Source organism: Topomyia yanbarensis, chromosome 1, assembly GCF_030247195.1.
Source record: "Topomyia yanbarensis strain Yona2022 chromosome 1, ASM3024719v1, whole genome shotgun sequence".
Taxonomy (NCBI): domain Eukaryota; kingdom Metazoa; phylum Arthropoda; class Insecta; order Diptera; family Culicidae; genus Topomyia; species Topomyia yanbarensis.
In genome coordinates, this window is record NC_080670.1 from 214002405 (window position 1) to 214124300 (window position 121896).

General features: G+C 42.3%; 6 protein-coding genes across 12 annotated transcripts; 3 read left to right on the forward strand and 3 right to left on the reverse strand.

Annotated features, from left to right (window-relative positions):
* Window positions 1-7884: 7884 nt before the first annotated feature.
* On the reverse strand, window positions 7885-11471 carry LOC131692094 (lipid storage droplets surface-binding protein 2). Of its 2 annotated transcripts, none has more exons than XM_058978953.1 (3): window positions 10872-11471; window positions 8844-9281; window positions 7885-8781 (listed from the first exon to the last, which is right to left on the reverse strand). In XM_058978953.1, exons 1-3 carry the CDS (start codon window positions 11026-11028, stop codon window positions 8300-8302), a joined length of 1077 nt encoding a protein of 358 aa, XP_058834936.1. In that variant the 5' UTR covers window positions 11029-11471; the 3' UTR covers window positions 7885-8299. The 2 variants fall into 2 exon arrangements, with proteins under 2 accessions (XP_058834936.1, XP_058834944.1); XM_058978961.1 differs by having other exon boundaries at window positions 7885-8778; window positions 10872-11469.
* A 28471-nt stretch (window positions 11472-39942) lies between these two features.
* On the forward strand, window positions 39943-73486 carry LOC131692104 (frizzled-3). The gene is made up of 3 exons (XM_058978974.1): window positions 39943-40791; window positions 64680-64919; window positions 71665-73486. Exons 1-3 carry the CDS (start codon window positions 40549-40551, stop codon window positions 73108-73110), a joined length of 1929 nt encoding a protein of 642 aa, XP_058834957.1. The 5' UTR covers window positions 39943-40548; the 3' UTR covers window positions 73111-73486.
* Window positions 73487-81886: 8400 nt separating this feature from the next.
* LOC131692124 (coiled-coil-helix-coiled-coil-helix domain-containing protein 2) lies at window positions 81887-83105 on the forward strand. The gene is made up of 2 exons (XM_058978994.1): window positions 81887-82110; window positions 82543-83105. Exons 1-2 carry the CDS (start codon window positions 82064-82066, stop codon window positions 82958-82960), a joined length of 465 nt encoding a protein of 154 aa, XP_058834977.1. The 5' UTR covers window positions 81887-82063; the 3' UTR covers window positions 82961-83105.
* Window positions 83106-83264: 159 nt separating this feature from the next.
* On the reverse strand, window positions 83265-85736 carry LOC131692113 (zinc finger protein 182-like). Its single transcript, XM_058978984.1, has 2 exons — window positions 85369-85736; window positions 83265-85309 (listed from the first exon to the last, which is right to left on the reverse strand). Exons 1-2 carry the CDS (start codon window positions 85575-85577, stop codon window positions 83431-83433), a joined length of 2088 nt encoding a protein of 695 aa, XP_058834967.1. The 5' UTR covers window positions 85578-85736; the 3' UTR covers window positions 83265-83430.
* A 4954-nt stretch (window positions 85737-90690) lies between these two features.
* LOC131692131 (protein phosphatase Slingshot) lies at window positions 90691-113027 on the reverse strand. 5 transcript variants are annotated; one of them, XM_058979012.1, is made up of 8 exons: window positions 112540-113027; window positions 112060-112485; window positions 103796-103842; window positions 95331-96458; window positions 95209-95274; window positions 94950-95144; window positions 94613-94882; window positions 90691-94551 (listed from the first exon to the last, which is right to left on the reverse strand). In XM_058979012.1, exons 4-8 carry the CDS (start codon window positions 96416-96418, stop codon window positions 92124-92126), a joined length of 4047 nt encoding a protein of 1348 aa, XP_058834995.1. In that variant the 5' UTR covers window positions 96419-96458; window positions 103796-103842; window positions 112060-112485; window positions 112540-113027; the 3' UTR covers window positions 90691-92123. The 5 variants fall into 5 exon arrangements, with proteins under 5 accessions (XP_058834995.1, XP_058835017.1, XP_058834990.1 ...); XM_058979034.1 differs by lacking the exon at window positions 112060-112485 and having other exon boundaries at window positions 112728-113027; XM_058979007.1 differs by lacking the exon at window positions 112060-112485.
* Window positions 113028-116162: 3135 nt separating this feature from the next.
* On the forward strand, window positions 116163-120958 carry LOC131692164 (protein xmas). Of its 2 annotated transcripts, XM_058979053.1 has the most exons (4): window positions 116163-116202; window positions 116259-116355; window positions 116423-116751; window positions 116813-120958. In XM_058979053.1, the coding sequence occupies exons 2-4, from the start codon at window positions 116300-116302 to the stop codon at window positions 120916-120918; spliced, it is 4491 nt and encodes a 1496-aa protein (XP_058835036.1). In that variant the 5' UTR covers window positions 116163-116202; window positions 116259-116299; the 3' UTR covers window positions 120919-120958. The 2 variants fall into 2 exon arrangements, with proteins under 2 accessions (XP_058835036.1, XP_058835028.1); XM_058979045.1 differs by having other exon boundaries at window positions 116178-116355.
* Window positions 120959-121896: the final 938 nt, after the last annotated feature.

Consider the following 121896-nt stretch of genomic DNA (forward strand, 5'->3'; position numbering starts at 1 on the left):
ATGTTTCGCTCTTCCCAATTAGTCTTAGACTGGTCAGAATCAATAATGTTGTTTTTGCACTACACTCCGCCCTATCACAACAATTTTAATCCATCATGAAGACAAACGTTTATGAAATCCCAAAAAGAACTTTGAAATGACCTTGTGAAAGTGTCTACACGTATCAAGCCTAGCTTTACCCTAGATTTGACTAAATGTGTCACTGCAAATGTACATGCATTTGAGAATATTTGTAGAATCTTGGACATTTAGTAGCGTAAATATTTTTATAAATATTCTAGTATTGTGGTGTGGCTTATCTTCACACAAGCAGAACATTCTTGTATTGGAGTAGAACAATTTTATATTCAAAATTCAGTTTATCCTTGCTGAATTCAAAACCTCAGTTTACGGACAAATGACGAAAGCCAAGGCATATTATACGTCGCGGAAACGTGCGCTTTAAATTCGACTATTTTACATTACTGTCATTGAAACGAATTATACCGATAATAATAATAGATTCGAGTAATGTTTATGTTTCGTTTTGAACGCATTTTTAAACGAACTTTAAGTGACAATTAAGATAATGAACACTTCTAATACCGAATAGTGAAAATGTTAATTGTTGGGTAACAGAAAAAAGTTTTTTTGGTAGATCCGAATTGTTCTGTGCAGATTATGTTGGTGTCAGTTAGATGATTTTAGCGTCTAACCAGTGCCAATTTTGGTGCTAGCCTAGATTTATCATCTAACTGACACCAAGATAGTGCTAGTTACTGATGAGGAGAATCCCATGTAGGAAGATGCAGCCGGAGGTTTTTTAAATCAAAAAATCTCAACGAAATCTACTGGGAATGAACCCAGACGCACTGAGCATTGTAATATTCTGGCTTGCCGCTCAACCACCAGAGCCAGAGCAGCCTTCATAACACCAATTTGCTGAGTAGGGATACTTGCATGATTAATTAATATGCTTCACTTTCATTTTCTACGCCCACCCGAACCGGTCACAATAAATCAATGCACAAAACGTCTGTCGCAATACATAACAAAAATTAACCTCACCAACAATTCGTACAATGAAGAAATAATATTTCAAAGAACCCTAATTCGTATTCCGGCAGAAAGGAATGCGAACAAAATGAAAGCATTTCGAGGCGATTCGCGCACTTAAACTCAAAATTCGATTGAAAGAAAAAATGTGGCTTTCCAAAATCGCAAGTCGACTCTGTTTAGTTTCATCATATCAGAAACATCAAGAAGGTATCAAGTTCAACACTCAACGAAACAATGAACATGTGCAAACTACATCAAGTATTGCAGAAATCATAAACAGCAGTGCGTTTTGTTTTTGGTTTAATGGACGTTTAACCCACCGTACTCCAACATTCTTCCTTCTTGATGAAAGCACTTTTAATCCTCAAACAACGTCTTACAACTATGAAGGTCAGATTACATCGTCTAGGAGGACTATAGCGTAGTTGGTGAGTCCATTACACTGTACGTAGCCTGAGAACTCCCACCACCGCATTTAGTGTGTTTGGACCCCTTAGCTCAATAGTGAATTAACCTAGGGCTTAGATAGGCACTTCACTCCTTTTGCTGCCGAAAGCGAGTGTTGATTTGACTATTCAGCAGGTGATGGCGAGGGAAAAAATGGAATATCCAATCAAAACTCTTCAATGGTCGCCCTGAAAAAGGCAGGTGCGGTTTTTATTTCTCGGCATCGCTGCACCTGGAAACAAAGAAAAACTCAATTCTTTTTGGTCTTCTTTGGCAGCAAAATGGTATAGATGTTGGGCAAAGGTCTAGCCGGAGGGCAATTTGTTCAGCTCTTCGTCGTTTCGGATGGCCAGCTCTAATATTTCGGCGGCGAGATATTCCACTACGGCCGCAAATTAAACGGATGCTCCGGCGTACTAGCCCTTTCTCAGTAGATGGTGGATTCGGCCAACAGAAAACTGGAGACCGACACGAAACGAGCGAGATTTTGGATTTACCTTCACTTTTCCGCAATTTATGGCCTCCAGGCATAGCGAGTGTATGTGTGGTGCAGCCAGTACGAATGTAACACACGAATGGTGCCGCACTCGCTTACGACCCCTTCGTTTTGTACTTGGTTTAATTTGCGTTTGAAACCAAATGAGCTGACCATCGAATGACATTAGTTTACTTCCATCGTCAAAGAGGAGAAGCTTCGAACAAAAGAACTGTTCAAGATTTGCGGCTCGGTGCATGTAATTAGCGGGAACCAATCAGGAATGAGCTTAAGTCAGAGCTTGAGCTTGTGCGACCATCCCTCTTGGCTACTCCGCTATCGATCTGGACTTGTTGAAGTTGCACAGGGAATCAGTAATTAATTATGGTTGGAAGTAGCGAAACATCTTCCATTGTGCAACTCCTAGTAATTCCAAATATCGGCCAGGCCCGAATGTAGATCGCGGAGGGACAGGGAAGGAATGTTAGCTCGATACTTGCTTTTGCTAGAGGGCGTATATACTACTGCGCACTCCATAAGTATCACGGGAAGATGATTTGGGGTTCGAAAAAAGATTCTGTCAAATGCGCGCGGCTTAAAATGTTTGAATATTCTGACCACCTGGTCACTAGGAGACTTAGTGACTGCCCGAATTTAGCATAGAGAAATATTGAAACGGCGATAAATTCTAGAAAAAAATCTTACTGGCGTTTGGAAAACCATAGAGCGAATTAATTTCGAGAGGATAAGAAGCATACAACTCGCTCCTTATTTTCGTTACTCTTGGTGACTACCGATAGAAAGATGGGTTACCTAATCAGGAATGAGCTTCAGTCAGATGATTTAAATCGATTTTTCCGTGTACGTATGCATGCTAATTTCGACACGTTGGACACAAAAATAATAGATGGTAAAGCTCAAGATGTCCAAATTTAATCTTTGGTTGGTGGTTTGATAGCGCTAATAAGTTTTCCAAAGAATATATTCTCTTGGCAGGAGATTTTTGTTCCATTTGGCTCTCGTTGCTAGCACGGAGCTGTACAAATTAATTATTACAATTAGTCCACGGAGGCGGCTAAATCCTAATAATCACTTTCTCTCCCGATGTTAAAATGTAGTCTCCGACCATCCAACAAGGTTAACTAATAGAAACCGACTTAAAATCTTAAAATCTAAATTCAAATCTTTCAGTTCAAGATTTGCAGCTCCGTGCCAGGGATGCCACATTCGAATCAGTGTTTCGCTCAAAAAAATCTTTTTACCATCTGTGATGCCTGAAATAGAAAGAAATATGTGAAAATCTGTGAAAAATTTCCAGAAAATCTGTGAAAAATCGCAATATTTCCAAAAATCGGTGGAAATCTGTGAAAGTTTCTTAAAAATGCCGAAAATCTGAAAAAGAATCTGTGATCAAAAATAGTGAAAAAATCTGTGACATTACAAAAAAATCTGTGAATATGGTAACCCTGCTCCGTGCATGAAATTTGCGGGAATCAATCACAAACGAGCTTTGGTCGGGCGTTTTAAAATTAATTGTTTTTTATATGTATGCATATTTCGCCCCATTGGAAATAAAAATAATAGTTGGCGAAGGAAAAGATTCACCATTATAATTCTTTTGAGTGGTTCGTTGATAAGAGCTAATTTGTTTGCCAAAGAAAATATTCTCTGAGTGGGATATTTTTTATTACAATTGGCCCCGGTTATTAGCACTGAGCTGCACAAATTAATCCACCGAGTTGTATCCCAATACAGTCGTGATTCGCTGGTTGGATACTTTTTAACTGGACTGTTTTTTTAGTTGGACGTCCGCTAGTTGGACCATTGTCCAACTAAAAAGCATCTGAACGTCAAAATCTCATGTCAAATTTACTTTGACTATCTAATAATCTTTTACACTACTAATGTTTTCTTTGGAGAGTTTTTGACATTTGTCAGTCGGTCCAACTAGCGAATCAAATTCGTTGGTTGGGCAGAGGCTGTGGCCCAACCAGCGAATCACGACTGCAATCACCTTCTCTCCCGGCGTTGACATACACTTTTCGGACATCTGACAAGATTGATGAACTTGCAGCAACCGACTGAAATCACAATTCTTTCTGTTCAAGATTTGCGGTTCCGTGTATGAAATGATTTAAAATCGTTTTTTTTTCGTTTCTACCTTCCACCTATCGGAAATGAAAATGATGTCCCCTGTTAGTAGCATGTAGCGACACAAACTGCCGTGTACAGCTCACAAATATTTTCTTCTCGGTATAGTGAAGCCCCCCGTTCGCCCCAAGCAGCCAAATACGAATGATACACACTTAAATTTGCCGAAGATAGCAAAACAAAATACCGAGAATCAAACAGCCGACTGTTCAGCAATAGTCTCGGTAAATGAAAACTCACATCTAAATAAATGAAATCTCGGTAATTTGATTTTACTCAGTACTGTCTAACTTTACCGAAGGCTCAGTTTTATTTCAACTGATATTTACGGTAAATTTAAAAAGAAAATGTTTACTATGTTTGGCTATTAAATATTTTTCTTTAAAATCTAATACCGACTTTCGGAATTTAAACAATAACATCGACCACTTTCTATTTCCAAAACTAACTTTTTTGTTAAGAACTCAAGGCATTACTCAAATCATCACCAACCTCGTTGAACTGAGACCATGATATGAAGCACCTTTCTGCCGCTCTCGAGTCTCTCTCCTCCCTTGACGACAGGGACATGCCATCTTTGCAGCCTTAAGTTCACTGGATATATAAAAATTAATAAAGTATTGATATGTTAACTTACCCAATAATTGGAGAACTCAAGTAACCAATAAACATTATAACGTAGCCTAATATCTGCTTTAGATCCACATATAAAGCTGTCTTAAAGAGCCGTGAAGCCCTAAATACTGATATAATGCTGGTACTATGCCAGAAAAGGCGAAATATAGTGCTATTACTGTGCAGAAATTGACAGCCCGTTTATGCAGTACTAATGCTATTATATAGCACCAGCGTACAAATGTCAAATTTGAAAGCCTTATAATGGCACTACTAATGCTGCTATAAAGCTTCAGTGGGCTGTCATTGTCAGCCATTTTTTTAAAACCATTTCTCATGTTTCCTTTCGGTACGATGAGCAAAAAAGAAAAAAATTTAAAATAAAATGTTCTGTTTAAAACCGTAATTGACTCTCTTCTAATGCATTGTAATGAATATCCTTAATGGGTTTTCGTTCTCACATGATATGCATATTTTACGAAAATTACCTTTAGTAAGTCTCGAACTGAGGTACCTTACCTCGTCCTTCACGGAAAGTGCGCTACGTTTGCTGCCTGGACTATATCGCATATGTTCGATTGAATTGAAATATGCCGAATATAATCTTCAAGAAGAGTTGCATAACGAATAAACCCACAGCATTACAATAGCATTATATCGGCTTTCTATTTTCTCTTTAATGGCTTTAAATGCACATATAAAGCTTACATGCTTTAAATATTCTTGAAGCATGAACGCGTTATATCAGCTTTATATACGCATATAGAGCATACGATAATGCTATATGTCGGCTGTGCAGTTGTGCATTATTGATGCTAATATAGAGCGTTATTGCATTGTTAATGCAGTAATGGAGTTCCAATGCAACATTAGTGCAAATATATAGCCAATATAGTGCAATGGATTAATTCTTATGCTTACTTGGGAATACGACTCTTTATTGACTATTCCTCGATTTCCAAGTGCTGTATAACACAGTCCATCTTTGAACTGTTAATTTTTAAACACACTTTCAAGAACACTTATGTCGCGTGTGAAACGAAAAAAATATGGCGGATCCTAATGAATGACAACCTGTATACCGTTTTACGGCAATGAGATATGTTGACGTCGGTTCTTGACAAAATTGCTGGTGTTCTCGGTATTTTAGTTTCCGAATTCTCGTTAAAACGCTTTAGATGACGATCGTTCAGTAAAATCAATTAACGATTTTCGGAAATGTTCCGAAAATACTGAAATGTCAGCAATTTTTGGTATTACTGACATATCTCAGTTAAATTATTTGCCGAGCTAGGAAGATGCATTTGAGTGTGTAATAGAAACAAATCTGTAGCTGCCACAGCCGATATTTTGAATCGAGACCCCTATATTGAAAGCTTAAATGTATTCCAAAACAAGTTGAATGTAATAAAACAAGTTGCAACTATTTTTTCTTAATTTCGAAGTTATAACAGCACTATATCTTAAGAATTAGCCGATTTTAGGGCTTGAATACAAAACTCAATCGATTCATGAGCCTTTTACAATTAAAACCACTTTTTCTCAATGCGCAATGTTCGTGCAATCAGTGCACATTTAGCAGTGATAGCGGCTAGCACCTCCAAAGCAAGAGCCAGCACTACCAGCAACGACGATACAACTATGCGACTATGAAAGCGTATACACAATCATTCCGTAAGCGCTAGAAGCAAACAAGAACTTACAACTGTACTAAAACGATGATGGCATACAGAAAATGATACACGTCGATAAAATTGATCACCACGCCCAGTGGAAAACTGCGTACACTGGATCCAATGAACACGATCAAATATATCAAATAAATGTATACCTACAGCTCGGTGCAGCTATCGCATACACTCGTGTCCCTTATGCGAAATTCATAAAAAAATAACTAAAAGGGCACTTAACAGTTTAGCTATTATTCTTGGAAATTACAAAGATACTTCTGACTTCAAATTACAAGCTCGCGAGAGATTTTTGTCGCTAACAGAACAGATCTTTATAGATACATTCTGTTGTCTGAGCGAGTGGCTGCTGAGCACATTGACCGATGGGAATGGGTAGTGAAAACGCATTCGCACAACTCCAATTTCGTTCTATACTACCAGAGAAGGAATTTCTTTAAGTTATCAAATTAATAAATCAAATAAACCTGGGTCTGGCGGTTCAGAGGCCATAAATCTCATAAGCTACTCGTCGTATGTTCGAGCACCAGTCAGGAAGGATTCTTATTTATTTTATTTTGGAGCAGAGAAAAGCCGCTGGAGCTAAGTTTCATTCAAACCTTCGTTCCAGCAGGCATAAAACCTCACTATTGTGTTACAAAAATCCAAATAAAGCATTTTATAGCTTATTTTTATAACTAACATTAGCACTACAATTTTGCAATCGTACAACTAACATTGTGACAAGAGCTGGCTTGACAAGGAATTAACAGATTATCGCGGGACAGTCAAAAACGTTGGAACATCGATTGAATATACTGGCGAATGGCTCAGTTATCAATAGGATCATCATGGGAAGTTTGTCGAAACAGAAGGCCAAGCTCATATAAGAAATGTAGACTTTGCTTTGCACTTCGTACGACAAATTGACGATCAAACAAACTGTTCTCAAGTGTTTTATTACATTTTATCGTATTTTAATACACATTTGAAATCACACGAGCAGATACTTCCCGGAAAATATTTTCCTGCGCATTCGAATCCATTTGATTTACAACATTCAATATACTTCATCCGTAGCTTAACACAAATAAGTTAATTTATCACCGGCACAATGCGTGATAGCACGAAAAGAAATGTCACCCTCAGCGCAAATCCACCGCGCACCGCTTGCTTCGATTTATCATTCACCCATTTTTTTTCGTTTGGTTTCGTTTAATCAGCAAACAGCCGATCCGATTTGTTTCCAAAGTGCAAATTCTGCAATCAAGTAAAGTCAGTTAAGGCTGCTTGCAGGCTATTTTCAGTGTTTGAATTAAAATTTATGATCGATCAAATTCACTGACCCGTTACCCGGTCACAGACAGCTGATAAGAGTGCGATTTCCAACAAATTCAAATTTACCCCGAAGTTTTTTTTTCATTTATCGCGCAATTCCGAGTGTGGGTGGTAGACAAAAGACTTGTTACAGGGATAAATAAAAAAACTCAGTTTACGATTGTATACAATAACCTGCAATGTATTTAATTTTGCCATTAAACGATTATGATGAATTGAGTAAACATTAATAGAGCTCTCTTGAACATATATATTGCTTATCTAATAGATGAAAAATATAAACTTCTCTTAAATTTAACTCCCCGGGGAAAAAAGCCTAAACAAGGCAGTTTGCCATTCAACAGAAAACATCCATCACAACATTCATTCATTCAGTTTTCATGCATCCATCTCGGAATCGGAACAGTTTGGACAGAACATTCAACGCCGCTGAATTGTTCTCCCTGCCAACACGACTTAAAATAGCAAAAAAAAAGCATCAAGAATAAACTAGTAAATCTACCGTTAGTTAATCAGTTCAGTAACTTCTTCGATTATTCGGCTGAAGGTTCCGGCAGTCCGGTTCCCATTACTGCTTCTGATCCTCCTTTGGTCCATTGCTGCTATTGTTCGTGGTTACATCATTGGATGCTGCCGAACCGACGGCGGAGGAGGAGGACGAGGAGGTGGTGTTGTTAGTCGCGTTAGTTGCAGGGGTTGAGGTGGCCGAGGATGTCGTGTTGTTGCTATTCTGCTGTCGCTTCTGCTGTTGCTTTTCCTTCAGCGTCTGGCTGCTGTTGGTGGTGGCTACTACATCGGATGCGGTTGTGGCGGATGAGCTCGGTGCAGCTTCGACGGCTTGCTGCTGACGTTTGTCGTTGATGAAGTTGAGGTACTGGGTGAGGCGTAGAACGGCGATCAGGGTTGCGACGTAGTCTTTGACATCTTCCTTGCGGAGAGATTTGACCTGTTTGGAAACGGTTCGGTAGACACGACGGGCGACCTTGTTCGATAGGCGTCCAACGGTTTGTACGGTGTGCAGCACGGGGTCATCCTTGGCGGAGATGGCTGCTGGTAACAAGTGGTACAGGGTTAGATCTCAGTCTGGTTTGATTGATAAGTTATACACTTACCATTATCGTACTCGATGTCGCCCTCACTCTTCGGGAAGTAGTAATCTAGCAAACGTTCGGCTAGCTGAGCTGTAGTGTCAACTCCGGAAACCGCCATGCTTCCGTACTGAGTGGCCAGCACTTCGTTGGCTTTCTTCCAGGACAGATCCTTGAGCGAGGAAGCACGCTGCTGGGTAGCGGAGCGCATTTCGCAGACTTTTTCGGTGTAGGGCTTAACCGTTTCCAGAACCTTCGATTTAGCCTGGTTGTAAATTTCCTGAGGCTGCTCTTTGATGATCGGTGCATTGACCTCGAGCTTATCGATACCCTTGACTAGGGTCTGATCGACCAGCTGCAGTGGACGGTCAAGTTTGTGCACCAATGGGGCGGAAATGTTGACGGCACGGTGCACTACATCTTCCGCCGTACCGAGGGCCCACGTCAGCAGAGGGTTGCAGTCTGGAAAAAAAGAAAGAACGGAAATGAAATTTAAAAAAAAATATAGTTCAAATGCGTCATTAGTAATCTTATCAGTATACAGTTGATAAGGGATGTCATTGGTGATTGTGTGTCATTGGAGAGACCGTTCCGTAAAAAGTGTTTCGAAATTTTTATGATCGAAAATGTTTTGAAAACAAAGTAGTCGGATCTTTCAGCAGTTCAAGCGAGGATTATCTAATCTTACGATATAATTTCGAAACTGTCAGACAAATCAAATGACCCAGATAAGTGAAGCATACATTCCGGAAATATCCGCCATACTGACTTCTCTACAACTCTACAACAACATGCACTGCTAAAACCATATACCATAACAAAATTCTCCCTCGGTCACCAACCACATTATTGCACGACTGACAAAACAACATTCAGTCGACTCCATCGCTTAATTGAGTCCAAAGTACACACTCGACGCGAGACACTCCGCTGCTGTTGCCCGCATAGCCCGTACACATGTATCGCAGAGATTCAAGCAAAGAAACAACAAGTTGATGGTAAAGATCCCAGTAGGCAGGGGCCCCGGCGACGCGCATGACTGGGCCATGACTCGCTCGAGACGCGCGAGGGATGTTATTCCGGTTTTTTTTTTCTGCTCTCGCTCTTTCCCTTCAACGCGCCTCTGTTCGGTTCGGGGTTCCCTTCTAGTTCACTCTGCATGGTGTAGATATTCTACCTTTCGCTGATATATTTTTTGTTGATGTGTTATTACATTCGCTTAAATGAGGCGCAATTATTCAAGTGACACCTTTGAATGATCTGAAGTCACCTGACAAAATTGAGTGTGACGAGCCCCACTTGAACCAACATTCCATTTATTACCATGAGTGAGTCATGCTGATGTTAGCACATTTTGTGTTTGTTTTCGAACAGATTCTTACTGCATGGTAAGCGGATTAAATGGAACGACTCAGTTTCAAAAGTAACAAAAAACGACTTCTTTTCACCGGCGTCGCTGCCCTGCCATTGGTCACGTAACCAACCAGGGCAGACGATTCTAGTTGAAACGAGGAAGTCAGTCCCTTCAAAAAAAATCTAACCATTACAAGCTGGAAAAATGATTCCAAAGTCCACCACATTGAGTGACGTCAATTGGATACTGCGTCGTAGGAAGCAAAAATCCCACGGGAAACGCACTTGATCGCAGCAGTCGGTCACAAAAAAAAACTGCATTCACCATCAGGGGTCACGTGGTTCAAGCTCACATTATGCTCAGAACTCTCAGAACAAATATACGGTCCACTTTCGGACCGATCGGCTTGCACAAGTGGTGTGATCAATCGAAGTTCCATTTCGGACAATTATTGTGCGCTTCGCTCGCATACAGATGACCCCAATGTCAAATGAATTGATTATATAAGCGAGCGGACACTATCTCGAATCGAAAGAAACATGGCCTCCTTCGCTCGCTCGCTCGTGTATGCACTTTGTCTGGAGCCGCGCCGCGAGGGCACCCCAAGCAACCCGCCATCTTTAAAGACTCTGGCAACGTGGCTAAGCCGACTGAGACTAGTTTTCAGGATATCGAACCAATGGGAAATTATTACTCACCTTTTACGCGACCGTAGACATTCTGGGTTTGTTGCCAGGTTGCGTCCACCACCGGCAGCTTCAGCATACGGTCCAGCGATTCGAGATGTGGCAGCAGACCTGTCTGATCATCGGCAGCAGGCTTTGCGGCATTGCCGTTTTCAACCTTTCCGGACATTTTTTTCTACTTGGTAACTAATGGAAGTTATCACACAAATACACACGGAATTGTTTTGTCACAATGGAACAAACTGATAAGACTGATAGTTTTCGGTGTTTTTTTAACACAAGACGATTTAAAAGCGACTTCACTTCACAACGTTCCAAAACCGAATGAGCACTAAACGAACGGCGAATTAATTTGTACTGTTCTCTCTATGCACAGGAAAGTTGCTCAACGTCGCTCACGCTCACCAGGGTCCACGGTCGATCACACGATGATCAACTGCCTACTTTGATTGGTTGGTATCAACTGTTAGCTCTCTTTCTCTCTCTCGCTCACTTGAGAATATTCTCGCTTATCATGAACCGTTCGATGGAATCACTATCAATTTGCTGAGGCGTCAGGTTGCAGCTCAATCAATCTTGCACTCTAATTTGTACTCTAGCCGAATGTTTCTGGATTAGAAGCGACGCCCGGTTTTTATACCAAAGTTCGTTGTTATCTTCAGCCGGTCTCAGTCGGGCATCGGGCCCCAAAACGAATGATAAGGTTTCGCCGTCGCCGAGCGGTAATCAGTCCCTGGCCAGGGTTGTAGTGTCGTGAATTTCATGACGGGTTTCGATGGGTTGATTTCATCATATGTTTAAGTTTCATAAATCATTTTTCTGGTGATATTTCTACGAAAGAAGATATTAATCCGGTGGAACCGTGAAATGTAATATACACAATGCCGTTATTCCTTTTCGGTTTATAGTTTATCATACAAAGCCAATCCAGCTGAGGAGCAAAATATTCCAGACCAGTTTTAATGCGAATTATGTCATTCCAGACCAGCTTTAATTCGAATTATGTATTACAGGTTTCTTTTTTGTGGTAGATTTATAGATTCAGAATGAGTTATAGAGGATCAAATAAAATTTTCGTAAAATACACGTGTGGAAATGACAAGCAGATGTTTTATAGGAAAAAAAGACCGATTTACAGTTCGATCTAGTTGGTTTAATGCGAATACTTATTACACCAAAGCGGTTAGGGTCCATGGTATCTTAGGTAAACGTAAGATTTTTCTCCAAATCATAGTGTTTTTCTCACGAATTAAAAATAGATACTTTTTAAAATATTCTAATGATAGGGTTAGCGTAGTTGGTAAATCGATTCCCTTGTACGCAGTTCACTTGGGTTCGATACCCAGGCCCGCGCAAATAATTAAAGGTTTTTCTAAAAAAAATTCTCTAGCGCAAAAAATTGGAAATTTACCCTAATTTTTAAAAAAAAATGGTTAAAACCTCTATAATCAAATATTTCAAGAGAAATTTTGTTGGAGTCTAACATGTTTTCCATTTTCATATTGAGTACTTGAGTTTTTCAGTGTTCTGTGTGTTTGCAAGAAAGGGAAGCATCTCTAGTCAAATTTATTTAATATTTACCCATCGTTCTCCGTTTTCTTATTTTATTAAAAAAAATTAAAATAGTTAAAAAAAAGCTAAGAATCAATGGAAAGAGAGATTTTCAATAACATCGATTTTCGCGATGCGTGAGCAAAATTTTGCATCGATTACATTTTTGAAACTAGAGTAGTTCAATTGCGTCAAATTGAAATTGATCAATTTTTGATCGTAACACCCTTTATTTTTTCTGTCGAATATTGGATTTTTAGTTGAAACTTTTGCCGAGATCTGAACATCATATATCTGAATATCAAAAAAACAGTTTCCAAACTTGCTAACTACGCGGCTGAGCCGAAATTTTCAAGCTTAATTGAGGCCGTAGGAAACATTGTATTGTTTTAAAAGTAGCCTATTTGAAACTGTTTAAAACGTGAGCTTATCGGAGCCACGCAGAGACCGATCAGATAAATTGGGTACAGATTTCGGGAACAATTCACATAAGCAAAAGCACTTATTTCAATGATCCATATATTTATTCATGGTAAGCCCAGAAATGGGTAAAACTTTCTACTCAGCCCAAGTTGGGTTAAAGACTGACCGGCTAGAGTGGCTACAACTACATGTACATGTGGTTGAAACTTAAATTCTATTTCTATAAAAACAAATAAACGAGATTTAATCTTTGCACTAATGGCCAGCCGAATGACCTAAGTATGTTGTACAAAGTGACGTCCATTATATTTTTCTCACAATCGTGAGTGAGATTGTGCTCACTACGATGTTGACAAGTTGAGAGAGCGGTCGAAAATGATACTGTACCGCAACTCACGGTGTACCCTACTGTACAAACATGACAGTTTGATTGTCGTAGGTGCAAAGCGTGGTCTGTGCCTAGGATGCAATTTCGTGGAAGAAATACCCTCAATTGTCGAGAGGAGACCAAAGGCAAATAATAAAGACGTGAACAATCGAAAAACATCTCAAAAATTCGTTGGCCTTTTTTAAAACTTGCAGAAAGAGTGACTCTGGTGCCTTCAGTATTGACCGCAGTTGCCACTTGATGGTGCCTGAAGGCAAACAGTCATCAACGCAGGCGAGAACGTTACTACGTTCACACTTCGAGTTAAAATGTGTTTTGACGCTATCTTGATAGTTGCCAATTATTCAAAATATGTGTTAATTCTGTAGTTTTACACTTTTGTTATAAAAACTACAAGGGGCAGCCCTATGGGGTTGCACGAGCTGTAGACGTAGGACTGTACTACTTAGTGTAAAATATTTATTTTCTTAGTACATTTATAGTAATAATAAATCAAATATATTTCTTACGCATATTTTAATCACAACCAATCAATATCGAATGTTATATATTGAACCAAACCTTCTTGGTTATCAGGTCATTTCATTTGTAGTAGGTGATCGAATCCGATTAAACTTTTTTGAGAAGATCTGAAGAAAGAACGACAGAAAACTGTGACCGAACTAATATCTGGAACTAAATCTTTATAGCATAAGATTAGCTTGTGAAAACTTTTCGATTGTGTGTGGTAAAAACCCGGACCAGCGAAGAAAAATCAAATTTTAGGCAATATAAACACATTTCATGTATAGACCAAGCTTTCTAGTTATATTCTGCCATTATCGTAACTTTCCTAAAGTACGCATACGAATGTAGCGAATGCAGTGGTCTTAATCATATATCGAAACAAAAATCTAAAACAATTTTATATATGGACTAAGGTGCGTTTTTGCAACGGTTTTTCAAGTGGCAGTGTATTCATTCATAAATAGGCTTTGTAGTATGTACCTATTAGTAGGATCAAAATACTATAGGCTGAGTGGAAATGAATCACGCGAAAGGGAAATGGATCAATGAATTGATCGAACGTAAATAATAAACTTTCGTTGTGCAATTTAGTAACAAATTAGATCTACCTACCTACACATTCGCTTCAAACATTAAACCCAAGCGCACAAAGCAAAATGAATCAACGCTGATGATGATGGGTAGAGCGAAAGAGGCAACTAATACCACGACACTGTGTTAACCGTGTTTGCAAATGGAGCTCGCATGTACAAACGATTTTGTGTACGAATAATTATACATAAAAGTGTGCTGGAAACGAACACAACACAAATAAAGCATAGTATTCGAACAGACTAGCTCAGTCGCGTGTTGGACAGCACTGGGTAGCTTACCTCCACAGCCAGTGTAACGAACTTCTAACTCAGCTACACTGGCTGTGAAAACACACAGCGCGGTGATCTGCTCCGCTTGCTGTTCAAGAGGCAACTGAGCTTGTCTCGCCAAATCCGTTCTTTAAATAGTCAATGATGACATCATTCATAGAAGCGTAGCGCGCTAGGTACACAAATCTGTCGTGCTGGACTAGGGAAGCGCTATCTTCTGTGTGGAAATGCGCGATATTTTGACTAGGTGGTACATTATTTAAATTTTCAATGCCATGATATCAAAAATCTTTAGGTTTATCTATTGGAATCTATTCTTAGAAGTATTTCGGGGAGATATGTGCAAAAAAATTGAAAATTTATCGTGAGATGGCTGAATTATATGCGTTTAAAATTGGACCACTTTTCGTTGCATACCTTTTTTGTAGAATTTGCAACGTGCACCCCTATATCGAAAACAAAGACGTAGTCCTACGTCAAAAATTTTCACGATACAGATCCTGTGGAAGTCCATCATTTCTAGTTTGCTCGGATAATTTAACTACGTGATACGCATAACAGTCACATTCGCTATGGAATTTGTTATGCGCATCGCGGTATGGTAGGTACCCCGACAACCAAAGGTTAAATACTTAAAATAAGGCCATCTGTTTCTTTTTACAGGTCGAATCTAATATACCTACAGTAGCTTGTCTTGCATGCTGGTTAGAATGACAGGAAAAAAAATTAAATTTGAAGCAAATCGGACAAGTCTAGCTACCGGACCAACGTGCCTGAAGTTTGTATGGGATTTTTCAACAATTTACATGGACAAAACTCACTAGCTCACATATTCACCGCTAGGTGGCACTGTATGCATCGTATTATCACTGTAATTGTCTACAACTTTGTCGAAGACTGCTAGTCAATCCGGCTTTGTTAACAGAAGTTATTAAACTTTGAACGAAGTGATGTCTGAGTCAGTTTTGAATGGGGCCTAGCAGTACATGGTTGTGTATCAGTACTCGATTCACACGAACTATACATTTTTGTTAAATAATCGTTAGATTTAGCTCAATAGTATGTTCAGAAGAATTATATTAAATAATACGAGTCATGGTTTGGTTAGAAGATTTTAGTTCCACATTTTACCGCATAGAGGGCACCAGCACTATCTTGTCAAGGGAAAGAGATAGAAATTAGATGTCTTCCAGAAATTGTAGAACGGGCTTTATGCAATAATTCTTCCGAACATCTCGATATTCCATCTCTCTTCCATGATAAGTTAGTGTTGATGGCCTCTATGTGGTCACTGGTGGAACTAAAATTTTCTAACCAAAATATAACTCGTATTATGTACTATAATTCTTCTGAACATACTATTGAGCTAAATTTAACGATTATTTCACAAAAATGTATAGTTCGTGGGAATCGAGTGCTGATACACAACCATGCACTGCTAGGCCCCATTCAAAACTGAGTCAGATATCACTTCGTTAAAAGTTTAATAACTTCTTTTATCAAAGCCGGATTGACTAGAAGTCTTCGACAAAGTTGTAGACAAATTATCTTTCTTTTTTTTTCAGTGATAATACGATGCATACAGTGCCACCTAGCGGCGAAAATGCGAGCTAGTGAGTTTTCTCCATATAAATTGTCGAAAGATCCCATACAAACTTCGGGTACGTTGATGCGGTAGGCAGACTTGTCCGATTTGCTTTAAATTTGGTGTAAGTACTCCGGGTGGGACTAGGATCGACTCAGGGTGGGCCGATTGAGTTTTCAAAAATTTATTATCTTTCCGGGCTGTCTAATGCTGGTATTTCCACAATGGATGATAAATACTACACGGAAAAAAAATTGTTCCCAAAATCGGGAATAAAGTGCCCTCAATTCTGGAACAACCATGTTTTTACGTTACGAAAACAGCACCATGAACAAAAATCATGTGTTTTATAATTTTGTGCATTTTCCCTTCAGTAACGCTCGCATAATGCTTTTATTAGTGGAAACACTTGTTTTTGTTTTGTGAACTTCAGTCACGGTTTCCGCCATGTCAGTACTAAATCGATTTTCTGTACGTGAGCTAGTTCACAACTTTATGAATATAATTCATAAAACCAAAGGTTAACTCATGATGTTGTCATAGATTTAGGAATATTAGTTCACAAATTCTAAACATTCTGGATATTTTCTCGTAAACTACTTTACGAAACTCGGAATTTTATTCATGAATTCCTTCAATCCTCGTGAACTAATTCATGGTTCCTAATATATTAGTCCAGAACCATTATCCAGTCATGCTCGTGAAATAGTTCACAAAATCATAAGATATTGTTCATGTATTCGTGAACTGGTTCATGATACCTAGTATACGTCTGACAATTCGAGCTCGTCAAATAGTTCACAAAATTATGAAATATTATTCATGGATTCGTGAACTATTTCGAGCTGAACGCAACGCTCACGAAAAAAAATCGATAACACACAACGAGCTTTTGTTAGTATTTGGTTTCGAATCAAATTGCTGCTTACGAAGCTCACAAAAGATTCCCTTTCTTCTCCACCTTACACCTTTCATTACCCCCACCCACCCATCCACCACACGCAATCTGCTGCACTGCATTTTGTGTCATTCAATTCTTTTCTTCGCTGCTATAAATAGCTCATGACCTGAAACTTCAAGTAAAAAATCCGACCGTCAGTTTCCTAGACTAGAGCCGACAAACATCTATTCGCTAAAAACACCTCTTTATAACCCATACCGTGACGACATGTACTCGCTGAACAGTAAAATGGCATATATACGCTTCACACTAATGATGAGTGAAATAATATCGTTTGGCTCCCCGTCGCCGCGCCGGTATTTCAGTATCGATATTAACGCCATTTGCGTTGTACCACTTTCCCGCTGTTTTATTCTGTTTGTATGTATGTGTTGGGAACTAAGCCTTACTAGAAAAAAATGAAAAAGGGGAACATCTGAACCCGAACCGACAAACATCTACGCGTTAAAACGCCTACTTACACCATAGGCCATAGCGACACATGATGGGTAGTTGTTCGAATGAGCTATATAAATTTCTCAACATTGTAGCAGCGATCACATGCGGGCAGCATGGAGACGTTGGTAACAACGTGTAGCAATGGGGTACGATATTGTATTGCACAAGTATGATGTTGGTTTAAAAAAATATTTGTTTTTGTTTGGAAAACTTCAGTCACGATTACCGCCATGTCACTACAAAATTGATTTTCTGTACGTGAACTAGTTCACAACTTTATGAATACTATTCATAAAACCAAAGGTTAACTCATGGTGTTGTTCATATATTTAGGAACATTAGTTCACAAAATAAAATACTCTGAATATTTTCTCGTGAACTAGTTCACGAAACTTGGAGTTTTATTCGTGAATCCCTTCAATCCTCGTGAACTGATTCATGATTCCTAATATGTTAGTCACAATCCAATATCCGTGATCGTGAAATAGTCCGTGAAATTCATCACAAAATTATAAAATATTTTTCATGTATACGTGAACTGGTTCATGAATCCTAGTATAATAGTCACGACTTACAATTCATGCTTCGAATTGAAAAGTAAGCTCTACAATAAAATATCAGCATAACGTGAACCGAAATTATGAAAATCGTGACTAAGATCTTGAAATCATGAACATAAACCACACTGTTCCTGACAAAAATGTCAAAAATTGTAACTAACATCCTGAAACCAAGAACATACATAAACATAAATCTCTACTCGTGACTAAAATATCACGACAACGTAAATCACAAAAAATCGTGATCAAGTTCCTGAAATAATGAGCATAATTCACATTACTCGTGTTTAAAATATCTAAATTCGTGACTAAGATCCTGAGATCATGAACATGAATCACTCTACTCATGACTAAAATATAACGATAACGTGAACAGAAATTACGAAATGCGCGACTATGATCCTGAAATCATGAACGTAAATCCCGCCAGTCTGACAGAAAAATCCGGTAGTAAACTGATGAATAAAATAGCACGGTAACGTTATGAGAAATCACAAAAATCGCGAATGAACTTCTGAAATCATCATCGTTTGACTATCGGCTGTGTATTCCCAAATTATGAACAAGAATCATAACAAAAACTAAACATGTCTAGGGAACAACAACAGTAACCCAACCAAACATTCGAATGTAACGCCATGTATATATTCGGGGTGAACGAGTTTTTTAGAAACACAAATAGTTTCATGAATACGAGGTTTATTGTTCACAATTTCAGGAATTTGGTCACGATTTTCGTAAATCGTTCAGTTCACGAAATCATGATCTTTTGTTCATGAATTTATGAACGATTTTTTTCCATGTATTTATTTTAGAGTAGGAAAAAACCGTTAAAGTTGAACTTTAATCATTCGAGCTTTCCTCCAGCAGCCATAAGACCTCCTCATTATTTTCATCAACAGATTACAAACATCCAAATGACGCTTATTACTACGATTAAAATTAACATATTGCTAAATTATAACTAGCACTAAGACTAAAGCTGATTAAACAAATAATTAACGAATAATCGCTTGGAAATGCTACAGGATAGGTTAAAGTCAATATTATCAAAACGATTGAATAGACGACACATACAGGTGAATGGCTCATTATAGCAGTAATTGGCTCTGGCAATAGCAATACGAAAGAAAGAATTATATTGAAGGCTGCGATAAAACTTGCTTTTGAAACATCCTGACAAATCGAACGAGCACTTGAAGTGCTTACAGCGATCTTGATAGCTCGGAAGGTTGAACGGATCTCACCACGGGAGAAGTAGATAACTGAACATTCAGAGGCATTCAACTCCATCCTGTTAGTCTTGCAACAACCCAGTAATGTGGAATAGTTCGATGCCATCGGCATTCAGGTAAAGTAAAAATATGGATGGGCCAAGATGACTACCCTGTGGATGTATGTAATATGTAATAATAATAATTTGTATTTGCTATAACTCTTCATTCAACAAGGAGGAATACAGGGGAGAAGAGCAATTTAGGAATATTCTTTCATTTTCAGAGTATTTTTGAATGGTTGCTTAATTGTTTCCAAAATATCACACAAATCAAAATAATAGAAATTTCAAATATGAACCATTATTAGATTCGAAACATGTGTACATAAAACCAAAAACGTTCTGCAATTTTTTTTTAGATTTAATTTATCATTATAAAACTTTTCCTAATCACCCTCCCATAACTTCAACCCTGATTCCAAACTTTGCCTTCGAGGCTTTCATCTTCCGGGCAAAAAAGATATCGAATGTCGCATCATCGCAGTAGGCGATGGAGTTACTGAGTTCCACTTTGGACTTTGCGACCGACGAAATTTGTCATTTGCATGTCGTTCGTTTAGCAAATGACTCTGTTGTTTGCTGTGCACGCCTTTAACTAGTCCAAAGGTCGCTGCAGTGCAAGCGAAACAAATTTCCCAGTACATGTGTTACTACACACTTCTTCACATTGCACGAAGCAGTCACTCGGTGTACATAATGTACCCTACCAAAGGTTGTTTACCGAATTAGAATTTTTAATCCGTTGCTAGGAAAACAAAAAAAAAATATTAAATGGACGTCGTCCGTTCCAAGTCAGTTGCTATGAAGTTTATAAAGAATATACAAATAGTAGTAAACAAATGCCGTCGGACGTGATAATCAATCAATGACACGATCGTCAGATTGTCCGCTCTATAGCATTCAACGCTGTGAGCCGTGGAATTTCGCACGGTACGGTGAAACGAATTCACTGCCGGTGCTGTCAGTCTCTCATATCGTTCGAAAGAATAGATTTTCCCGTCAATTGTTTGAATCTGCATCGGTTCTACACTCACAAATGAAATGATCTCAGAAGGCCACGGTCACACCTTCCCCTAGATCCGAGCAAATCTAATGAGTGTGTCACCGTTGATGACCTGTACCGAATGTATCACGCGAGAGTGCTGATTCAGAAATTAGATGCAACAGATGTGGCGCGAGGCTATAGTACGAAGACACTCCGGTTCAGTCCCGCGGACGTGACGCCAAGCTGACGCAATTTTTCGTCTAGCCCAGCAAAACGCCTTGATCAGTGAGGAACGGTACGTTCAAAGTCCGGTCAAACACGAAGATAAAGGTAAACCCCTTTCTCGACTAGTCAACCTATCAAAGTATGAGCAGTATACCATGGAAATAACCGGCACAAGTGCGCCTACTCTGTTGCCACAGGCAGATTGGTTGGTTGGACTCAAGTGCGATTACATACAGTGTCATAAAAGCACGCAACTCGCCGTCACTATCTCAACCACAGGAATCCATGAAATCACATGGGCAAGGAATGCACCCGTTCATTTACGAGCGTGAGTGACAACAACATCGAATTTCCCGTTAGGGTCAAAGTCCATCGGGTGGGTTTACTTTGTTGGATCTGGAGCAATTGGGATCGAGCGAATAATCGTAATTTTTTATTTCGAAATTCATTTTTTGTGTGTGGGAAACGTCCAATCTTGTTACTGAGTTGCAAGGCGATGAGCGCACATTCTTATCGTTGCTCTGCACTGTTATCATCGGCTGTATTTTTTTTCTAGTGTTATAGTCTAACCTGAATAATTTTAGAAGTCATGTAACTCGTTTGTTTGTTTGATGATAGCTAAGAGCTGGTGATGCAATGTTGGAAAATGGGAATAATAGACTTGAAATATCAATAAAATTCAGGAATGATTAGAACTGGTACAGGAATGTTAATGGCGCAAAAACAAAAAGTTAATAGAGGTATTTTTTAGCCCAAATGCGTTATAAATACCAAATATCGGAACGAAGGTAAATGTCAGCACTCAGCACCCCCGATGGGGTGTTCCTTAGGATTGTTTAACACCATTAAAGAGATATTGTAACATTTTTTATTCGAAAGATCATTGAACGGTCCCCGATAGCTCAAAAACACTGCAGTATGTTCACAGAAGATTCGATGATGATCTTTATATACTCAATTTTGCCCGGTAATTTTGGCATAATTGCGCAGTAAGCAAATTTCGGAACTGTCATTTTAATACAGTGACTTTTTGTTTAAGATTTTTAGCAGGACATTTATCGATTTTCAATTTAAACGTACAAGTGTTGTCAGCCAAGTCATCTGTATACAACTGCGTTTCTTTTCAGGATATTTGTACGTATGTTGTTGCAAGATTACAAGTCATAACCTATCTCAGGATTTAACCTGGAAAATAAGAAGAATGTCCTTAAGGTTATCGAAACTATAAAACCTTAACGGTACAGAATTTCGTGTATGATGGAACCGTATAAAGGTGATTTTGGAAAGCTTGATCTCCTACTTCACCTTCAATAAATATTCTTCCTCGCAATCGGAAGAATAGACAGAGGCGATATTTGACGTATTTTAGTGCCTCTGTTCTCCAGTCTTCGGCGTGAAGCTGCCCCTTGATTTAGGGGCACTTATTTCTGCCGCGTTTTGCATGCTACGAGTAGGAACCTAATGAATCTATTATTTGCTGAAATACTTCAACCCGCCGGAGATCACACGCTCTCTTGGCTGATTTACCGCCAAGAGAGTTGATAAATGTACTGTTAGGAACCACATAAACCTATTTTTGTTTCAATTATGGAGGTTTTAGTCTTAGGTTCATTCGCCTCTTTTATCGGGTTAGAAGAATCCTTTAGAAAAATCTAACGCTATGTGCAGAACTCAGCTGAACTGCGTACAAGGCAATCGATTTACCAACTACGCTATGCCAGCTCCCTTGTTATCTACATATTATGCCTTCAAATCACATACAAAATAAACGTTTGATCCTTTACTGGTCGAGATTGAGTTTGAACAATTTGAAGACCAGACAAAATTATCGGTTATTATTTCTTCGCCAATTTTCGAATTGTGGTCGAACCGATTTCATCAACATCCGGCCAAAACCAACTTCTCATATAAAGACAGCAACCTCTTCTGCAAACATTCAGATCGATAGATTTTCGCACTTATAGTTCCGGTAGTGTAAAATAATAATACACTCCAAATCACAGGAACACATTGCCCACCATACCAGCACTTTTCAACTAAATTTCTTCACTCTAATCAACCTGCCCGCATCATATGACGGCAGAATAATTTTGTAGATCTGGAAGGATTTTTGAGCCCTCTTTCACAAAGATTTCGTAGTCCATCTAAATGCACGTATCTGGTCGCGACAAAACACTTGAACGCAATTTCCTGGCACTTGTTGCAGTACGTTGTTGTTGTTCTGCACTTTATTTGGTGATGTTCTGTTTATAGGTCCGTTTCTTGATACGTTGAATCACTCCGACGTTCGTTCCCATTTTATTGGACAAATCACGTATTCACATTGTTTTATTCCTCCTAATTAGATACCTGATACATTCTGGTTCCAGTTTGTACAAAAAAGTAAACCCACGAAAGATGACAGTCAAAAGCACAGCATGCTGTGATGATCACATTATACGTGCCTACAGCGCAAATGTATATTTGTAGCTTATTTCCGATACATTCCTTACTGCTTGTTTTTCCCGGGCGCCGTTTATATGGGCTCCTGAAATAATTTATTCACCTGGCAACACTCGACCTGCTAATAAACACTGCTGAAGTTTCTTTTTGTGATCGAAAAAAATTGAAATAAAAAAAACTTTCAGGCATGAGATGTGAATCATCTATACTCTGAAACTTTCCAAGAATAATCCCTGATAATAATTCTAACGATTCTAGAGAAAAAAATGATTCTTTGAAGCTGACTTATGAGAAGAACCCCTTATCGAACAATTTTACCGGGGATATCACATTTCAAAAAAAATAGTGTCTCGTGATATTGCTTAAGCATATCTCGTGACACTCGCATTAACGATAACTCGATTGATTCTCTCACTTTATAGTGGTGTAGTTCTCAACTAACACCAAGCACAACAAATATGGCGCTACACAATCGACCGCAGCCCTAATTAGCCACCATCCCAAAAATTACCGAATTTCCTTTTACCGAAGCTGAATCCGGCAATAGAAGGATAGAGCTGCAAATTTCCGACAAAACCTGTTTGGTCTTGAAGGAGGAAAAAACTCAAATCGTGCCCTACTACGTTCGAACCGCAGTTGTTAGTTGCTTCATTCATTCAAACATCCCAACCGCTCAATCATTTTCATTCATTTTCAATTTCGTTTGCCCTGTGAATATCTGTCTTCTGGGGTACTGAATAGGTTTTTTAAGCAAAACTACCCTGAACATACAGTCCGTGTGCGCTTAAAATGTTGAAGATGTCAACATTTAACGTAAACTTATTGCTACTACAGAGACGATGACGGTTTTTTGTTAATCACTGGTGAATAAAAATGCATGAATATGGAATGAAAGCGTTCGGTTTTGTCATGAAAAGCCGGCCAACTTGAAAGTGAGTGATTTAGGGAGGCTTTGAATTTGAATCTTGGTTGCAGTAGAATTAACTGAAAGCTGGCATTTGGAAATGAAAATTCGCATCCCTCAAAAATACCAACCAGGAATTCGACTGTCTTGTAAACAGCTCACCTGGGTTTGATTCTTTAATCCGAAAAAGGTGACCTCCATTATCAAAATAAAAAGGAGGCCGTACAGGCAGGGGACAATATTTTTATAAAAATTTAGTTGGTCCCAGTCCATGAGTCGAAGGGTCAATGTAATATAATTTTAGTAATTGTGCCTTGCCTGGATTTCATCATTTTAATGAAGATCAAAGGATCTTCCCGGATAACTCAATTATCTTATCGAGCCGCGTTTAGTTTTGATTCATACTGACATTCTAATTTGAAGAAAAACAGATCGTTTATTGAGATATATGATATATAGGGTTACCAACCGTCCTTATTTTAAAGGACATGTCCTTAATTTTGAAAAATTTGGAAAGCGTCCTTTATTTTACCTCAAATGTCCTTAATTTCAGTCACAAATCTAGACATATTTCAAAATTTTTCAGATCAAGTAAATTCTGAGAGAATGAAACTTTTCAATCATCATTTTTATTGATCATTACCTTCCAGCACTTTCTGTTAATAAAGTTACTTGCATACCATTCGAGACTCATAGTAACCAAAAATCTTTTAATCAATTCTTGAAGTAGAATTCTTCTAACCTTTCAATACAGGGGTCCCGTTTCAAAATTTTAACTAATTTCGTAGAATGAACAATTAGTATTAATAACGAATATAATGGATTTTAAGAAATAATTATCTGCACCATGATTGGTCCGTACTATTCGACCGACCGAGCCAGCGTTGGTAGCACGGCCCTTTTGTCGTCAAATCAACTGCGACACACGTATAAGGCATGATCCGGAAGAAAAAAATCATCAGTTTGCTTTTTGACACCGTAGTATCTGCAGCATGATTGCAGTTGTTCATCAAACACATATCGCTCGTTGGTTAGCCAGAGCTGTCAATTTGAGGGGGGGGGGGGGGGTGTCACCTGAAAGACTCATTCAAATACGTGAAGTTACAAATAGCAGTACCGCGTGTGCATTAGTATCATTCGTCGCTCGCCTGTCAAACGAGCAACATCATGGCTACAACATCCGGACGGGACAATAAGCGGTTAAACACCGTTACCCGTGTTCGAATTTGCACTCGTTTATCTACTTTGTGCAAAGCTGATGTTGGGCGCGATTTGAAACGAACGAGTTTAGTAACGATTTGGTATGGTTCGAGTCGTGTACACTCGATGATTTGCAAAATGAATTTTGTAGGGCGAGTTTGGATTGAGCTCAGCACACTGTAGTGTGCCGTGTGTGTGCGTTGCTAGTTAGTTAGCGTTGGGAATTAATAATTTATTTTTATGCATGGCAAAATACGTTTGGCGGTTTTTAGGTACATAGGGTAATGAACCTACTGGTACACACGTTTCATATTTCCGATATATGTGATGCGTTTTTATCACTAAGGCATTTAATAACATGCTCCTATAGGTATTTCTAAAGCACGGGTGGACTCAACTGAGTTTGTGCTTACTTAAAGGCGGGGGTTAGTTGCAGAATTTGGTAGGCGTTGAGATTGAGTTATGTTAGAGCAGGGACCAAGAATGGTTTTTATTTTTATCACAGGTTTGCAAACACTAATTCTGCAGTAGAATACTTCCAGCGTTTCAATGTAGGGGTTCCGATTCAAAGTTTCTGCTAAGATATTTTCCCAGTCTTCAAATGCGAATAACTTCCGTTGTACTGATCGAAATCGCTATATTTTTGCACTATCTGATCGGAAATATGTGCACGTTTGTTGTGTTTGATTCTGTAAAATGTACGATTACTATGAATAACAAGAATAATGTATTTTATGAAAGTGGTAATTATCTGCGCTGATTGGTCCGTAAAATTCAACCAAGCAGGGAGCGTTGCTAGTACTGCCCCTTTACCATCCAATGAACCGAGGCGTACTATAAAAGCGGCACATAAGAAAAAAAAGTCGTCGGTTTGCTACGTTTTGTCAGCTCGAAGCAATATATTCCATGACTGCCGCCAGGCATCATTTCAATGATATACAGGCGCGCCAGTTGCATACATACAATGATCACAGGCCACAGAAAAAACTCCAGTATAGGTATACAAAACACACACCGCAGTGCACTCTGGAGCGCGCCGTGGTGAATTTATTTGAGAACGCCCCACATAATTGAAGGACCAGTAACTGGAGTGTGCTTTTTGGTTAGTTTTCTTCTGGCAAGCGGTAGTGCGGGTGCGATTGACGATTTGATTAGTACTGGTTGTAGCGTTGTGTGAAGGAGATTTTGTTGGTTTATTGAAGTTAAAGTTTCTGCTGATGGTTTCATACTCGGGGCAAACTGGGTAAACGTTTCACATATAATCGTATATGCTGCTACAAACACAGTTTTATAACGATCCGTAGAACCGGATTAATTGTATAATTGTATTTTGTTTGCGAATTTCACTGATCAACAAGTGAAATGCCCCGTTAAATGTAATGTCCTACTGCATTCGTTGTCGGTTATTATCATACGTGACAATTGCAGGGTCATTGCGTAGAAACCTGGTTGGTAATGGTTTGAACATATTATAATTTATTTTAGAACTTTAGAACTGAAGTTATTTGTTTACCTTCAAATTCGCCACGTGAACGATTTGTTTTTTTTCCAGATGAAGACTGTGAAACGGTTCAGTACTAACCCAGCTGGATAAATCTATGTAGGTGCAGTTGTCCCCACAAGGGGATGTCAGAGTCGCACTCTTCCTCAGCCAAGACTGCATATTGTGTAATTTTCCATAATTTTTTTGCAAAAGAGTGCTTAGAGCATGTTTTAAGTGAACGTTTCAAACTCTTCAGGCACCGTTTGTTCATGTGGACTCTTCGCAAAGTAGGCAGGCTTTTCAACATTCCTTGCATTTGGAGTCATCTTACAGATTCTCTGCGCGCTTGTGCCACATCGAGTCTTTACCATTCAAAATCTTCGCTCACTGAATAAAGGGGTCCTTGAAACAGCCAACTCCGTGCTACAGTAGATCTACACCTGACAAACTCGAATCGGTGATCTCTCCGTCGATCTCAACTTTCTTGGCGGGCATATATATACACGATAGTCTTTTATCAAATACTTCTCGACAGTTATGTCATTTGTTTGGTTTAGAAAAGATATTACAATGCTGAGCTTATCTGGGCAAACTTTCGAGATACCCGTCTTGGCTGAATATTTTCCGTCAGTTCTTTCGGAATTTTCAATAGGAAGTCGGAGTATTTGAAGACGAATCTTGTTAGACATCCATTTTAGACAAAGCGAGTGCGAAGGAAGAGACACAAATTACGGGAGATATAAGAAAGGGAAAGACAAGTCAGGCAACAGTAAAATAAAAATATGATCTCGATGTATGGCACCAGTTCATAAAAGCATTTTTGTTTTACTCTCTTGTGCACAAATAATATCGTGACGACATTTGGACTGCTAAATAAAATCTAATGACAGGGACCGGACATAGCGTAGTCTGTAAATTGATTACTTTGTATGTGGCCCACGGGAGTTCGATTCCCATCCCCGCAAATGAGGTTAGAAATTTTACCACAGAGATTTTTCTAACCCGGGAAATGTGACGAATGATTCTAGGGTTAACATCTTTATAATATAAATATCTAATGTAAACAAGGCGACAAACTGAGACCCCGCCAAGGGCGCCAGAAGACGACCACGCTACGGCTCTGTGTAGGCGTACTGCGAATTTGGAGGTAAACATAGCAAGCGACTTCTGGGCTTATAAGAGGAGGGTGGAATATAAAAAAAATGCGAGATCTCAGTATGCTTAATTTAAAACGTCAGAAATCTCAGTGCAATCACAACAGAGAGCAAAGATTAACAGCAGTAACGCGGACAAAGCCGGTTGAAAAATAAATGATAGTAAAACCAATATTTAACAGCCACCACCACCTGTTTTAATCCACCTAGTGGTGCAACCAGATTAGCCACTTTACCGACACTGATTGATAATATGTACTGCATAACTTAATTTTTTCTCTTCATACTAATCTATTTAATTTTATAGGGGAGCATCGGAAATTTGTAAAAATAAGGATTTAGGCTGTCGATTTTCAGAGAGACTGCATGACCTTTCTACACGAGAAAGGTAAAAATCCCACCTCACATAGCCGAAAGATGTCCATGGAAGCTTTTTTTTTTTGATGAGCTCTCGAAACGTGCACAGTCGTAACAACTAAAAATTGATGGTGAAAACCCACACGTAGAGAATACCGATCATTCGTACTGTACTTCTGTTGAACTGTTTCATTGTCTAATATTTGAGTGAACAAGGGCGATCATTTAAAACACGTTTTATTCAAACGAAATATTAGATTTTTTCTGAGTACAACAATAGCAAAAGTTTGCTAAAACATTCGAGGGTTCAAAACTGGCATCCCTGACCAAAGTGTAATATGGAATCTTCAATTTAACCGCCTAGAGGTAGATAATGTGTTTGAGCTTTATTGTAGATGCGTTTGCTATAGGAGAAGAATAGCTGTAGGCGTAAGCTTGCTGTGCTATAGGGTATTAGCACCAGACAGGAGATGTCGATTTTTTATAATTTTAATTACAGAGCGTTTTGAATGTTCTGATAAAAATTGTGATTTTTTAGCTGTGTAGTTTTTTTCATTCCATTTTTCTTAAATATTATAGAATTATTTCATAAAATTTACTTTTGTTACAGGTTAATTTTAGCAAAGATAATCACCAAATTATTGTTGGTGGTTTTATGTAAATGTATTTAAACACATCTGAAAGAGATTGCGATTCAAGAGCCTATCCTGAATTAGGTTTAAAATTAAAAAGAAAATTTAATCTTGAATCCATAAAATCTAAGTTCGGTCCAAACCATTTCTTGGGGATTGAATAGCGGAGGACAATGAGGCCGGACTCGGTCGAATACAATCACCACCGCCGACCGGGTAAATACAAGGAAGGATGAGGTAAATTTGCGCTAATGAATACCACAAATAATGATGCCGATGCCGCTGCCGCTGTTGCTGCTGATGATGATGGCAATGTGAAAAAAATCAACATTAATTGATCTGCACCGCTGCGAGCCTCCTGATGGGTGACGGTTTGTTAACCAAATAACCCGTTTCAATATACTTAACAGTGTTATATTGTCTTTTTATATCTTTTATAGAACATAAGATGATGGCAACTAATCAATCTGGATATTTAATATGAATCCTGATGTTTATAAAGATAATTAAATTTTCATGTGAACACGTAACATTCCGTGCTGCAAGAAAAAAAGGAACGGTAAAAAGGTACATCACGCCGATCGTCACCAAAGTCACTACAGGCCTTCGCTTCATTCCGCCCAGTCTAATCCGATTATGCACCTAATGAACGCTGTGATGTAAAATCGTAGTGACTGGTGAGCGAGCACGCGGGGAGCATCCCGCACATCCAGCCGGACCTAGGGATCTAATGCAATGTAGCAGCAGGAGGGTGGCTGCTCTCCCCTACCCTGTCTCGGTATAAGCCGGTTCCCGATGGCAAATGGAATGAAACACTTTGCCGCCACGATCGGGCCCCGCAAGCGGTAAATGGTTAATTGCAAAAATTAACTTTGTACCAGGGGCCCCAGAGTTGGTATGTTTGGAACTTGGCACGGCCATTCTTCGTGGTACGAAAATTTGAGAGGTGATGACTCTCGGAGTGGGCTCGTCAAGTCCAGCCACCTTAATGGATCGTAGATTTGCTTCTAGTGGAGTCAGTCAAAAGCTAAAACTTAATTGAACAATTTCGGAAATCCAAACAAGGGACATTTTTACAACCGACTCTTACGCAGATGGGACTCTCGAACCCCCTCATTTGTGTCTATACCAATGATGTCGACATTTTTATTGTTATCGCAAACACCGCAATCCTGTGATTTGCCGCCGCCGCCGTAAGAACACCAAAGCAGAAATTGTACATCAAACACAAAAAAAAAACTACAGTCAACAGTTCTATTAACATCTAAATCATCTTCGCTCAAATCGCATTAATATTTATATTTGTGAATGTGCAGCGAAGGCGAAAGGGTTTATTGAAGAAGAAGAAAAAGGAGGCGGTTGGGGACTGGTTCGACGAAGGCGTGCACCGCCCTCCATCTACATACACGAACATGCGACTGCCTACGGAGCGGAGGGAAAAAGTTATTTGAACTGTTCGTCAAGTTTGCTGGAGGTAAACACCATTCCTCGGGTGAAAATTTTCCCGCGTGATCACGCCCTCGCATGACTTGCTCGCAAAAGAAACCATACTTATGCGTTTGGTACCCGTTTTATGTTGTTCTGCCGTTCGGAGAAGTGATTCTAAATGCATCTAAACCATCTCGCGACGGTACTATTTTTAGATCGAATGGACTTGATACTGTGCATTGATACGCGACACTAACTGTTTAAGAATCAAACGATAAATATGTTCTTCACCGTTCCACATAATCTAATGGTATTCCGCCACATGAGTAACTAAATTAAATATTTGCCTAAAAATACCGACAAAGGAAATCCGCGAAATGGAAAAAAACGTGAACGAAGCACTGTTCCTTTCAAACTGGATTAAAATACAAAGCTTCAATGGAGAGGTAGACCGTGCGTCTTAGCGAGATGTGGGATCATCATCAAAGGGTTTGTTAGATCGAATCAAGATGGCTGGTGAACAGCAACCGGTGGTGGTGATTGATTCCAGGATTGTCTGTGGCCTCTAAACGGTGTTGCTCATAGAATATGTAGTGATCATTTTATTTGCAATAACGAGGGCAAATACTTTTAGGTTATTAGTTTGATAGCTAGAGTCAATGGAGTGTGTGTTTATACCATACTTTAGTCTGAAGCATATCCACTGCAAGCATACGGGTCCTAACAAATAGTATTATAAATATTCCATCTCTGTTTGTCGTCCCTTGTATATGGAAGATAATCCCTAGTTCATCTGATCGTAATTATAGTGGTGGGAATCCGAAACCACGAAACCAGAGAGCGAGCTACTCGTCATAAGATCATTAGAATCGTTCGCGTTTAAAAGGGGTAGCCACATTTTTTTCTGATATTCACATTTTCACGTGTACTCCCTAGTAACAATTGAGGTTTTATTATAGTTTTATAATCACTCATAAAACTTAGATTGCACTTGTACCATGCTATAAAACTTCAATTCTCGACAAACATATGATTACGGCTTAAAAGCCAACTGTCACAATTCCCTTTGAAAGCAAAATCCGGACAAACCGTTACACACCAATCACAGATGTTGGTAGTAAACAAAAGAGAAAAGTTTTCTCTTTCATTAACTGCTATGAACTGTGTTTGGCCAGTAACGGTTTGTCCGGAATTTTGACAGTTGGCTTTTAAGCCGTAATCATATGTTTATCGAGAATTGTTACTTGGGCTGTCATTGGAGAAATTCGAAAATTATTTTTAGTTTTAACCCTGATACTAACGTAACCCCAATACTAGCTGGCGTCCAAAAGGGGTGTTGAAAAGTCAAGATTGTTCGTTCTTTTTCCGAGGTTTTAGGAAAAAGTGGTCTATCGATTCGCCATCTAGACGTATTTGGTTGCAGCTTATATCACAGACTAACAGACATAACACTTAAAAACAAAGCTTCGCCCGCTTTAGCAGTCATTTTAAATGTATTTGTCGTTGGGACTGTGGCCACATTTGAAATTATGGCGCCACTGACATATGAACAAGCATAGGGGGATAGACCACTAGTGAAAAATTGCTCCCAAGCCTGAGGGGTAACCCACCAGTAAATGAGTGTTTGGGACTGAGTGTGTTCTGGGAAAATGGTCGGATCGATGTTTTTTGAGGAAATTCCCTCATAGTGTTATGTCTGTTAGTCTGTGCTTATATGTCGGTGAACTCGATATAAAACCAATTTTTTGGATTGCCCTGTACGTTGACGTTTCGACCCAATCGCTCGCTCCTGAAGATGAGTGTCGCTAAAGTATTTGCGATGCATGGCTATTTTTTACCTAAAAGATATTTTTTGACCGAATTTATATGGTTGAGAGCACTTTTTCCAAAATTCCAGTGAAAGTGTCATGTCTCTACTTTGCAAAGTGGCCGAGAAATATGTATCATTATTCAGCACATTTCTCCACTAGATCCTGAAAACTAATTACAATGATATGTGGTACAGGTTAGATATAGAATAGTAAAAGAAAAAAAAACTATTTAGATCATAAAATTATAAAAGAATAACGAATCGAATTTTTTTACTCCGCCTTCCTCCGGCCCAGATTTCTTTGGCCAAACATTTTTAGGTTTCTGAGCAACTATTTCATGCCTATTTGGTTGCAGAAACTTGCCAAAATTCATTTATGGTATTCAGACGATTTAGTGCAGTCAAATAATGTTTTACTTCAAGAAAAGGAATATGCTGAACAATGATGTACGATTAGATTAATAATAAGCAAGTTTTGGGTAAAACCCAAACTGAAAGAATTTGTTTGCAAAAAATGCGTTCTGGTAGTTGTGAAGTGAAGATATAGCTATGTGTATATAATTTTAACGGAAACACACCTTAAGGACACAGCAATATCCGCGACAATTTTAATTATAGTTTGTAAACAATTTTAATTATAATTTGAAACTTGAACTGTCAATTTATTAGAGACCAGCCAATATTTTGGTACTTATCTTGACTTTCTCCTCACAGTAGATTAAAATTACATAGTTACATAATTACAAACTGAACAAATTAAACAGATTGGAAATAAGCATGTACAGCATAACACCACCACCCTAGGGACTGAATTTTGAACTAATATAATATTATCAAATAAAGCGCTGGAGACTCTGCAACAACTTTACCAGTCACCGTAACTTCAAAATGAAAGACATTGCTTGTGGCGCTAAAATTGAGTTCGAAGCACACTTAACATTCTTTTAATAAATTCTTCTCATTGACTGTTTAGTTCGACTGGCCTGTCTATGAGAGTACCATCTCCATCATTTGAAATATATGAGTTTTGACAGCTCGCAGTGTTCACTAGTAGTTTAATCACTCGCACTTTAAAAGTGCGGAGTCCAGACTAGTGGGAAGTGCGCAATAAGGAAAGGACATACGTATTGTGGGTTACCCCCTCTTGGACGCCAGGTACGTTCGTGGTTTTACAGCGAGTAGACGATGACGTTATGCATATCGAGGGGGATGCTGGAACCCTTGTAGCCCGTCAGAGTAACAATTTAGCACTGGGTGGAAATATACCCTATTCGTGCGTACTCTCTCCGTAGAGTGTATTGCTTACGTAAAATTATGCACACCGCTGTTTTGAACCGTTCACATTAAATTTGTAAGTTTTTATATAGTTTCGTGTTTGTGAACGGTTTTGGTTGTACAGATGAGTGTAGTAATTTTTGTTGAAGATTTGTGTATAAATGACATAGGGCTTAGATATGCCACCGCTCTCCTCTTGCTGCAATAAATGTGTGGACTATGCTGCAGATCGGGATGACAGTTATGAGGCGAGGCGGTTGAACGTTTTGTTTTGATCGTGAAAGAGACAGAAAGTGACGGACCACGGCAACGAAGACGTCCAGAAAATTGTTGTTTTTTTTCGGAAGTTTCCCGCCACCGTAACGAACGTTTAGTGCGCGTGTGCGACGGTAGATTTCCGTCGAAAGTGCCGGCCCGTGGTCCGGGTGCTCGTTTGTTTAGTGGCACTGGATCGCCGTCGGGTGAGCTAATTACCGCCACCGACGAACCGACGTGCCACATGGAACAAAAAAATTGTCAGATATTGTCCTAATTGTTTAAATTAAAATACGTTGCCACACTAGCGGCATCTGTATAATGATATGCGTGGTAATCTTTGTCGATAACACAACAGTACGCTAAAGCCAAGGTGTATCGACGTTGTACCAGGTATGCTAGAACGAAAAACTTTCTTTTAGCATGCTAAAGATCGTTTTCCAGCTTTTTATTATCCTATGTATGTACTATTTATCAAAACTGTCCGCTACAAGCAAAAAAGTAACAAAATACATGCATGTTTAATGAGTTCTGAATACTATTTTGATACATATTATCACTACATACGCACTTGAGGGAATTGCACACCTTCTGTAATATCAATATACTTATCGAGAAACCTGCCCAGATTCAAACATAGCGGAGCGATCTGTCGTACTTTGACAGTAGTGATCGCTTTATTTCAAAACAATCGTTATTTTGTATGGGACACTTTTCGAATGTCTCTGTCATGTCGGTTCGTCGGTGCTTTCGCTTCCCCGGCTAACCGTAAAGGATCCAGACACACCAAACCGCCCTCGCTGGGAAGGATAAGCCGAACGAGCGTTGCTCTCCTTCCCACCTAATAGCCAAGGAGGGTGAATCAGGGCTGACAGCGGCTCTCCCTGGGAAGAACACTGCGGTGTCTTCCGGGATTCTTTGTGGGGAACAAAAAATCCGGTGGTTCGTCACCACCGTCGCTAGGGAGGTTCCAACAAATGAGCCCAGCTCACCTCCCTAGCTAATAGACAAGGACTGCTGCTGGAGCAGTCTAAGATACGACCGAAGGAGAACGTGGCCGTTGTTGACCCGGCTGATCGAAAGATACCACCCGCATTCCCGCCAACAGTAGTAGCAGATCAGCGGGATCCAGTACAGCAGAGGAAATAAAAGTCGGTAAATTTGCTAATTTATTTTGTTTGTTTACCTTTTTTTTGTTTATGTGCGAAAAGAAAGGTCCGCCGGGCAATCAGAACCCGAGTAGTGGGCAAACCGCTACTTACACCGTATAAGAGACCCCGACAGATTTCAAGCAAACCTGTGACATTTCCGATTGTCCGGTCTCGTTAATATAGAGGCAATTCTTTAATTATGCAACAATTTCTCCAAAAGAAGAAAATTAGCGCCAAACTAGATCCAAGGTCAAAATAGATATCCAGGAAAACTCCAAAACTAAGACAGATTTACTTGATGATTTTTTGTAAATCAATATGAAGTGTTTAGGTGTTTATTTAATACATCGTAGCTTATGGAAATACCATCATTGATGAATGGTACTTGGTGGCTTCGTTGAGGAACAAATTAAATATTTTCTTGATATGTTAAATTATTTGCAACTCTCCACGCATGTCAGGAAACGCGTTCCGTTGATTCAAGCAGTTCTCAACTCCTATTTGACAGCTTTCACGACGCCACCCGCGTTACGGCTCGGTAAGGCCAAACTAGTGTCGAAAGGAGACAATTGTGGTTGTTTGACGTGTTCTTGATGGTCAGTTCATTAGCATCTCGGCTAGAAATCGGCAAACGACCTCAATTGATTGATAGATGGAATATTAATGTGCAACGAAATTATTTATTCCATTATCGTTTCAGATTGTCGGATATTGCAAAATATTACAAAAAAAATCATTCTCTGCTTAACACGGAAAACATTGTTCTAGTTCTAAACCAAATATTTGAGGAAACAAATGTATAGCCGTAGAGAGCACTCGTAAAAAAGAAGACAACATAAAAGGAATGAGAAAAGTGACAAACAATCTGGTAAGATCCATCCAATATTACATATTTATATATAAAAATCAAATAAATACACTAAATAAGCATCGATTTCATACCTTCCGCAAGGAATCGAAAGCCTTTTTTATAATGCTCAAATCCATTTGATGCAAACATTATATTAGGGCGGGGCTGGTTGGTGGAATGATGGCTTCGAAAAACGGTTTGTTCTGTATACGAAATGAGTCATTATTATTCAATCGAGCTAACACCTACCCAAATCCTAGAACTAAGTGATTTTCATGTATAAATACATGGAAACATCTTTTTCTGTAAACCGCTGCCAGTCAGTGGGAGTTGGGATGGTTAACACACACACAACAATACTTCAGCCAGCAGTTTCGCTGTATTTATTTTTAAATTCCGATTTTAAGATTTTCTGACGTGCTTATGATGGTCACATCACTGGCGTTTCTACTAAGAATCGGTAGACAGCTTCGGTTGATCGTTAAAAATTTTTATTTTTTTTCTAAAGTGATGTATAATTTCTTTATCATTTCAGATTGTGTCTTAAAGATGATGAGGATGACACAGTGTCAACCGGTTACTTTTTCTTCCAACAATTAACAGGATATATGCATTAGCGGTGAATGACCGATTAGGTTAGAAATTACGCAATGGAAAGGAGGTTAGGAAACTGGATTCCCAGTCCTTGTTGTCAAGAATGATTTGAAACTTCTTTACTCTAAACTACGACGACGGCTGTAATTGCGACGACGTATCATAAGATTCTCGAACACTACAGAGGATGTAATTTAGGTATCATTGTCATCGAAGTCTACATTTCCAAACCATATCATATTGCATTTACCGTTAACAGCAATGTGTGGGAGCCGGGAGGGACTATCAGGGCATCCGACTAAAACGATTTGGATAGGGACAGTGGAAATGACAATTGTCTGTTGCTAACATTTCGTGAACGAAGGGCAGTATCTTCCTCTCACATATTGGGAAGGTGCTACACTAAGATGGTTTTCGTTGTGATTGACACATGGAATCTACTCATTGGCGGGAGATTCTCGATTACTCCAGTGGTCCAGTATGAATGGACTGATTACTATTGAGTAAATAAAATGTCTTGCGGACAACTCCCTCCTTTTTGGTTCTTCATACAATGTCTAGCTGATTATGTTCAACAGGTAAATGTTGAACAATTCGTAATGTAAAGGCAAGCCTTTTCAGTAAAATGGTCGTTTTGCTACAAAAACTACATGGTAGCACCACATAAAAAGTACTTATATCAGCGGTCTTCATGGTTTATGAATAATCCCTAAAATGTCACTAGAGTTTAGCCACTCTAGAAATGAGACGTTGAAGAAACATTGCGAGGGTAGTTTTAAACAGTCAAGGTGGTCAGTATATCTGGATCGGTTCACTTCTCAACAAATCTTGATATTAACTAGCAATGGTTGTGATTAGCAAAGTTCGGTCAGCGTGCTAGCAACAGAAGCTAAGAAGGAAAAACAACGAGTGAACAACACGTAATTGGAAGTAAACGGAGTATCTTTATCTGGACAAATTTCATTGTCGATAATCTCTCTGTCAGAGTGACTTACAGCAAAAAGGCTCACGAAAGTTGGCGTCGGTATCGGGAGAAATTCCGCCACCAGGAAATTCTCAGCACCAACTAGTAAATAGGAACGAATAGTTCCAAGAAGGATAAGAAACCCTTCGAAGGTGGTTTTAAAGAGACGTAAGTCATTGGAATCGGATGACGATATTTGCAACAGACATGAGCAGGTCACTTATACCAAAAAAAAGGAACAATGAACAAAAGTACAACAAAAAATCACGGCAGAATCGTTAATAACAGCATGGTGCAATTTTATACCATTGTCCAATTCAACCGGAATGATGGTAGAATTTCACCAATTATACCCACTCGGAACGTGATGCTGATATTGGCAATCATATAGAAACATTTGCTAATGCGAACAGACGAGCGTGTTGAACGATATGTTGGATGCCGCCCATGAGACATCCTTTCCTTAGGGAGCTGAATTGATCTGACAGTATTCGCTCAAAAGTTCTGGCAGCCCACTGAGAAGCCCAAAAAATTGTTTCAAAAGCGCTCTACACAGGTCCAACGGTGGACGTCCTGTTGCACGGTTTTTGGACGTCGTCCAACGTTGGTCCAACGGACGACCTTCATTGGTCGATTAGGGGGAGGAATCAAAAATAATAGGCTCCAGCCCCTAAGAACGGTTGTTTTCAAAATTGTCCAATGAAGGACGTTTGTTGGGCCAACGTTTGACGACATCCAAGCCCTTCGTTGGACCTGTGTTGAACGATTTCGAAACATTTTTTTTAGATCAGAGCAGGCAGTGAAGGTAAGCGGTTACCCCCTAAGAACGGTTGGTTTCAAAATTGTCCAATGAAAGACGTGCGTTAGACCGACGTTGGACGATGTCCAAATAATCGTTCAATAGATATCCGTCGTTGGGCCCGTGTTGAACGATTTTGAAGCAATTTTGGGGCTCTCAGTGGGTAGTATTCAACAGGTGTGCAAACGATGGATGACTTCCATTTGTACCGCTTGTTGGTGTGTAATTGGGACTCATTTCGAAATACACATTTCATTATGTCGGCGGTATTTCGACTGATTCCAGCTGAACCAGTTTTAGGGCGAAATTCAACCAGAATCAGTAATTGTTTGCGCTTGAGCCGGAGATCAAGATTTGCATCCAGGCGGGGAATCCTGTTTAATCCCAAGATGATTGGATAGACTGCGAAACTGTCTTTATTCCGCGTTGTGAAAAATCTAGAATTCTCTTCTAAATAATTTATGAAAAAGTTTTCTTCTAATCGTAAGTTATTACCAGACTAGTTTGAACTTTTCCTGGCTGTTTTTATTTTGTATGAAAACCACAATCAGTCGGATTGCCGATCCTGTTCGGCGAGGAGATTGTTTTTATGCTTTCGCTATCGGTCTTGCATTCCGGTATTTTTTTCTTTCATATGCGCAATTATTTTTGTTTACATTCTCGTATGGATGCTTATTCTTCATTCTCTGCCCTTCCCGATATTTGGCGCTCTGTATTTATACTGAACGATTAACAGTGCATGGCACACCATCAGAGCCGCCGAAGTTTTACTGTGTTGTTTAGCAACACTTGATCGTGTTGGTGTCCGGATTGAGCTGAAAACCAGTGAGGCCATCTCTGCTGTACATTTAAATTCTGTTAAAATACCTCTATAGGCAAAATAAGAATTTTGTTATATGCGGCTCACCATACGCCAAGAAAATAGTGTAAAAATGCGCTGATGGATGGAATTCAATTACAGTTGTGATTCGCTAGTTGGGCCACAGTCTCTGTGCAACTAACGAACATGATTCGATAGTTGTACCGACTGATAGATACCAAAAACTTTCCACAGGAGATGTTAGTAGTGTAAATGTATCTGTTCACATCTCTAATTATTGTCAGATTGATTGTCAAAGTGAATTTGATACGAGATTTTGGCATTCGTATGCTTTTTAGTTGGACAATAGTCCAGCAGAGGTTCAACTAAAAAGCGGATCAGTTAAAAAGTGTCCGATTAGCGAATTAAGGCTATCTCCTCTATTGTTTTTAGGATTTTTTTCCATTTATTATTATTAGTATTTTTTCTATTCTAGATTATTCTGTGATACTGCCTCCAACGTATTTATTTAAAGGAGCCTATCAAGATCGACTATGACAGTGTTAAAACTCAATGTTTAAATTCCAAAGTAAAAGTAACCACAACACGCACACAGAGAACAGATGTCCATCTCAAACGATAAAACTGTAGGAAAGTTAGTCTGTTCTATTCGAAAATAAGTGGCATATCAACACTAAATGAACTACTGAGTTTGACTGAATTGACAGCTGAACACATAGAGGTTTTCAAATGGCCAACCTAGTTTAGGATATGGTGGTATGGTGGCGCTAGTGATTTAATGGATATTTGTTCAAATGTTTACAGAAGTATTCTAAACATATTTTTTTCGAAAATGGAAGCTTATTCTCTGAGATATGCATATAATTTTTGTTAAAAAATTTAAGTGCTTTTTCAAAAACGAAATTCAAAATTATGCTCAGGAAAACATTGACCATAAGCCGTATAACCCATCATAATCATCGGTCAACCAGCAACACGTCTACGGGCGTCCTACCACCGCACGAGTGTGCGTGTGAACTTTGCCACACATTCTACTACCCCCCGCTGTGTATATGTAAGTGAAAATCACCCAACATCGAATCGCAGTCAGCTTGGATGATGATGGCTGGCTAGTGCCAGTCTGTTGGTCTGCATGCTGCTGGTGATCGAAACCTATACGAAAAAGCAACAGCATGCGAGAAAGGCGAACATAAAAGCGAAACACGGGGAGTAGTAGAGTAGAGTATGTACGCTCCGACTTCGGCACACCATCAATAAGGCAAGCAGGCAGGCTGGCAGAGAAGAAGGCACACAACACAAAATACGCGTGCAGCAGTGGCGTGTACGGGGCTGGGGCTGTGCGAGTGTGCGCTACGGTGGCGGAAACGAAACAACGACAGCGGCCAACTTCAATCGCTTCGGCCAGGCACTTTTGCGCTCCGGATCAGTCGGCGGCAGCTTTCAGTTGTTCAGTTATTGAGAGACGGTTGCCGAGTGTGGATGTGTTTTTATATCGCTAGCGAGGAAAAAGTTTCTACTGCACAGTTGATGAGTTCGAACCACAAGGTGGTCGGGAATTTTTTCGGGAGTTTGCAGCCACAATCGAAGGACTAAAGTGGTGAATAGCAATTAACGTAAAGGAGGGGTAGATTTTCACAACAATCAAGGCTGTTCGTATTCTCGAAAGAACCCTAAACAGTGGTGGTAGAAAGCTAGGATAAACATCCTATATCGGCGGTGAATTATGTGTGTAAGATCGCTGTAACCAGCAGTGCGATTAGGCGAATGTTTTTGCACTTTTGACGGAAGTAGTAAACTAACAGCACAACCATGGCAGCCAAGTTATTTAACCTACTGGGATTATTGCTGTCAGTTTTGGTGATTGATTCGGTGCGAGCCGTTGAAGAGCTCAAGTGTGAACTAATTACGGTTTCTGCCTGTCAGAATCTGGTGTACAACATGACAGTCGCTTCGGCACCGATGACGGTGACCAACGGTTCCGGAAATTCGTCCTCATCCGGTGAACCCGGAGAGCTGGATGTCGTTCGATCACAACGGGATGCAGAGTTGCTGGTGAGTAAAAATTTGTTCTACGGGAGGTAATGAAATTGTTATCAGTTGGAAGAGTTCTTACATTAGGCTGTAAGGTTTATCTCGCAATGGCTCTTAGGAACACAACAACACACGGGAGTGTGTTGTGAGGAAAAACGAACGAGGCATAACACATCATACAATTTGATGCGCTGAAACCGGTTGTAGCTGCGCTAATGGTGTCACTATGGGAGTAAATCGGCAAAAGATGGTCAAATTTAACTTAAAATCTGATTGGCTCAGAAATCGGATCCCAAGTTTGACAGCTGAATACAGAATAAAATGCGTATTGTTCGAAAAGCGTTCGACTGGTCTTTCCTCCTCTTTTGTCCACCGTCCACCGAGGGAATCTGTCGGTCGGGGCGGTTGTTTTTCAGCCCGGCATTCTCTGCGGTGTGTCTGTTGCTTTTCAGTACCCTTCTTCGTATCTTTCCGACTTTAGAGAGCCGCGCTCGCTTGCGGTACGTGTTTCTTCCATATATTTATCTTTTTTTTCCTTCGTACGTTCGCTCGACCATTCTTCACCTTTTGCGCCATTCCGATTACGGGTATAGATAGATGATGATGGGAGACGTCCGGGGCGGCACTGGTGGCGGCTATCTTCTCGCAAAGGGAAGAATAGCAGCGAATTGCTTTTAAAGTATTATTTCATTCTACGGCGGGTAGGAAATTCCGCCAGTCAGTTCAACTCTGTAGCATTGAGGCGAGTTTTGATGGCCGCCATTCGTGAGCCAGTTCGTTTTTCGGGAGTTTGGAGACAGCTCTCAAAGGACAGAATGAACGAGACACGGCCGATGGTTTTTGCTTGAGATATACACATTTCAGACAGAGGATGATTACTAACTCTGCCCGTGAGGAGAGTAAGGGACGAGATACAAGGCCATGGCAAGGTACCTCCTGGCAGAAGGCTTACATCGGCGCGAGAAGGCAACGAAAAAAAAACTAGAACCTTATCAGACATGAAATGTGTTTGCGGTCATAAATTTGTATATAGCTATCTTATCTATATAGGCTTTTATATATATTTTCATACACCGGCAAAAGGTGCCGACAAAGTAGCGCAGGGGGAGCATAGATTCCCTCTGCGGTCACCACGGTTGACTGTCCTCATTGACCAGCGTTCGCTTCTTCCGATAATTGCAAAATCAGGTTCCAATTTCGCACTTGCGTCGCGTCCATCGCTGATAATTGATATTTAATTAAACAATTATACTTCCATTTGCGAACCATAATGAACCAACAACAGACATGGGTCGACGGGCTTTCTCTTAGCCCAAGAAATTCCGGCAACCGTCACGAAGACACCGAATTTGGTCATAATGGTTCTAATTGATCCACTTTCTTCTTCCTCGCCGTAACGACAAGTGAGCGTGTCTGGCTAAGTGAATTTTTTTCGATTGTTGTTTGTTTGATTTATGCTCCCCTCGGCACTCCGCGCCATACTGCGCTCAAGAAGAGGTGTTGATAAGATTGGCTGTCCGGAGCGGCTTTTTCTTTGAACTCGTTTTTATTCCGTTTGTGAATAGAGTTAAAATGCTTTTAGCACCTTCATGCGATGTGACTCACGGTGGGGGACTACAGATTCATCAAAAAGATCGCTTCCGAGATTTGTCAGGTGGACATGATTTATCGATCTGGTTCCATGCGGACAGCACACGCCAATTGGATGAGCACTCAGGTCAAACATTCCTTCAGATAATGCTAACAGTCCAGTCACGCTCCGTTCCGCGATAAAACGGTGGTTCCCTTTGGTCTCGATCGACCTGTCAGAATATGCCACACACCAAGAGCGAGGAACTACGATCGCACATCGTGCGAAAACCAACTGCCGTAATTGAAAGTACCGCGACCGTCACGAAGATGTCTCCTAGGAGATAGCCTCATGCGAACGAGGGATGCTGCAGCGATGCCCTTATAAGTGAACCATGCGGAATCGTCGCTCACATCGGCGGCTTACGGCGCACACCGCTTTTCACGGCTTGTCATTTTAATTGCATTCTAATTCACTCCGTTGAAATGCTGCTGCAGTACTGCCAAGTACGGAGACACACCGACTTGTGCCTTCCAATTATGACCGGACGCGGTGTCTTGTAGGGCGTCCCATGGGGACCCTCTCTGTCTCTCTCTCTGTCTCTCGTTCACAATGTTGGTTTACTGCTACCGGTGGAATGAAGTAATTAATGATCGATGGTTTTAGAATGCAATCGATGAGGGCGAGTTGTGGCTTCTCTTAACTGACAGCATTCCTGGGTTCACATGCCGAATCGGTTATTTTTAATCGAGATGTCACTTTTTGGTTGGTATCTAACCATACGAAAATAAGTGCGGGATAATGCTGTCAGTTTTGTTGTCAATTGTGTAACGACCCTGTAAAAAAAGTCAGACGTCAAACGTCTTTTGTTGAACTATTTATTGTACGTTCTGCGTAACCATGGTGACTTTGACGCTTAAATTCGGACAAGGCTATGAAGCGGATTGTTTGCCTCCAAACTCAAATACGAAAACTCAATTTCAACGCAGCTGGATAACTCTGTGGACAAGTTTCTCAACAGGAATGTTTCATTGAAACACGCGAATTTGCTTACCCAAAAGAATGGTTTATCTACTTCGGTGGAATCGACCGCGTAGCTTGCCTCCTTTCAAATCCAACCCATTTGAACTTTCACATCGAATTTCTCGCCTCCGAAGGTGGTGAAATCAGGCAATCATGAGTCGGGCAGACATGGGCAAAAAAACCAACATTAATTACGTGAATGCGCGTCAGCCCACACAAGGCGGCGATATTTCGATAAAGTAACCAAAAAAAAAAGGTCTGAAGAGCCATTCCCGCAGCAACCACAGAAAAAAAAAAAGACGAACCGCTTTCGGATGACGGATAATCCGTACGCTTCACTTTGCTGCTGCCGTTGCTGCACTCGAGTAGCCGAGTCGAGTGCGGGATTGACTTGCGCTGCTATATAGTGAGGGTAGTGCAAAGTAAGCCAGCAGACAGCAACAAAAACTACCATCAGCCTGCTTTGATGAAATGAAGCCAAAGCGAACCGATCTTCTACAACTTGATTTATATTTGTGCCGTTTCGTTCGTTCGGCCCGGCAGCCAGCAGGCCATGGGAAAGACGATCGAACGGAGGGGATCGGGCCAGATGAGCGAACTACAACAAAAAATGTGGATGGACGGAGAAGCCGACACCGGACTAGTTCGGTTCGGGGAGGAACGTAAAGTAGAAGAGATGGTGCAGAGCAGATGATGATGACGGTTAATCCCTAAATTGTTAATCGAAGCTTGGCTGGGCAGGTATAAGCCGGATCGATATTCTAATTCCTTTCAACTCCCGCTCGGCTGGGAAGGGGATTTCGTCGAACAGACGATGGAAGGCGAAGGTAATCGATACGCTTTTCATCTCGTTTTGCTCATTACACATGAATGAAGCGATTATTGACATTTAATCTCGACCTGAGCCGGAGTCTTGGCCGATTGTCGGCATTCGAGCAAAGATTAAACGACGGAAGCCGACATCCTCGAGTGTTTTTTTGTTGTTGCTCGAGCTTGAGGTAAGTTCATGCTTAAGCATTCAATGGTTTGCTCGATGATAGGTCATGTGGAAACTACTGACAGCATTTGACAGCATATTGAAAATCAGCTAGAATAATTTAAAACATCCAAAGAATGCACTAGCAAACAAAGAAACTCGAACATTACAACACTCGCGTCTATTTGCCAGCACTTAACACCAACCAGTGTTGTTTAAGTGCGAAGGTTGCCACTTTTCCCAAGAATTAGACACTTGAGAATCGTCGAAAAATGTCCTAAACAAACATGGCATCTCGAGAGGAAAAAATCCCGTGATCTAGCCGGGACGCTTCTGAAGGAGTACTTTCTCCAGCTGCCAGCGTGAGTCTTTACGGGTCCTCTTGAGCAGCGTGCCTAATGAGAAACTTGCCTGTTCGATGATCATGCAGCAGCAGCCGGAGCAATTTCGGTCACCTGCCAGGAAGCGACAGGAGGGCGGACTATTCGCCAAACGAATCAGTACCAGATCTTTGGTTCCGATCCATTGCAAACCGACCGGAATTCCCATCCATGAACACTGCAGGCGTCTCTTCGTCAGGCCTGTGTCCGCTCGATCACAAGCAGAGCCAAGGTTAGTTGCGCACCGTTGAATTTGCGCATCGTTTCGTAACCCGACCGGGCAACAAATTCTGCCCGAGTCTCTCGGCTTGGCTGCGCTATAATAACCAACCGTCCTGTCCCGTGTATGAGGGAATCGGCAGCTCGATCCTCGGCTGTCGATTGCGGATAGCCGGGGCGATGTGATGCGAATCGGCGCTGATGACGATGACGGTAGTGTTTTGCAGGCAGGCAGGCAGGCATCTTGTCTGAGTCTGAGAGTTGCTTATGGGGGGACGGGTTCCGTTGGAAACCGTGAGGAGAGACTGGCTATGTGATACCTATTCGCCCCAGGCTGTGTAAGCTGTCGACGAGCGAGGTACGTGGTAGCAGCGTGAGGACGCGGACGAGGTGTACTCAGAAAGCCGACTTTGATCTTTTTCTCGTTCCTTTTTTCATACGCTTCTCCCCTCTTTCTCGGTTTTATTGCTGGCTTCGCCTGGACTCGGCGGTCTGTGTATGCGCGCATCCATTATCCTCCCCCTTTTCCATTCGCTTCCTACGGCAGATTTTTTTGCCAGTCCTGACCAACAGGACAAACCAGCTAAAGCTCTATAATTAATCAAAAACTGGCATGTAAATCTTAATTTGATTTAAATATGACAGGATGGTTTAATTTTTACAAATGTTTTTTGCGATCCTCTTTGGTCTTTCCTTCCCCCGCTCATTGATAGGATTTCAAGTAATTTCGGCAATTACACACGATCGCCCCCTCCCCGATCATCGCCCAACCTCGCCCGTACTCCATTTCCTTAGTATCAGCGATTCCTTTGAAAATTTAATTCAATTTTCATAACTTAACGCCAAACTATTAAAGCTAATTTCGATTATTTATCTTTCGATCCATCCGCCGCCATACATTTGGGAGTCCGTCCGGCTGCGAGTGAGAATGATCGCCGCCAGAGCTGCAGCCGCCGGAACGGTTTTGTGTCGGTTGAAAGAGTCGGCAGAGATCAAAGCCAGAAACATGTTCCTCTCCTGCTGCTGCTGCCGCTGCCATGCCACCGCCATTACACACAGCCCCCTATTTTTTGCTGTATGTTGAATTGCTTACTGCTCTCCGGCGGCGTGGGGTCGTATGACGGTGCGCATGAAAGAGTGTGTAGTTTATGTTATTAAATTAAGCTGCCGGCTGTACGAGGATGGCTGGCTGGCCTGGCCTGGCTGACGTGCTCTCTGTGTAAATTTTGATTATTTGCTTTAATCCCGGCAGTTTAATGGCGGATATAATTCTCACCGCTCGCGGATCAGCGAGATCGATTTCATTACTACCCCCTGCACCACGAATGATGCCCCTGATCGAGGTTCTCCTCCTGGCAAAATTGAGATAAATATTAGAATCAAGATTGCAACAGGTTGCGCAAGCATATTTCCGAAGAGTACTTAATTGCTGCTGGGCTCTCGGCAGTCGATAATGAAAGCCCGGAATTCAATTGGATTTGAGCTGGTAGCTGGCCGCTCTGTAATTAGCAACATTTGGTGGTCGGCTGGATATGGATGCGAATCTGAGATACGAACCGAGGGCGGATGTTCCGTGGGAGTCCTTTTACGGGGAATATAGTCAGCAGTTTTTTTTTGTCGAAAGCTCAGATGAGAATTACTAGTGAATTTATGCTTTTGAATTTTTCATTGAATTGTCATTCTATTAAAGCATCGCCTACTATTTCTGTCTAATGGATAATGTTTCCGTCCCCTCCATTTTCATTGAATAGAAAGAAAAATAATGCAACGGATTTGACAGCTGTGAAAAGAATCACAGATACAGATACTCCGCTGTCGTCGTTTAATATTAACGTGAGACATTCTATTAATGTTTATATTTTTGGAAGCGGAATGTAAGCTGTCATTTTACATTATCTTAATAACAAAGTAAAAATTTCCAATGTCGGGCCGATATAGAGCGAATCGTGTCGGCCAAAACTGACAGCATTTTTGATAGGTTTTCCAGCAGGTCAAATTAATTTTTTTTACATATAGGATGGATGAAATCGCGTTTTCCCAAGTACACTAAATTGCTTGAGTACCTAACTGGAACAGAAATGTTGGCAATTGTTTCTAAATTTAATGTTTCTAGATTCATAGAGCGTCCGAGTTTTATCAAATAATTGAAATCTGTGAAGGACTTCTAAAAAAGTTTGTATCATCCTTTGAATATGAGCGCATCATATACATTAGCAATGTTTGCATTGTTGCATCATTCATTTACGAATAATTCAGCGTTTCAATCTCAGATTCGTTTAGTGAGACGCAAAACATGGTTCTTAATTGTTTTATTTGAGAGGCAGAGAGAGCCCGTAAGAGCTTAGATCGTCCCAATCTCGCTCTCCAACAGCCATAAAACCTCCACACCTGTTGCAGCACTAGATTACAAACATCCCGATGATACAAATCTACGTTTCACTGCAATTAATTCTAGAAATACGCTATCAATACTTTTAAACTACCAGTGGTACTGTCGTTAACTTCAGAGGGTATTGTACAACAGTCGTTTTATGAAATCACGAAACAGATAAAAGTCAATTGAACATTGAAATAATGATTACATAGATGACACGCATTGACAAAAGGCTGATCATACCTGTAATCGTTTCTGGCACAACCCACTGAAAAGCCCAGAAATAGTTTTAAAATGTTCCTACATAGGTTCAAAAATGAACGCCTATTGAGCGCTCTGTTAAACGTCGGCCAACGTTGGTCCAAGAAAAGACATGCATTGGATGATTTTGAAGCATCGATTTCTTAGAAGTTATTATTACTATAAGAATACATTCTAGTTTTATTGTTCGTTAAACATAGCCTTTTTAACGACGCAACTTTCATACTTTTAGGAAAGATTGAAAGAACATTCAAAACCATTATTTTACTCCGGCCAAAACCAAGTATATCTGAAAGTGAAAGCAGGAGCCCCTAAGTCAGGTTGTTTCTTTGTGCCCAGTACTAAATGGCTAGAGGGACTAAAATATGCCAGACACGCACGGAGTGTCATTGATCAAGCAAATATCTGACACAGCGGACGTTTTTGTCCTCGGCAAAACGTGGGATTCAAATGATGGTTACACCCCCTTTATCCAATGCGGGATGCGCCATTTTTTTCTAGTTGTATCTCAGAGAGGCACTGAATCGATGAAATACTTAAGCAGCGTAAAATTGCTTATTCTCAATGTAGACAATCGCCTAGCATTTGCACGATCTGGCTGGTAAGGAGTGTTAGATGTAACTTTCTACTCTGACAGTATTACGCAAGAGTTGGCTAAAAGGCTCTTACCGAACGAGTTTGATTATGATCATCTTTGATCATTCGAACGTCTCGCTAGATATTGTCACATATTGTAGTCCCAAATTTACGAACTGGAACCACTACGAAAACGGCTTGGCGACTAGGTTCTATGGGTATTTCTAACAAATGAATCTCCAAGAGACGTCGTGGATAAACTGAAGTCACTCATAGTAGCAGCATACCGAGAGGCTTCTTCGCGTTGAGTTATGTGTGCTTTTAGAGGAATCCTTTGGTGGAATTCGGAAATTGCTATAGACTTAAAACGTGTAGAGAAGCTTGGAGTTAATCGGTCCGTAGACCTGCAGGAGGTCGCCTAAGTGTAACTAATGACGTGACAACTAGATAGTTAACGACCAGAGGTTAAAATATTCGCTCATTTTCACGACAAGCAGTTTATCGAACAGCTTTTTCATCCTTAGTAGGCACGGACCCAACTTTTCACCTTTCTAGAAATTGCGAGAATTTGCTGGCAATGCAGTATGGAAGCGTGATAATTTCGCAGCTTCGAACCTCATGATAAATTAAGTTCAAGAAAAACCATTAAATATTACATTACAGAATTTATTTCCCCACATTATTGCAGTATTTCCATTCTAAGGATCTGTATCTACTCATTTTTGTGATTTTTTGCGAAACCATTAGTTATTCGGCAGTTTTACATTAGGCGCGAAAATATCATCTCATATTATACCGCGAAAAAATGAGATCCAATGCTGTCTTGTCGAGAAAAGTTGGAGAGCAAACAATGTTCCATCGTATGTTTGCTTTTTTATTGCTGGTCAAAGTAGGTGAAATATCGTCTTATTCTGTTCACGATTGGGAAAATTGTAAACTCTGTTAACGACTATCTAATACCCCTTTAAGTCTAGTTCCGAAACACTATCCCATCCTACCTGACCATCCAATTCCAGAGAATCAGAGAACATTGATGACGCCTTCCTCTGTACCAATTCTGTGATCAGCTGCTACAGCATGGAAAACCTTGCGTAGACGTTACTAAGGAAATTTCATCTATTACGACAGGCAGTCATCTTATGCCAAACCACAAGCGGTTGCTAAATGAATGATGGTTGGTTGTTTATTACGGGCTTTAACCTACTTGGTCATTCACCCGAGAAGATAATAAAGTGCATACATATTATTACATTTCATTGTGAATTTCATTGGCGATATTCTAATGGTTGTTCGTTCTGGGTCGCTGGCGTGCTTTGGATTTTGGAATACTGCAGAGCGGATGAGGCGAACAGTCCGTGGAAGTACCTACAATTTCTCGAGCAGCTCGGCGTCTCTCAAGAACGAGATAGTTGTCTCCTCGCTTGACGGGTCGTTGGCCACAATGCCTCGGATTGAAGACGGTAGTTGATGAAGGTTTCGGAGGTTTTGAAATTCTAGGCAATCTACCAGAAGATGTTCTACGGTGAGTCTGGTTTGGCATACCTGGCGGACGGGGGGGGGGGGGGGGGTCAGTTCAAGTGATCGTATGTGCGTGAGTTATTTTGGTGTGCCCCACTCGTAGGCGGGAGAGGGCTCTCTGTTCGAGTCTGTTACTCCGGTCGATCCATCGTTCCGGTCCTCCCTTGATTCTTTGGAGGTGGTCGGGTTGGCTTCTCCAGTGGTTAATAAAGTGAGCCATGGTTTCTGCTTTGAAGTAGAAGATGATATCCGTCGATGGGACTAATTTGGTCAGCAATCTTCGGACCTGTCTACCACAAGCTGCCAATGAGTCGGCTTCCTCATTCCCGCGGATCCCGCAGTGACCGGGTACCCAGCATATAGTAGTCAATGAATCGCAGGTGGTGCGAAGGCGGTAGGCTAGACCAGTTCCTATTCCGCAGACGCCAACTCCAACTTTTCCTTGCAGCTTAGAAGCGTCAGTGTAGATCCGGACGTGGTTCGGGAATCGTTGGTTCATCAGCTCTAGAAATTTGGCCTGAGCGACCTCGGGGGGAGGGCCTGCTCCCAGTGACCTGGATAGGTTGGTGTTGGTGTTCGGACTTCTCGTGTACCAGGGACGGTCCCGGGTCCTGTGGAGACGAGCTATTTCTGGGAGGTTTGTGCCGGTGTATTCCAGGAATATATTTTGAGCCGTTTTCAGGAGGGAACAAGAGCCACCGGAGATCCTTTCGAGAAATCCTAGAGCGCGCCTGAGTATGATGCTAGCGGCTGCCCACCGAAAGGGCTGTCGTTCCGTTGTACAGGGGAGCAAGGATCCTCATAAGCCCTTCAATATTGTGGCTGGTTATTTCAATACCGTAGAATATTTTGCTGTTGACGAGCGCACTGCTGACGTTCAGAGCAGTTCTCCTGTTCCATGTCGGATGCCGGGCACTGATGGTTCGAATGAGGCGTTTCCTGCTTTCACAGTCTCATTTGACAGTCTCGAAGTGCGATACGAAAGTTAAACGGCGGTCCAGCGTGATATCGAGTATTTTTGGTTCTCTGCGGAAAGGGATAAGTGTATTTCTGAGCTTGACCGGTCTACCATTGGCTAGATGATAGGAATTGCAACAGTGTGATACTGAGCATTTGGCGGCGGCTATGTTGAACACCACTGTTTCAGCCCATTTTCCGATGGCGTTTACTGCGGCTTGAAGCTTTATCCGCACTCGAGCGGTCGATCCTCCCACTACGACGATTATGATGTCGTCGGCGTAGACGAAAACAAACTCCACCCGGTAGAGATGCAAAGAGAGAGTTCATGTTGACGAGGAATAAAGTGACGGCGAGGACGGATCCCTGTGGGATACCGTTTTCTTCCACATACGTTCGGAAGACATGATTGTTGAGGTAGTCCTTGATGCAGTTTCCAAGGTTACCGGTGACTCCCCAATTAGCTAGTTGCTGGAGAACCCCCTCGCGGTAGACTGTGTTGTAGGCCTTGGCGATGTCCAATATAGCTATGTCGGCATGCAGGTCGTCCGTCAGAGCCTGCCGGAGAATTTCTCCAAATGATCCGAGGTGGGCTCCAGTCCCTCCACCCTTTCGAAATGCGAATTGGCGCTGGTCAAGATGGGAGTTTTTTTTCGAGGTAGGTCATAAGCCGTTTGTTGACCATCCGCTCCATAGTTTTTGCTACGCAGGGGAGCAGGCTAATCGGCCGGAAGTCTTTCGCCGTACGAGGCGTGTTACTCTTCTTTGGTATGGGGATTACAAGGGCCGTTTTCCAAGAAGATGGGATGGGTTGACCATTCCAGATGCGGTTCAAACATTCCAATAGCACTCTTCTAGCCTCGGGTGGAGCATGCTGCAGCATAGGGTAGCCGACATCATCTAGTCCGGCGGAGTTGCCGTGGGCGGTAGCGAGTGCCGCTGTTAATTCTATCCCAGAGAACGCTTTGTTGAAGTCTTGTTCTGAGTCCGGAGGGAAGGATATGGACGCTCTTCCGAGTCTACTGCATCGTGCTAAAAAGGTTGGAGGGAGGGTAGCGTCAGAGGATAACGAACTGAAGTGTTTGCCGAGTTCTTTGGCAATTACTCGGGGTTCGACTGTTGTGGTTCCGTTGACTTCGAGGGAGAAGCCGACTTGCCTTCTTTTCCCGCTGAGAGCGTTAACTCTCCTCCAACCTCCGGGTTCCACCAGTGGGTGGCTCGGGGTGGAGGTTTGCCACTTGTACGAGGAATACTGCGCTCGGCGGCTTGAATTCGCGGCCTGGCGCGAGAAAGTCCGAGACTGCCTCTTCGTAGGCTACCCAGTCCGCCTGATCGTATAGCCAGCGCCGCTGACGGCGAGTCGTGGTTGGTCTAAATGAATGACTGCGGATCGGGTTTACTGTTCAAATACTAATCCAACAACGAACAAATCAACCGGCATTAGCGATTGCGCCTAGTATCTCCGAACCAACATCCAGCAGCACCAATATAGAAACAAAAAACAGCGACTCGTAAGAATATAATAAAAAAAATTATAACATCTGACCGTGCACGGCAAGAAAATAGTGCCGATGACGACTTGGACGGAAACGACAACTCGAAAGGAGGTAGATAGAATGACCCCAAAGCAGCCAAACTAAGCCAAAGGGGTCGATGCAGATCTTTATAGTAGTAAATGCTTGCCAAAATTGAAGCAATCCATCGAAAAATATCAAGCTCGTGAAGAAATGATGAAATGATTCATCCCTGACCTAAACCTAATTCAAGATGTCGCACACTGCGTAAAATCAACTACCACGGTCCATTAAGCAAATCTGCAAATATATATTTTCGACAGTTTATATTTAAAATAAAATATTATTAAGAGAAATTAGTTAGAACTGTTAGTCGTACTACGTAATCCAGTGATGCTGTATCCGACCTCTCTCTAGGAAGGTCATTTCGCATGTTGGAACAATTGTTTCCTCGATTTTGTTATTGTTTCTTACTTATGACGGCTTATGACACATATTGCTTTTTCCTGCCGTCAGTCGTCACACATACTAATGAAAAATATTTGAAACAGTGTTCTATTTGTATTTCAAATTGTGGAAAATTTAAAACAGAATAGTCGAGCAGTTCCAAATCTGATCCAAAAAAATTTCGAATGTTTCGGCATGGTACTGGCTACCCGCTACTTTTTACAGTGGGAAACATACCCACACTGTTTTTCATACCCACACTGTTTCGAGACTGGGACTGCTGTCAGTCCGATCGGCAACAATCGACGCAATACGCGCGAGTTCGAAATCAACCCAAACATGAACAATCCAAGTGTGCCCTTTTCACTGAATTTTGACAGCTCTTTGTTTACATCGAACCAACTTTTCGCTCGCCTTCGCCAAAAATTTACCGACAACCATTATTGCTGCCTGGTCCTATTCCGCACTCGATCAAGCTGGAGCCCACAAAAACAGAAGCTTTTCTTATTGCTGTTTTTTTTGTTTTCTTTCCCGTGGTTGTTTTTGTTGTTGCCTGACTACACTCGCATCCCCGCGAGGCCGTACCCGCCACTCACCGGCCTGCCTCCGAACGAACGTGCTTGGTTGTTTCGCTTGTGCTTCCTGCCATCGGCATCGACTTAATTTTACGTTTTCGTTCACCGGCCGCGCTCACCGAGATGGATATTAAGACACATTAAAAAGCATTCTTCTTTGCGGCCGTTTTTCCGATTCCATAGTGCCAGCGCTTACACCTAACTCACCCGCCTCCATGCCTTCCCCCACCCTCCATCAATGCTTTTCTCTCGTGCAACCCGCCCATCACGGCAGCATCAGAGCCATCAAGGTGCGCCCGCGGCGCGGCGGTCGGAGTGTTATTTAACCGAAAGCATATATTAGTGTATTATAATTCTCGATCGAGAAAGGAAAAAAAGAAAAATAAAGCTACGGGAGGAAAGAAAGATAATAAAAAGCAGTCGGAATCGAGGGGATGGGAAGAACCGACGTATCGTAATAATGAAACGGGAAGAGAGCTCTCCTTCTCTTTGCTTCAACCCCCGATTCGGTACCGGTACCCCGGCAGAATCCTTTGACAGATGGATGTCGGTCTTGCCGACAGAAAGGTGAAAAATCTGTTCAATTTACTAATTTGTGAAGAGCACATTCATCGGTGCCAAGGATTGCAATACCTTTCCTTTCGTCTCGATTCCAGCAACATCCAATTGTGTAGAGCTCGGGTTCAAGCAACAACCTCAACGGACTCAAATGGAAGATAAAAACACGTCTGGTCCCGGAGGGAACAAAGGCTGATTTTTATTTTTCGAAAATTATCAACGGTTCAAGCTTATTTAGCCCTCCTTTTTGTGTTCTTTCCGTATGCATGACTGGGACAGGGCAGGGTGGCCCGGTTCGGATGGGTGGCGGGCTGGGATGAATAGACGATTCGATATGCTCAGAGTCGATTTGCTGGAAATCGAGATCTCATCAGGGAAATAGTACGGCTTTCTTTATAGGGAATACATAACACCGAGAGGGGACACTAGGAAGTCATCGGCGTTCGTGGACAGTAGCAAGTCTCACCAGCGTATGGATTCTAATCTCTGTCGGCATCTTGACTTCGCCAGAGTACGTTCGGCGGAAATCAATTAAAAATTAGTCACTAATGAAAATGAATTGGAATGTAAATCCTCTACCCGATAACGATTTAATGGTAATAAATTTAAACGGAGAAGCTTCACTATAGATACCGAGCGACTGCGCCGAGAATTCAAAAGATCAATACCGCGAGACAGAATCACGGCTGATGCCAACGACGACGAGTCAAGTGTTTTAATTCAAAAATATTTCGAAGTGCTGCGGCGAAGAGGGAAAGATAAGCTGGTCTCGAATTAATTCAAACTCGTTTCTTGCTCTCGAGTGAAGCTCCTTTTTGGAAGAACCAATGCGCGAGATAAGACACCGAAACCGATGGGATTGAAATAATCAATTCCTAATGGTGCGGTCGGGCGTTGTTTCGTTCTTTCTCGGTTTCGGTCTGGTACGTCGTACGACGAGGTGCGCGTTTAGTCGCCGATGACATAAAGGTCTGACTGAAGAGAGAACCGGGCGATCTCGAGTCCCCACTTAAGTGGCTCGTTATGTTTAGGATAAGCGGATTTAATTGCTTTAAAAGGTTTTTTCTCGCTCATTCCGTTGGTTTAACGAAAAAAAAAATGCAATGCTCAGAGCAGATAAGATGCTAATTACGAAATTAGTTTGGTTTCATTGGGGAACATTTTTCCCGGGATGCTTCGGTGCCCTTAAAAGCATCCGCGAGATAAGGATGTGACGGTGGTCAAGCTTTGTGGCAGACCGCACGCAGTTTAAATTTCTGTTCCATAGGACAATGAACCGTAATTAGTCATCCAACGAACGTATATAAAGGATCTATACAGCGTACTGTCAACGAATTCTTTGCTCCGGAAAAGCATGTCATCGGAGAACCTCAAAAGGTACCGAATAACTGTAAGCCTACTGCGATGAACTTGAAGGTTAAGAGAACGACGCAAAAAAGGGTCCGACCGTAACAAAAGCGGCAGTAAAAGAAGAAAATATGATGATCATGTCGTCATACTTCATCACTGTACCACTGAACCGACAGACAGGCTTTCAACAGAAGCCAGCATGGACGGACGCTTTTATGCCGGGGACGAGCAATAAAAAAATGATGATGCTGCTGCTGCTGTTGCCGCAACCCGAACGGCCAGATCCGGACAAAAAGTGCACACGTTTTTGTCGCTATTGGTACACATTCCGAAGTGCAGACGCGGATTCATAAACTGGAGCTCACGTGTCGGTTCGAAACAAAACCACTCGGTGCGATTGGAGTTGCGCGCAGCGAAGAAACCCAAGCAGCATGTTTCCGTCGATGACTGCGCTGTGGAGTCTGTTTGACAGTTGTCTGAGACGCAACCGTGGTTTTGACAATTACTGTTGACAGAAACCGAGGCGGGCTCACAAGCCGTCTCAGCAGCATGAATTCGAAAACGCTTTAATTGCTGGAAATCGACACTTTCGATCTGCTTCGGCGTTTCAAACTTGGGCGCTAATTAGAGCGGCAGAGCGAGTTTGGCTGAGATGCGGGTCAGCTAACAACAGGAGACGAACAAAAAAGCCGCCCGTCGAGACGAAACGAAATGAAATGAACAGCAGAGAAAAGAAAGGCAAAGAAATTATATTGCTTTGATTGCTACCCCGCACGCCGCTTGGTACCCGCATCCACCTAGGGACCATCGCTCAGGACCGATGATCAGCGCGGTGTAGCAAACGGATCGCTACCGACGATGTCTCCCACCACCCCGGTTTAGGTGAACCCTTTTTCGGTCTGCCCATTGAAGGGTAATAAAATCATTAGCATCGATGTGCAAGTTGGCTCTTCCGAGCGATGGTAGGTAGGTCGTTTTGTCCGTCTTCGCCGAACAACACTTTTATTGCTGATGTGGAATTACAGCACTAATTTTATGACGGCCATTAGGGAGCGACCAGCTCGCGGGAACCTCTCAATGCCGGGGGACCCCCGTTGTCGCAGTTTCTTAGCGTGACCATGCTAAATTTCACATGTCTCTCTCTCGCGCTGACAGGGTGATAGATGCCCGTTTCCTGCAAAGGCGGCATCGGTGGCTGTGAAGTTGTCTTCAATTTTATGATTACCATTTGTCAGTTGTTAGAGCTGATCCGGGAGAAGGAATGTCGCTGATGTGTTATAACAATGTTGAACGAGTAGGATAAAGTATCATAATTTTTATTACACATGGTTGCAATTCAATAGAGGAAAATAAGTTTGTCGCGAAACTCGAATTCTGTAAACTGACAGCATTTTGTACGAACTTGTCATCGGTCAAAATATACAGTGGGAGCAAGTTTCGAGCGTCACACCGCTTTCCAATTGACAACGAAATAGTTGGCCATGAGTTTCATCAAAGTTTCAGCTATCAGTTTTTTTCCTTCGTTTCCGATTTAAATTTATTTGTGTGAGTTCTTAAAATTGCTATAGAAGATGCAAAATCCTGCACGTTACCAGTATTGGCCATTATCGACCTAGATCTGACTTCGTACCACAGAAAGCGCAACAAAAATCGCCTGACAATCGGGCAAATATTGGGCTCGGCATTCACCGTGTCGGATCGGTAATGTAAACGACCAATTATTACCGACACGTACGAGATGTTTCACTTTAGGGGTCCCGCGTTGCGATCGTGTTGTTCACACTGTCCAAGACACCTCCATCTTGCACGTCATGCTGCCGCCGGCCGCTACATTTTAGACCCGCTATACTCGGTTGCTCATATAGCGGAGTGCCCTGCTGGACGACGAAAATCGGCCAGTCACGGAGGCTGTGGGGAGCAGTAGCAGCGGTCTGAAATGGCGTTTTCAAAACGCATGTCGTGATCGGCCCCGTTCTGGGGAGGCTTACTCGGTCGCTCACTAGCAAACACCTCCGGAGATCGGCCAGAGTGCCCCGAAAAGCTGGCCTGGCTGCCGCAGTTTGATGTATGTAATCAAGCCCGTTCGTGCATAATTACGACTAATTCCTTTTGATTATTATTATACTCTGCAGTCAGCCTGCCCGCCTGACTACGCTTGGGCGGAAAGGGCCCTGAACTGAACGAAACGTTTCGGGTTTTGCCTGTCTCTCCGGGGCTTCGTTAGTTACTTTCATTTGTGCCTTCTCGCTTCCTTCTCCGTGCCAAATTGTGGACTAAAGTTTTTTCGAATGGATAAAAAATACATCGTATCCACCTATTAGGGTACCGGTAGACACGACCACGAAGTGTTCTGTCACTGCATTACTACGGCAGTTCAAGCGTTCAGAAGTCCGCCGACGGAGAAGCGAAGAAACCATAAAAATATAATGGCGAATTAATGGATATCATCGCCATTATTCATTATCATTGGTCGTCATCATCATTATCGTCATCACCGACCGGGCCCGATATCGCTGAGATTGGAACGACCGTCGATCGGAGTTTGGACCCCGAAACCGAATCGGTGATGCGCGACCAGATCCAAATGGACGCTATGGGAATGAATATATAAAACAGAAAAAGCAATAATCATAGACGATTGTCAGACATCGATACGGCTCGGCTGGCTGGTTGCAGAGTGGAGTGGTGGCGGTCGGCCTACTGCGATGCGATGGGCGACTGACAGCCGTGGTCTTCGCGGTTCGGTTAGGGATAATGCTACGGTGCAAGCAACCATCAAAGCACTTAGCTGCCGTTCATCCGCCACCAGTGTCTTCGTGGTGGTGGCAGGGGCGCGGCAGAAAGACAGGAGGAAGCTATCGATATCCCACTTTCGTTCGATATATAGTGCTTCGGTCGGGGTTAGTGGATTTGCTAGGTAGTCGTTTGGAATGTGACGAATTTCTGCACCTGGGTAGCAACAATTTCTGGTGTTGCCAGCCGCTTCTCAAGGCAATTTTTCAAATTTTCGCGCAAGTATTGGATTTTTGGTACACCGAAAAATCTGACGAGTTCGAAAACTGACAGCTCGGAGGATCTATCACGTGCAGAAATGAAGTTGTTTATTGATGAGCCGCCTATTTCGAAGAATATTTCCTCTGTATTTGTGCAATTTCTTAAGATTTTTTTTTCAAATATAATTGCAATAATGGTGTCATCAATTAGATTGCGCCGTCTAAACAGTGACAACCATTGCGACACTTTCGAATATGCGTAACCTTTTCCATATTTCACCGAAATGAACCAAATTTTGCCCGGTTTCTGTTTAGAGTATATTGTTTATACCCACTCAGTTGTACAGATGTAAGTTAAGGGGCGGGCATAGCGTTGCTGGTAAATCGATTGCCTTGTACGCAGCTCAGTTGGGTTCGATTCTTAACCCCGTACATAGGGTCAAAGATTTTTCTAACGTCATAGGGTCAAAGTTTTATCTGACCTGAAAAAGAGGCGAATGACTTTAAGGTTAAAACCTCTATAATGGAAATAAAAAATAGTTTTCAGTAAGATTCCAGTCGAGATGGAAGGAAACCATCAAACAATTCGCGAATGGTTTTTGTTCACCCCCATGCAAAAGCCTGGGTTTTCGCATTACGTATTGGGAAAACTGATGGATATACATAACTCGACCGCGTCAAAGGCCCTCCAAAGGTTCCAGGAATGGATGGCAGTGAACCACAGGTCAGCACCTAGGACGAAAACAGAGAACAACGCGAATCAAACCAATAGAGCACTGATTGCTCATTTCAAGCGAAATCCAACCATTTTGACGCGGGATTGGATTTAAGTTTCGTATTCTTTAATCCAGATGTGCATCGAAATGGTAATCGGAGAATTAGGTTGTGATGCAACGCTTGATTTGTTCCTTAATGGCTCAACATCATAGACGATCTTGTAGAGATGAGCAATGCTTTCGCTGTATTCAATCAAACGCGCAAGAGTTCAAGGTGAATCAGTTGACACCGGTTTTCATAACTAGGCAGTCGGGTAGGAGCTCTCCACGGCAATCTACGGGACTGAAAACGTAAAAGCGACGTGACACGGATCTGTTGACCGTGACATTGAACAGTTACTTACCTTACTGTTCCGGCTAGAGCCTTGTTATCTCTTGCTGTATGCAGGAGCCGTCTCCACTCCACTCGGTCAATTGTTGCTTGTCGCCAGCCTTGCAGTCTTCGAAGGGTACGCAGGTCGTCCTCTATCTGGTCGATCCATCGCTGGGCGCTCTTCTTGTTCTTGTAGGGTTCCTGTCCTCAAGAACCATCGACAATGAACAGCATAGCGATAATATAATACTCTGTAAAGTTTGAAGCTATCCTAAAGAAGTATCCTAGCAGCCTTCACAACTGCATAGGAGACGTGTTTTTAAACGTAATGTTTTTAAATCTAAGATCACTATTAGATCCTTTATCTGGCTGATTCGTTCTATATCCACTTCCATCACACGGTAGTTGAACCAAATCTAGTTTTTCTTCCGCGAAAATGAGATTACCGCGCTTTTTTTTTTGGATTTGCAAATATGCAGTACCTCACCAATCAGCAAACTTCTGAGTTTAATGTTGGAGATATTTGCAATCTTCAATTGATAGGATCAGATTAGTTTTCAGTATACGATGTATAGCCTTAACTTAAAGCAGAAAGATCAACGGACCCAAATGGCTTCCTTTGGGTATTTCTGTGCGTGATATCCCATACTCTATTATGAATGAAGTTCGATACAGCACATGTTGCCTTCAGTAAGTCTGAAGGTGATCCATGATAAATGGCTCAAACAGCTTCGAGACAGCATTTAATTAAGTAATTCCACGATAGTTATTTCGCTTATTCACTTTCCATGGGTTGGAAACATGTTCGCGGATTTCCAGTATAGAAAACCGCTACCGGCAATTGAAGCTCGAAAGATGTGTAAGAGCGGAGTAATCAAATCTTCGACATACCTTTTCGGAAGTACTGATGGGAATCCGTGAGGCTGAGCTGTGGCTGTCAAATAACCTTACCTCTCCCGTATGGGCGATTGAGAGATCGGAATCCGGGTAAAGAAATCCGTGGCAGGAATATTTTCACGAGAAACTAGGAAGGCTAGAATCGCCTAGTACGATCATCTCATCAACAGTGTCAGCAACTTTGAGGATATTAGAAACCGAACTGTAGTGGTTTTCGAATTTTCGACGATTTGATGCTATGAATTCGGTCACAACGAAAAACCTCGCAATCGTGGTCGAACACCTGACTGGATTGCGTGCTCTGCTCGAATATTGCGAGACGATATCCCTTAACCGCATTAATTATTGCCAACAAAATTTTAGTAATACAGCAGCTATTTGTCCCTTCGTTGATAGTGATTGGAAGTCGAAGAGCCTATAGGGAGAGAAAAGTTCGGAACACAGTGTATTTACCTGCAGAAGGTTTGCGGAACACCTCTTTTTACACAGGACGGCTGCTGGTCGCTGGACTAAACGAGCTGATGAGGCGGCTAGGAGCTACCTCACGACTGGTACAAAAAATACAATCGCAATCATCGAATTCGAGCTTCGGAGGTTGCAATGGATGAGATTCAGATTGTAACCCGTCAGGGTAACAATTTAGCGCTAAGTGGAAATACACATATTCCTGCGTACTCTCTCCGTAGAGTGTATTGTTTACGAATATTTATGCTCACCACTGTTTCGATACTGTTCACATTTAGTTTGTAAATATTTTGTACAGTTTCGCGTTTGTGAACGGTTTTATGCGTTCAGATAGGTGTAGTAATTTTTGTTTTATGTTTGTATATAAGAAACATAGGGTTTAGGTAGGTCACCGCTCTCCTATAGCTGTAAAAGTGATTGCTAACTATGCTGTACCGCGGCAATGACAGCTATGCGGCGGTGTGTTTTTTGGCGGTTGTTTGGTGGAGTGAAAAAGGCGGCCATCGAGATAAGTCAGAAAGTGACGAACCACGGCGAATAACAGACGTCCGTAATAAGTTTTTGTGAGACAGTTTCCGCCACTAGAGAAAAGTTTCAGCGTGCGCGTGCGACGGCAAACTAAGACCGTCGGAAAGTGCCGGCCCGTGGTTCGGGCACAGTGTATGGTGCGGTGTCGGGTCGCCGGGAACGGGAAGCTAATCGCAAAGGAGCCACTCGCTTCCCCCGGTTAATTACAAAGGACCCAGTGACACCACGCCGCCCTCACTGTGGAGGATCAGCCGAACGAGCATAGCTCTCCTCCACAGTTAATCGCAAAGGACGGCGAAGCAGGCAGGACAACGGATCCACCTGAGGTAGTTTACTGTGGTATCTACCTGGGCCATTCACGGGGAGTGAGTGGACCCAGCGATTAATCGCCCCGTCGCTAGGGAGGTTCCAACAAATGAGCTGTGCTCACTTCCCTAGCTAATAGACTGCCGGAGCAGCCCGCTGGGATAACAGTAGAGACAGACCAGGCCGCTGTTGTCCCGGCCGTACGGAGAAACCCGCCCGCCAGTCCATCCAGCAGTTACAAACGAAGCAGCGTAGTATGCAGTGAAGGGGATCGGTGGAATAAAAATTGGTAAATTTAGTTTATTTGTTTGTTGACTTTTTTTTCTTGTGAAACGAAAATCCGAAATTCTGTAGAAGCACCTGGGCCGCCCTGAAAAGAAGGGTTCGTCGGGCAAACAAGAACCCAAGTAGTGGGCAAACCCCTACTTACAAGATGGTGCTGCAAGCGGTGAGCGGAATGTACTGGAGATCCCGAGCAAATACTTATGGGTTCAAACACCACACAGCCCCTTGAAAAGACCTTGAACATGGTCCGTGCCAAAATTTCCAACCATCAAGACACCATAAAATGGTCTCAACAACCCATAAATACACCAACATATGGTATTTTATATGGGATCTACCGGACCATGGTAATGGTGTTTTCATGGTTTTAACCCATTTCAAACACCCATGAGCATGGGGGTATTATGGGCTTTCCGTTTGCTCGGGATAACATCGTGGACCAATTCACACAGTAATGTAAACAATTGGGAACAATTTTACTAGTTTTTCAGTACAACGTTTTAATAGCCCACCGATTGCCAGCATCTGGTTTAACCCGCTTAGCCGCTTTTTCGTTTACTGGGAGAATTCGAAAAACAGCTAATACAGAAACTGTCAGACGCCCAGTAGGGTTTATACTCAAGCTCTGCCCAGTTCTAACCGACGTACGTAGGCTGAAACTACTGAATCACACTTTACTCATTATTGTTTGATCCATGGTCAAATAACATTTTCACCGTAAAATTCAGAAAATTTCAAGTTTGGTTAGATATCAGAAAAAGTGCACATCTTTATGTGTAAAGAAACAATAATCCTTTCCGGTGGGATTTTACAGTGTTTGTTTTCCTTATGATACCCTAAATTCCACTTATTTTGTGGATTCGTTCCCGCGAAGGTGGGATTTTTATTGCTTCTGTTTTTAGCACATTTTAAGTTCTTATCGCAAAATGACGAATGAGAAAGCAAACATACTTCCGATTGTCAGCTAATGGCTGGGCTGATGAAAAGCATACGCAAATGTTGAGAGTGCTTAAAAAACATTTATGTAGCGAATGTCATATTGTTTTTGAAATTCAATTTTCACCCATGCTACATATTCCTTTCACCAATACACACGGTTCGATACTTCGGCAATCCGCTTTCTGTTTGCACATTTTCCCGATGCTGTTTGCAATCTCAACTGTCATTTGCAAATTACTATTACTAAATCTAATGAGACAACTTTATCTCCGTTTTAATCTGATAGGTTTTGGATACACTGTCAGTTGCACAGTTAAGAAAAATCTGATCCCGATTGCAAATCGTTAAAACAGACAGAAAGCTCAAAGATTAACAGTAGTACTACCCATCCCAAAGCGAGGCCAGTGCAAATTCGATCACTATTGCAACTCAGTCCGAAGCATTCATCCCCGGTACAGTCTGCCCGAAAGGCAGTTCGACCACGGTCCAACGAAAACCCCCGAAAGTGGAACGAATTTGTTGTGTCGATTCGGGACGGTCGGATGCTGATGATGATGGAATTAGGTTTTATTGCTGCGGTCAGAATCGTCCGTCATCGGGGTGGTATCATCGCAGAGCGGTTTTGTGGTTCCGCAATCGGTTCGAATGAGCATGATCGCATGATCTCACATCGGTTCGGAGTTTACCGGGAAGATGATCGCCCCATTCGTCGTTCGTCATGATATTTTCTTTTCGGTTTTCTTCCCCCATCCTCCTCCGGGGAACTGACGGACTGGAAGAAAAATCCTCCTGTAATAGAGCCCAGCGCAGTTTCGGGGTGTTTTAGGCGTGCCACACAAATTGCAGAGCTAATGACGGCTAAGAATTTGACGGACCTTTTTTTTCGTCTGCCGGACTGTTCCGTAATTTCGTCATTTTTTTCATCACGTTGAAGTGGTTTTGTGTCCGCGAGGTGGCATTCTTGGAATTTCTGTCTTCTTTGTCAGGTTAGGGCAAACCGAGACCGGCTAACAATAAAAGCTTATGAGAAAATTCACCGAAAAATAATTACCGATCGCATTTGTTACGAGTGGAACCGATGGAAAAAGAAAGGTATTTCCGATTCTAGTGAAATTGGTCAAAGCAACGACGAAACTTTGTCTCTCCGGGGAATAATTGCGCTGGATGACGAACGAAGAAAAGGTCGAGGAAATGTGTTATTAACCTGACTGGAGCGAGGGAAAGATTGGTCATGACTGAGTTGACACCTGCTTGAATGGGTCGCGGGAACAATTAGGGAGACGGCGATCGAAGTGGTAATCAATTAAATTGCTCCGGTTTTCGAACGGTTCCACCGTTCCACATTGCTTCATGTTTCAGTCGACGACCGGTTCGATTTATCGACTCTGAAGTTGAATTTTAGTTTAGTACTAATTTTTAGTACCGACTCGGCATCAAATTCGAACAGACACAGTACTAACCATGATATTTTCAGCGGGACGCCTTGCTTCGCTGGATGGTACATTATAATAATGTTATTATTATTATATGATACGGCCAGAAAGCATGCACATCGACCGAGGTCCACTGCCCTGTGCACAGACCGATGTGCTGTGAGTGAGTAGAGAGACAGAGAGCGATGGAGGCAAAAGTTAAAGTGTTATAGCCCCATCAGGCTGCGGTCGCCGTCCGGACGGCGGTTCCTTTCATCTTTGTTCAGATCTTTTCCGCTCCGGCTACTTTTTCTTCTTACTCTTTTGGTCGACCAGGCAGCAGTGCTCCACGTCCACCCGTCGTCTCACCTTGATGCCTTCCGGGAGCACTTACCGAACCGTTTCTTTTATGGTTTCTCTGACACTTTAGAAGCAGAAGAAACGCACGCTTCCACCACCGAACCAGTATGAAATGCACGCTGAACACGCTAAAAGAAAGACACACGAAAAAAAGGGGAGGAATGATTTATACCTGATCACGCTCCTAATGGTTGATTTGAAATCGAATCTCAGGGAGAAATTCGGATACCGTCAACCGCCATTCGGACGGCGCAGCTGCTGCCGTCCCCTGTGGGGGCCACTTAAAACTATACGGAACCATTTTCGTTAAAACTTCTCTATTTTCTATCTCTTCCAGATCACATCCCTCCGGCCGGTAATCGATTCGGGCTGCTCGAAACAGGCACTGTTCCTGTTCTGTTCCTCGCTGTTTCCGCTGTGCTCGGCCAATGCGCCCCGACCGGTTCAACCGTGCCGCTCGTTGTGCGAACAGGTTCGCAAGGATTGCTTCAGTGATGCCGTTTTCAGCAAACTGTGGCCCGCCTATCTGGACTGCCGGACGCTGCCCCAGCCGGAAAACCACGGGCTGTGCATGCAGGTGAGATTCGTTTGGGGATTGGCAGGGGATATCACCATTTTTTATCGTTCGAGCTAGAGCAGCTAGCTCTTTTAGGCATTTCTGAGAGGTTTTCAAAAATACGCTTGTCAGAAACCAGTCAATGCTCGTTCGTCTTCCAGTTATCAGTAAGCCAAGTCAGTTCTTTTTTAAATTCTGCACACATGGGAATATTTTTGAAACATTAATCGGCAAGCAATAAATAGAAAAACACAAATATTGAGGTTATTCCGGATATTAATATTCCGACTCGAAATCGGTTGTTGCATCTGTGCCGGAATAGACCTTTCTCGTCCGACCTAACCCCCTTTTTTCTTATTTTTATTCAAAAGACTACACATTTTTAAGAATATTTCCGCTGAAATGAGACTTTTTAGAGCTATCGTGATTTTTTAATGATTTTTTTAAATTTGAAAAATGCAAGAATGTTGATTATTTTTTTCACCTTTGCAAGAATGGTGGGACTCAAAATATGTGTTTGGGCAGCACTGTTTTATATATTTTTGCTTGGCTTCCTGGCAACTCGGCAAATGAAGTGGTGAGTCGCGGTACAAAATTCATTGATTATGTAAACAAACTAAAGTGAACCTCTCGGTGGAGAACGTTGCATGGTAATGTTTAACCTCACTTTTTTGACAGTTCAAAGAGATTGTTTACATGATCTTGGTATTTTTGTTAATTCGATCATAGTATGAGAAACTTGGTTTGGTTCGCTACCAAATGTTAACACTTTCCCAACAAGGTCGCTCAGCTGTATTTTTTAATTGATATCGGAATCATACATTGTTCCGTTAAATTTAACATTTTTACTTTTCTTGTACATGATTCATTGAAGAAGCAAGGAATTTCTAGCCAAACATTTGAAAAAGGCCTACTGCCAAATGCAAACAAATCGAATTTTGATGTTCTCTATTAAAATTCTGGGACAGAACCTGTGGATAGATGTTTTCCTTTTCTTTTTTCTGTTCATTTTATCTCTTGTCTTGCATAGCCACTCTTTCTTCCTCACATATTTTAAATGGACTGGCTACATTCGATAGTCCCCCCTGACTGCATTTGACGGTTCCCTTTGGCTGCATTTGACAGCTCCCCCTGGCTACAATTGACATTAGGTGACGTTCCGTCCCAGTTAAAAACTATCTATCTGGCCATGTACATAAACATAACGCAACATTAGATTATGAAGAATTTTGATAATGATTTTATAACAAATTATAAAAGAGCCCGGCTGATATAAAAGTCCTAACTAGCAATACACTTATTATAAAATGATTATAAAGGATTATTGTAAATGATTCCAAAAGGATTATAAAGGCAGTGAAATACGTACTCAATGAATTAAGGGGTGTGTCTGATGTAAACAATATGCGCAATCAAACTAAATAAAACAGTATTCAATTTTTAAATAGAATTATAATGAATTCGACCAAAACTTCTTTTGCCTTTTTCTCATTTTCAAATGTTTGGGTAGAATTTAGATTATTTTATCGTTGTTGCGATCAATTTCGTTTGGTTTGTTTTGTTCACAATGTTAGTCGCAGAGCATTTTGGTGATCTATGGCAATTGATGACCTTTACACCCCATACTAGGTCCGCTCCTGTTGCAGCTGTTTCGCCCTGTCCAGCACCGAGTCAACCGATGGTCCAACCTGCGCCGCACTCGTCTGTCGCTATGTCAATGGCAGGGACTTGGATTAAAGGCTAAAATTTCAGCTACGGTTGGTGGTATTGCTGCAATCGGTTTGCCTTCGGCCACGTTGGACATTCGGCTAACGGGAATATTCAGCGATTCCGATTCGAAGGAAGCAGTGCCAGTAGCAGACTGCTTCGGTTCAGCAATACGCTCCGGTATCGGACGAAGCTAACACTCCGACAGGACGAAGGTTTCAACGAGGGGCTCAGGCATAAGTAGCAGAGTCCTTGCACTTCCTGCTTGTCGAGTGAACAATTCCGACGAAACCACTGCCGCTCTCGCCAAGTTTGATCACCGTAATAAGTGCAACGTCAGCGGTATAGTGCCAGACTTAATCGAGAACAGTGCCAGGACTGACTTGCCAAGAGCTACAAGATTAAATAGCAATGCGTTTTTAAAGTGACCATGGTATAACGTAGAGGCTTCACCAAGATGATTTATTCAGCAGAATAAGATAGCAAAATTACTCAAAACATAAGACCTGGCTACCGAAGTGAATCCACACACATCATCACCTACAGAGGCAAGCAATATTGGAACGCAGCGAAATTCCTCACAATGAATTGATCTCGTTAGGTGAAATTCCAGGAAGTACAATTTTCATAACACAATTTAGTCGACCGAAATTATAGTCCTCAGTCGAGAGAGAGAGAGAGAGAGAGAGAGAGAGAGAGAGAGACTGATAGAGTAGCAGCAGCTAGGAATTTTCTTTCGAAAGCTAGCAGCGGTTTCGCGTATCCTGCGCTAAGTAGAGAGCGTTAAGACAGATCTCCGAAACATGTCAAGTGCTATCAGATGAGAAAAAACGTCGCATCTATGACCAGTACGACAAGGACGGTCTGGTGACCAACGGTTCCGTCCGGTACCACCATAACACACGGCACCGGCGACACATATATATTCACAACATTCTAATTACTTATCCTTCCGAAAAAGTAAATAAATTGACTATGCAATTTATCATTCGCTGCCTAGTTATTTCCTGCCAATTTGAACACGACAGCAGCTGCAGAAAGCTTTATTGCGGTGCAAAAATGATGGCAACTCGGGATATAATATAAATTTACATATAATTTCTCCTCCCTGCTCTGCATTCTTATCACTCCTATCAAATCCTTCTTACTCCTTATCGTCAGTGCCGAGCACTGTTTTGCATTTGCCGGCTAAATCAACGACAATGCGATAATCGTCAATCGACGAAACTTTTGCTGAAATGGAACTTGAACACGAATAATAAATAATTGTTCCATTCGAAAGCGATAACCTTGTTGTCCTCATGTTTGCAGCTATCATACGCTGGTAGGCATTCTGACCAATGGAAACGTTTTTCGGTATGGGCATTGAACGATCATTTCAACAACTTATCATCGACCGAATTCGTTACCTATAAAGTTCAGGTAAACTTCACCACCTAAAAATGAGTAATAAATCGGATCATCTTGTTAGGACTTAACCCACGAGCAAACAAACAAATGTGTACAAATCCTTATCCATCATCCAGAAAGCAATCGTTTTATAGCCCAATGCTTGATCTTACGATTCAGCATATGCACCGGGTTTTGCATCGAGCGCCGATTGGTCAATGTATGAACCAGGGGTGACATTACGCATCTCGAAACGAAAGGTTTATTTATATTCAAGCTTGTGTGAAAAGGTCGATTCGAATTGGTTGCATAATGTGGCACCAGGTTCCCATTGTTCCAATCCTCATCCCTCTTGAGTTGATAGTCTTTCAAAGAGCGTCGAAAGTATTCAAGTAATGTAAATTTTAAAAGTCCATGTAAATAAGTCTTAGGTAAACAAGCACACTGAACTGTCAGAAAAGTGAGGTTATACATTTTCATGCAATGCTCTATGTTTTTGACAGGTATATGAATGAATCATTTCAGCATCAGTGATGCCAGGTCTATTCAAACAATAGCCTGCAGCGAAAATATAAAAGTCTGCAGATTGCTACAAAAATCTTCAATAAATTTGACATAGAAATGTAGTATGTATATATTTTAAATGATCAAAAATGTTGAAGGCTTGTGTATAAATTGGCTGGCATTGGCTTTGTTCTGCTAAATATTTGTAATCTGCAAAACATCTGCAGTGAAAATGCAAAATCTGCAGATTTACTAATATATATGCAGATCTGGCATCCTTTTAGTATTCCCCACAGGAAATTCATCCAAATGGTGTGAAAATGCGGGGAAACAAGGCAAGATAGGTATTCAGAATATGGGGTTAATTGAGCAGCTTGCACTATTTTTGATTTTTTCAATAGTTAGAGGTACCAAATCATCGCGGCAATCGGCAGTAACGAATTGGGGATAAAAAAGGAAGCATCCTATCATATAAAATTTTTTGACGAGAAAGGTCTATTCTGAGGGAAATTTCGACTAGTTTGACAGTGACCTTGGTAGTGTTGTCTGATACGTCGAATATTCCCACAGTATTTTTACAGCAAACGGTAAGTTACGGCGGGTAGCCTAGAACAAAGTTTCAATTGCCTGCCGCTCGCCAGCATATATTTAAATTCGCCTAGCCGCCTTTTTGTTTACTGGGTTGGGTCTACTCGATTTGGATTTTTTTTTGAAAGCTGTACTGTTATCTTACTGGGATTCTACGCTACACCGCTCATCATAACGAACTGGTCCATGCGCATTTTCGATAAGTGGAGAAATAACGTGCGAGATCAGTCAACTCAATGAAAAACCAACTCCAACAAAATGTTTCAAAATTGTCCCATGTTTATCCAACAAAGTGTCTAACGAAATACGTTCCTTGAGCGATTTAATCTTCAAGGAGCCGGCGTAAGACAATGCTGGCAAAACTGCCAGTATTGTCACACGCCAGTCGGGACTAATTCTATAAAAAAGTCACAAATTCGTTCAACATGGAACCCTTATTGGATGTCTGTTGGACGTCGTCCAACGTTGGACAAATGAAGGAGGATTTTGAATAATATTTTTTTCAGTTTCTTAGTAGGCGGAATTGCGGAAAGAATGTTACTCAACTTTTCAAATTTACCTGTATTTTAATAGGTGTGTTTCTGTGCTTGATTCTTGCTTCTGTTTACTCCGGTTGCTATAGAAGCAATGACTTATCCTATTTTCTCCACCTCTCGCATTAACTTGTCATTATTGAAACCCAATCATAAACAAATCGTAAATATAATCTGTAAATTAATTTCGAATCATATTGGCCAGCTTCGAGCACCATACCATACCAAGCGGCATATCAAACATCATGAATTTTCGTAAAAATTAACATTTGAGGCGAATTATGTGCCCATAGATGGCGTTTTTGGGAGTAGCTGGTTTCCGTAGTTCTGGTTCTTCAGACGAAACATTTTCGGTGAAAATTTCTGACTATCAGCACAATAAACTACATCACCTCCACCGAGTAATTGTAAACAATTCAGTCATATTTGAAGTCATCCGGATACATGTGAACACTTTACCGACAGGCGATTTCGGAGTCCGGTTCTTCAGACAAACATGTACGGTAAATATTCCTGTATCCTAAATGGTCACCACACACCGTGTTTATGTTTCGAAGTATTCATCGACGTCTTTACTTGTTTTTGCATTTTTGCGAAAATAGGTCAACGCTTGCCCTGATCTACCGAATTTTTAAAATGACGTTCAATAAATGAGTACGTTCAATGCCGCTATTCGTGTTGCCGGTATTATGATGATAACTTGTTCTAAGTAAAATTTGATTTGTGAACATATTTTGTTGGATTGAAAAAAAGTGGGTATGTTATTTTAACTGCATTGTTTCTCTTTTTTTCTCACAATGAATTATTTCCACAGCAAAATTATTTACTACACTAAACAATATGTGCAGTCAATTATTATATTTTCGAGGGACGCCACCAAACCTTAAAACACGCAGTATCAGATTGCACCGCGCAGAATTTTTTACTTCACCTCCAGCTTTCAATTCGCCCCCGAGCAGCGATCTTGCCAGAAGCTCTCCCCCTTTATCTCGAAAACTAATTATGATTTTTGTGTAGTAATTAATTTCGGGTATTCTATACTCTGCTACAATGCTGCCGCTGCATGCGGCATTTTTTTTTCTTCGTTTTCGGTTGCGCACTTTTACCTTAAAGACTGATCCGGATGACGCTCTTCTGGCGGGCGCGTCTGGTTCGACTATTCGTTCGACCGGCTGACTTTGCCATGTCTGGCTGGCCCCAGCTACGTATCATCAATATGTAGAAATAGTCGGTAATTACCATTTGCTTTCTTCTATACTCGGGTTCGGGCGTACCGCCGGGAAGACCAAGCGAGACTCGCAACCGCACCGTAATGGCGAGGCTATATCCGAACGTTCTCTGGTGGCGGATCCCGGAGGAGGGTGGTACACTTTGAGCGAGTCGGCAAAGTGGATCGCAACAAAGGAACGCGCGCACATGTGGAATGGAATGAGCGATAAACTATATAATATAAAATTGTTTTATCAAATAAGAGCTTTTAAAAGGTTTCATGTTTCTTTTCGGTCTGCTGTTTTCGTCAGAAACTGCGGACTCGTTTTCTTCCACCTTTCACGCGCGGGCATTAATTTGAGCGCCAGTCCGGCATTAAGAGTTCATCCGTACGTGTCTAGAAAATATAAGCTCATATCTTCAGTCCCGAGCCTTCTGATAACTATGTTTTAAAGCGATACAGACCTCTTATTAAAAAATGCGATATACCTCAAAGGACGGCCTAATGCCGACACGGATAAAGAAGTATTAAGAAAAAATCTCTCCGGGATTGTTGATTATGAAGCGCAGGGTCTAATTACAATTTGCTACTCGCTTACTGGTAGCTCATGTATCCGCTCTTCACTCATTGATTATAGTTCAACCGAAAGTGCGAATTTTAGAACCACACTTCCAGGAAATCAATCGGTGCTTCAATAACTCAATCTATATCATTAGGCCAGCAGGGTTCTAGGGTAACGTTGATCAAAATATGGGCCAACCTTCAGTGTTGCCAGATTTGTTTTTCCTTATTAAAAACAAAACCACTAACAGATCCCATTTTCCTCTCGTTTCAGGTCCCCCCGGAAGCATCCGGAAGTGTCGAGAAGAAGAACCAAACCACACACCCATCCGTAGCAGCCATTCCGGTTAAACCGTGGTCCATCTTCAATCTGCCCCAGCTGCCGCATGGTGCACTGGTACCAAACTCGTTCATCGAACCGGGTGCGACACGTCCCCCGCATCACGCGATGCCCATCCCGATTAGCTGCCCAACAAACTATTCCCTCGAGTACGATCAGTGCGTGCCGAAGTGCGGTTCATCCGTCGATGCCATGTACAGTGGGCAACAGAAGGAAATTATCGAGTTCTGGACCCTGATCCTATCGGCTGGTTGTTTCATCTTCACACTCATGTCGCTGGTTACGTTCTGGACCAAGGCGACCAAGTTTGAATATCCGGACCGGCCACTACTCTTCATGACTCTATGCTACAATCTGATGGGTCTGTGCTATTTGGAAAGAACCATCCTCCATAACCCGCGGAAGGAGCTCATTGACTTACTGGAATTCCGCCAGGAATGCAACATCACTTCCCAGTGCCTGGCATACTACATCATAAAGAATTATCTACTGATCAGCGCTACTACGTGGTGGCTCATCTTCGGTGTATGCTGGTACCTAAGCACTGCCAAACAATGGTCCTGCGAAGCCCTGGAGAAAAAATCTGGTCTCTTCCACGTGATGGCCTGGGTGGTCCCATTCACCTCACCCATCGGAGCTCTACTTCGAGGAAACATTCAAAAGTTCGAACTGACCAACTTCTGCACCGCCAAAGGATTCACCGAAATCCCAGCTCTGATCCTTCTTATAGCAGGAGCAATCCTCGTCTTCCTCGCATTGGTCGCTTTGAAACGTCTCAAATCCACCTGGAACCAAAGTGAAACTCTTGCAAAGATCTTCACCCGAGTGCTACTATTCGCCATCATCTATCTGATCCCGGCCCTGTCAGCCGTCATCTGCACCTTCTTCGAGCAGATAGAAAATCCCCTGGAACCATGTCACTCCAATGGAACATGCCCCGCACCGCAAAAATTCTCGCTGCTTCCAACACTGCTCAAGCTTATCCTAACCCTGGTCGGTGGTTCAGCGACCGGTATTTGGTTGTGGTCCAAACACTCAACTGATCTGAACAAGAAATCTTCCCTTACGGGGTCCAATTCGTCCAAAGGATCGCTAAAAACGGTTCCCCTACTAAAAGTGCACCATCCTTCATCGCAAGCCGGGAACAACGCCAATCCATACCGGGCGACAACTATCAGCGGCCATGGTAGTGGTAGCCATACGACGAGCTCCAGCTCGTCGAAGAAGTATCTCTACAATCAGGCCTACGGTGGCCATCGGAGTTCCAGTGGTGGCGGTGGTGGTGGTTCGACCACGAATGGGTACGTTCCAGTGCGGATACATCGGAGTCTGCGGGGAGCATCCAGTGGTACGACGACGTCCATCATTACAAGAATTTGAAGCTCGACGGTGCCGAGGAAAACCGAGGAGGGCTAAAGCTTTAAACTAGGTCGGTAGCGTGAGAGAAACGTCGGAATAGCGATTATGTTCTAACTGTGATAAATTTTAAATTGTAAATATTGATTGTAACGAGCCGGTTACGAAGTATTGTAATGATACATGTGTTAGTAGTAACTATCTGTCTTCAAAAGCGAGAAGTATTTATTTACTGTGTAAATGACTATTTTTAGGATTTAGTATTACATTACAAAGGTAACCTTTACAATCACAAGCGTTTCAAAGCTATTGTACAGAATGGGTAGTCACTAATCCAGATAGGATTGATTGGTAAGAATTAGTATATAGTAATTCGGTTTTGTAATATCATAAGAATAATTTCACGGAATATCATATATTAATATTCGAATAATTTCTCAATCTTTACCACTTCCGAAATGTTGGATATCACTTTCGTCCTTTCTCGTAGCTATCCCAAACGTTCGGTATGGTGATAGACTCCTGGTCCCCTTCAACTGGGTCGATCAAACTGCTTTCTGCGTACCTCTCATCATTGTACCTGTCGGATGAGACTTCCAGAAACATTTTTAGCGGGTTGTTGTCCGCCATTCCAATGGAATTCCTATTCCACCGGAGCCGTACAATTTTCGCTGTTGAATCATTGATTGGTTCACCAAGTAACTGATGCGGGGCTCACACGTCGTCTCCACATTCCGGAGCTCCTCCAACATAGTCTAGATGTGTTGACCGTAGACAAGAATAGTTCTAAAAAGCAATTTACAGATGGTTAGCTTTGTGCGGTAGCGTACTTTGAAGGGTTTTTTTCGGGGTTCAAAGTAATCGCGGTTATCTGCTAGTAGACGTTTCTAAATTTGGCTACTGGTGCTATCGGCTATCTCGATATCGCTGTCGTGGCGTAATGTTTCGTTCTTAAGGTTGTTGCACTTATGTAAACTGTCTTTGACGCATTTATGACAATTTGATTCAACCTGATGTATGGTCTCAACCATCATCTCAACTCAATGTTACGTGTCACAATATTAACATCATCGGTTGTAAGGGTTTCCCCACTACTTGGATTCTGATTTTCCCAGCAGACCCCATTTGTCAGGGCGCCCTACGTGGTTTTGCCGAAATTTCGGATTTTCGTAACACAACAGGCTAATGGAATACAAATAAATAATGTTTGTTTATTTACCTACTTCATCTGCCGTCAACAACTGCACTTATGTTTTTCATTTACAAAAAGTTCTTCCAGAGGGTACACAGTGGCGGAAAAAAGTATTCGCGGTTTAAGGATTTATTCAAAAAACCTAAGTGATTTAATTTTTTTTTCATGAAAACGCATAATTTTAGGCCTCAGTTCAAAGTTATCCTTTTATTCTTATTATTCAAACAAAAAAGCATGATGATTTTCATTAGTGTTAGTAATATTTAAAAAAAATACAATAAATTCATAGAAATGACTGGGAAAAAAGATTGAGCATAAAACTCGTAACTATGTTTCGCAAAATAGTTGCTAATACTTCGTATGAAGTCCTTTTGCCTCCAGCACATGCTTCAAGCGATTAGGCATGAAATGCACCAATTTTTTGTATATTCGGTTGATGTTTTATTCCATTCGTCCATTAGAACTGCCTTCAACTGTTGTTTGTTCCTGATTTCATGTTTCCGGATTCGTTTCTCCAGAACTTTCCACACATGTTCAATGGGATTCAGGTCGGGAGACTGTGGTGGAGTGTTAAGCCTGTGTTGTACATTGTAAAGGATCCATTCCATCCACAATAAGGGCGGTATGCTTTGGGTCATTGTCCTGTTGGAAATGGAAACTATTCCCAAGGTTGAGTTTTTCGGCACAATTTTTCACGTTTTCTTTCAAAATCTTCATGTAAAGCGTTTTATCCATAATCTGATCTATAAACACCAGGTTTACAACTCCAGATGACGTCATACAACCCCACACCATTACACTACCACCACCGTGATTAACAGTGGGTTTAATGTTTTTCAACTCCAGCTCTGTATTTGATTTACGCCACACCAATCTACGATCACCAGAAACAAAAAATATTGTATTTACTTTTGTCGGAAAACGATACTTTGTCCTAGAATGAAGTATCGTTATTGATAAACTTGTTTGCAAAGTCCTTTCGCTTTAGTTGATTGCGTTTCGAAATTAGCTGTTTTCTTCGAGCTACTCGTACATTATATCCTGCCCCTTTGAATACATTACGTATGATTCTATTGCAAACAGTTTCGTCCATTTCTTGAATAATTCCTGCTGCTATTTCAGAAGATGTATGGGGATTCTTCATGACGTAGCTTACGATTTTGCGACTGATATACGCTTCGTATTGTGGATCCATTTCTGCCAAACAATCGTGATATTTTCGCCAACATTTTACCTTCATTTCGCAGAGAAATTATCAATTTCTTTTCTTCCGGCGTTGTTACTTTGCCTTTGCGAACCATTTTTGTGGTTTTGGAACAAAAGCAAGGAACTTCCCCACAAAAGAGACCGAAAACTCAACACCTAATGTGAATAAAACGTCGTTTGACAGTTGTTACAGAATCCACAAACTTGTAAAGATGCAGTGTTGTCATTTATTCTAGCAAATTCCAACATGATTTCAATGCCGCGAATACTTTTTTCTATGTGTTTATTCAAACAATAACCAGATTAACGTTATAATAACAGTATATCATGGCAATTAATAGATATAAAATTGCATGCCTAATATCTCTACTGGCTGACACATATTAATTATCTCAAAACAATTCCAAATAGAATTGGATTAGAAAAATGATAAATTGCCACTGTATTTTAAATTCGCGTCGATTGCCCAGTCACCATGGCAAGCAGAAAGTTAGCAAAAGTTGAGCAAAGCGAAATTGATTCTGGCCTATATTTTGTGCGAGAATTCTGGCAAAGAATTCGCTCAAATGCAACAACCATTTCTGACAGAAGCGGTTAAGCTAACTGATGCTGCTCACTTTTAGCCAGAATCCAGCCAGAAATGTACGACCAGGATTTCTGTACGCCACAGTCTATAGAGAACAGTTGCGCAAAGAGTGAAGTCAAAAAAAGCCTACCTATCGAGCACAATTGGAATACATCTCTGATACCTCTGCAGCAAAGTTGGATTCTAATTTTGCTCGATAGGTAGACTTTTTTCGGCTTCACTTTCTGCATACTCTTTGCGTACCTTTATACTAGGGCCTTTACTGTACGCTACCTACCAAATCTTTGTCAGATGTTTTGCTCGATTCGTGCTAAATTCTACCAGGTAGGGATTGCCACGGTCTTTGCCCGGTTTATTTCCGAGTTATGCCAGGGTTTTTTCTCGGTTCCTGTCAAAATTTGCCAGAAAACGAGAGCAAAACCGAGTTCGCCCTAGTTCAACTAACCCGACTGGATGTGCGCAGAAATCTGATAGGGCTGCCAAACCAAGACTGGCAGAAATCTAGCAGAACGGTCTCTGTCAGAAAATTTGCTCACTGGGTGAACGCACCCCACCCGCAATGGGTTGTCGGGACGGGATAACGGCAGCACTGGAGCTGTCAAAAAAGCAAACCGCATGGTCATAAATTTTCTAAGCCGGTGTAGTGCGGACGGCCCACCGAGGTTCTGCAAAAGGCGGCTTGAGATTTTGATCGGGAGTTAAAATGCGGTCGGTGTTTCATTCCAGTTTCCTGTGCGTGAATATTGCCGTGATCGCACGAGTCGGTTCTGGCGTTTTGTAGTGCAAGTGTACACTCTGTATTTCGGCTAGAAGCAGAAAGTAGTCTAATTTGGCCGATTAATGCAGCAGTGGCAAACAGTAGGACAGGAGTACAAGACAACACTCAAGGATTTGGACCAATTGTTCGAACAACTGAACGAGTGCAAACGACTGACCGAAACTCAAGTGAAAACCCTGTGTGATAGCTGGTTGCGACGTTCCACACACACACACACACACACACACACACACACACACACACACACACACACACACACACAAAATTGATCGAGAGACGCGTTCGGTGGGACGACATCGAAGGAGCCATCGGAAATTTTCTGCTTGTCTGTGCTGCTGTGGAACGGTTCAACGTATGGGAGGTGGATAATCGCGTGCCCAGGCCGTACGCCAGAACCTCTGCACCCAAGGGACGGATGAGGAAACAACGACGGTAGAGCGGTAAGTCTGCACAGATTCTCCTTCCTCATGCACTTTGTTCGCTTTTGTTAGTGGGTCAGCTAGCCTTTTTTCTCTCTAGATAACAAGTCTTTTCTACTGAATCAGATTAACGACCTTGCACCTCAAGCTTTGTAAATGTTATTGCTGCTTGTTGATGGAATCGTTATTGAAGTCAACATTTGCTTTTTCCAAATAATCTTAACGCACGTAACCAGGCGAATCTTTCACTAAAACTGCAATAAAATAAATTGACCTAAAAAATTTGAAATACGTTAGGATGTGACATGAAAATTAAGGACATGTGCAGAAAAATAAAGGAGCTTGGTAAACCTCGTCATTTGCCCCTTTTTTGGGTTAGCAATTAGGGATGATCCATAAATGACGTAGCATTTTTTGAGTGATTTTTAACACCCCCCTCCCCTATCGTAGCATTTCGTCACAAACCTCTAAATACCCCCTGATAATTACGTAGCTTGACGGTAATTCTCCCCCCCCCCCTTGTCACCAAAAAATATAAAAAAATGAAAAACGGTGTTAGTTATTCCCCTTTTAAAAAGCTACGTAGCATGACATGACCCCCTACCCCCCTGTCGTCACACATCATCACAAAATAAAATACTCCCCCCTCCCCCACATAATGCTACGTCATTTATGGATGATCCCTTAACTCATCATGCTGTGCGTTTGACTGATACACCGCTGTCCCGTATGCGCCTTCGCTTGCATCGATGAACATGGGGCCTGATAGAGTTCCAAACAGCGCTCTCAAGGCAGCAATCATAGCGAACCAGAGCTGCAAATTTTCAACAGATTGTTTTGAACTTGAAGGTGGAACAAATCTCAAATCATGTCCTACTATGTTCAATTCGTAGTTTTTCTTTTGTATCATTCATTCAAACAGCCGAGCTGCTCAATCATTTTTCATTCATTTTCAATTTCATTGACCCTGTGAATATCCTGCTACTAAGGTATTGATTAGGTTTATCAAGCAAAACTACTCTGTACATACTTCTTACTGTTCATGTAAGCTTGAAAACGCAAGACATGTCAACATTTAAGCTAAACTAGTATCTACAGAGCAGATGACATTTTTGGTTGGTGAATGAAAAAGCATCAATTTGAAATGAAGGCGTACGGTTTAGTGATGAAAATCCCGCCAACTTGAAAGTGAATGATTAAGGGAGGCTTTGAATTTGAATCATGGTTGGGGTGAATTGAACTGAAAGTTTGCATTTGAAAATGAAAATTTGCATCACTGTAGCGAACCCGAACATGTTCAGGCTAGCTATGTAGAGATGCCTAGGCGAGTGCCGTTTTCCCGATGGATGGAAAAGGCAGAAGTTGGTACTGTTGCCGTAGGCCGGGAAGCCGCCGGGCTTCGGCAACAGTACAGGTACGGACGGCCTGTTAAGCAATCAGTTTGGTTTTCGAAAGGGTAAGTCCACGGTGGACGCTACCAACTCAGTGGTAAAGACCGCCGAGAACGCGATCCAACCGAAAAGGAAAGGTATTCGATACTGTGCGTTAGTGACACTTGATGTGAAGAACGCATTCAACAGCGTAAGCTGAGATGCCATCGCTCTCTCGGCACGCCGGCTTAGCCTGCCGGTGGGTCTGTACCGGATCTTGGAAAGCTACTTCCAGAACCGTGTATTATTATACGAGACCGATGCCGGTCAAAGAAGCGTTCCTATTACCGCAGGAGTCCCGCAAGGCTCGATTCTGGGCCCGTTATTATGGAACCTTATGTATGACGGGGTTCTGAGACTAAAGTTCCCTCCTGGTGTCATGGTCTTCGGCTTCGCCGATGAGGTAACCTTGGTGGTCTACGGGGAGTCAATCCCCGAGGTAGAACTGACTGCAGCACATGTGATCAGCACTGTGGTGGAATGGATTGGCGCGAGAGGCCTGGAGCTCGCTCAACGCAAAACGAAGGTGGTTATCGTCAACAACCGCAAGTCGGTACAACATGCAGTTATCCAAGTTGTAGAAGTCGTGATCACCTCAAAGCGGAGTCTGAAGATTCTTCGGGTCATCAATGACAAGCTGACCTTCGGCAGCCATGTCGACTATGCGTACAAGAGGGCTTCGACGGCTGTTGCGACATTATCGAGGACGATGTCAAACAGCTCTAAGGTGTGCGCCAGTAGGGGTAGGTTACTGGCAGGCGTTGAACTGGGAGTAACTGGGCACTGGAAGTAACCAGTTACCTACGGAAGCTGGAGAGCACCTACCGCTTGATGTGTCTCAGAGTGATATCTGCCTACCGCACGGTATCACACGTGATAGCGAGCATAATGCCAGTCGGGCTGATCATCCGGGAAGACGAGGAGTGTTTTGAGCTGCGTGGTACTAGAGGACTCCGCGAGCGTACCAGGGTGGCTTCGGTCGCCAGAACGAGTGGGATAACTCCTCGAAAGGTAGGTGGACTCAACATATTGAGCTGGGTGGGTAGACCCCATGGGGAAGTGCACTTCCATCTGACACAATTCCGGTCAGCCCATGACTGCTTCGGACAGTACCTCCACAGGTTTGGGCACGCGGAGGCCCCTGACTGCCCAGGTGTTGACGAAACTGCGGAGCATATACTGTTTGTAGGTCCTCGTTTCGACGTCGAAAGAAGAGCAATGCTAAACGTCTGCGGCCGGGACACAACCCCTGATACCCCTATCAGGAGGATGTCTCAAGCAGTGGAGAAGTGGAACGCAGTCTCGACTGTAACCACTCAGATTGTCTGCAGGTTGCAGAGAATCTGGCGCGCCGAGCAGCAGACGACAAGCTTGACTAACTTGTGATCAGGATTACTATATATACAGATTGTTCTGTATTTTACAGATCTCTCAAGATAATTTACGACCAAGATTATGTATATACAGATTACAGCCAATCAGAATTTCATATAACGCTTAAAAAGCATCCTATGCAGTTCAGATGTTAAGTAACCGCTAAAGGCTAGTTTACAGTTCGGAAAACGTGTCATGGGATTTGGGTCCCTGAGTATTTTAAATGGAGCTCGGGATTTCAAATTCCGTGACGGAAAATGAGTACACAAAAATGACAGTATAAACCCAACCGCGGGAAACATCACGGGATTTTACAACTCTCCACACAGAAATTCGGCCGGGAACAATTCAACACAAATTGTTTCCGACGGGAATGTTGTATTTTTATTAGATTTAAAATTCAGTGCTATTTTGATTCTGTGGGTTTTTTTAGAAGCAGCAGAACTTTAATTTTGAAAGTTTAGAGAGATCTCGACGGAAAATTTTTCCTGATAAAATCCCGATACAAATCCCGTGACCCATTTCCCGAGCTGTAAACTAGCCTTAAGGCATGGAAGAAGAACGCCAAATTTATATATCATTTGTTCTCCAGATATAGAATAAAATCAATCTGATTGTTATATTTGTAATCGGTCATCACGATTAATTTTTTATTGTTAAAATATCGTTTTTTGGGAAGCTTCTAGGTAATTTTTGAATACAGATTTTCGATTCAGAATTTTTCTCCCGCGATACAGATTTCCAAATTTTTTCACGAAAAAATACAGATTTTAATGTGGAAACCCTGCTTGTGATAGGGTAGTTAGAGTGGAAAGGGCTGAGCGCGAAGAAGTGAGCGAATGGTCTGCTCATGCTGAGGCAAGTGTGGCGGTGGCAACCGCGATAGTCACACCGAAGCATGGCAGAAGAATGAGTGAATAGACGTATGTATGGACTGCCCATGCCGAGATGGGAGGGTCGTAGCGTAGAATGTTGGTACCTATCGCTATAGATACCTCGTGGCGTGGCAGAGGAGTTTAGAGTGAGCGTCCAAGTCAGTCTCACATGGTATGCTAGAGGTGAGCACACAAGTCAGACTCACATGGTATGTAAAAGGTGAGCATACAAGTAAGCTTCACGTGAGGTGGCAGGGGTGAGCACCCAAGTAAGCCTCATACTGGATGTGTGCGTGCGTGAGCGAGAGTGAGTACTGCCATCCCCCAGAAGTAATGCCGGGAGGTAGTTCCTGGGGTAAAGATGGCGGAGCCCAACGGAGTTTAGTCGGTTAGCTTAGTCCTGGACGAGCCCGACACTCTAGTACACTTCCGTGTGGTAGCTTGGCAGCTATAGTGTACTGGGACAGTGCGTAAATGCATTCTCCATTGCAAAAAAACATGTGTAGTTGAACAGTGCTGAAGTCCAAGTGAAGTCCGCCTCGGAAGTAATACCGAGAAATCCAGACATAATTTTCGCTTCAACGACGGTATCTGCGCAGTCGAAGTAATCGTCGTAGTGCTTTTCACGTTTGTTGGTTCAGCTGACTCTGTTATAAATTTCGATAGGTTTATGGTCGTTGTTTATCAAAACACTTACTCCTTCAGTGCTTCGCATCTCAAAATTGTAATTAATTTCTCCAATTCGTGAGATAGAAATGAGTCCTCTAGGTAATCTGGCCACCCTATTATTGAATCATTTGGTTGACTATTTTTACCGTAGCGTGCAATCGAAAAAAATCACGCGGGATTAAAACATCGCATGCCGATGACGACCCGAACGTGAAAAGAGATAATCGAAACGAGTAGAAAGAGAAAATAGTACAAATTTGACGTTTGTCTTCGAATTCAGTCAGTCTTTGACAAAATATCGTGAAATCAACAGCTGAATACTGTGAATTCGAAAAAAAGTGTTGTGCAATAGAAAAGCTGTACGGCAAATATTAGTGTAAAAATTGCATCAGTTCACTACGAATTAAATACAAAACCATCTAAGCAGTAAATTTGATCTACAGTAAAAATGCCACGACGTGGAAGGTCAGCTTCTCCTCCACCGGCTCAGCGCAGGTGAGTTTGCTTTTTCACAGCAGGCAGGCATGGTTCTAGAAAAGTCGAACTTTGGTTATTGTCTCGATAGGATCACGTTTCCGTGTTACATAACTGTTCCTTCAGTAGCTACAAATCTGTGTGAAAATAATAAAAAAGATTTCCCGTTAATCAGATGATGACGATCAAAGGTCGGAAAACAATTTGTTTACCGGAATTGAACGTCATCTACGCTGTGATTCGCTAGGTACAACGTTGCAAATTTGCATCTAAAAATAAAGAAAATCTCATGTCAGGAAAAACTAGTGTTGTTTTCACAAGAATGTCAAATGCACGCTCGCTAATCACCCGATTTTTTTTTTTGCTGAATCACAACGTTAGTCACAAAGCATTTTGTTGATCTGTGGTAATTGCGTTGCAGATGACCTTGAAATAATGTACACCTTATTCTAGGCCCGCACCGGTTGCCGCCGCTCCGCCCCGTCCGGCACAGAGTCAGCCGATGGTCCAGCCTGCACCACACTCGGCTGTCGCTGCACCAATGGCAGCCCCCAGCCAGGGACCCGGATTAATGGCCCAGATGGCAGCTACCGCTGGTGGTGTTGCGATCGGTTCCGCCGTCGGTCACACCGTTGGTCATGCTCTCACCGGAATGTTTAGCGGTTCCGATTCAAAGGAGGCAGCCCCAGTAGGACAGGCTGCTCCGGTTCAGCAGTATGCTCCGGTATCCGGCGAGGCTAACACTCCGACCGGACCATGCTCGTGGGAGATTAAACAGTTCCTCTCCTGTGCCCAAGGACAGGCCGATTTGACCCTGTGCGAAGGTTTCAACGAGGCGCTCAGGCAGTGCAAGATGCAGAATCACATGTAAAAAGAGGATCCTCTTCAACCGGAGGACGTCCTATGATTGGCCGGGCTGCATTGAATGTCGAAAAAAATGTAGTAGTCTGAATACATAGTGTTCACTTGATACTTTTTGCATGAAGTTGATTGAATAAAATATAGCATAAATGTTGGCCAAATTTTTCAATTCTGTGTGCAGCAATAGGATTTAAGCTAGAACTTTAACACTAATTCACTGTGCTGTGTCGGTTTTTTTTGAAAACGAATGTTATTTTTAACTATCAGGTACATATGTTTTATTTATCGAGCGCTTTAATAAACATTAGCTGATTAAGAGTACATCTTATTTTTATTTTGATGACGCAGTGAATTGGTGGTTAAGCTTCAAGTTGTATTTTAAAAATCTAATCTAATGGTTCAAAGGTAACATGGAAATCGGTATGTTTTCTTCATGTACAACAAAACAAATTACTCAATACCTAGATTTATTATCAACCTTTAAGCGTGAGTTTTTCTCCAGTGATCGACCATATCGCTTTTCGACTCGAACCGTTCATCACAAAAATCACATTCGAAACTAGCCTCCGTCTTCTTGTGATGCGTTTTCTCGTGAAGCCAAAGGCTATGGCGCAGGGCATACTTCTTGCCGCAGATTAAGCAAACGTGTTTTTTCTCCGCCCCATGTTTCTGCGCCATGTGTACTATAAAAGTCGATTTCTTCATGCCGCTGCGATTGCACAGCTCACACTTGAATTCTTTCACTGGACGTTTATCAGTGTGTCGGTAGTGATGGTGGGTCTGTTGCTGTAAATCGGAAAAGAATTTTTCCGGACACAACGGACACGTCACGTACGGGTACTCTTGCTCCGAGTGAACATTGTTAACGTGCACTTCCAGCATATTTGCAACGTAAGTTTCCTCTGGACAGAGAAGACATCGATAAATCCGTCTACGTGCAGCCGGCGTTGCGTGAACCGTATTTCGATGGCGTTGGAATTCTTGTTTGTGTTTGAACGTAAGCTGACACCTTCTACATTCGTATGGCTCTTTACCTTCGTGAACGGACAAAACGTGTTTCTTTCGATCCGTGACGACACGAAACCGCTCATCGCAAATGGGACATTTATAGGGCAATTCACCGGTGTGCGTTAGCACGTGTGACACCAGGTTCTTTCTCCTCTCGAATGTTTTGTGACATATTTTGCACTGCGCTGCATACCCATTTTCATGCTTGGCCGCCCGATGTAGCAGTGTTTCTTTGGCCGAAGCGAAGAGTTTCCCGCACACCTCGCACTGTCCCTGTGAGTAAGGGTAACGTTTGTTTGCTTTCGGCAGTTTGTTATTCGCCCCGTGAACGGTATTTTCGTGTTTGTTGGCAGCTAGTTTCGTGCGGTATCGGATTGCGCAAAAGCTGCACTTGAAGCTGCGTTCAGTAGGGTCATGCATAGCGAGATGCCGATTGTACATTTCAACCCACGGAAACGTAAGACCTTCGCATTGCTCGCAAGCATACCTGTCCTGTCCAGCGTGTGTCTCAATTAGATGACCCATCAGCTCATCGGCGTTTTCTAACTGTATTTTGTTGGGGCAAATATAGCACGACCTAGAGGTGATGCCGTAGATTGTTTCTGCTTTCTGTTCTTTTTTCGCCTTGCGCCAATATTGTATTTTGGGAAGTGGTAATGCTTCCGTTTCGCTTTCCGTGTCATCAAATTTGTCTGGTATCATGTCAAAACTTGGATTCTCGGTAGGTTGCAACGGAAATATGTCCTCTTTATCACTTTCTTTATGATTTTGTGGTTCGTCTGCATTCAATTCACATTTCGAATTTTCTGTAGATGGCAAAGGCAAATCGTCCTCTTTTATGTCTTCCTGATATTGAGTTTGTTCTGCGTTTGATTTAGAACCTGAATTTTCTAAATGTGGCAACGAAAGAGCTTCTCCTTCTACGTTTTCTGTGACATTTTGAGACTGATCTAGTTTCACCTCGTAACCGGAACGCTCACCATTTTCCTCCCCGAGAATTTGAACAAGTTGCATCTGCCCTTCGCTAAACTCAATGATAATTTCTTCGATAACCTCCTCAATCACATCTGGATTGCGTTGCAGACTCGGTTTCACCTGCTGTAGACATTGATACTGAGCATCTCTGAGCAGAAAAGTATTTTGTATCGTTCGAATCATATCTAGCTTAATGAGACATGGCCTACAAATGTGTCGTAAGAAATCCATCTTTTTAACAACAATCCGTAGTGTGTTGAGAATGACAGACTTCAAATTCTGTCCGGCCAGCTGTCCTTTTAGAGGAAACATCTGCGACTCCAGTCCGAACCTTAAACACAAACGGCAGCTTGCAAGCGATACGTGCTGACCTCGGCTACGAATGAGCAACTTATTAAACGTTAGAATATGCATACAAATACGCTATTGACTTACTTATTAATAAATTCTGTGGGTTCCTGATACTGCAGATCGTTTTGGTCGGCAAAATGCGTAGAGCAAATTAGTTCACCATCGGCCTCTTTCCATTCCGTACATCCATTGCCGATCTTGACAGCTTGCAGCCAACGTTTCCGAAAGCGTGCATCCTTTGGAAAGGAGATCAACCCGGTATGTCCGGGGCAGCTTTGGATACAACAGGACATATCTGCGCTTCCTACTTTTTTTGACTCGTTGGTGTTTAAAATTTTTAACAGAATATTACAAAAACTGCCGCATTTTGATTTGTTAGGAATTAATGCGATGTTTTTACTGTATTTACACTTCCAAGGTTTGTATAAAAGATGGGAAAATCCCTGCGGAAATGTGAAACTGAACTGAAAGTGCAAGCGATCAATGATGCCAGCTCGGCTTTACCACACAGGCTCGCGTCCGAGGGATTGCCCTTCCTATGATCATTTTCAGGGATAGACCGTTCCAACCAGCCTCCTGTCAAGAATGGCGTCTCTGTGCAGTCAGCATCACTGCCATAAAAATCAAAACAATAATTTTGGATCGAATCATTGAAAGCTGTATTTGGTTACTAAGTGCTGATTTTCTGAATGATATGGTATCTAATCATCCCGCAAGATGCAAAACGTCGTTTGGAATGCTTCAATATTGTGCATAGCGCCGAGCAAAATTCTTTGTTTGGGGCTTTATAGCTATAACGCCCCATACATGTAGGTTGCTGTCAAACTCCATATGCTGGTATAGGGTTGCAAGAGGGCTGGTTCCAACCAGCCCCTTGTCAAGGACGACGTCTCTGTACAGCCAGCATCACCGCCATAGACTTTTCTACGGCTCATGTACGTACACGCCACATGACACAAATACTACATTACAAGCTGGTGGAAAATAATAAACAAAGACGGCAAAAGTAAATGGGATTGTTTTCAACCAGGAAACATCATTAGTGTTCGTGAAACCGGTCGCAAAGAACTCAATGAAAGGCAAAACATTGATTTTGAACCGAATGATTAGAAGCTGTATTTAGTTACAAAATGTCGATTTTCTGAATATGATATTAAATCATCCCACAAGATGCAAAACGTCGTGTGGAATGCTTGAATATCGAGCAATGTGCCGAACATAATTCTTTGTTTGGGGCTTTATAGCTACCCAAGCTCCACAGCTAACAGGCCAGGAGTATGAAGCAGATAGTACGATAGCATCATCTGGAAAGTACACTGTGACATGTTTCGGAATCCTATGTTGAGAGCAAAGAATCCGGTAATTCATCCCCACAGTCGGTAAGAAGGTTCCAACGAAAAGCCTAGCTCACCTCCCTAGCCAACAGGTTGGGTCCACTGTATAGGCACAGACTAACAGGCATAACACTAAGAAGGAATTCCCTCAAAAAACATCGATCCGACAATTTTCCCAGAACACTAGCTCCACCTTTTATTCACAGTCCCAAACACTCATTTACTACTGGGTTACCCCTCAGGTTTGGGAACAATTTTTCACTAGTGGTCTATCCATCCCACTAAGTCGCTCAAAATTTTACCAAATCAATTCACTGTTAGTGCTGCTTATCACCAGCTGCATGTGATGCCGCAGCCCTGCCTCCTTTGCTTTCCTTTTCCTGTTAGTTATAGAGGAGAGCAATGCTCGTTCGACTGATCCTCCACAGCGAGAGTAGCTGGTGCCTTTGTATCCTTGGCACTTAGTCGGGGAAGTGAAATACTACACCAGATTAAACCGACGAAACCGTTCTCAAACATGAAAAATTTACAGCTTTACTGTAACGTAGTAATAAAAAAATGATCAAAGTGCCGAGCAATCCCTTTGATTCTAATTTCCGTATACAGTCGTGATTCGCTGGTTGGGCCACAGCCTTGTCCAACTAACGAATTTGATTCGCTAATTGGACCGACTGACAAATGCCAAAAACTCTCCAAAGGAGATGTTGGCAGTGTAAATGCATCTATTCACATCTCTAATAATTGTCAGATTGATTTTCAAAGTAAATTTGACATAAGATTTTGACATACAGGTGCTTTTTAGTTGGACAATGGTCCAACTAGCGGAGGTCCAACTAAAGAGCGGTTCAGTTAAAAAGTATCCAACCAGCGAATCACGACTGTAGTCCCACTCAAAATCCACCACCCCCCATGTCAGTGAAAATCTCCGGGGTTATAGCCTATCCAGAGGTGGCAACCCTAGATAACAGGGATTCTCCCGCTTGGCCGGAACATACATCTGCAGCTTCCTCGTTCCGGGACTATTCCGCCTTGTAAAATTTTTCGTCTCCTGCTTCTTTTTTCTACTATGAGTTCAGAACAGACGATCGCCCTGGGAATCGTTTACGTCCACACCACAACCATGCACTCTGGGATCAGTTTTGAACTATTTTTCACCGCTTTCCACCAACGAAAAAGTACTTGTGCGAGCGAAAATGCATTGCGTACGCGAGCTCTTGGTGGCTCCCATGTGGTTTTCTGTCCTTGGCGACTCTCGCCACACATCCGCGCTCAACCATCCATAAATTTTCTCTGAACCATGCGGTTTTTTTTTGTTTGACAGCTACAGTGCTGTCGTCATCCCACGACTACCAAACATATCGCCGGTAGGGTGCGTTCAGGTTCTCATGTATTTTTTGACTGCGTATACTACACACACCAGTGTAACACCTAATTATTGCACTTATGTTTACCCTTTACCCACTTTGAACGTAACATTGTTCTGGTTACAGTATCGTCATATATTGATACCTGAGTTTTTTAATGATAAAGCTAGCAATAAAAGGGACAATTTTCGGATGAATGGTTAAAACAATATTCTTTGATTCTTGTGTTAATTAATGATTTCATCAAGTCAACTCCACTTCCTGTCGGACAGCTTTTCGGCTGTTGGCTGAAACTTAGATCATAGCCGTCGTGAAGAAATATGTTGACATATCCATCAGTTTCTTTTCGGTTTGCGCCAGGAAATTGTTCGAATAGATCCTCCGCTTCAGGATAGCCCAGAAATGTTCAATTGGGCGCAACTGGAGGCACGTTAGAGTGTTGGCGTTCTTGGGGACTGGGATCTTCAAACGCCCCATGTTCTTCAGTAACCGCTTCGCGTAATTTGCCGAGGCCAGAACATGACATCGACCTTCACGTTGTGTTTCTTAATAAGACGCAAACACTCGTAAGCATTTCGTGCTGTAGATCTCTCCGTTGAACGCAAGCTGTGAAGAAAAGAAGACCGTTTTGACATCCTAAACTAACTGATTGTCAGCAACTTCGTGTAGAAAATGTACTTTACGTACCTTCCTTACTTACCTTACCGTTCGGGCTAGAGCCTTGTTGTCTCTTGCTGTATGCAGAAGCCGTCTCCACTTCACTCGGTACATTGCTGCTTGTCGCAAGCCTCACCGTCTTCGAAGGGTCCGCAAGTCGTCCTCTCCCACCTGTCCAGCCCACCGAAAACGTCCTATTTTTGCGATATGCTCGATGGATGGTTCTTCCAGCAGTTGATGCCTGCGCCACATTCCGTCTTCCATCTGCACGCCACCATAGATGGCACGCAACACATTTCGTTCGAAAACTCAAAGGGCGCGTTGGTCCTCCACGAGCATAGTCCAGGTCTCGTAGCCGTAGAGGAACACCGATCAAATCAGCGTCTTGTAGATAATCAACTTCGTGCGGCGGCGAATTTTGTTCGATCGGAACGTCCTCCGGAGTCCAAAGTAGGCACGATTTCCCACCAAGATCCGTCTCTGAATTTCTCTGCTGGTATCATTGTCGGCGCTTACCAGTGAGCCCAAATCCAGGGGCAGATGACTTGTGATGCATTTTTAAAAATCAGCGAAATTAAATGCATTCTTTCCATCAAAATAGAAATTCGTAACGCATTTTGCGTCGCGTGCAATGTATTTTGCGTTAGGTGTAAGACGTCAAAACCCTGCAAAAAAGTCCTACATTCAACAAAACATCGAACAAAGTGGATATCAGCGTAGGACGATTGTTATGTAATCTTTTCTGCGAGGGAGTGCAAAGTTGATGCAAAAATGGATATAAAATGCATTTTTCTAAGTTGATGCAAATTTGTTATACATTCCTAGAGTGATCTGCCCCTAGGCCCAAATACACGAATTCGTCGACCAACTCGATTTCGTCACCGTGAATCCGAACTCGGGATGAGAGATTCACATTGTCGTTTCTATAACCTCTTCCTCTCATGTATTTTGTCTTCGAAACGTTGATGGCAAATCCAATCCTGCTGGCTTCAGCTTTCAGTCTGATGTACGTTTCCGACATCGCCTCAAAGTTCCGTACCATTATATCAATGTCGTCGGCGAAGCCAAAAAGCTGGCTCACCTTCAGCGATGCCAGATTTACAGACATGTCTGTATTTTACAGACTTGATGTCTCCTACAGACGTAGCCAGAGATCTACAGACTTTTAAAAAGGTAATAGTGTTTAGTAAAATTGCACTAGAATAACTGTTTTCGAATACGAGTGATTCCTTCACAACAGAATTCTACTTTCAATCTATTTTTAAAGTAAAATTTTAATGAAACTAGAATTTCCACAACCATCTACAGACTTTTACAGACATTTTAGTTATTCTTCTACAGACATTTCAAAAAAACATGTGGCATCGCTGCTCACCTTCCTGGGGGATGCGAAATAGCCGGTCCCCTGCCAGGCATTGTCAAGCGTCAGGTACGTTTCCTCATCCATGATCACAATTACATTGCGGTTCACAACAAAGACATCCTTGACGAGCACCTGTAGTTTTGGGTGGCGGTGTCGGACACGACCGGCCTTGACTTCCGCTTCCTTGTGATGATGTTGATGTTGGCCAAATACTTTACGACTGTCTACTGAGGGAAATTTGTTGTATTGATGTTTTCCTCAACGTCTCCGCGAGTCAATTTAGTTATTTTGACGTAGTACTCCGATTCTTAATTCTGTTTAAATAGTGCGGGGTACTATGACTCTCATACAAAGGCAGCAATCTCTTCTGTAGACACTCAGATCGATAGTTTTCGCAATCAAAGTTCCGTTTGTGCCTGTAGACTTCCAAGACTTCCAACCGGGTACTCCCTACATTCGTTGGTTCATAATTTTATGGAATCGAGAAGGATTTGCGTGCGGTTGACGCAAAGAAAACTGAAATGTGATAACCCAAGATCCAGCAACCCGGAATCTGCAATAAAATCAGAGTGGTCAGTAAGGAAAGACGACGTTGCAAAAAGTCAGAGGTCACCAACTACGAAAATCCTGGTCTCAACTGTTTGAATAGGCCATTTCGAAGAACTTGAATATGAAAGAACCTCTGTAGTTCTTTTTTACTGTAATCATGTTTTACGTTTTTCTCTTTAAATACAAATTCTCGCTTTTGTTTCTCTATAAGATCAGCATTTCTTCTTCCTCTCGCGATCACTCCTAAGCTGTCGTTCCCTGGCAAACTCGTGCCGTTACAGTTTTTTGTTCTTCTTCAGTTTAAAAGCTTATAAAACCACGTAAAATATTCGAACAACTATTTGAATATTGTTTTACTATGCGCGTTTGCTTGCCTGTTTTGCTTTTGCGATTATGCCTATAATAGTGCTTGCTTGCTTGCCTGCTCGCAGTATAGCTGTGGTAGTAATGATAGTAGTAGTAGTAATAGTTTCTGTTTTCAGCAAAAAAAAGATAAACAAGTAAAAACTATTGTCTGAGTCTGGCGAAGGAGTAAAAACAAACAAAAAACAAACAAAGAAAAGCTGAAATCACCAGGATTCGCCAAGCATTTATGTAATACAAAATGAGCGGATGATATAGGCTGGAAGGTCACGACACTAACATAGCTTTTTTTTCGATATCTGTCCTATATACGAAGTGTAACTACTAACCAACAGAGCCCTTCGTTTTACATAGCTTATTTTGTTCCAGTTTGCGTCCGAGGATATTTGGAGGGAGAGGGGTTTGGGATCTTAAACACTAGCAGTTTGTATATTTTGTTATGTACCTATTTACAATATGATTTTTTTTTCTTCTCGCTGCTGGTGCAACTAGTCTACGAATCTGCCTCGCATTTTCGATTGGGATGAGTAAAAAAACACAGAATAGATCGTTCGCCGCCAGGTAGCGTTTACGAACAGAGAGTCTCCGAATTTGCGACCTCGAAAGCAGTTGGTTGGCGTTTCAAGCAGCCTTGCCGAAGAAAGCGTGTGTTTCTAAGCTCTAAACTACAGGCGTTGTTTGTATGGCATTTAGCTTACAATGTTTGGTCAATAATACCCCGTTCCAGTAAGTAAAGAAATCGAAATCTGGATCAATTTTTGCTCTGATGACTGGTAGATTTTTGGATTGGTTGGAACTGAAGTCTGGGCAAATTAGAAATCCCCAGCCACAAAAAGCGAAGACCACAAATATTGAATCCCATGCCATATGCCATACAGTCAATGGGATAAGTAAATTTTCGTCACACACTCACACACATGTGGTTTAATCAATCAGTACACAATTACATGAAAGAATATTAATTATAAATATTGTAGAGAATATTGTTCCTCAAGACAAACAACTGATTTCTCAACGCTTTTTTTCTTCGAGTAATACTGCAGTCGGTCCCTCAAAAGAGGCCACCGTGTGGTTGTCGGTAGTATTTTTCAGTGCTAATTCCCACACCTTCGGCAAAATACGCCATAAAAACCCATCAACTTTCGATTGAAATTCTAGAACAACAACAACAACAACAACAACAATCAAACAGACTGTCGGTGAACCGGTTCACATCGTGTTGTACGCTGCGGTTGCCGTCGTCGAGGTCGCATTGATCCGATGTTTGGTCAGATTGATTTTGGCCAGTGGGTGCGTTTTCCCGTGGTGTTGAACCACTTTTTTGGTGCCTCCTCCTCCACCACCACCACCACCACCAGGTCCGGTGCAAGTTCCACCACCGCCCACCGCTGGTTGACTATTGGAGGAGGCACTGCCGATGATGATACCGCGAACAAATGGTCCCCCACCACTGACCACGGCCGGCGGAATCGGTGGTGGTCGACTGAAATCGTCCGTTGATGATTTGAGAAGCGTCGTTGAGTGAGATATCATCAGCGGTTTCTGCTGATTTTGTGCATACTTGAGCGGTTCGAAAACGGATCGTGGTCGCTGACGGAGCACAACCTGATCGGTGTTTGTCGAGGAGCAGCTACTGTTGTGGCGGTGGTGCGTGTTGAATGAAGCTCGGAAGCGAGGTGCCTCGTAACGGTCCACAAGATCACGAACGGTGATGTCCTCCTGCTGCTGCTGCTGCTGCTGTTTCGCACTTTGACCCTGGTGCTGCTTGCTCAGCTCTATATGTATGGCAACTGGAGATGATGGCAGAGAGCGACCCTTTTTCTGCTCCTTCTTGCTTCGATCGTTCACTTTAGCTTCGAAACTCATCTTCAGATTCTTCACGATTCCACTGCCACTGAGGGCGGTGTTCTCATCGTTCTTTTTCTGTTCGTCGGGGGTATTCTTACGGAAACTAAATCGATGATGGTGGCCTTTCGAAGGGGATTGATGCTCCTCTTCTGACCTTTTACTACCGAAGGGACTTAAACAGTACGAACCTGGAGCCGACACGGACAGCCTCGTGTAGATACTGGAACCCATACTCGCCGCAGATCGGTTAAATGGCAAAACTTCCTCACTGTTGGATCGCTGTTGGGAATTTGTCCCCCTACTATCGCCCACTTTAGGATGTTGATGTCCGAACTTTTCACTACAAATGCGTTTGATCGACGAAGAGGAACGTTCTTCGATTTTTTGTTTTGTTCGTTTAACCGTTCCCGGATGCCACGGAATTTCGTCCTTATCGTACGGGAAAATCCCACTATGGCCAAGATCTTCATCCGTTCCGTCAGCACTGGGATCGACAGGAACTTCAACCACGGTTTGAATGCTACTGGCATTGCTCGTATCGTACGAACCCCAGCTGCTATTCCGCGAAGGTGGCGCCGGCGCCATCCTTTGTCCCTGATTATCACCCGAGCCCCAGCTCGAATTCCGTGAGGCGCTTGAAAATGTACCTCGAGTTATATCGGCTACGACGGCGGAGTCTACACTGGACCAGGAATTCTGGCGAGACACGTGCTGTACCGGCTGCTGCTGCTGCTGCTGCGGTTGAGCAACGTTAATAGAGGCCTGCTGAATGATCTGACTCTGACTGGTCCAGCAGACAACCGGTTGAGCTAATGCAGCATTATCACAATCTTGAGAAGTACTCACCACAGCCGGTCTAACATCCCCCGGATCCCACTGGTCCTCATCGGTTTCGAGGGACGGTGCTAAACTCAGCCCGGTTGCAGATGCTACCGACGAAGCGGACCCTTTCCTCTTGTGATTGCTGCTGGTCTCTTTGGCTTTGTTCGACTCCAGCTCACTGATGATGGACCGAACCGAAGATGCGGATAAGGCTGATGGCACTGACGGTTCTTCCTGAACTCCCATCCCTCCTTCCTGCAGATGAACGATCTGATTCTGCGATACACTATAGTTTTGCCCGTTGCCACAGGGCATCCGAATTGTTTTGGCCTCATTCTGCGGTGCCATTAAATGCTCCAATGAATGTGACTGCTGTCGACTTGCCTCCAGCAGCAGTACCGCCTTCTCCGTATCCGGTGACCAACTTTTCGGTCGTTTTCCTAGCTTCCTCAAAAATCTACCACTTTTGTTCAACGTGTTCGTATTGCTACCCCTATTCAGTGCTTGAATCAGCGGAGTCGGTTCACTTCCCGGCAGTAACCGTGCGTCCTTCATACCGCCGCTCCCACTTTTCAGATTCGTCTCACTTTTACTCCGCTGCAGCTTCTCTCGATTCTTCATCGCGTCCAGCATGCCTTGGTACGTTTCGAGCTGCATGATGAAATTTTTGTTCGGCTTTATGCAGCTACGTTTTTCCTTGACGTGCCGCAGCGCCTGCTCAAAGTCCCAATTGTTGGCCTTCATCGCGTAGGCAATAACTACCGATGCGGACCGGGAGATTCCCATCTTGCAATGCACCAGCACCTTCGAGCCCTCCATCCTGGCACGGGAGATGTACTTGAACGTGTTGTCCCAGTGCTTGAGCAGATCCGTCTTCTCGTCGTCGTACACCCGCACGTTAAAGTAGTCAAATGTCCCCGGGAAAAAATTGTCAATCTCGCGTGTAACGTTCAGAATGTGACGGACGCTGTAGGATTGAAAAATCGGTTAGTGATACTGTTATTTGCTTAACCGTGTCAAAAACTTACCCATTCCGTTGCAGCTCCTCGAGATTACTGGCATTCCACTCGGATCCCAGATAAACGTGTTCGAAAATCTCTGTTGGTGCATCCATCTGACCCAGAATTACCAGCATTTCCTCGTCGATGAAAGACTTGTACTCGTTAAGATCCATGTCCAGGTGTTCCTCCAGTCTGCCACGAATGAACTTGGAAGTAACCACGTCAAGGTCGACCGACATCATGATTTCCTTGAGCGTCGTGCGTATGACACACTCCGTTTCCTCACGCTCCGTTGGTCTACAAAAAAAAAACAACGCGACAATAAGTGGATCTCCATCGAGCGAAAACAACCCCCAACACTTACTTGTTCCGGACAGAGTCCGGTGACGGTGGTCGGCGACTTTCGAGCGAATCCATCGCGTGCCACTCATTCAAACAGGACCGATCCGAATCGATGTGACTCTCGTAGTAGGATACCCACTCGTGCGACGAACCGGCAGCGAAGAAGTTGTGCTCGCGTGCTTTCGAGGACACTTTGTGCAGGGTTTGCAGGGCCGACCTGGGTGCGATAGATGAAAGTTTTTCAGATTGAAGTTTCTGAAATGATCAACTCAAACACTCACCACATAGCTTGAACGGAGACCGGTTTGAAAATGTGCTGCATTCCACACGAGTTCACACTGAATCCACTGTAACCAAAAAAGAATGATTAGAAACAGTTCATTGATCCACTCCCTCAACTTACCCATCCCCATCCAGTCGTATGGCGGTATCGGCAAGCACTCGCAGCACAAGTCCAACCGTAGTCTTCTCATTGCAATCGATCCCGAGCAGACAGGATTCTTCGATCTCCCCGCAACCGCCGGTATGAAAATTTTGATTTTTACTACTGCCAGACATGCTACTAGTACTGCTGCTTCCACTCCCCAGGCTGGCCGAGCTGCTAATCACTCTACTGATGACGCCAGAAGTACAACCACTACTAGTCACACTAACGAACCCACTGGTATTTTTGCTTACGACCGCTGTCGAGGTCATGGGAGATGTCGTCGCCATCGTCACCGCTGGCGCCGCAGCGGCTACCGGTGGCTTAGCACTAACTACACTACCGCTACTACAACTACTAGTTTTATTACTATCACATTTATCGACACTTTTGTTATTGTTAGCCGCCTTCGAAGAAGTACTGAGAACACAGTTATCTAAGCTGGACACGAACGTTTCGTCTCCGATGCCGCCATAGCCGGCGATGACGCTAGTACTGGTGGAAGGCGATGCGGCCTTGTACAGAGAGGCGGAAGTGATCTGTTTGCTCATGGAAGCCACCGATGGCGCTGGTGACACCGATGCCGGCGTCGAACAGGTCGACGTCAACCAGGAGGAACCACAGGTCGCCTGCTGGAGTTGCTGTTGCAACAGCAACGTCTGCTGCTGGCGACTTGGTCGGGCCGGTGGGCGGGACACTACGACCAGATAGCGGGTGCGACCAGGGCGTAGCGATTCGAGTTTAACGGCCATCTTGAGCGTTTCCTCCGGCCGCAGTAGATAGAACATCGACTGCAAATGCTGCTGGATGTCACTGCCAGTCGATGAGGCCGAGGACGATGCACTACTGGTGGTGGACGAGGCAATCGACTCCCGCTCATCTGCACTGTGTGAGCGGGAACGGGGATGCCGAACCGTTGCGGTAGGATGTGCTGGATGATACTGGAGAGGACAGGTCGGTGTCGCAATGTCGATGATGGTGACCCCAGCTGCGCTTGTTACGGGGGGTTGTTGTTGTTGTTGGTCCTCGCAGGTGGCGGTGCGAAGACGCTCGTTGGAACCTAGCATCGGGGCGGTAGCTTTGCAGGCAGAGTGGCTGTCACTCAAACTGTGGGTGGGTAGAAGAGAATAAAGGCATTAGGCATAACGGTTATTATTTCGCATAATCTTGAGAATTGATCACACTGAAGGTCATTCGGCATAATTATTTGTATTTTCTCCAAAGATCTCGAGATCCGGGGTTTTCTTGGTTCCGATAATAAAAGTATTACTTGTTGAATATGTGAAAATAACAGTTCATGTTTCAAACAACCAGCGAGGTGCCAGTCGAAGGCCACCGACCTAGCACCAACCCTATACTACAGGAAATTATTTAAGCGACAGGGCGGGCATAGCGTAGTTGGTAATTCCACCATTCCATTCCATAGCCACGCTAACTTATCCAAACGTATTGAGCAAGAATATATGCCCAATACTGACTTATTGACAAAGCCTAGTCAATAAGTCAGTATCTAGTTCCCCGGCCCCAGATGGCGTTCCCTCGATTTTTGTCAAAAAGTGCATCAGCGGGCTTCTTGAACCACTTCGGCGAGTCTTTGCGCTATCACTCAATACTGGAACATTCCCTTCCTGCTGGAAAGCAGCGCACATGTTTCCAGTTCACAAAAAAGGAAACAAATCGAAAATTGACAATTATCGGGGAATCTCGTATCAAAACTATTCGAGCTGTTCGTTTTAGACCCTCTTTTCTTTCACTGCAAACACTACATTGCAGACGATCAACACGACTTTATGCCTAAACGATCGACAACGACTAACCTGCTCTCGTTCACAACATATGTACTCGATGGATTCGCTGACGAATTGCAAACCGATGCTATTTACATGGATTTATCTGCGGCCTTCGACAAAATCAATCATGATATCGCAATAACGAAGCTGGACATACTCGGTATTCATGGACAACTACTACGCTGGTTTCGTCCCTACCTCGATGGAAGGCAACTCCAAATCAGCATTAAGGACTGTCTATCTACACCATTCTTCGCTACATCCGGCATCCCACAAGGAAGCCATCTCGGTCCAGTGATATTCCTCCTCTACTTTAATGACGTCAACATCAAATTACAAGGACCCCCCCTTTCTTTTGCCGACATGAAAATTTTTCAACAAATACGGGATAAAACCGATGCCGAGCTTCTTCAGAGGGAACTGGACAGCTTTAGTACGTGGTGTGAATGGTTTTAAACCCGAGCAAATGCTCAATCGTTACGTTCACGCGGAAACGCCATCCGATTCAGTTTAACTACCATCTCTTCGACTCGAGTATTCCAAGAAACTCTAACGTCAAGGATCTCGGAGTCATCATGGATTCGGCACTAACGTTCAAACCACATACATCATCCATTGTGGATAAGGCTTCAAGACAGCTTGGGTTCATCTTCCGAATAGCGAAAAACTTTAAGGACGTATACTGTTTAAAATCTCTCTATTGCGCGCTGGTTCGCTATTGCTCTGCTGTTTGGAACCCTTACTACCAGAACGGTGTCGACAGAATCGAGGCCGTCCAACGCCGGTTCATACGCTTTGCACTCCGACATCTTCCTTGGCAAAACAGATTTCAGCTGCCGAGCTACGAAAACCGTTGTCAGTTAATACAGCTCTATACTCTAAGCATCCGGAGGGACTGCTCTCGAGCCCTGTTCGTCTCGGACTTACTGTCTGCCAGGGTGGATTGCCCTACAATCCTCGGACGCCTCGATCTTCAAGCTCGCGTTCGAGCTCTGCGCAATAACTCTCTTCTGCGAGTCCCGTTCAGGAGAACTAACCATGGGCGCCAGAGCGCTGTTACCGGACTCCAGCGTGTGTTTAAAAGTGTGGCGACGGCAAACGCCGTCTTCAACCTGACAAGGAATTCGATAAAAACCGAGGGATGCCAACTTTTGAATAAGTTGCTTTTAAATCCTTTTTGGATATATTACGCCAGTCATTTTTTATTGGTGAAAGAAACTTTTTAGATTATCTGACTTTAATATTCCCTCCGTTGGGCTGACGGGTTTGACATTTTGCAAACATCATCAAGCATATTTGAGCATCAGTTTAAAAAAAACCTCTGACAGACAACTGCTTTAAGATGGTTATTGCATTACATCTCGATAGTGGTGCATCGAGGCCTTTTTTATGTTTTGAGTTTTTTCATGCTCTGAACCAGCCCAGACTAAGTCAGTCAACAGCCTGTGCACACTGGCTTGGCCGACTAGCGGGTTGACGTGGATTGACTTTTGCTGTGGGCCGTGTTTTCAAACATTATTCCACAGTTTAATGGCGGTGTTGTGGTGGACACGGCTCACAGTAGGGGTCATTGTGTGCCGATTTATCGGTCGACTTCGTCATCATGCACAGGTTAATTAAATAGAAGCCTACTAGTTGTTATGTTGTAATAAATGTAGGTTTTGGTACTGTACAATTGTTATATGCTAGTCGTATGTCTCGCTGCGTATGTGTTCGTCTGAGTATTTGTGACAACTGGATCAGGGAATGGATGCAGAACTGGCGCATATGATGGATTAGTAGGTAACCAATCGTAGGAAGATTGGTTGGTCACTTTTTACTGGTATTCAGTTCGTGCATTCGACTCGACTGATTCGGTAAGACTGATTGGATATTCGTGAATCATCCATTCCTGGTCAGCATAGCATGAAAAAATTGTATCAGAATGCAATTATTTTCTATGATAAATAAGTATCATTTGCTAGCATTTCAAGACAAGTTCAAGTAGCCTGATTGCATGTTACATGTATTCTTTTCTTCTACTTAATTCGTCTGTTTTTGTTGTACTACTGGTCTAGTTCTGCTTTTCCACTACTCATACATATCAAAAACAATATCGGTCAATTGATACGCTTCTATTTAATCTCTTTGCATCTTTTTTTTTTTTCTTATTTCGGCATGTTATTTTCCCTTTTATTACTATATCTTAAATTAGATTCATACTCACATTCACTAACACAATCAATTGCATATTTTCTCATATACACTCACAATTTCTCTCATTCCGTACGTACAAACGCTCCTAGCCCTCACAATAACACAAATCTGGTAACAAACGCGAGCATGCAATTGCAATCCTCCACACATACTTACGCCTGCGATTTCACCAACATTGACACCCCGTTAATTAAATGAAAGTTTCAATACTTATAAATTTACAATTTCGCTACCCTCGGTCCTAGCAGCCTAGACTCATGACTTCAGTTGGACCAAAAAAACTCTCTTCTAGCTTCTGAACCGCGCATCGAAAATTAAGTATATGCACGGGCCGCGCAAGCATTCAAGAACACACGCAAGTATACAATGGTCACACGGTCAAAAAAATCAAATTTATGCACGCGAAGCCACATTCGCACTAGCACCGGGACAAACAAGTTACGATCATGGGCAGTATATACCGCCTATCATTACCTTCAATTCCACCGTGCCCAGATACCCAAGAAAGATCTAATGGACTTTTTAATCACCTTCTGTAGCGATTGAATGCATTCCCCAAACAATCTAGATGAGCAAGTTACTGACTACAATGCTTTAAAAGTCGCTTGACTATCAGAGAACATGCATCCCAAGTAACAATTGAAAATTTATAGCACGCTACAAGTGCAATCTAATTTTTATTAGTGGCTATAAAGCTACCATAAAACCTCTAGTGTTACTAGGAATATTTCGTATATCTGTAGTTACACAGTTATGTGGTAGGCATCTGCATCACTGCCGATGATGAGAGGAAACCCATTTTTGCCACAGTATGATACAACTCTGTTGAAATCATCAGAAGGTGATGGTGATAGTTCGGAATATTCCGAACAATAGACGTATTCCTTGTTTATGTTACCAACAGGTCATATTGACTGTGACAGCATGAACATCGCGAGTTGTGAGGTCGGATATAAGACATCCGTCAAAAGCACTATTCGCAAGTATACATGCACGAGGCATGTCACGTATATTTTCATGCCATATTTATTATAAGCTACGAAGACGGGGTTAAGCAGCCTTCCAACATAGAAGTTTCTTTTGCGGAAATACGGTTCTTGAACCAAAGCCAGATATTTTTCCTTCCTGCATAAGGCGGGATTCGGGATACTTTCATAGTTGCTGTACGTTTGTGCTGAAGATTACTGTGTGCTACTCTAACCGTACTCAATCACAGCATTACACATTTCATCGGGAGCGGTACAAAAGGCCGAATCACAAAAGGCCGAATAACAAAAAGCCGAAACACAAAAGGCCGAAGATGTTCTAACCTACCACAAAAGGCCGAAACCCGAAAAGGCCGAATCACAAAAGGCCGAATCTCAAAAGGCCGAATCACATAAAACCGCAAGTCCACATGCATCAGAAATCGAATGATCTAATCTGTTGGTGTTGATGATACTTTAGTATTGCCCATGACTAATATTTTAAAATAAAATCGCGTTTATAAAAAGCATAGATAATAAAAGAAAATTAATATAAAAAAGTCAGTTTGGCTAAATGTAACCGCTAGCCACAACTATTGTTTGGTTGTTGCACTGCGCCAGCGCATACGGCGAAGCCAGTGCGATGCGGCCTAGCCGCATAACCGAGGCCAAGGATCCGAAGCGGCGTAAAGCCGCTGAGGATCCGCCGGACGAGGTGGCCGCCGACCCGCCGTCGGAAGCGGCGGCCTCGCGCAAGCAAACCTGTGATCCACTCGTTTGCCCGGATTACTCAAACATAGGGGCTTAAATTAGTTTAAGTCCGACGGAGCGGAGCGATGTCGGACAGCACTTGCCATGAAGCGATGTGGCGTAGCCACATTAGGCTTCGTTCTGTTTATTTATTCCAGTAAAGCGGCAAATATGCAACGAGAAAAGTGTCGTAAATATTCCAAACATTATTATTCTATTGAAAAAAATCGTAAAAAATCACTCTTAGAAAGTTTCCAGTTCCAACCGCTCTACATATTTACCATTCTGAAAAGGTACATCGACATTTTGGAGACCCCGCTTTTTGGCAACTTCGTGGAATAACTTCATTGTGTTCTGTCTCGAGTTGGTGATTATGGAATCATATTAGGCTTAATGCAAGCAGTAGCCTGTGGAACAACGACCAACTTGCCGTGTTTAACATTCTACATGACAGGTAGTATGGAAAGTTGTGTTCAAACTGATATTATTTACTATATCATCATTGAAAATTTTCAGTTTCAACTGCTCTACATATTTGTCATTCTTATTTGACCAGTCGGCTTAACGGCATTCGGCCAAACGACATTCGGCCAAACGACGTTCGGCCAAACGACATTCGGCCTACCGGCTTTCAGCCTAATGACCCAGCACCTTGATATTCGCTGCATATTTACAGCGAGAAAGATGACGTAAATGACGTAAATATTATTTTCAATGGTCCCAATCAAATTCTTTCAAAGGTTCCAATCAAATTGTTGAAAGCTTCGTTCAAATCTTGTTTTCAGTTCCAAAGGCTTTATTTCTCACCCTGTTTGGTGCATTCGACCTAGTGTGCCTCGCCCTAATGACTATTCGTCTATATATCCTTCGGCCGGATAACCCTTTGACTAATGACCCCCAGCATCGTTCTAATCTACTACAAAATGCCCGAAAAGACCTTATTAGAAAATATGTGATGCGGATAGCGCATATTTTAACGAAAAATGGTCAATCAATGTTGAATAGATTTTTAGAAATCCTGCCATGTTAATTATTGTACTATCTTTTCGGGTATTTTTCCTTCTTTTTAACATGAGCTGTTCTTTTGAATTTAATTTAATTTAATTAAATAAAAAATCAATTAAAGCAGTTTTCAGCCATCAATTCATGATATGATATGCACCAGCTCATTAATAACGCCATGGGTTACTACAATGACCTTAGCGATTTGATCTCTTTCTTCGGCCTTTTGTAGTTCGGCCTTTTGTAATTCGGCCTTTTGTAATTCGGCCTTTTGTGATTCGGCCTTATGTGATTCGGCCTTTTGTGGTTTTCGGCTTTTAGAGATTTCGGCCTTTTGTGATTCGGCCTTTTGTGCTTCGGCCTTATGTGATTCGGCCTTTCGTAGTACTCCCATTTCATCATCAGCACTTGTTGTACAGCAGCTAGAAGATACCAAACACATTGGATTATAATCGCCTATAGCGAATCCCGAAATGGGTATTAGGAACATGAACATCATTTGAATCGCACGATTTGCGAAGAAACGAACGTCCACTGTGTCGAGGATTCGCTAAACACAGTTAGGGTAAGACCCACGACACTCTGTGCGCGACTGGCATATTTTAGTCCTGCCAGCCATTCAGTCCTCGACACGAAGAAACATCTTGACTTGAGGACCCCTGTTTTAAGACACCACTTACGACGAGCAGGAATCCAGTGGATCAATCCTTGGTTGATAATCTTCAACCAGCCGGATGCCACACGGCCTCTAGGCTGGTTTTGTCCGTAGAAAGATAATAGACTCTTAGTGTTTTCGAACGGAAGGTGTTGGAAGTGCTCTACGGTAGGGCATATGAACCACGAATGGCAACAGTTGCTTGGAGAGCCACACAGCGAAAATTGGGCGATTGCGGTGAACTGGGCATGTCGTCAGAATGGCGATCGTCAGCCCGGTAAAAATTGCCTTCTAAAGTAATCCAATAGGTATAAGGAGGAGAGCTGCACAACACAGGTAAGAGTTCTGCGAGTTGTTTTATTCTAACGCATTTTCTAACGAATCGACCTTGTCGCCTCTAGCGACCTGCCACCGGACGTTCCTTGAATAAATGTAAAGAAATTAGATCGCAATAATTGCTCTCGCAATATATAACTTTCCAATGCGACTCTGTTTCCCCCTCAAGGATAGACAATCTAAAAAAAATCAATCTATTAGCTGTTTTTTCACCAAATGACACACACCCCGGGCGCCTGTCCGCCTCGAGAGTATTCAACCAAGCTAATGCCAAGGAAGTTCACTATATACAAACTAGAAATTTTATAACGGCACCAAGGTGAACACACGAACAAAAAAAAAAAAAGATGAGCCGCTAGCCAATGTCAATGCTGGCGGTTTGCGCGCCACTCACTAACTTTGGGCCGTTCAGTCTGCGCGACGCTTATTTTCTTTTCTTCGCCATCAGCCAGACCCGGGTCAAAAATAGATCATAAACATCATGGATGAGTGTGACTGGGTGGCAAAACAAACGCAATTATTCGTCATCTTCGGTATCTAATCACCAATGAGGCCCCAGGCAACCAATGAGGCGACGCGCAAAAAAAAGGGCGTTCTTATCTGCTGCCTGTGCGGAGGACATCTTATCTTGCACTTCCTCGATCGGCAAAATTTGCGAACAAACGTAACGAAACAGAGACGTGATGACAGCCCCAAATAAGGGAAGATGTGTTCCATCTTCAAGCTGGACCAGCCAGCTGAAGGACTCACCTTTTATTCACTTTAGCATTTTCATCGTCTTCTGCACAGCTTGTGTCCTGCAAGAAACAAACGAAAAAAAGGCATAAATGTACAAAAATGGTTAATGACATGGGGAAAACGAGCTTTTGTTCAGCTCGAGAAGAAAAATTAAGCAAACGACATTGAAAGAGGGAAAGATCAATAAGCGGAGAACGTGAAGGACGGTCATCCGCATGGCGGTTAGTTGAGTGGAAAAGAGACTCAAATTCAACTACCGGTAGGATGTTGACGACCACAGATCATACGCCTCGAGTAGCTGGCTGCTGCTCTACTATACGTAAGGGAAGTTGTGAAATATACATCTAGGTATGTAGGTCGTCTACGACGACGACGACGACGTTGCGAGCGGCAAGATGGACTCGATATCAATCGACTTTGGCAATAGTTGCCGAGTGTACGCGATCGAAATGCGCATAACCAAAATCCTAAGCGATGAGTAATTTGAATTCCCAGGCATTCAGGTTGTGATCTGTGACTGTTGGCTCTGGTTGTCTGTAGTAGGTCGTCTGAAGCGATGCCATTACGGTGGAACTTAAATCATGTGGCAGTGGGTATAGTTTTGTAAAACAAAACATAGCTTTAGTCCCATATTTTATTGTTGAACTTAATTTTCGACATACTTTCTAGTCATTTGTTAGTGTGCAGCGCAATTGCAGGGATGGATGGATCCTTCGTATCAAATTCCTTTCTGATCGGGTATACAACTTATATTTTCGTCCGGCGTACTTTTTGTCGTGTGCCACATGCTACTTTTCACCTCGCATGTTTTTCTATCCGACACACAGGTGAACCATCATATTCGTTCGTTTTTAATGTTGATATTTAAATCAGACAACGATTTACTCTGATTTATTTCCGCAAAAGAATACAGTTTCATACAAAAAGAAATAAACAAACCATCAGCACACATGCAACAGGGAGAGTACGAAGGATGGTCAGAAAACGGCAAACGAAAAAAAAACGATCTTCGAAACCACCAAATTAGGAAACAATCAAATCACGCATGCTGCTGCTGCGAACGAACATGCGACCGACTAGCCGCCCATACACTCACTTGCTCGCGAATGTGTGCTGCTTGCTGATAGTACACACATGTCTAGCTGAGTAGGCTGGTGAGCGAATGTTTGCTAGAGCAGTGAGTGGGATATCTCACACTAATCAGATGAATGGATGAAGGTGAGACGCTCTATGACCGAGTGCTGCAGTGGTTCCATAACATCTTTTTTTCGTGAGGGATCATCCACGATGGGCGGTAGTTTAGGGTGGAACTTAGGACGGGGTTGACCGCTTCAAGAACCTTTTCTTTCAATCAGTTAAGATGAGGGAGTGCAAGCAGAAGCACTTGCATTTAATGTAAAGCGGGGTAACCTTCACCGGGCTACGTTGAAGTGGGAGAGAATTGTATGACTTTTTGTGCCGCGAGTCATAAATATTGTTCCAATTTCAAGCAACTACGTCAAATGTCAAAGTAAGCTCAGATGCCAAATTGCACATCATTTGGACAATTTTAGACCACTTCGCTTAGTTTTTGAAGTTTCAATTTCAAATATTTTCGTTCCTCAAAAATTAGGGAAAGTTTGAATTTTTGGCATTTCGCACAAAAATCTCCCATTCCTAAAAACTATTCTGGGATTAAGAGAAAAACGGTACATTGTGATCGGAAAGTTAAAAACCCGTTTTAATCCACCTAGAGGTGCAATTGTGCCTTTCTCATTTCTCCAAACAATGATACAATAGCTGGTTCGTACAATATAACATTATGGAAATGTCTTTCATTCTTATTACACTTGGTAAGTATATATAAAAGCACCTTTTTGCATTCATCGCGGTATCGGTTTGAATCGGAGTTTTCTATGTGATCGCACTCCACAACCCGTAACTCCGGAGCCGGAAGTCGGATGGAGATGGAATTTAATATCAGTTTCCGGGGACGCAACACCTTTCGTTTGAGACTAAGTTGATCAAATCGGTCTAGCCATTTTCGAGAAACCAATATAACCGTTATTCTGAATTTGGATACTTCAGGATCCGTCGATGGTGGCCAGTGTGACCAAAGAGCCTTTGAATGACTGTTGGGGACCTAGATCTACAAATTCAACAGTTGTGTACATTTTGAAAAAAATTTCACCTTTTTACATCCATCGCAGAATTCGTTAGAATCGGGATTTGCTGCGTGATCGTACGTATCACCCTGTAATTCAGGAACCAGAACTCGGATCCACACAAAATTCAACAGCAGTTGATGGACCTTTCATTTAAAATTAAGTTTGTCAAAATCGGTTCAGAAAATTCCGAGAAACCGATGTGGACAAATCAACAAATTTTGTTTTGTAACCAGCCATCTCCGAGAAACCGATGTGGACATTTTGTTAACAAATCCGCACATACACACATACATACACACATACATACACACAGATATTTTGCGATCTCGGCGAATTGAGTCGAATGTTATATGAGACTCGGCCCTCCGGGCCTCGGTTAGAAAGTCGGTTTTTGGAGTAATTGCATAACCTTTCTATATGAGAAAGGCAAAAGAATATTTAATTAGCTTTATAAGCATGAGTTCAATGTTATCTTCATGTGATTACATACATACATACATTTGGAAAGGTTGGTGGAATGGGTTTGAACGTGTAGGGAATGGGGGGTTAGTAGAGTGGGAGTGGAGGATGCGTCAGAAATCCTTCATCTTATTTCGGTATACGGGATGGATGAAGGAAATGCGGGCGTGAGGGAGGTCCAAGAGGAGGGGAGTGATGAAGGAGGGACGTGTAAGGGCAAGGCGGGAGGGGGGGGGGTGGAAAGGCGGCGACGCAATACTCAACTGCATATTTTGCCTACCATTTGAGACTTGGTTTGAGAAAATCGGTTCATTCATCACCGATGAACCGATGTGACTTTAATTGTGGAATATGCCCGGAATTCCGGACTTCCGGAATCGTCGATAGTGGACAATATATTCAAAGAATGTTTGATTAGCAATCAGTGATCTAGATCTGCGATTAGAAGTAATTTGGTGACCATTTCAATAGTTTTTAGCCTCTGAGGTATTACGATTGTACCGATTTATATGGGAAATTCCAGTGTATCCTTACTAACACCCCTGTAACTCCGGAAGCAAGAGTCAGAACAGAATGAAATTCAGCAGCAGTCAATGGCATTACTGTATCTTTCATTTGAAATCAAGTTTGTAAAAATCGGTAGAGAATTCGTTGGGGAATGGCGGTGATATTAGCTTAGGAAATTGGCGGGTTCCCCGGGGGCGTCATGAACCGTCATAGGTGGCCAATGTGGTCAAAGCTGCTTTGATTGATCATTAGTGATCCAGACCCGCAAACTAGAGTAATGTTACATCAATTTTAATATGTTTTACATCATTTGAACATCATGGTGGTACCAGTTTATATGGGAATTTGCTGTGTGACCGCACTCTTCAACCCGTAACTCCGGAACCGGAAGTCGGATCAACTAAAAATTCAATAGCAGCTTATGGGAGCGTTATACCTTTCATATGAAACTAAGTTTGCGAAAATCGGTTCAGCCATCTCTGAGAAAATTGTGTGAGTTTAAATGACACACACACACATACACACAGACATTTGCCGATCTCGACGAACTGAATCGAATGGTGTATGACAATCGGCCCTCCGGGCCTCGATTAAAAAGTCGATTTTTACAGTGATTGCATAGCCTTTCTTTATATGAGAAAGGCAAAAACGTGGAAATAATTATTATCTTTCGTTATAGTGTCTTCGGAAGAGTTGCTGTATGACACTTAGCCCTTTATTTGGTGGGATAGATAGAAATGTGGTGTCTTCGAGAAAGTTGTAGGCCCTATCATTTTAAACACATCTTCTGAAGATGCAAACTTTGTACGTCATGTATGTTTCAAGGTTTTAGTTAAAACATTTACTTATAAATTATATTTTCAAAAAAAATGCGCCATATTTTAAAACCTACAGGACCTACAAAGTTGGTGTCTCTAGAAGCTATATTTATAATGACCTTCCATTCAAAGTTGATAGCAGCGCCGCCCTAGCGACTGAATTCCGAACTAATATGAAATTATCAAATAAAGCGCTAGATGTCAACAACTTTGCCAAAGACACCGTAACTCTAAAACTAAAGATAAGGAAAGGACGTGTGAATTGTGGGTTACCCTCTTTTTGACGCTAGGTAGAACGAGTTAAAATAAAAGATAAGATAAAATCGGGACATATATTTTTCTTCCTTTGTAAGAAACCTAAGCGCTTCAAATATTCTTCTTTAATCCCAAGATATAGCCTCATAAGCTTTCCTGATTATTTAGCTTAAATTTTCCTTAAGGGAGTCTGACAGTGCAAAATTCAAAAAAAAATTTCATTTATCTGATCTCTAAGCTAAGCAAAATACGCTCAAGAAAGGATTTACTTCAATTCAACTTGGTTTGTCTGCTAGAGCCTATCAAACTACCAACTATCAATTTTCATATGAAGCTGATAAAATCGGGTAAATAAGCTGATACAATCGTGGATAGATAAAATCGGGGGCAGATAAAATTGAATCTTTACTGTACATGTTATGATCTTATTTTTTCTAGACAACATGAGTCAATGAACTACTAATAAAAACAAAAACAATGCTAATTTGGAAATGCGGATTTTTTTTCCATTTCCTGGAAAAAAATGCAAAATGTGGGTCAACCCTTTTGGACGCCATCCATTCAAATATTGTAGTACATATCATATAAAGCTATTTGCCGGTCTATGTGACATTTATGCACGATAATGACCCCAAGCTTACAATCTCAGTTCGTTAAACAGTGGCTGTCTGATGAGATGGTAAATGTTCTTTCACGGTCTGCACACCACCCAGACCTAAATCTAATAGAAAATCTGTGCCCCAATTGTCTAGAGACTGTCTTGAAGCAAAAATGTTTCTCGACTAAATACTAAACAGCTATCAATCATTATTCTTGATCTGCATAAAAAATTGTTTTGTATCGGAAAAACTGCAATATATGTATAATTTGTCGCATAGAGCAGAATAATTACATATTGAAAATAGAGGTGTTTTGAGACAAAATATTCCAAAACTCACACTTTTCCACTTTTTTGAGGAACGAAAATATTCCAGAGAAACGCTAAGAATGTTTCCTTTAAAAAAAGGCAGGCATTACTTTTTTTCAAAAGGTAGGATCATTTAATACAGTTTGTCCTCATATTTTCCCGTAGTGCCAATGTCAAAAACTAAGCGAAATGAGTGGGGGTCTTAAATTGTCCGATTGATGTAAAATTTGGCCTCTGACCTTACTTGGACATTTGTCACAATATGAAGTGGGGCTGTGAGATTTAAAAAACGATCGTTTTTTGCAATGTCCTAAGCAATAAGTTTCGGTAAATGTGAGGAAAGCCGTGCATACAATTTTTGCAGGAAAACCGTTTATAAATATGCTTACTGTGGTTAAAATCCGCATGCACTTTCGACATACCCAACGTACAAATTGTTCACGGATGACCAAAAGGAATCTGTCAAAGATCGCTTAACACGCTCTTATGCAGAAATGCTTAAAATAGTTCTTCTCATTATCTCCGAAAACCCATACAATCTCTTGCCCACTGACGATAAAGCCTCTAATAACGCTTGTAGGGGCATGCCTCAATTCCGGAAGGATTTTCCAGAAGAGGACCAAATCTGACCTCACCCGAACTTCCTCGTATGGACTCTAGGTTGTCCCAAACAGGTGTACAAAATAAAAAAAAAATATATCAATAAGTGCTGCTACAAATTCCGAAATTGAGCTACAAACTGGAGTACGTAGGATAATTGTGCACTAACTTAGTCCTGTCACTAAGTTAGTGTCGGATTCTGATGAGGCGAAGTCGAATCGCAAATTTCATAACTAATTGAACTACCAGTAGTAAGATTTTTAAAGCTGTTGGCTGAATAATGGCGATAGTTTCCCTTGACGGCTACCTTATTAATCACAAATCTGTTCACTGTTTTACAGTAGAATTATAGTAGTAATAATACTGTCGAGAGAAACATCGATGAGCATTCTATGGAGCACGGCTCGATGGAAGTGTAACCGAAATAATACTAACGGAAGAAAGAAATGTTGATACCTACTTTGCTCCCCAACAGAAAACTCACCGCGTCACGTCACGTCACGATACCGCAAACATAATATTGGTGGTGGAATTCCCGCTTGAACACTTCACAACAACAACGCCCTAAGGCCAGAGAAACAAATTCAACTTACTTAAAAGGTCAGCCTGGCTCAGTGAAAAACCCTCACGACTGGAGGCAGGTGAGGGTCATCGCCATCTCAAACAGAACCTACGAACACAGCTCGTATCGGTCGATGGATATGCTTTGGTTTCAGCAAAAGGACGAATGATCGCCATCTGCTGTATTCAACAGAAATGGCCTATGCTAACAAAGAGTAAATGACATCCGTTTTCTTGGGTATTAAGGTGAGATTTGACTCGGTTTTTACAGGTCTTCATTCAGATAGACAGCACCAACATGGTCTTTCCCCAGTTTTAAAACTTTTTGCTAAATTTGTTTGAAAAGCAAATGCTCTCTTCGCGTAACGGCATGACTAATTTAGAGCACTTCTGGAATCACTTCCGAGAACTGGACAAACCACAAGCACAAAATCGACAGCATATCGCAAAAATCAGCTGCATCGAAAAATACAAATTCGATAATTCACGATATAATCGCTCTGTTCAAATATATTATATTATTTACAAGATAGTATAGCCCGAGGACACAAATGTTGGTACTAATTACGTTGACAATAAATATAAAATATAAAAAGTGGATTAGTCCGAAATTATTGTATGTTATTATGTAATAAATGCAATGACACCGACTTCTGATCAAAAAACTTAATTTGAAGGTATTTATTTGAATAAATTTTTCACATTTTATTGACATTCAATTAGCTACTAGATTACTGGGTAGGGAAAGTTATAAAAATTGGAGCCATAGTACTCAAGTGAGAGCAAGGATGTGAAGTAAACAGATAGGAAAACTAGAAGTGGTGGGGTCATTAGAACAGGCTTAATATCGTACGGGCTTAACTTTTGTCTTCTGCTGATGAGGGGCGAGCTTAGGCAGCATAACTACGAATCACTCGAGTTCACCAGCATGTCCCTTGGAATAGACAGACTTGTCCATCTTTACCGTGAGTAAAAATATTGTTTAGCATTCGAAAAAATCCTCGCAAATTCAATAACATACAATAATAACCCACGTTTGATATTTCTTGAGCGTTTCTTCAAAACGTCATATCTGCAATGAGTTACTCTCTTTGTTTACTTTCTCTTTCGATTTTTACGGCGTCACTATAACACTTTTCAATTATTTTACAGTACAGATCGAAAGACGGTGGTTTGAACTAGCATATTATGCAAAGAGTTGAGGGATAAATGTTAAGGTGACCGAATTATTAACAGAAGAGAAAGTAAACAAAGAGAGTAACTCATTGCAGATATGACGTTTTGAAAAAACGCTCAAGATTTTTTACTTAGGCCGTTCTTGCACTGAGCCCTTCAAATAATGTATGTAAAACAAATAAACCTATCATATTCAAGAAGAACGATTGTTATAGAATATAATCTAATTTTCCAAATATAATCGTAGCATAAACAGCATAACCTCAAAATCGCCAACCCTGCTTCAACTATAGAATGTGATTGCGATTGTTGTTTATTCGAAACGCCTTGACTGGTAGTAGTATCCAGGAGAGTGCCAGCCAGCAGCTGTTCTCATTCATAATCACCATCCAAAGTGAGTGTACGAAACGCCCTCACCGATGGCAACTCACACTCTTTCTCGCTACGCATTCTCACATCTCACCGATGCATCGTACGCAAGTTCCACAAAATCCCTTTGTTGCCATTCGCCAAGCACACCGCCACTCACTGTGCCTTTGACTGTGAATGACAGACAACCAGGATGATGGAGAGTACGGGACGGGGGTTGGCGAATCTCCCGTCCCGCTGCACACGCACACACACACGCTTCCAACCCAACCCGTTTCGTTGATACGGGAAAAGCAGGGAAATGAACTTTCTTCGCCGATCCAAGTTTGGATCGGACGAAGATTAATCATCAGAAATAAGATGACGAATGGGCAAAATTCAACGTGCACTTTTGGTTGCTATCGCTGACGCAGCGTAGGACATATTTTATGCTCCTGATATCGTATCTGTTTTTCGGGCTTAGCAAACTGAACTCACTCTTATCCAATTCACAAGATTTTCCACTGTTGGCCTCCGACAGCGCTGACACCATTTTTTGCAAGCTGCTTCCTTTTCTTCACGTTTTTCCTTTTTTTCAATCGCAAAGTTTTCTGAACTTGCTTCCACGGGCAACAGGCTTTACCCTCACTGACTGGACACAACCTCAATCTAGAAAGCGTTATTTATCCTTGGAAAAACCACTCGTTTTTTGCATTTTCCACTTTTGGTTGGGAAACAATCGAAAATGAAAAAATACACTATTGCGAAAACACCACCAAATTCAGCCGTGTACGTACGCACACTAGTATATCAAGAATGTACACACACACACTGATCCATCTGTAGGAAAGATCACTACGATTTTACACGCAGGAATCGCAATACCGTTTACGGTAATATCCCATCCAAACTAGTAGACTATTGCTAAAAAAAATGATCATGTACCAAACTAAAAATATAGCAAAATTCACTCCCTACCGAGTTGGCACTTGGCGAAGTATCTGCGAGACTGGGCGATCGCTGGATGGTCACTAGGGCCATCGCATAATTACGCTCGCAAGCTTTTCCTTCCAGAAACTCCTCTGCGTTCACCACACGCGAAATGAAGCAAACCAACCAGTCTTTTCCTCAATCCACGTAACTTTCGAAAAAATAAAAACCCGTACCGAAAAAAAGGTGCACCACACACACGATGCGAGTTTTTCTTCCTTTTTGCCTCGCGCTTAAGATGATGGATGGCCTGCTTTTTTCGCCTTCAGCACAGCAGTGTTTTTGAAGCAGCAGCAGCAGCCGAGATATCGACGACACTCTTTAGGTTTTCGTTGGTGAAGAGCACAAAATGTACAGAGGGGAAAAAATAAATGCTACCATGACACGACGGCTACTGCCTGTCTCTTTTGCTGGCTGACTGACTGAACTGAAAACGTTCTTCGGTGCTGTTTGTGGGTACAGTCTCTCGCAATCGCTCGCAGCACTCATTCCATGTCATGACGAATACTATACTGGGCACTACTACTATTACTCTTTTGAAATGCGAACGAAAGAAAAAACGGAGAAAAGGAACTTGTCTGACAGCATAACACCGTTCGTAACAAAATTTAGACAGCTGTCAAAATTTGCACGCTTAGTACGTGGTATGCAAAAATTTGGGTAATTGAATTGAAACGGATGCCGTTTTTCATTGAAACCCACGGGACAGAGTGGATCACTCTTTACGGGAAATTAGTAGTGTGCAGAGCCTCTAATTTTGCAAAAAATGCAAAAATGTGCTTTAAATCAACAACGGTCATTGTTGTCATTTCTTGTAGTCAGCCTGTAGTTTAGGGGAAACGGCAGGTCGCTGTCTTATGCAATAGTTCATTATTTTGCAATAAGTCAGCAACAGTCGGATGAACTGACCGACTCTTCTCGAGAGAAAATGATAATGTTTGACGCACAAGTTTCGCGAATGACAGAAAATTTGAGTTTTTAGATCGAAAAAAATTCTATTCATTCATAAAAAGTCAGTCTCAGATATTTAGTTGGCTTTACTCTATCTGGCAGCTGTGGTCGGTCGGTTAGTCAGAAGTTTGTCTCCCCGCGGAAGAGCAACAATGCAATTGCATCGGCTGCCACACCTAGTTTGGGACCAAAGTGATATAGTGTATTGATTTTCTTAGCGAACAGATGAGATGATCAAACGCTGCATAAACTATAATTTTCCGAGTGCTACTTCAAAATTGATAGTATACAATGTTCTTTTCTTTCATATTCTCTTTCTCACTATTTCCTAGTCAATCGATGTGGGCGGGGATCAAAAATTGATAGGATATGAAATTTGGTATCTCAGCTTACTTTGTGACAATATGAAGTGGGGGCCTTTGAGCATTACTTTTTTTGCGAGGCACTGCTACCCCTCCCCCCATGCCCTATCGACTCAACTGGGCTATGAAATTTTCCCGATAGTATCTTACAAGTAGTGTTACAAACGGCAGTCTCCGCAAACGCTGCGCTACGCGTCGGATCGATTCATTAACCGGAATATGTGGATGTTTACTCCTCTAATGGTTGTAAATGTTCATGTTGGCTTGGGAGGCCAACAATAAGAAATCCAAGCTGTTATTTAGTAGTGTTTTTCCTAAAACGCTTCCTAAGTTGGTGACCGTCTTCCCCTTTTTTCAATTGTTTACCATCATCATTTCTGGTCTGGTTCCAGATGAAAACTAGAAAATTAAACCAGCAACAATCATATTTTCTCTTGTTCCAAGCAAGAGGATCATGTCGGAAGTGGTGCGCATTCTTCGGAAGTAGTTTGCGTTATTCGTATAATGGGCACTACTTCCGACGTAATGGATTATTACTGAATAGGAGAAAACACGATTGTACACAAGCTGCCTACTAAATGAAAAGACGACTATACTGCTAAAAATAAATGCTGGCAAGCGGTCCCAGTTAAGCTTAGCCGTAAATGAACCGGAATTCTGGCTGGTTCCAGTTCGTATTCCGGCTCCAGTGACACAACCGATTCTAGTTAGAATCGGTTGTGTCACTGGAGCCAGTATACGAACTGGAACCAGCCAGAATTTCAGTTCATTTCCCGCTGAACTTTACTGGGATAGGCTATTGAAACTTTGTTCTAGGCTACCCGCCGTAACGTGCCGTTTAAGGCTAGTTTACAGTTCAAATTTTCTGCCAAGATCCCTCCAAACTGTCAAAACAAAAGTTCTGCTGTTTCTAAAAAAAATACTAACGGTCAATTTCTTCACTGGATCAAAGCCTGGTTTCAGGTTGCTGGTGACCAATTGGACGAAAACCGGGTTTCAAGGAAAACCGGTTTTCATCCAAGTGAATAAATTGGCCGTTACAGTATCAAAATAGCACTGAATTTTAAACCTAATAAAAATGCAATTTTCCCCGTCGGAAACAATTTGTGTTGAATTGTTCCCGGCCGGATTTCTGTGTGGAGAGTTTTAAAATTATATCCTTGACCTGATATACAGTCCTGTACTGCCAGATTTTCGTAACCAATAAAACAATAAATTACAAATTACAAAATCCCGTGATGTTTCCCGTGGATGGGTTTTCACTTCATGAAAACTGCGAGCTTCATTTAAAATACACAGAGACATAAATCCCGTGACACGATTTCCGAACTGTAAACTAGCCTTTAATGTAAAAATAATGTGTATTGGTGTTCTAAAGTTTCGTAGTCGCGAATATTGCGAATTTTACCCCATAAGTAAACTCACAGCAAAATAATTTTGTCACACGAAAATATGCTCACATCGCATCTACCCTAGTTTGGTTGTTGCTGTGGCTAACAAAAACAACATTCAACGCCCTCTTTAGGATTGTGCATAAGGCGTTCGGTTTGTTTATTTGCTGTCCCCCGTGCACTTCAACGTGAGAATATTTATTTTACACGGAAACGAAAAACCTAAAATTGAGTTCCTTTGACTCAATCTCATGATATCGTGGGGGAACTTAAAATTAGGTAAACCGTGTTGAAGGTAGTTTCCATTTAACTACGGCAAAAATTACAACTCATTGATAGGTTTTTTATACTCAAATTTAAGTTGAATTTACCTAATTTTGACTATACCCCAAACAACTCAAAAGTACGTTCCTCCACGGAAGACCTCGACTGAGTCGAATCTCTCGTTTTGTTTTTGACAACACTAATAAGTGCGAAAGCGACGCACAACTCAAAAGGAAGTTAAAAGAACTTATTCTGCAGGTTGTTTTATTTAACCGTGTACTGCTTTCAGAATTTGCACGAAACCTTATCTACAGACGAAACGGGCAATATAAATTTTTTTTCTCAGTCTTGCTCCACTTGGAGTACGTTCATAAAGCTCACCATTATTTTTTTACGAACACCCTGTAAATGACAATTCAAAAACAATACATTACCGGGAAAGTATTGCTTGTGGCACTAAAAACTGGATTCTAACCGCACTGCGCACTTACCATTCTTCCATTAAATTCTTCTCATAGACCGGTTAGTTCGACTGGTCTGTCTATGAAAGTACCATCTCTATCACTTGAAATACATGTTTTTTGACAGCTCGCAGTTTTGAGATCACTCGCACTTTGAAAGTGCGGAGTCCAGGTTGGTGGGAAGTGCGCAATACACAAACACGTTATTCTTCGCATTCACAGGTTAAATGATTTTATTGCAAAATAAGTGTATTTCTAACAATTAAAGTGATCTATAGGTAGTGTCCACCCGTAGAAAGTGACCACCGTCAGTTTCAGAATGTCGGACGACGATGTAATCCTCGTTGAAGACTCACCCCAGCGGAAATCCATCAGGTCAGTTTAGAGCCCTATACACACCCGCAGCCGTTTCAACCATTTTTTTTTGGCTTATTCATTTCAGTTGCGACCAAATCCCGGAGCTCTGGGTTTTGGACAAACTGATCGCAAAAAAGCACTTCAGTCAGTTCGGTAAAATCACCGGGTTCATACTGCGACCGAAGCGGTTTTCCTGCACCGTAGAGTACGACAGTCCCGAAGCAGCGGAAGCTGCCCTGGTACGGGGTGGCCAATTTCGCGATGTTAAGTTCAACGTATACTGGACGGATGAAGCGCCATCAACTGTCCTGGCCAGCAGGGATGAAGGTTTCATCGATCCGGACGTACAGCAGGAGCTGGATTCAATGGGCGGGGGACCAACGGCTGCGCGTGTTCGGCAGTCCGCTAAGCAGTGTGAGTGTTGTAGGTTGATCATTTCAGCGGATCTATTTTGATGATTGTATTTATTTTTCAGCAATTGAATCATTTTTGAAGAAAACGGAACGTTTTCCGGCACCGCCGGTAGTGGCACCGCCGAAGCAATTTCGAATGCCTGCGCGGCCGGAAATTCTCGTGGATTCAAAGGTTGGCCAGGCTAGGGCGGAGTTTGAGTTGTTAGCGAAACAACCGGCTGCAACGGCTGAGGAAAGATATCGGATGCTGGAAGCGAAAGATAAATATCTGCGGCTGACAACCGATCGGACAACGGATATCCGAAAAGCTCGCAGCACTCAGGGAACCTGTTGCGATATGTGTCCGGAGAAGGAACGCTACATGAGGGAATGCAAGCTACAGGTTGCTTCATATGAAGCCGGTGAAAGTTCGGCACAGATGGACCACGGGAAGGCAATCAAGCAGTATTCGAGAAGTTCGGCAGATCAGGAAGCACCTATGCCGCACGAGTTGCGATCGGAGGAAGGTTTAGAACTGACAATGAGTTATTTACTGCACCGAATTGTGGATGATTGTGAAGATGAAGAGGTTAATCTGGGTGATTGGTTTCATTTCGTGTGGGATCGGACTAGGAGTCTTCGGAAGGACATTACCCAGCAGGAGTTGTGTTCGGTGAAAGCGGTGCGGCTGGTGGAGCAATGCGCTCGGTTTCATATTCATTGTGCTGCTCGGCTGGTCGCCGAAGATCCTTCCGTGTTTGATCAGCGGATAAATACGGAAAACATGACCAAGTGCCTACAGTCGCTGAAGTATATGTATAATGATTTGGGGTTGAAAGGAATTCGTTGTCGGAATGAGGCTGAGTTCCGAGCCTATGTGGTGCTGCTTAACTTGAACGATGGAAACTTTTTGTGGGAAATTAAACAGCTTCCTGCGGATATTTTGCACTCGAAGCAGATTCGATTTGCTCTGGAGGTTTACTTTGCTTTGGAGAACAATAATTACATTCGTTTCTTCCGGTTGGTTCGACAGACTACCTACATGAACGCTTGCATTTTACTACGCTATTTCAACCAGATTCGGACGCGGGCTCTTCAAACGATGCTGAGAGCTTACACCTATCGAATGCCGGCTACTTTTTCTCTGGATCACCTCGTGGATTTGCTTGCTTTTGAGGACGCGGATGCAGCTGCTTCCTTCTTGGATTGCTACGGGTTGAGCGTGGATCAATCGCTGGGTACGGTTCTGATGGATCCAAAACAGTACGAACGCCCGGAGATTCCCTTTCAACTGGAGCGAGCTTACAATTTGGTCGAAAGCAAACGGGACTGTACCGTTGGAGAAGCCATTTCCGGAGAACCACTGAACGACGAGTCCAGACTAGATAGTCACCAGCTTGAGGAGAGTTTCGACGCATCAGGCTTCCTACGACACGATGTTCTAAGAAACATTCTGAAGCAGAGTAAAACCGTCGAAACTGTTTCAACCACCGCTAGTAACGACGATGACGCCAAAGTATTCAAAGTCCCATCACCAACATCCATCTCACCGAAACCGTTCTTTCCTAAACCGATCGCATCCAGCAACTTTTTCCAACCGTCCCGTTTCACGGCCAAAATCGAAACCCATTCTCCTGCTCCGATTGCACAGTCTGTTTTCTCCAAGGACAGTCCTACGCCAACCCTGTCCGGTATAACGCCACTACCGAAAACCTCGGAAACGCTGAAACCAGCAACATTTGGCCAGAATCTGTTCGGCAGTGTAGCATTTTCGCAACCATCCCGACCGACGATGGCGTTCGGTGAAGGATCTTCAATTTTTGGTGGTCCATCGGTGGCACTACCGAAACCAGATCTACAGCTTCAGGACGATCAACGGGCACAGAGAGAGGCGGACGAACAACGCCGTCGGATGCAAAGAGAAGAGGAAATGAGACAACTACAGATACAAGCTGAGGAACTTCGTCAGAAACGGGAAGCGGAAGAGGAACGTATGCGGCAGGAGTTGATCGCACGAAAGGAAGCGGAGATACGGCGACTCAAACAGCTGGAGGAGGAAAGTCGACGACAAATGGAAGTGACGGTCAATAAAATGTCGGAAAAATTCTACAACGAATTGTTGAAGGAGATCTGCGAAGAGGATGTCACGAAGATTGCGACCAGCTGCTATCAACAATATCATCTGTTGGAAAAGTATCCGAGAGTTCTTCTGGAGGAACTGCAGGAAGAACTGTTAGCGGAATTTTTACCCGAAGTGGTGCGGGAAGAAGTGCTAGTTAAGAATTGCCAGGAAAATCGGCAGCTCAATATAATGCGAAAGTACTTTGGAATGTGGCGCCGGAACGTCCATAATTTACTGGATAACCGAATGCAGATCGAGAATAGTCCAGCATGGCTTCCGGAAAAGATGCTTCACGATCAGGCAAGAGAATGCTACCAGGAGCATCAGGTCCTAAGCCTAGCCAATATGAAACGGTATGTGGGAGGAGCTCCGAAGGTCATCCAAATTCCGGAATCGAAAGAAGAGAAGGTCGATGTTTTCGAAATCGTTCGGAGTGGAATCAAATCCACTAATAGGCAGCAACTGAAGGGTCTAGTCAAGAATCACATCTACTGGAAGATATCACTATCGATACCCTTCAAACAAGAGGAAGATTCGTCCGGGTTTTACTACTTCATCAACAAATGGCTGAAGAATGTTTTCAAACGTACCACTACAGATACAGGAAATAGCTTCTTTTTGGAGATGCAAGAATCGCCGAATGCTCGAGAGCGTTTGGTAGTTAGCATGCGGCTTCTGAAAGGTGTTTCAATTCTTGATGAATCCAACACAGCTAATCCGATTGCTCTAGACAACTCAAATGGACTTCTATTCTTTTTGAACTCAAACAACATTCAGAAATCCCGAGAGAGATTGCACAATCTTCTACGCAACGCCGACTACTGGGGTCCAATTCCTCTCGCAGTAATTGCCTACAATTGGCACCTAAATTCCGACCAAACCCTCGAAGAACTTCTCGGTCTTGACCTTCTGCTAGAGGAAGGTAAAATCGATGACTTCGAATTTTTTCACCATCAGGAACGGCAAAAAACTCCGCTTCGGAAAACCCTTCTCAAAGCGTTCGCATTCCTTGCTTCCGGTTATAGTTGCGACTACCCACTGGAAATGCAGTCACAAACTGCCTTCATCGGGACCTGTCTCGGTGACGAGCTGTGGCACCGATTCCAACTTTCTTCCTACCAAAATCCAAAACTCGACGAAGCTTGCCACGACATAAACTTCGTACTAAACCTGTTCAACCAGGCAATCGATCGCACTAGCAACCTCGTACAGCATAATCTCTCGGTTTATCCCGATTTTCCAGCCGAATTCAAGCCGTTTGTGTCCAAACGCCGCTTCGACATCCCTCTGGATTTGGAATACTTCCCTAAGGACTGGCGCTCGTCGGATCGTCAGCAAAAGCTGGTCACATTTTTCCGGAAGCTTAAACTAAAGCCCATCACATTCAATCCAGCAAACTGTCAAACCATCAAAGACTTTCAAACCAACCTCCTGTCCTATATCCGCAGCTATTCCGAACAGTCAAACGAAAAATCTAACCGACGCTTGCTAGCCCTCCTTACTCAGCAACTGCTCCGATCTCTCCCACTCAACACCTCGTTTCCACAAGCCATCCCGTCACTCAACTGGCTACCTCTAATCGCCATCCTAGCCAACGAATTGTTACGCTTCCGCTGGAGCGAATCAATCATTCACCTACCCTGTGAAGTGATCTACCACCGCGAGGAGTACGAAAGCTACACCCGATCGCTTTGGTGGTTGCCGGAGTTGAAAAGGCTACCCCAGAAACGGAAATCACTCTCCGAGCGGAAGGACAAGTGCGACGACGTAGTCGACGCAAACGTTGATGATATCGAAAACGAAAGTGACAATACAGTACCGTTCGCTATCGGTTCGATGCCGACCGCTAAAAGAATGAAACTGAACATCAGCTTGGCGAAGGAAGATCTGGAGGAGATTCTCGATCGCGGTAGACGCTGTCTGCAGCGAGCCGACGAAAAGCTGACTCAGTGCCGGGAGTTTACCGGACAAACTAAGGAACTGGCGAATGCGCTGGATGGAAGGCTGTTCGAACAGGAACGGGCGTTTCGAGTGAACCGATGGGCTTGGGAGGCAGATTTTCGGTAACTAGCGATAGTTTTTGTCTTTTTTGCATATTAAAATAATTGACAATATCGTAATTTTAGAGGTGTTTAATTGTGTCCGAAATGTGATTTATATACTTCTATTTTTTGAAGAATATACCTTACCTTTTAGTTTACGGATTCTGATTTAAAATTTCGACTGGAAAGTAACGTGAGCCTGAGGCACTAGGATAAGAATGGATGGATGACAAACAATACACCTAAACAATCTCACCAGAAGGTTTGCTGCTTCATAAGAAATGATCAAACAACGTTATGCACACCTCACCAACGACCGCGTGATCTATGGTTGAGTCTAACCTCATACCTTATCAATCAATTAACTGAATCCTTGGCGAGTATATTTTAGGCTGATGCTGAACAAATGCTAGTATAATTCCATTCATGCACGAGAAACTATGCTGACACTAGAATTCGAGATATGAAAGAAATCGATTGGAAAATCGTCAATGTTAATCTACTGCCAATAACTGTACCAGCTTCCGGTTTACCTCATATCCTTGCGTTCGCTGTGACAGCGGACATGAGGAAAAGTAATGTGCTGATTGATGACAGTGGGATTTTCTCGTTCGTCTACTATTAAATGAAACGATGCTCTAAACGATGTGCAGGTGAGTTGCAATACGTGATATTCTTACAGAACCTGAAAATAACGGATAAGATATAGAAAATGTTGAGATAAACTTCACAGCTACATAGCATACGAACGGTTTTCGAGCTATACGTCGTAATTAAACGATAACAGCCAACAACATTTCATCTCAGTCATACGCCTGAGGTGAAGTTATGTACACGGGGCGGAAACCCGATTTTTAGGCTTCTTTAAGAACCTTAATATGTTGCGTGAAGAAGTCTCTCCGGGTCCTATTCTCACAGTCACGTCCCTTAATGGCAAGAAGCAAATTCCTCAAAGTTTTCTGGTTCAAATTCAAAGCATGCTAACTCGTTTTTTTCGATTCAC

Bases quoted from the DNA above. Each gene is read 5' to 3' on its own strand.
- LOC131692094 (XM_058978953.1), bottom strand. From the start codon at position 11,028: ATGTCCGGAAAGGTTGAAAACGGCAATGCCGCAAAGCCTGCTGCCGAT. The intron at 9,282-10,871 runs GTGAGTAATAAT...CTTTTTTTCCAG, and splicing joins TGTCTACGGTCGCGTAAAAG to ACTGCAACCCTCTGCTGACG. The intron at 8,782-8,843 runs GTAAGTGTATAA...ACTTGTTACCAG, and splicing joins CGACATCGAGTACGATAATG to CAGCCATCTCCGCCAAGGAT.
- LOC131692104 (XM_058978974.1), top strand. From the start codon at position 40,549: ATGGCAGCCAAGTTATTTAACCTACTGGGATTATTGCTGTCAGTTTTG. The intron at 40,792-64,679 runs GTGAGTAAAAAT...TATCTCTTCCAG, and splicing joins AACGGGATGCAGAGTTGCTG to ATCACATCCCTCCGGCCGGT. The intron at 64,920-71,664 runs GTGAGATTCGTT...CTCTCGTTTCAG, and splicing joins ACCACGGGCTGTGCATGCAG to GTCCCCCCGGAAGCATCCGG.
- LOC131692124 (XM_058978994.1), top strand. From the start codon at position 82,064: ATGCCACGACGTGGAAGGTCAGCTTCTCCTCCACCGGCTCAGCGCAG. The intron at 82,111-82,542 runs GTGAGTTTGCTT...ACCTTATTCTAG, and splicing joins CCTCCACCGGCTCAGCGCAG to GCCCGCACCGGTTGCCGCCG.
- LOC131692113 (XM_058978984.1), bottom strand. From the start codon at position 85,577: ATGTCCTGTTGTATCCAAAGCTGCCCCGGACATACCGGGTTGATCTCC. The intron at 85,310-85,368 runs GTAAGTCAATAG...GCTCATTCGTAG, and splicing joins CCCACAGAATTTATTAATAA to CCGAGGTCAGCACGTATCGC.
- LOC131692131 (XM_058979007.1), bottom strand. From the start codon at position 112,602: ATGGCCCTAGTGACCATCCAGCGATCGCCCAGTCTCGCAGATACTTCG. The intron at 95,275-95,330 runs GTAAGTTGAGGG...TTTTGGTTACAG, and splicing joins ATACGACTGGATGGGGATGG to TGGATTCAGTGTGAACTCGT. The intron at 94,883-94,949 runs GTAAGTGTTGGG...TTTTTTTTGTAG, and splicing joins CCGGACTCTGTCCGGAACAA to ACCAACGGAGCGTGAGGAAA.
- LOC131692164 (XM_058979053.1), top strand. From the start codon at position 116,300: ATGTCGGACGACGATGTAATCCTCGTTGAAGACTCACCCCAGCGGAAA. The intron at 116,356-116,422 runs GTCAGTTTAGAG...TATTCATTTCAG, and splicing joins CCCCAGCGGAAATCCATCAG to TTGCGACCAAATCCCGGAGC. The intron at 116,752-116,812 runs GTGAGTGTTGTA...TTTATTTTTCAG, and splicing joins TCGGCAGTCCGCTAAGCAGT to CAATTGAATCATTTTTGAAG.